This window comes from Gavia stellata, chromosome 7, assembly GCF_030936135.1.
Source record: "Gavia stellata isolate bGavSte3 chromosome 7, bGavSte3.hap2, whole genome shotgun sequence".
Lineage (NCBI taxonomy): Eukaryota > Metazoa > Chordata > Aves > Gaviiformes > Gaviidae > Gavia > Gavia stellata.
The window spans coordinates 41,102,286-41,246,464 of record NC_082600.1 but is presented as its reverse complement, the minus strand read 5'-3'; the positions used below and the strand labels follow the sequence as shown (position 1 = coordinate 41,246,464).

At 41.0% G+C, this 144,179-nt stretch overlaps 2 protein-coding genes across 6 annotated transcripts; one reads left to right on the top strand and one right to left on the bottom strand.

Annotated features, from left to right (window-relative positions):
• The first annotated feature begins 59,145 nt into the window (after positions 1-59,145).
• Positions 59,146-95,618, top strand: NUMB (NUMB endocytic adaptor protein). 5 transcript variants are annotated; one of them, XM_009815672.2, is made up of 10 exons: positions 59,146-59,285; positions 71,598-71,672; positions 76,989-77,021; positions 82,660-82,734; positions 84,604-84,744; positions 86,249-86,450; positions 88,654-88,956; positions 90,770-90,919; positions 91,778-91,921; positions 93,665-95,618. In XM_009815672.2, exons 1-10 carry the CDS (start codon positions 59,160-59,162, stop codon positions 94,372-94,374), a joined length of 1,959 nt encoding a protein of 652 aa, XP_009813974.2. In that variant the 5' UTR covers positions 59,146-59,159; the 3' UTR covers positions 94,375-95,618. The 5 variants fall into 5 exon arrangements, with proteins under 5 accessions (XP_009813974.2, XP_009813975.2, XP_009813976.2 ...); XM_009815673.2 differs by lacking the exon at positions 76,989-77,021; XM_009815674.2 differs by lacking the exon at positions 91,778-91,921.
• A 3,649-nt stretch (positions 95,619-99,267) lies between these two features.
• On the bottom strand, positions 99,268-126,110 carry PAPLN (papilin, proteoglycan like sulfated glycoprotein). The gene is made up of 26 exons (XM_059819754.1): positions 126,004-126,110; positions 124,581-124,641; positions 124,192-124,294; positions 123,149-123,279; positions 122,679-122,802; positions 121,823-121,903; positions 120,417-120,589; positions 119,750-119,873; positions 118,515-118,641; positions 117,739-117,804; positions 115,454-115,661; positions 113,511-113,687; positions 112,055-112,211; positions 111,350-111,436; positions 110,506-110,809; positions 110,258-110,375; positions 109,421-109,550; positions 107,527-108,178; positions 106,614-106,751; positions 105,630-105,754; positions 104,583-104,721; positions 103,009-103,146; positions 102,220-102,347; positions 101,532-101,640; positions 100,012-100,187; positions 99,268-99,443 (listed from the first exon to the last, which is right to left on the bottom strand). The coding sequence occupies exons 1-26, from the start codon at positions 126,108-126,110 to the stop codon at positions 99,268-99,270; spliced, it is 4,059 nt and encodes a 1,352-aa protein (XP_059675737.1).
• Positions 126,111-144,179: the final 18,069 nt, after the last annotated feature.

Genomic DNA, 144,179 nt, shown 5'->3' with positions numbered 1-144,179 from the left:
TCCAGTAGATTTATGTAACCTGCTCATTAATGGTTTATGAAATGATAAGGGAGCTTTTTGGGTTGATTTCTGCGTGCTGCTGTGATTTTCAAGGTGGTTGTCAATATTTCTTAATTCAGCTGTCTGGAGTAGGAGATGCTTGTAACTGTTAACAATGTCTGAATGTACCGTTTAAGGGGTTTTGTTTTGCCTAGTTGTTGTTTTGTATTTTTGATCTTCCTACCTCTCAGATGGGCTCCCAAATGAGGGGAGCGGGTAAAATGGAAGGCACAGTCATGCTGTTTGGCTACAATATTATTCTAGGTATGGTTTGTAGCAAAAAGTGTAAATATTTAAATGGATTTCTGACTCATCAGTTCTATTTGACTTATTGATCTACGGTTACTGCTAAAACGATCCTTTTGATTATGCAGAAGTTAATAGTTACCATAGAGAAACAGTATTGTTTTTCTGCTCATCAGCGTGTGTTTTCCATTTCTTCATCTCTTGGTAATTCTCTGTGGAAACGCTGTTTTTTTTTCCCTTAGCAAAAATCTGACAGAAGAAGTAAAAAAATAACGTGAGCAAAGTCCAGAAAAATTAGTTTAAGATGTGTTCATCTTTGCCTGTGATTCTTAAACTCTTTTGATAACCTGAGTTATCCTACAGTAAACTCTTTTTAATCTGTAATTGAATAAGGTGTTGGTTTTAAGCCTCAGTGAAAACTCTGATTTACAGAACCCTAAACATAAGACATCAAATACATTTTTTCATAAAGTATACATATGAAATGCAATTCAAATCAGCCATTTAAATCCTTATTAGCAGAAAATTGATTTTTCAGCCTGGGAATTACTTTCCTGCATTTATTACTTCTCTTAAATGTGTGGAAACTGAAGGTGCATGTAAACTAGACAGAGTAGACAAGTTTGTTTATCTTCTTACCCTAGCCTTGTGAAACCCTCTGATTTTGTTTTAGTAGCTGACAGCATTATGCATTTAGGAAGAAAAAAAACCCAACAAACCAACAAGCCATGCTGGGCTCTTAAAACTCACAGGACTTCCAAGTATTACATTTTGTAGTTTGATGTAGCTGCTTGGTGTCAGAATAATCTGCAAGTGCTTTTCTTTCCTACCATAATGAGCGTGGTGGGATAAAAACTTTCTGAACTGAGAGTGAAAATCCTTGCGAAAGTGCTTTCCTCCCCAGGAATAAGGGCTATCAGGAAAACATATTGTTGTAGAGTTTTTATCGCGTGTTCGTAAGAGCCTGTTACAGCACTGTACAGGATGCTTGAATTTCACCTATAGCTGTTTTCACTCCACTGGTAATATTGGTGGAGCTGCATAACATTGGAAAAAAAATTAAATTGCCCTAATGCTATAGAAAAATAAATCTTCTGCACTCTAGAAAAGATGTTTTACAGAATCTTTCATGTACAAGATTCTCATGGCAGCCTAAGCTGGTGTAGTTGCTGACTTTGGGGTCCTATCCTACCTATTCCACTCATCTGACACTCTGCTGACCTTGTTCTTTCTTTTTTTTTTTTTGGGGGGGGGGCAAAGGTCACTTGTATTCTTACTTATTTTGCCAGCTTATCAAGCAAGCTTGGTTTAAACTAATGCGAAGTCTTGCTTTTGGAGTTTATGTGGATCAGTGTACATATATTAAAATTATGGATGGCTTGTTCAGTCCAGGGATCTCTATTTTAATAAGTGACATTAGAAAAAGAAAAGCAATATGCTCTACAGAATACCAAGCGTAAACTTGGATCAAGTTAAGACTTAACACATCCTCTACAGTCATGTTGCTGCATTACCACCAGAGCAGTTTTGATTGCTCTGGCAGTGCTTTCGCCAAAACGAGCTATTTTTCTGCCAGTCCTTCTTTGCTGATCCAGCTGAAAACAGCAGTACAGAAAAATGTTGAGCTTCTGTTGGATCAACTGCCTCAACTGTCTGACTTCATGGCTATGCAAATGTTATTGCTCGCACAGGAGGAGGAGGAGGCTGTGACCACTCTTTTCTGAAGCAGCTCTGTTTTAGTTTTGCCTAAGCTTGTCAAGAAACTTGGCAGCTTGAACTGGGGCTGTGGTGGTACTGCCTCCTTCTTGACTGGGCATCTTCCTCTGCTGGCAAGGAAGCCTTTGTGGCTGTGAGTTAAGTAAAGTTGGGAGTTCATCAGGCTGGTAAAGAACTGCTTTTTTGCTTTGTTGGATTTTGGCTGGATCATGTTTCTGAACTGGCTGACCATCCAGGTCAGGGGATGGGAACGGGACTTCCCGTTGAAGTGAATGAGATAGGGGGTGGGAGATGTGACCATGTAGCCAGATGTAGCTCTGATTTAAATTTCCTTGAGCTTTTCTGGAAGTGTACCTTTCCATCAACATGACATGGGTTAACAAAGACTTATAGCAAACTGTTTTAAGCTGGCTTGGCTGATAAAACCTCAAATAAATTGGAGAGTGTTCTGCCGTTTTTCTCAGCTGACATGTTGATGTGGGTGGTAACAGCGACGAGTGGAGGATGAGGAGCTAGGGGTGGGTTAAGCACAGTAACCTCAGACTGACGCAGCTGTGTCTGGAAGAGGATTTGTTCTCTTCTTAATTGTGAGGTCCATCAAATACCCATTTTGAACTGATGTTCTTTATGGTGTATAGTTAAAGCAGATGTTGCATCAGAAAGAAGAAAACTTCCATAACAAGCAAGATCAGGAAGTCTGTTCCACTGTGCAGGAGGCAGTGGTTTGGTTTGTGGTTTTATTTTTTTTTTCTTTTAATTTTTATTGACCGAGACTAGCAAGCATTAATAGGCTGCTATCAGTGTAGAAGTATAAATGGCATCATGTCATGTGTAACTGCAGTTACACATTCATCCAGAATCCTTTTAAGTGTGTTGTAGGAGATACCTCTGTGAAAACCTGAATTGCTTTGTTCAGCATTTGTCCTTACGGAGTAATTCTTTGTAGAGTCCTGGTGTTCTGTAGTTATCAGATGTGATGGCTTAAAGATGTTTCTGGATGGTAATTTATATGTGTTCTGTTTCTGCAGAGTTGTGACTAAAAGTGTGTCAAGACAAATGATTTGTGTGTGAGAAATTGGCTGAAAGAGGAATATGGATGCCAAAATGTAAAGGTGCTCTTGAGGAAAATGTGAAGCTGTTCATTTCAGAGTTTGGGGGTGAGAAACAAGCTCTTGGCTTCTTTGAGTGCTGAATCTGTAGGATTTTTGAGATTTTGCTGGTGGGTTTTGATATTGAAGCCAGAACCAAAGTTATTAGCCTTCTAAGTGAAATACTGGTTTCAAATACGGTGTATTAAGACTTGGACCAAACTGTTTGGAATTTTTTCTGGTTACCTTTCCTTTTTTAGGAAACAACAATCTGGAACTCCCTGGTGAATTGGATTGTAAACGGTACTCTTCAATAAACTCTCTGGCTATACATAAAAATTAGTCAGAGCTGCTTTCTGTAGGTACGTACTTGGTCACTGGCCTGGGATTCTTCACAGGGCACAGATCTAGGAGCTACAAGTACTACTGAGGCTGCTAAGGAAAAACATATACTGGTGCACTTGGCCAGAACCACTCTTACTGTATGCTAACTGTTCTTAGTCTGGATGGGACCACTTTTATTCAGTTTATTTTTCTAGGGAAAAAAACACAAACCTCAAGGGTCTCACTTTCCTTCTACTTTTGATGTTGTTTAAACTTGATTAATGCAGTTCAAGCCTGTGTCGAGGCTCCACTCTCAGCAGTGAACTGATTTTAGACTGTTAAAGAAGATTGTTTTTGTAATCCACCAGGAGTAGAGATACCTTGGCTTTTCCAAGGCTCTGCAGTTTGCTGATGGGTGCCACTGAAGGTGTAACTGCCAAACTCTCCTAGTTACTCAGTTTGCCTTGCTAGTGAATGCTTAGTGGCTGTTAAATGCTTGGGTCTTCAGTTAGCCACTACCCTTGTGTGTTGACTTAAGATTTTGAGTGAGGATAGTCTGCTTTCAAAGGCATCAATTCATCAACTGCTGAAGTAAAAATCCTTGGAGACATGGGAATTTGTTCCCCCATACGGAGGAATGAAACAAATAGGAACTTGGTTCACGATTGATATAGGCTGGGTTAAACTTTTGTTTAGTAATTAATGGTAAAAGTGCTGGATTTGTATTTTTACTTTGTATGCACAGTATGAGGGAAAAGCAAGTATGTTCCTTTCTTCTTTACGTGTTTAAGAGTAATCTTCTAATTTTGTTCTTGGATTTTTTTTCCAGAACTCGGTAGCACTAAACCAGTTTACGTGAAGCAAATAGCCAAATACCATAGTCCCATGAAACTTAATTGCTGGCTTGGATTTTTGCTCTGATATTTGTTTCTTACTCAAAGTAATAACCTGAATTCTTTGGAGAATAATCAGTGGGTACTTTTTCCTCATAAAAAGACGGTTGATAGTAATTTGATTTGTACAGGTCTCTGTAACTGTAGGGCTACAGAGCCATACAGGTTTTGCTCTGGGGGTTGTGGCTAGCTCATGTCTCTGCAGTGGGATGGATTAATTTTGCAGCCTTTTCCCTTGCTTTACTAATATTTTTTAAAGCTGGCTATTTTATTATCAAAGTCAGCTTTAACATGATCTTTCTGCTGACTATTTTTCATTTACAAGAATGAGATGTGATGCTCTTTCCAGAAAGCCTGCAAGGCTTAATCTGGTCTAAAAAGCCCGAGAAAGAATTTGCCTGTCATTAAGGTGGTACAAGTCAAGGTTTAGTGCTTTGTGCTGGGCCGGGGTTCCTGTGCAGGTTCTTCCTTGTAGTCCCAATCAATGCAGAGTCTGTGTTTATGTTGAGTCATCGCCTTTCAGGTTGAAATGTGTATCACCTGTGTGTCAAATTCCCTAACCCAGCCTGAAAATATCATGTATGAGAATTAGAGTGTCTGGTTTAAGGTCTTACATAGACCAGGTTTTATAGGATTCAATGATTGTGATACCGGTTTTGCTTCTCATATTTTAGCAGATATTTACCACTATAGGGTCGTCTTGGGGTTTCTTCCCCTCCCCTCCCCCAGTGAATTATCAGGAGTCTAGGTAATAGAATTAATTGTGCACTCTCTCCTATTAACAGGCCTTGAACGTTATCAGAGGTTAATTTAATATTAAATGTTCAGTTTTGCTTGTGTCTGTAAATTATGGTATTTCTGCATAGGTTACGGTGTCTACGTGAAAAGCATCTCTTATGTAACGTTCTCTTTCTTTAACTGGATTTGCAGGGGGTGGCTTTGAAAGAGTCTCATGACATTTGTATATATATTATTTATTTACACATTAGGATTGCTTGCTCTTTTTTTAAATGACATGACTTTTTTTTCAGAAACAATTTGTTAGTTTAAAGTGCCTCTCAACTGTGCCATGCATGGATTTTCCTATGTAAAGAAAGTAGCCTGTGAAAAGCCACTCAGACTTTGAGCAATGAGGCAGCCCTGCGTATTTCTCTTAGCTTGGTAGCAGAAAGCCAGGCTCGTGCAAGGGAATGAAGGACTGCAATTCAATTGCCCTGTATCTTTTTGCCAGGATATTTACTGAAAGCTTCTATAAAATAGTTGTTTTTATAACAGCCTTTTCATAGTTGATTATATATTTTTTTAATCTAAGCTCTGTCTTGGATTTACTGTATGCAGCTGGCAAATAAAAGAGAGTCACTGAATGCTTTGTTGAACTCTCTGGGTGTGTTTTGGATAGGTGCATCATGCTAATATTAAATATGGATTGTTTATAATTTCATTTAAATGTCTGTAATAGTGTTATGTGACTTTTTTTTTTTTTCTTCAGGTTTTATTTTGTCTGGGCAAATTCTGACCTACTAGTTTAGATGGCCTAGAGATTCCTCCACCAGTCTGTAATGAATGGTATGGTAACTAAGTTAAGTAATTTCTGTGCTGCCCCGAGGAATAGCACAGTGGTACATCAAGATAATTTTTAGGTTTTCTCTTAGCCTTTTATCAACCTGCATACTTTGTGTCTTGGGTTTTCATAAGGAGTACTTAAAGTCTGCAAGCGTTATCCTCCAAGTAAGGTCACTGTTATTTTTTCCTCAATACGGCAATACAAATGTTTGTAATTGTTCAAAGGCATTAAAGGCAAGTTTGTAAGATTGACTTGGCGCAAACTTGAACAGCCAAAATATATAAATATTTCTTTGCTGTCTAGCAAGGTAGGGCATACCCCTTTAAAAAGGTGTGTGCATAGTACTATCTGAAAGTTTTCCTCATTCTTAAAAGTACAGAATTTGTGCATCAGAAATGGCCTTTATTGCTTAAATGCACAATCTTAGTTAGCTGTTGATACAGACATAATACGGTTTCATGTCCATTACCTCACATCTCAGACATGGTCCTGTACTTCCATTTTATTTTCAGTTGTAATCAGTTATTCTCTGTGTAGTTAACTCTTGCTTTGGACATCGTTTACTTTGCGTGCAAGAGTTTGTTCTCAAGGTCAAGTCATATCCACATAGTGTTTAGTATCTTGCCCATGAACGGATCAGGAACGTAACTAGGACTAGAAAAAGTCAACATGTTTTTTCTGTCTACAGTATTTGTTGATTTTAAGCTAAGGACCCAATTCTGCAAATCTAACAGAGTAAACAAAATTCATCGTTCAAGTGAAAAAAAAAAAAGTGTTATTCTTGTTTTGAAAATTCTAAGGATGATAAAGAAGTTCATCAAAATAATTATTTCTGAGGAAATCCAGGATGAAAATCTATCTTAGTCTGTCTTAATTTCCTTGTTCCTCAGTTTCCTGTCTTAATTTCTTAATAATGTGTTGCAGTGCTGTGCTGTGAATGAGTGTGGTCACTTGGTTGGAAAAAACCCCATTTTCCACAAAATGGCTTGCTTTCTCCTGTTGGATGTTGTCTCTTACCCACAGGAATTTGATTGATTGGATAGTTTATTACTCTCTTTCATCTCCTGCATTTCAGGGAAAAAAAAAAGGTCTTCAGAGGTAAGAACCTTTTTGGAAATGTGACGTCTCCTGGAATTGTCTGAGACGCTGGATCATGACTTATCTCTGATGATGGCTAAGATTCTTGCAGTTCTGAATTGCAGTTTAGCATCCCAGGACTGTTTGATTGTATATTCCTTTCTTGAATTGAATAAACAAGAAAACAAACCTGGAAAAAAGAAATCGTTTTTAAACAGGATCAGTTCCCTGTTTGCACTTCTGCAAGTGCTAGCACTGGAGCTTTGGGTGGGGGTGAAAGAGCAGAGGGGTTGTGCCGTTGCTAAAAGGAAGTGACACGGATCCAGTGCGTATGGTTAATGAAACTATGAGCTAGTACATTTTGGAACTGGTCCTGCCTGCCTCCCTCACCCTCAAAAGGTCCCACCTGAGGTCAAGATTATGCATTCAGGAGCTTTTTCCCGGGAGTTTCTTCTGGATGCGTAAGTGATCTCTGCATAGGAGAGAGGCCGCCAATAACGTGGCACAGGTAATGATTGGCCCGTGCCTCTTTAGTAGAAAGGCAACTGTAGCTCCAGTTATGTGAGCAGCCAACTGCTGATTGTCCTGCCATAGGATGTAGGTTTCAGAGGTGAGAACACATCTCAAATTCATCAGTGACGGTAGCTCTCCTGACTACTACCACATTGTCTTGCTGTCTGTTTCTAGTGGATGGCAAGATGTTATCTGAACCAACTGGATTCTGCTCATTGCCTTAGCTGTGGCTGCTCATATAGTGTATTGCAATCCAGTGGCCAAACTTAGTTCTGTTCCCTCGCATAATAGCCCTGGAAGTAGGGGTTTCTGCAAGTAAAGGCTGTGCAGCCCTCTAACCACAAGTAAGTAGTAGTAATTAAATGGATGTCTTACTTTTTACGGCATTAGATCAAATGGGAAATGGAACCAATTGGTGTGGGCAAAATGTAGGCAAATGCTACAATGGTTAATGAGGTGATTGTGAAGATACAGTTTATCTTGATAATGGTAATGTTACCTTAGGAAAAAAAAAAACGAGTCCCAAAATCTTCCTTCCTTCAGATTTTCTACAAAGAATGGAAAACTTCATTTCTTTTTTGGAGCTAGGCTATGGGGTTGGGGTTTTTGTTCCCTTTCACACATTGTCTCTGGCTCCAGTTACATCTAAAAATGTACAAACATGCTTACTCCAGTCTTCTTAATGTGGATTTTGCATAAATGATTGCTTATTGTTCAGTTCACTGCTTCAGTGTTTGGTCTAGGTAAATTCTGCATAAGCTTCCTTCCCGTTTTCAAAGACAGTCTTTCAACTTTCTAATGTGCATCTTTTTGTTGTGAGACATACCACATGTATAAAAACTGATTAGTTGCAACTATGTTTGCCTTTATCTTCATGAAATAGCTAATGATTTGTTGACTGATCTATTTGAGATGGCATTACATCCGGTCCAGTTCTACGCAGAGATACTAGATCAATCTACTGTGAATTGCTGTCCCAGTTTCTTCAGTGGAAAGGGACTGGCGCGTGCCAGTCTTGCATCGTATCACCCCCAAATCCTGAGGACTGTTGTTTTATGGTAGGTGTAAAATGGCTATAGCTGTAGCATTTTGAAATTCAGGTTAGAATTAATTCCATCTTCCAGGACTTGCTTTCGGATATACTTTGTGGCATTTGTGGATATCACCAGCAGTTCATGGCAGAAAATTGTGTAAAAACACTACACTTTCCTTGGTTTACCATGTGGTGCAGCGTTTATAAGACAGTATTTATAAGACATGTATGGCTGGCAGGGCTCTAAACAATACTGGCTTAAAACTGCAGGCCTAATTCTTGGGACGTTCTTGTTTCAGAAAATGGGGAATGATGCCAGTGCGAAATACACTGGGAATTGCTTCTCTCAACAGCTATTTACATGGAACTGTGAACAGCCCTTCCAGTCAGGACTTCATAGCTCTTAAGGTCTAAGCAAAGTAGTTTGTTGAATCCTGGTAATTCTTAGCTCTGGCTTCTTTTAGGCACATCAGAATGATTGAAGACAAATATTAGGCTAGGGGACTAGCAAGGATGGTCTTGGTTTTTTTTTTTTTTGGTTTATTTTTTTTTCTCAGAAGCACTACATTAGGTGTTTTAATCTTTTAAAAACAAAGCAATAGTAGTCACCGTGTCAGGTGTCATTAACGAGTACTTATTTAGCTTCAATAGGCTGTTAAAAAAAAAGACAAGACAAAAGTAATGTTCTCATAGTAATCCTGGTATGGAGTGTATGGACATCAATGTCATTTATGCTTAGGTGCTAAAGCAAGTCGCGTTACTGTATTAAATTAGATATTGCATAATTCTGTGTTTACTTTGGGGACTTGATTATCTGCTGTTTTAAGTTTGGAAATGGGTTACAGAAGTTCCTGGGTTTTAATGCTAATTCTTTCCCAATTTAGAAGTTGTTTTTATTTTCCTGAAGATAGGAATTCATGTCCCCATACCCCCCTCACAAGTCTTTAGTCCCAATAACATTTGTAAAGGACTTAACCAAGAGAACTGTCATTAATGCATGTTATATTCTTATGGTTATAATTTCCTAATGGAGTTGGGATCATTTAAGTTCAGATGCATGGAAAATGTGTGAGGTGGTTACTCTTTAGATTGTAACATATTTCATTCTCTCTGTCCTCTCCAGAGCAAAATCAGGGAAGTTCTTCACATCCATTTAAAGTTTTTATGACTTATCTTTCTGAGAATAGAAATACCACTTATGGTTTATCTGAAAGGCAATCAGAATAGTTTAATGTGCTTAAAATTCTCCATTATTTTGTAGTAAGTCTGTATCATTCTGTAGTGGTCTTTAAGCAGGTAGCAGAACATTTCTTTAACTGTGATTAATGGAACATCTGAATATCAGAAGTTCAGGTTAACAGGAACGGGGAGAGGCAGGACAGTAGCAGATTGTGTAATTCTGTGTTCAATCAGTGAAGTAAATCCAGTGTGTAGGACTCATTCAAAATAGAATTCTTGTGGTAGACAGAAAGTAAAGGACGTTGAAGAAAATTGCACATTCTTTGCTGATTTTTCAAACTAAAATGTTCCATGGCACAGGTTTGTTGAAGAGGAAGGTGGTTGTGGGTCCTCTTTTTTTGTTGTTGTTGTTGTCTTTTCTCTTGTTGTTTTCCTTAACCTTCTCCCATGGAAACTTCAAGGGGAAAGGTGCAGGTTCTTTTAGTGAAAGACAAACTTGTGAGATCTGGCTTAATTTTTGTTTTGTTCTACAGATCTATTTGCTAATAGGTTATTTGGGGTTAAATCCAGAAGACTTAAATATTGCAACATTAACCTTTAGGTTCTTGGCGCTAAAGGTTCTTGGCACGCCAGACTCAGGGTTGTGAGTCATGTTTTGGTTCTCCTTTGTGGTGCACAGTGGAAAGTTAGGAATGCGAGAATGTCATTGAAAAGAAAGGGTATTTACTGTTCAGCTAGCAAATAAAACACAGAGACGAGACCTGAGTCCTCTTACTTTCTAGGGTTAAGGTGCCACACTCTAAGCTGCAAGATGCTTATAACCCTTGGGATTTACAGTTGTAAGCCTCTTTTGAAGTTTAAAACATTTCTGTGGTTTATGGGTCATTCCTTCTAAAATATCACTGAAGGAGATGGTAGATGTGCCTCTAGACGGTGTTATGACAGTCAGAGAAACAGCCCAGGGCGTGAGGTGTAAGCTCAAAATATATTTCCCAAGCAAGTCCTGTTCACAAACAAGTATTTTTGATCCTGGCAATGACACCACTGAGGATGTCTAAGGGTGGTCCTGGATGTCTCATGTCTCATAACCTGGAAGAAGTGGTCTCATTGCCCATCGTGTGCTTCTGCTGCGTCTTTTGTGTTTGACTCCTTTGTAAACTGTAAACGTTCAATGAAGCCAGCAAAAAGTGAGTATTTTCTGCTGCTGTGATGAGCTGAATTGTCTCCGAGTGGTCTGGCAAATGCTAGTGTAAGGGAGAAGGGGAACTAGGGGGAGCAATGGGCAGTTGGACTGGTACAGCCACCTCCTGCAACCTGGTCTTAAATGTGAAGGGATCGTAGTTTACATCAGTTTAGGTTCTCCAGTGCAGGGAATAGAGAAGATCGTTTGCAGCTAGTTAAACCTAGCTTGGATTTCCGTGTGGAAGTGGCATGCTGATGACTTTTGAGAATGTAGGAGAGCAAAAAGATTGTTTGTGGGGGGAAAGTTGCACAAAATAGTAAACAAAAAGGGAGTTGCCCTTGAAAAAGTACAGTGTTTCAACTTTTTTATGAGGGGGAAGTGTTTTATGTCATCACTTTGAAGATGTTCCTCATTCTAAAAAATAGTAATAAAAGATGCACTGGATTAGAGAGGTGGGCCAAGGTTAAGCATGGCCTTCAAGTCCAGTTGCCAGGGCCCCCTTCTGAAGGAGGAGAGGATGGTGGAAGTTGTGGTGACTGACTTGGGGGCTGTGGGGTGCTTTCCCCGCCCCCCCCCTTTAGTGTATGGATGTAACACTCTTGCTTGGGGTGTGTGTGTGTTTGTTTTGAATGAGGGCTACTTGATCATAGGACATGTAGGTTGGTGTTAGGTGGGTAGTGGTGGGGAAATAGCAGCTTTGAGGAGATCTGTTGGGTGCCTGAGCTGTGTAGCCATGACTGGAGGGAACAAGTGGGGCTTGCATGGGAGCAGGTGCATTAGAGGACTTCACTTACGCAAAAGCTTGAGCAATGGCAAACTTTAGGCTGTGAGAGGAAGGAGGTTATTGCTTGTGGGTCCTTAATGTCTGTCTTCATCTTGCCCCATTGCTGACTGCCCTTCTCTCTGCCTGTCAGGGGAAGGAAGAGGAACCTCCTGTCTGCCTAGGAAACCTTATTTATTTCAGGAGCTGCCTCTTGTGATACAGAGAGCTCAGTGAGCATTGATTTTGAGACAGATGCTGTAATGGAAATAAGCATTTATATGTTAGTTTCTGAAATGTCTTCATTTAATCAGCTTTTGCTTTCAGAAAGGCTGCATCAAACATACCAGAATTTGTATTTCTCTGCTTGAAACCCTGAGGCACCAGCGAGTGCAGGTGCAGACACTTGCCCTAACTGTTCGGTACAGTCTGTAAAAGTCTGTATTTCACTTGTTAAAGATATGGAACCATCAATCCACTGTATCTAACCTGTTACAGGCTACAGCTGTGACACGGTCACTCTGTTACTGTGTTCTGTGTTACTGAAGCATCAAGTCAGTACCTTTTAATGTTAACTACCACTTACCTTTCTAGCAAAATGGTGTAGCAGTACCAGGTACCTACATCTGGATTGGTAATGTTGTAACTGATTATCAGGTTGCTAGTCTCCAAACAAGGTGTGCCAAAAGTACAGAATTTCTGGAAAAAAAAATACTGTTAACTTTAAACAGCCTGTGCAAGGGAACCTAAAGTATAGCTGAGCTCAATTAAATTTGAAAATTCATCACATGGACTAGTTATTAGTGAAGTAAACACCTTGTATTTATGGAAGAGCTAAAGAATTTTAGCCATGAAAGAAATGCTGTATGATTATAGACTCAGTAAAATTTATTTGGGTAGGAGGAAGTGTTTAATTTCAGGCTGCTCCAGCCAACTTTGCTGTAATACTCTGTGATGCTAAATGCCAAGTAATCACTATTTTTAAGAGTTATTTTGAAGTAAACTTGCATGTTACATATAACTTAAGAAACTGAATATTAAGTACACTTTGATCTGTTTTCCTGGTAAAGATGCCTGCTGTGTTTATTCAGCTATACCTTAGTACTTTATCCTTAACGTTTCTGTGGAACTTCCTGACTGTTAGTTTGCAGTCTCTTTCTCTTTAAAGAGTGATGACTGAGCATTGCTGTGTGCAAGTCTGACTTAAAATAGGCAGTAAACAGCAGAGTTTCAAATATGTGGTTTCCCAGTTTGTTTAGTTCTTTGATGAGAGCAGCTGATCTAGAAAAATCTTAACGGGATTATGTATGCTTTGATTTTCTTAAAAGGAGTCTGTTTTTTGCCCAAAACTTCCCAGCACAACTGTTGTAGGTTCAGTTTTATTGTGGATGTAGAACTGTGTGTGTCATTATAAAGTCCAGGTGCTTTTGCCATTTAAATGCTGTAATCTATTCCTACTCTTTGCTTTAAAAGCCTCTAAATTTGTTAGTATTGGTAATTCATTGATAGGATGTTATTTGGGCTTGAGTTCTTGTAGGAACGGTCAATTTTGAGAAATGAGAGTGTGTATTTTTCTCCCTACCCCCTTCATTCTGGTGTGTGACCAAATGGACAGCTTATTTACTCTGGGGCACTGGGATTTGGCTCTTTTTGCTGAATGGAGTTGCCAGGTCTCCTGTGTGTTAATGTTGTAAAGGTGATTCAATGAGCTGTATGTGTGTGTTGGGTAAATCTTATTTTTATGCCTAAAGTAATGAGGGGGTTATTCTTATGATGGTGTCTTCAAAAATGGGTGTTCTGGCGTTTCTAGAAAAGCTCTGCTAGTTGTTCTAGTAATTTCTAAATCTTTATGTATAAATAGGCATTCAGATTTTTAAAGTCAGAGGCTTTATCTATTCCAAGTGAAGGAGAATCAGATAACCAATCTCTGTTTTCCTGGAGACTAACATCAAAATTCTTTCTGAATCTGGCAAGCAACTCTTGCATTGTTTTGTGAAACTGACTTTTTTTTTTTTTTAAATTTCTTGATGCATTCATCTTTGTGAAATAACTTGTACATGCGCACAGGAGTTCTGTTGGTAGGTGTCAGAGTGGGCTGCCTCAAAGTGAAGTGTGAGACTTGTGCTTAGGCATGGAGATAGTCCTACAGATACACCTTAAGAAGATAGCTGCAGAGAAGTCTGAGCCTGGGGAAAACTGTAAATAATGGGTGCCTTTGAGCACTGTTTAATACAAAGAGGTGTTAGGGTAGTGAAAGCGATTGATAATCCAAGTTATTTGCTGACTTCCTCCCTCCTGAAATGATTACTTATGTAACTCATTTAATTTTCTTAAATTATAGTGAGAATTAATTCGGTGAGCTGCCTTCAGTCCAGCTAGGTTTATCCAACTTGTTTAATTCTGATAGCAGATATATTTCAAATTCTGACTTTGCAACTGTTCTGATGCTACTTCTCTCAGAAAAGCTCTTCACTATGAATGTGAACAGGTTCATTTCAAAGTGAAGAGTTTAATAGAAATTTAACTAGTAAAAAAGCTGAGAGTCTTCAAAGTGAGAATGCATATTAGCAGAAGCATTGTGTGAGGCTTTTGGAGAGCAGTTTTTGTTTGATTCTGAAATAATCTGGATGAAGTCCACCTTTTAAAAGTTTACATTGAAAGTTCTTTTCTCCTCTTCTACTCATTTCATAAAACTTGATCATGAATAAAATTAATTTTCTTCTTGTCAAACCCAGTTTTTCATTATTTTTCAAGTGGGAAAGCTTAAAACCTTAAAACTTTTAGAAGACTTGAAAGGGCAGATCTTATCCTGGAAAGGTCCATTTTCATACTGAGTAAACGAAACATTTCCTGCTTCTTTCTTAATGAGGAATGCCTGCTCAGAACAGGCAAAGCTTAAGAGGAGGCTTTTACCTGGATATGGTTTCCAGCCCTTGTCCCTTTGCATCAGCACCCTTCTTCTCAATCCCACAAGTTCTTTCAGGAGGACTTGCTGTCTGCCGCTGCTGTGGGTCAAAATCAGGTGCTGGTTTCAAAGCAATTGCTAACCTACAGGCTCTAGAGGCCTCTGACTAAATTGTGCAAGTGAAGAGCTTCCTGCAAAATAGTTGGAGGACTCGGTGCATGGTTGTTTTCCAGTGAAGTGATTTGTTTTATTAGCACAGAGATAATGGTGTCTGCACGAAAGAAGTACTAACAACATGAGCGGAGGAATGTGTTGCTTTAAAACTCTATTCAAGGTATGTTCTGCCTTGTGGCTCTTAGGTCCCACGCTAGGTTAACGTAAGCAATGATCCTGGAGTAAGCAGGTGTAAGACAAGCTTTCTCTTCCTCCCACGGTCTTATTTTAAGTTTGATCTTTTTTCATTTTCAGGGGTTAAAAAATACATTAGTTCCTGAAGACAAAAGGGTGTGTTCAAAAGACACTTCAAGGAGAAATAAAAAAAATACAAGAAATTAAGTAATTAGAGGTTGTAAGTACATAGTGAGGACTATCTATTTAAATAGAGGTGACTTGCAAAGCTTGTGTGTTTTTTTCTTTATGGATGCTGGAGCCACAAGGTCTACCATGATGCTTTTAAAATAATTTCTGGATACAGAAGTGAGGGAAGGATCTCACAGTTATGGTAAGTCACAAGTCTGTAACTTCATTTTGCAATTAGTTCAGTCATGCCAACTGAAGCTTTTCAGGCTCATAAATTTAGTAGTATTCATGATTAATCTAACAATTAAAATTTGTGTTAAAATACATAGACTTAAAGACCCAGAAATCCCCTGTGGTTGGCTTTGCTGAGAGTGAAGCAGACAACATGATTCTTAAATGCTGGGTAAACTGGAAAATAACGATGACTGAAAACGGGTAATGTTTTTCAACTAAGAGGACTTAAATTATGAAGCCTTGTCTGTAGGAATCCTTCCTCTAAAGGCAATTTCAACCTGATTGCTAAGAGAATCTTGGGTCAGTTGGTAGAACAGAGATGGAAAAATGGCCATTTCCAGTTTCTCTCCTGAGTCTCAACTCTACAGGGACTATGGCAGTGTTAACCACAAGTGCCAATTTACAATGCTCAAAAGGTATGTGGTAATTTTTTATTTCTGACTATAGGAGGCTGGATGCAAGCTGATACTCCCAGAAGAGAGTATTAGCAGCACTGAGAAAGAGTTAGCCTATTAACAACTGATAACGTCAACTTTTAGGAAAAGGGCTTGCTTTTTGGATGAGCAAGATGATTTTAGAGATCATTATTTGTCTTAATACTGCTACCAAAGAAAGATGAAGTCTCCATCTCTAGATAAGCTTCATATTGGTCTTCTGTACTATTCTTTGTACTGCTTTCAGTCACAAAATAGAACTTAAAATAAAAACAATAGCAATAGTAAAAAGAATGTATGTCTGGAAATTGGGTGATGTGCTGATACTGAAGCAGTTTGGTATTTGCTGTCCTTACATCTAGTACTGTTGGCAAAAGAAATTCTGCAAGAGATAAAATTATCAGTAGAATTTGAGTCTAAAACATGCAGACTTGCAGTGGAGGATCTCCTTGCTTTTGGAGTAACTGGTTGTGGAGGTAGATTGTTCTTCAGAGAAAGATAATCTGTAAAAGCTGAGACATACTTCACAGGTAAGGTGCAAAACTACTTGTATTTATTCATTATCTCTTCTGTGGTCCTCCTAAACTTGAAGGCAATTTAGGTGTCAAGAACAGAAAAGGCTGAATTTCTCACAGGTTTCCTTTGCTTTGTTAAGCTGGGCATTCTTGGAAGTGTGTGTTCAAATGAAGTAGGACTAAGATAAGGTCTAGTCATTGTTAATAACTCAAGAAAAAGTACCAAGTTCCAGTTACGTACAAGTGTTTGCATAAATCCATATTAAAGCAATCTTTTCTGCTTTTCTTCCTTAATTATCTTAACGAAGACAGACATCAGTTACTTTGAAACTCTCAGTATAATGGTTCAAGTCCTTCAAAGGTTTGCTCTAATAACTGGGGGAGAATGTTGCCAAAGTCCAAAAGAAATTGTGAAATGAAGTTTACAGTAATTGGTGTAATGTGTTTTAAATTTAGTCTGTGAAGTCTACCTAGTAGAAAAACTACTAGTATTAGGAAAAACTATTGGTGTTAGTACAGTCAGAAACTAGACAAGTGAAGACAGACTTAATTTAACATTTGATTCCCAATAGTTTATATAGGTCTACTGAAACAATTCCTAGGATTGGCAAAATTGCAGTTTACCTCTTCTCAACAGTTTGTGTTACAGTGCCTTAATTACAGTTAACCGTAAAGTTCCAAGTGGAACAGATTTTGTCAACACCAAAAAATTGTAAAAACCCAGATTTTTTTTTCTTTTATACCCTACCAGGGATGTTGTTGGTGCAGATGGAATAAAAGCCTGAACTTGCAGGTTGTAGGTTATCCTCCGTACTTTCTGAAAAGATCAACTATAGGTTGCTATTAGCTCAGTCCTAATATGTTGAGGTATTAGTGGCTGCCATACTTCGAAGCCTGCTGGTTCTATCAAAGATAGCCTGCTGTTAGCTTAGGGTCCAAATCCAGCCTTTAAGACTGATTTTTTTGTTTTGTTTCTGACTGTTTGTAATGCCTAAGTATAGTCAATAGTTGTGTTTTGGGATTTTTCTCTGGATTGCTGAGTAATAGATGCAAAGTCAACTCAGATCCTGCAAGGTTTATTGGCTAGTGTTTATTACTATGCACCCAAACCAGCAGTGTTGTCAGGTCCCAGCTGGACCAAGGAAGCAGTACAGCTGCTGCTCTCGAGCTCTATGCGGAATTACAATTTCCACCAACAGCTGGTTCTGTACTGAGCAGACCTCTGTGCTGCAGTACCGCTCTGGTCCCCTGTAGCTGCGGCACAGTGCTGGGTCTGTCTCAGAGATGCTGCCTTTTGTGGAGCTGCTCTGGCTGTGTCTTTTCACTGGGCTTCCCAATCTGCTTTTGCTGTTGCAGGAGTTAGGGGACGTGAGAGGGGCTGCTCAGAGGAGAGTCGTGCTGGGCCCCTGCTGGCTCTGCATTTCCCAGGGTGGTTCCAGTGGAGTCAGCATGGGGCTGGTGATGCACCTAGGCTGGCTCCCCCGAAAAAGATGGAGGTTGTGAGGTAAGGTAGCTCTGTAGCTCCTTGACTTTATGAGCAGTGGACCTGGGCTGACTCTATTTGGGTGGGTCCCAGGCTTTGTTGCAGGGGACAAGGTGTACACTGTAGTTCAGCCTGCCTTTATCCTAGATAATGAGAGTCTCTCTCTGTGTATTGATTCAGTCTGCAAACAGTGGGCAGTGCAAAAGTGGGTCCCAAGTTTAGAGTTGTCCTTTCTTAGATAATGCAGCTGCTGTTACTTTTTTCCTCTCTCTGGAGAAAAAAGAACCTCAAACTTTGCCTTGTGGTATCTCCTCTTCATCCTGATAGACAGAGTTTAAAAGGAGTAGTATTTCTTTAACAGCAGAGCATAGAGTTCATTCCCATAGCTCTGTAAAGCTTAGTGGTGTGGAATACGTATTTTAGCACATCTCCAATTAAATTGATCTGATCTGCTTCTAGTATACTCTGAGTAACTAAAACTCTCAAAAAAACCCCAAAACAACAGCAAAGACAAATGTTTAAACTTTTAGTGAAGTGTGTCTTAGTGCAGGGTTTGAGTCACAGGCAAAGTTTTGTTTAAATGAAAGTTTTGTGGTATCGGGAGTACTATTCTGTCAAAATTTTATGTAACTGACCCCCTCCCTTACAGTTTGTGATTCAGGTGAGGGTACAGGTATTGAGGTAGCTGCACGTTTGCCCTTTGCCTGCACCAAGCACGCCCCAAGTGTTGGCCTTTATGAAATTCCCTATCAAGATAATAAGGTACAGAGTTCCCTCTTTGGGTTAAGGACTCTGATACCCTATCGAGTACGTGGGCTTATCCAGGAGGTTCAAGTGTGTTTGGGCAGATGTCATTAATGAACTTGGCCAGTAGTTGTACTGAATTTTTTGTCTCAAGAGAAGAATGCTTCTTAAGAAGTGCTTAGAGAAAAGAAAAAAATCAGACAATGTGTGTTAGCTTATATAAAGGCTTACCACGCCGAATGGTGAGCTCATTCAGCCTAGTGGCGTTAGGGACTGGGCACCTGGTATCTCAGCTTGGGTATCCCCTTGCCCTCACTACCCCAGCAGTTCCTTTTTTTTGAGGGAGAAAGGTGGCAGCTTTAAAATGCAACCAGTCTCATCTCTGGCGTGTAGACATCCACTCCTGTCTCCACATTTAACTTCTCAGTGTTTAGATAAGGCTTATGTTGAGTGTCTGTTTTCCTCATTTTGTTTTCTTTCCTAGGGGCACCATTTTGAACTAAACCGATGTAGTCCAATTGCAGATCTTTTACTAGGTCAACCTATTTTGTGGTTAGAAAATACAGATGCAATACAGTTTCTTTTGGTGACTGTTTGTGGTAAAAGCTTACACAAAGTAGACCTAAAGCAGCAAAGCCATGTTCTGTTTGAACTATAGCTTATGCTGTACATCACACTCTCCATATTTTTTTTTTAAACTTCAAATGTTGGATTCTCCTCATATGCCTTGGCAAATTATTCCAGTGGCTAAAAGGCAGCTACAAATATTAGTCTAGTATCAAATGCCAACTACTTGATCTAGCAGGAAAAAAGCAAAAGATGAAAAGAAGTTTGAAGTCTTTGTCATTTAGATTATGATCTAGTTGTTGCTTAATTTTCTGTTATATATTTCAGAAGTCAATTAACCTGAGTATAAGAACTCAGTTTTCAAGTGTGTATGTGTGTGGGATGGGGACCTGATATTATAAAGCTTCTATTAAAATGTGGCCACCCAAACTGCAGACAATACTTCAGTGATAAATGCGAAGGAGATGTGGTGAGTGGACTGCTGATGGCGTTTCCCCAGTCTACAGGTTTGTCTGTGTCTTGCAGCAAGTATCCACCTAGCCCTCACTTTCTTATTGGCATAACTAGAATCCAAAATAGTCCCTATGATGGAAATTTAGTCTATATTGCTTTTATGTATACGTGATCTTTTGTTTGACTTGTCATAATCCATATTGAAATAAATTCAGTGCGAGAAGGAATCTGTCACCATAACTAGTCCTTTGTTGTTACCTCTGAATTTGTCAGTTTCTGATATTGGCAGATTTTACTGTTAAGCATTCTTCCCAAGCATATGTACAATACAAGCAGTATTAATCCTAATGCTAATCTCTGCTGGATACAAATAGAAACACCTTCTTTTCCTTTCCTTGGTGGGGTCCTATTTACCTGTTAATCCCATTAATTGATCGCAAAGGTAAACATTTAACCCACTTGAATGTAAGATTATGCAGCTAGATTTTATGGGGTTTATATGCCTTTATGTAACTCTGTGAAATTATGATAATAGAGGTTTGTGATTATTGTGATTCTTGTGACAGAAGCTTGGAGCTTATGAGAGAAAGTGAGATTGCACTTCATTCTTTATTTGTTAAATATTTGTGTTACGGAGGCCTGGTGACTTCTGAGTAGAGAGAAAAGAAAGACTTCATTACTGTATTACTATATGATCTGATTCATACTCACATTAGTAATGTAATAAACGATGCATTACAAATGAGCTTAGAAGCACTTCCTTTATTCGCTGAATAGCTAGTATGGCCATTGTAAGAGCTCCCAAGATGTGAAGCAAACCTTAGAACCTGTGGAGTGTTCCTTCTGAAAGTATTTTATTTTCTGAACATAATAGGACTTACAGTAGAAGAAGCAGGGTTTAAAATCAAGTATTTCTACAGTGTGGTTATGGCTGAATTGTGCAAGTCAAAACTTGTCTTTTCCTCTCTACCAGATGTGAACTGATTTATATGTACTCCAAATAGTGCATAGGATATGCTTCAAATTAGTCTATTTTAAGTTGTTTAGATGAACTTCTTTTAAAGTAGCTCCCAGGAAGATGGAGTTTAGTATTGCATTATGCTCATTTTTCCGAAGAAGTTGAAAAACCTATTGTAGTTAACTGCTTTTTTAGTGCAAAATGTTGTCCAAACTTTTGGAAATAAAGCCAGAAACAGCAAACCAGAGTCTTTAAAATAATACTTCATTCCATACATCTGAAGGCAGTTTATGAAAAATGTTGTTAGAAACCTCAGATGGCACCCTTCAATTTAAAGGAATAGTAAAATGAGTCATTCTAAAAAAAAAAAAAAAAAAAAAAAAAGGTCTATAGTAGTTTTTGTCCAGTAATAGGAAAAGGGATTGACTCTGGATATAAAATGCTGACCTTTATTGCATTTGCATTAGGCAGAATTATTAACATTGTACTGTAGAGGCTGTGGCACATTTTTGGCAAGCTGGTACATTCCTCCCTTTCTCTGTTGGTTCCTCCCACTCCAGAGCTTTTGTCTTTCTCCATCTGCTTTTTGAAGGGAGAAATGCTGTACGCGTAAAGACCTCTGAAACTGTAACTTGAGTTTGGATTTGACGTAAAGCTAAATTGTTACCATAAATTCAGACTACAGAAATACGCAAAATTAAAAAGCTCTGTTTTCTTATTTAAATGAAACCAAATATAGTTAAACTGTAGAATCGGGCAGTAGGAAATTAACCGCCCAGATTTTTTTAACTAATACTTGGCAGAGCTGAGAGACATCTACTGTGTAAGTTAATTGTGTGTGCTCCATGTGTGTTTGTGTATCATCTTTTCTCCATTGAGAGAAGGCTATTATGAAAGATGACAGTGAGTTAAATAAATATAAGAAAAACCCCAACACTTGTCATATCAACATAAGAACTGTTATGATAGTATGATGCAAACTACTATGCTGCATTTTTAGCAAATATTAACTTGGTCCATGGTTTTACTCAGAAATCTTGGTCTCTATTGGATGAGTTTGTGTGGAAGAACAGCAGAACCTGTGAGTTGTTTGTTAGTATGGTAAAGACTTAAATTTTCATCATCATACCTATTGGATGCCTAATGTAGCTGAAAATAGTTACGTGCCACGAGCTGATACTTTGGAGGATTCTTTTAAGGCTGTTGTGTGCACAACCCCGTTAGCAAGGTTCAAAGGTGGCTCCACGCACTGCACACACAGAAGATCTTTTATAACAGCCTTGGAATGTTACATGTGTGGTTGTTTCTAAAACAAACAGTAACTCTTCCCCTCTCCCTCTGTTTATATATAGACACAGGTGAATTAAAAAGCTTGATTCATCTTCAGGCTGCTTTTTGTTTATTTATTTATTTAAATTAAAAAAAGTCTGTAAAAAGTAAAGTTCTCCTTTAAATGAATATTAAAGTAGTTTAGGACTAATATTTAAGCAAGCAAGTGTTTTCATAAAGCTAGTAATATTTTGTTTTAAAGATGCTTCCCTATGGTGCTTAACATCTAAGGCTGAAGAATTATGTCCCTGAGAAATGGGTTTGGGGAAGTTGACCTTTCATAGCAAAGGATGGCTAAAAATGGGGCATAAATAGTAATTTTCCTTTTTATGTCTTCTTCAGATTTTATGCAATACTAACAACGGAAAGTAGGTCTAATCCTTGTTAGGAGAAAACTGAAAATGTTCTGTATGAAACATGGAGAGGTAGCTCGTTGTTTCCTGAATGTTACACTTTCTCAAGTTGTAGAATGTGCTGTGGTCTTAAGGGGGGATAGAAAAATGTTCTGTAACAATGTCCTGCAGGTCTTGGGTCTATGTGTACACAGTAGCATTGAATCTTAGAAACAGTTATTTTCAAACTGAGTAAACTAGGTGGTTGTGTTTTTAAAAAAATTTTTTTTTAAAATTATCTCTATTTCCATAGATTGTGCATATATCTCCTTGGCACAAGATTTTTGGCTGTCACTGTTCTTAGTCACTGGAAATTCTTGTCTATAATGCCTTTACAGTTATAACTATTATGCTGAGTTACAAAATTTCTGAAAAAGCAGAATAGCTAATAATTTGATAATGGAATACATCTGGATACTTCCAGACAAAGCTTTTCAAGTTATGGCAGATACTTAAAAAAATACCAAAAGATGGGCGTGGGGGGAGTATCTAAATATTTTCTCTAGGAGATTGTCATGAAAGTTCAGAGGTGCTTAAGAAGATGGGGTTCAGCTTTACTGGTGAAGTGTTGCATCTTGATGGCTCTTGTTCTCAAAATTGTTGGCGATGTCAAAGGTTTTCAAATATTCAGCTATCACACAAACCTTTCAGCTGTATTAAGTTCCAGTCCTTAGTGATAGGTTGGCATTACGGTTTTTCTATCTCATCTGTCGTCTTAGTCTATGCTGGCTAAGCACTGTTGCCATTTTCTGCCCTTCGCATATTCAGAAAGGGAATCTATAGACCACTTGAAATATTTAAATCTGTACAGTCATTGGGTTTTCCTCAAGAACAGATTAAACAACATGTTCATTTTAGGAAATTTGAGTTAGGGAAACACTGATTGGACGACTAATACTGTTCTTTTGTCCATGTGGGCAAACCAGTTTTTCTCGTTCAGTGATAACTAGCATAATATAAAATACGCGTATTTGGGTGGTAGTTTCTTCGTTTCATTTGTAATCTAGTATTTTGGGGGAATTGTTTTGAGTTTTTCTGTGCTGCTTATATCAATCTTGACATTTCAAACTGTAAAACTGTAATGAAACCAGCAATATGCTTTGGGAAACCTAGCAGAAAATTCCATTATTCAGCACCTGAAGACCTTTTATTTTGGTTTTTCCTCTTTATGAATGTCTACTGCTGGTTGTTTTCTCATCAGTGGTACACAGAAGTTATAGTACGCTTATGCACAATTTAATGCAGGCAGGTGACCTGGTGGGGACTTAAATTGTAGTATTTAGTAGCATTGTCCTGGTCATATCAATATTTCTGAAAACAGGATGTCCTTAAGCAAGTCCTTTGAGAAATGTGGCCTATCAGAGCTCACTATTGGTGCTCCCAGTTAGTGCTCAGGAAAGCTGTGATGAGCTTGTTGCTGGCTTTCATATTGAAGACTGACCTGTGATATTTCTAGCCCTGGAGAGAAATTCATGATTAAGGATATGTTTCCTCTCCTTATATGTAGTGAAATCTGTAAGATAGAATAAGAAACTATTGCTAGGGCCTTCAGCTATTGAGTTCACTTTGGGGCATACTGTAATTAAAAACAAGTAGCAGGAAAACCATTCCCCATACTAAAGGTACTTGGATTATGTCTTTTTCTTAATTTTTTTTTCTTTTCTTCCAGAGTTGTGTAGCATAAACAGATACATTGTACAACAAATTTTATGTTTTGGTTGATGACTGTTAGCAGTGACCATTAAATAGGTTGAGTTCTGGTAACAAACACAGAAATTTTCTTTGGGAAAGAGAAGTAATACTATGAAATGGTCTACAGCATAGAAATGATAATTTATACTAGTTAATCTAAGTTTCTCAGTTTTGTAAACTAGATTCCATTTCTTTAGAAGTCAAAGTAGTAAAAGACCAGGTAGAGTCACCTGATAAGCCATATCTGACCTGTGGTTCACCAGTAAGAGCTTTCTGCTTCACTGTGCTGATGCTTTTTCTGAATGCATGTTATGCTAAGAAACTAAATACCGCAACTCTACTAGAGCTGTATATCTGCTAATTACTGAATGCCACTAGTTTCTGGAGAAAAAATGGTTCTTTTAAAATTTTGTTAATGAAAGTGCTTCTTGTTAGTTGATCACACTTTTTCCTTGGATGTGTGCAGAAAGAACTTGGAGAGGTACAACGCAGTCTCTGCTTTCCGTGCTCAGATGCTACTTCAAATATAAGAAATGCTGAGTAGTGTGACCCATAGCAGTGTTTCAAGTCATGTTTTCAAATACTTGGTCAGAATTGTGTTGATGTGGACACAGGTTTGGGTGCGCTGGCCTTTAGGGAGGCTTGAGAGGTCATGGCTCTCATGTTAATACATGGATTTTCACTTTTGTATTGAGAAGTAATACAATTTTGCTTTTTGAACGCATGGAAGTTAACAGTAAACTAGTACATGAATACAGTTGAAATAAATGATACTGATTTTTTTAGAACTTTGTTGTTCTTCTTTACTCATTTGTTTCGGTACCTGTTCCATGGAGTTTTGAATCTGGTGGATTAAAAAATATTCTTTTGTGCAGATAAGATGCGTTTTTCACTAGTAAAATTACTTGCTCAAGCAGAACGTTGTGTTTACTACCACACTTAAACAGACATAACCTCACTAACATGTTTCTGAAGGTACCACTCCCAGCATTTCTTAATCTCTCATTCTACTTTGTTGATCTGGTTGTGGAAATTAGTAGAAGTAGATGAAACAGCTCCATGCTGGCTGTTTCAGTTTTAGTGTGGTTTGGGGTCAAACAAAAATAGCAGTACTTATGTTGGAAAGAGGGAGGACTGCACTGAACTGATTATACTTGTAAATGCACTGGAGTTTTACCTAGAGCACTGAGCCAAAATGGGTGCTTGTTCTGGAATAGACTTAATTAAAGTTTTGTTCAAAGGCTTTTTTGGTAAACCTGTTAAATCAGTTTTTGAGCCACTGATTTGTAGGGAACTGGTTAAGGATGTACTGTTGTTTTTATCTTTTTTTGTTGTTGTTGCTGTTTCTACAGTTGTTCAGACACCTTGTGCCTTTAACAGTTGCCTTATGTCTCACCGTGGCAGAGTGGCTAGGATGCTTCCAGCTGGAGAGGATTGTCTGAAAGAACAGCAACAGCTTGGCACGATGTATTATCTATGTACAGGGGGAAAAGGAGTGGTAGGAAAGGAACATTCAAGTTGTATTAATTAGTGAAAGCCATGTACACACTTGTGTGTAGGCTGATGACTTGTGAGCTTGAGGGAGGGAAGATGCTGGCTGGTGTAGAGTCCTATAGCTGCTTTTTGTTACCCTGAGGATTAGTTTTGGATACATAACACTTCTTATCAGCCTCTGTCAGAGGCTTTCTGAAAATCCAAATACGTTTTTCATCTTTAAACAACTCAGCTAAATGTAGTTGACAAGAATTCTGATAGACAGCTAAATTATTTCGGGATTTCTACAGAACTGGGTTTTGTTTGTCCCACTTATGAGGCTCGAAATAGTGTATTATATTGAGACAGGCTAAAGTTTGGGAATACATTGGGTTTTTTGTAAGTATAAGGATGATCTCATTTTCATCTGTCTTGACAGAAGTCAAGCTGTTAACATCAGCTATTCTGTGCTTTTCTGGAGCTTTCACTGCTGCTGTTTGTTTGGGACACTTTGTTTAAACCAGCTTATCACCCTAAAGTACAGTTTGTAACTAATTCTCAGAGCTGCTCCTAGCACCCTTTAAATGCGAGTGCAGTGTTTACTATCCTGTGGCATAAAAGCTGGCTTCAGTATGTGCATATTAGTAGCTCAGTTATTTGCTGTGTACAGTCAGAGCTCTTTAATGCATACCATCCAGACCTAGTGAGTTTTTTAAATTATTTGTTCTAACACTTCGCCTCTTGACATATGTATGACAGTGCCGTGCCCTAGAAATGCAAGGCAGGCTGTAAGGTATGGGTTGATATGTAAGATGAAAGAGCTGTATGTTCTAAAACACCACAATACATAACCACGGGGATGCATCATTTCAGTTTCCGAAAGGAACAATTCACTTTCATCACAGTTATAAACAGGGAAGTTGTGCTACTGTTGAGGAGACAGCTGTCTCGCTACCTAATCATGTTCATTCTAGTGCACATCACATCTGTCAATCAGGCTCTCTATTTTTGACTGCAGGAGCAAACTTAGCCATCATTAGCATGATACTTGTGTTGTAAGGTTAAGCTGGGTAGAGAGGCAATTTGGAGCTAATTCCAAGCAGTTGGTTAAGGTTTCCTTAATTTGTTTGTATTGTATTAAAATGGTTAAGTTATAATACGCCCAATAAGAAGTTTTTCAAGAAGTACCTTTTCCCTTATTTTGTACTTTTTTGAACCTGAACTTAACTGCACCTCCTGCTTGTGTGTGTGGGAGGAATCACAGTAATGGAATGTAGAAAAGATATGACTGGGAGTGGCTTTGGACCTCAGTTTTCAGGTAAGTGTTCAGGGACATGAAGGTCAACCAGAAGAGCTTCTGCAAGTGTATCAGCAGCCAAAGGAAGATTAGGGAAAACATGGAAAAAGCTGAGGTACGTGATGCCTTTTTTGCCTTGGTCTTTATTGGTAAGATTTGCCTTCTGGAGTCCTAGGCCTCAGAGACTAGAGGGAAAGTCTGGAGCAATGAAGACTTGGCGTCAGTAGAGAAGGACCAGGTAAGGGAAGATTTAAACAAATTTGCTGTAAGGAAGTCCATGGGACTTGACGGAATGCATCTATGAGTGTTGAGGGAGCTGATGTTGTAGCAAAGCCACTCTCAATTATTTTTGAAAGACGGTGACAATAGAAGATGATTTCTGAGGACTGGAAGAAAGCAAATGTCACTCTTGCCTCCAAGAAGCGCGAGAGGGTCTGGGGATTTCCAGACTGATCAGCCTCACCTTGATCCCTGGGAGGATGATGGAACAAATTCTCCTGTGAAGCTATTTCCAAACATATGAAGGACAAGAAGGTGATTAGCAATAGTTGTCATGGATTTACGAAGGGGGAAATCATGCTTGACCAACCTGTGAGCCTTCTGTGATGAAATGACTAGGTTTGTGGATGAGGGAAGAGCAGTTGATATTGTTTGAATTTAACAGTGCTTTTGACATTTTCTCCCTTAACACCCTCCTTGACAATCCAGCTGATGACATACAGGCTAAATAAGTAGGCAGTGAGGGTGCATTGCAAACTGTCTGAAATGCTGGGCTCAAAGGGTTGTGAGCGGTGGCACAAAGTCCAGCTGGAGGCCGACTACTAGTGGTGTACCCTATGGGTTGATAGTAGGGCCTGGGCTGTTTAACATCTTTATTAATGACCTGAATGATGGGACAGAGTGCACCCTCAGCAAGTTTGCAGATGATACAAAATTGGGAGGAGTGGATGACACAACAGACAGTCGTGCTGCCATTCAGAGGGACCTTGACAGGCTGAAGAAATGGCTGACAGGAATCTTACGTTTAAAAAGGTTCAACAAGCAAATCTGCTAGAAGGGTGTCTGCATTCCAGCACCATCATCCCCGTACTTCACTGTTTGTACCATTGCCGGCTGTTGGCAGACTGCTTGTACTCGGGCTTGGGCAGCATACTGCCATTTAAGCAGGGTGATTAGACTAAAAATATGCAAAACTGTTTGGAGAGAGCTATCAAAGGCCTAGTGAAGAATGTGATAACAAAACTAAAACGTTTATTTTAAGGGTACTTGAAGTGTCGAGGAGGCGATTTTCACAGCTCTGGACCATTATTTAAATGTTACTTGATGTCAGAGTTCAATGAAGCAAAGAATGTGAAGGTGGTTTTAATCACAGTTTATGTAATGATTTGCCCCTTGAAAACTTACAGGATCGCTGCTGTCTAGCCCTGTGTTGCTGAACCCACAGTCTGTTATGCTTGGTACAGTCAGCCCTGCTGCCACAAGTTACATGCAGTTTGTAAGTTATTTCTTCGTGAAAATGCAGCATCTTGTCCAGCTGTCTTTTAAGCCTTCAGAACTAGTATTGCCACTTTACGTTGTTGTTTGCTTAAGCACATCTTTTTCAAGATTTCAGATGTTCATACAGTCTTGGGTTGCGTTCTCGCCTTTAGAAGTGTTTTAGCTGGAGTTAATGGTTGCACAAGAAGCGGATTGTGAAGACAAAGCCTGTGAGTATGAAGGCTAAGAGGAGTGCTAGGAACAGACTCATTAAGTTGTCTGTGTTTATGGGTAACCGAAGTAGCTTTAATGGAACTATTGGGGTGTATGTTAGGTATCTTGTATGTAGCCATATAAAGCATTTGGTACAAGAAATTGGAGTCCAAAAGAAGGACTTGACGATGGTGACCTGGATTGATTGTCACGCCTAAACTTGCATAGTAAGTAGGTGTTGTGTGAACTCTGGAAGGTTTTCATAAACCTTATAAAGTAAAATTCTGATGTGACTACACTTGCTTGAAGGAGCAAAAAGCAACAGTTTTGTAGCATCAGTGCTGCATCCGATCTTAAAGCAGGTAATAGTTCATAAGCTTCATGAGAAAAACTTGGGATAGTTATGTGCTACAAATGATGCTCCTTTCTGCTAAAAAGCCCAATGTATCAATTTCTGTTATTTAGGGTTTTGTGCTGATCTGTTGTATTACATCTTTATCATGGCCTGAGACTATGACATCCTTCCATGGCTTTGTTCTTTCATGAATGGTGGTGTATGACTGAAAAAGCCGTCACAAGCTTCTAAATTTTACGTAGTGTCCGGAATGGAGATACTCATCAACGTAGTTAAGCAAAAAAAGAAAAAAAAGCTTGATTAATGTGATAATGCAAAGAAAAATTTTAACTGGTACCACTAATACTTGAAGATATTTATCTATACACACAACATCTTCATGGGCTTCTGTGGTTATGTTTTCACTTATGTTGGCTCAGCAGATACGGCACAGCTAAGAGTGGATTATTAGTGCATCAGTGATAGATGTCCACGTGTATTCATTTAGGTAATGAAGTTGCACAAGTATCACGAGTTTGAATGAGAAGGCAGAAGGCAGGCTGGTTGACTGGAGGTTTAACAAAAAAAAAAAATCTCTCCTATTGTACTGAATCTGGAAATATTGTTCCATATGCTCTATGGATTCCGAGGTACTGTTTTATAACCACTTTTAAAGGGGCATTCTCAAGCTTATTTATAGATCAAACTTCTGAAGACTTAAATTTGCTGCAGCATTTTCTGTTGACAAACACACTTAAGTGCCTATGCATCATCATACTGCAATCAATAGAAATCAGTTTGGCAATTGCTTAGATAATCCTTGTTGGAAGGAATATGTCAATGGGAAGAGGTTCCTGTTTTAATCCTCGTAATGCAAGCTGGAATGTGTGTCTGCTGAATTGTTATTTGAAGTGGATGCCAGAAATTCTTATGATAAAATCAGTGATAATCATTATGCCAATTTAAGAAGACACCAGCTCCGCCCCAGAAGTTCATAGGAAACAAAAGTCTGGAAAACCTGATCCAACGTAAGACTGTGTGTTGGCCCTGGAATACCTCTCACTTACCCCAAATGTGGGTACCCAAATTCTAGAAGCCTGTCTGCCTGTGTGACCTTAGTTTTATTTCTTGTCTATGAAACTGATCTTAGAATTTTGAGATGCTCTTGGCAGGGAATTGATAAGAAAAATATTTACACAGTTGCAGCTGTATGGTTCTTCCTCATGTATATACTTGAGTCCAGAAGTCTAGATCCAAGCAGGAATTAAATGGGGTTGATTTTCTTTTTAATGGGATGGTAGTCAGTCATCTCCCTGGTATGTACAGTAGAGTGACTGCTATGTAGTTTGCTGAAGATTGTGAAGTGGCAATACAGTTAAGTGTTCTAACAGAGGTGGTTTCTCATTTAAAACAGGGGCAATTATGGCACAGTGTAATGTGTGAGCCATAGCATTACAAGCAGGTGAGCAGTCCAGGAGGTTATAAAAATTCAGCCAAGTGTTTTTGATAAACTTTGCTCAGTCTGAAATTGGACCTCAAGGACTAACTTTCGCACTTAAATCTTGCTCAGTGCAATATAAGCTGAACCCTAAAAATACAGTGAAAGCAAAAGTTTTGTAACAACTCTTTAAAGAAGTGAATTTTTTTTTTGCTGCAAGTTTGTACAAAGCCCAGGTAGCAGCTCATAATACAGCTGCGCTTTCTAAAAATTTATGTTTATGAATCTTTTCCATCTACTAACATATTTTATCGCTATTTAAAATAGCAGTTGTGAATTTAGCAATACTTTCAGTTCCTGAAAAATACAGATCTCAATCTTGCTTTGCTTTATAGGAAAGGTTTTTTATAAATTATAAGGAATGTAACTGGAATCTGTGAATCTTGACATCTGGTTTATTCAGTGTGGATTATGTGATTTGCTTTGTCATTGTGTAAAAAGTACAGTATGTAAGTGGGCTTCACTGTTTGAACTAGGATTTAATATACGCAAGCTCAAATTTTGACTCTGTGACTTGGCTCTGTGTTTGCTGTGTGTCACTTGCGCAATTCTCTTTGCTATTGATGAAATGACATTCTGTCCCTCAAAAATTCTTAGCTGTTATTTTAATCTGATGTTAAAAACTGAGGTAATGCATTTTATCTAGTGTATTAAGAGCTTGAACTGGAAAAAAATATTAACTGTTTGAGATCTTATCTGCCAGGTTTTTTTCTTCCCCATCTCATTTTCAAATGCAAATATCTAGAAATGCAAACTGATTGCTGACACTTGGTAATTGAACTAAATATGAGAGCAAGCTCATCGAACTGTCTCACTCCAGTAAACATTTTTAAGGGTTTATAGCATTAAACCAAATCTCACTGAATGCAACTTTTATGTAGTTTTCAGTAGATGTTTTACTAAAAAAAGATTGAAATGCTGTTGTGTATTTGCTCAATGCTCTCCATTTGCATAAACTTCAAGAAAAATGCAGAGATCAGTGCTCCATCTTGGGGAGAAATGATGACTAAATATAAAGTTCTAACAATAAAAACACAGTAAAACCACGTTTGAAGTAGTCATTCAAGTACTCTGGGCCAATCTTTTTGTTAATTGTGTACTTGAGAAGATAAGATGTTTTGACCAGTAATTTTACTTAGGAGGGAAATTGGTAAAATATTACCAGTTCATTTAGGAGCCCTGCAGTTTATTATTGACCTAAACAGCTTGTTCTATAAGGACTTGGTACCAGTCCTAAGAAACAGGGAAAATGAGCCTGATCAATATACTTGTTGACCTTGTTCCGTATGTCGTGGGCATCTCCTCGCAGGTTTGGGGATGTAGTCCTAAAAAAAATGAAACACAGAAAAAGCCACACAAGCAGAAAACATCCCATCTTTCCTAAACAGATGAATACAGTTTCCTTTGTGAACAGACCTGGACTATATTCTGATAAATTCCAAATCTCTATTGGAAGAAATAGCAAATAAATATTTTGTTCTGCTAAACCAATTTCAGGAAACATGTAACTTCAAAACAGAATGGATTTAACAAATGAAGCTTTTGCACGAGAACACCACATACAGAGCTTAACAAATAAATTGTTCCTAGTTCCCTGCAGCTGCAGAAGTGGACGTGTTCACCAGGATTTCTGAAGTGGACAAGACTTGGTTAGAAAAGCCTCAATGTTCTTGGACAACAATTTTTTTGGAAGCTGAAATAAGTAACTAGCAAAACTGTATTTATTATCCTAATCTCCAAATTTGTATGCTTGTTACTGCTTTCCTGACAGGATGTTTTGGAGGACAGTGTGTCTCTTGCTTGAGGTCAAGGCAGGACAGGGAATAGATCTTCATCCTTAAGAACTGGAGCCATTTTAAACAATGATGCACCTTTGATATGTGATTGTCTGCAGAGAAGAGGGGTATCAGCTACAACACTTCCTCATATTGTTGTGTACTCAGAAACACGTCACTACAAAGTCTCAAATCTTTACAAAGTCCATGTTGTAAACTGGAGTGTGTGCAAAGCTGTAGTTTATGAAAGCTCAATTTCTTGAAGACCTTTGTACTAATCAGTTTAAAACTCAACCCTTGCTTTGTAGATATAGTTTAGCAGGTTGTTCTAGTCCATGTGACACAGCTGTTTTAAATGTAGCAAGATAAATGTTGAGGAGGATTTTTTTGGTGTTTTTTTCTGTTTGTTTGGTGTCTTCCCCCCCCCCCCCCCCCCCCCCTTTACATTCTTCACATCTATATAGACTGACTAGTGAACAACTTTATAGTAGAATTAGGGGGCTGGGTTGGTGGGGATTTTTTTTTTAATATTTTTTTTTAAAGCTGTACTTTCTGCTGTAAGTCTCCTTATGAACTTTCTTCTGTGGATCACCTCTCTTCTGGCCTTACGGGGCTGTGAGTTGGTGTTAGGTGAGCACTGCTTCTGGATTATTTGGATTACTGCTGCTCATTATGTAGGTTTCCCAATTTGAAGGAGTGTCACTAGTTTAATTTCAGTGGCATGGATGTAACATTTCATGAACTACTTGACACAAGGAATGCAGGAGGTATCATGCCAGCTAATGAAGATCAGGCTTATTTGCTCACTGGCACTCTGCTTATGGGGGTGCTGGTCTAGAAGATCTGTCCTGAAAGTGTTCTTGAAAAAAGTGGAATCCCATTTTACTGATTGCATATAACATGCTTTGAGATGAGTGCAAAGAAGCTGTCTTTGTAAATTAAAATGAAATTATGAAGAGGGGTGTGTGTGTTGTGCTGTGGTGTTGTTTTTTTCCCCAAGATCTGAATGGGAGTCTGATCTCTGATTTCAACTAAAAGAGCTGCCAGAAGATCTAATGCAGTGGTTTGATAAGTGTTTAGCTCTTGGGAGGAGGGTTGAGAATGAATATAAATTTTCATAAGAGGTTTGAGTTTTGCATGGTTTTTTTTAAAAAAAGCTGCTTTTATTCAGGCAGTAGACTCTACTGACCAGAATGTCCATTGAAAGAACATCATTGTTGATGCAAAGCTGTAGACTTGCTTCAAGGTAGAAGTTTTAAGTACTGATACTTGCTAGGAATTTAGGATTTAAATAAGAAGTGTCTGACTTGCAGAAATCCACCTGCCAACTTAAGCTAAATATGTAGAATTCTAATAGAAAAATAATACAGTAATTAATAGCACCTAGAAATTTCATCAGGGATTATAATTATTTTGTAATTCTAAGTAAACTAGACGAAATTTTGGTGCACTTGTGACAGCTGTAAAGCAAATCTTTTTCCTTTAAAGGGAAAAAAAAGATGGGCAAAGGAGAGGACAGGAAACCATGGGAGGCATGGTAGGTAGGCTTTTTAGGTTAGATTTCATATTCACAACATAGTGGTGTGTTGGCCACTGTGATGAAAACTTTCTATTAGTACCTTCAGGGAGTTGGGGAAAAGGAGATTATAGCTGTTACTTTCCTACTGAGAGTCTTTAATTTTGGTTTGTACAGAAATGAAGAGAACAATTGTCCACTCCCGAGCCTTCCTGAATGTAAATGTGATGTTGCCTTTCACTTACCGGATTGATACCATGGTGGTGGTTTTTTGGTAGGTTTTTTTGGTGGTTTTTTTCCTTTTTTTTTTTCTTTTTTTTTTTTTAGTTGAGAAGTGCTTTCTTTCCTCTGCTGTTTTTAATGAAATGGAAAATGTAGATGAAAAGGCATGAATTCTCCTTGAGGCCAGAGCTTGCAGAGAGGCGCTTTCGTCTGTCTCTCTTCTTTGTGTGGGTTGCGGAGGATTGATACTGGTTGGTGCAACAGGGCAGTCCACCTGGGAAGCTGTGACGGAAGGGCATAGCGGAGCGAGGCTGGGCTCTCTGAAGACCTTTGTCCTCACTGTGCAAAGTACATACAGTACTAGTCCGAGCTCTTCTTTAATCCATAATCCCAAGCCTACTGGTGATTTGGGTTGATTTAATTCAGGAAGCATTTTTGTGTGTGGATGAAGGGAGTGAGATAAGACTGTGTAGGAGCCCAGCATTATTCTTTAGCAAATCTTTACAAGTTAAGCAATCTGGAAGTCTGGCCCTAACCTACTTTTTTGCTATTAATATTAGGACTTGATTTTGTACTTCGGTTACCTCAAGTCTGGTGGAAAGTTGTTCCCCCCAATTTGCCTATAGGATATTTTGCTATGAGTAAATGTGTTCAAAACATAACACTTTGGTATATGTTTAAATAGTAGTTGATGTTGGAGGTGGGTATTTCCTGATACTTAATGATGGTTTAGAGGAGTTAGTCATCATTGGCCAGGAAATACCAACTCCTGATTAGATCGAGTTCGGTTATCTAAAAGATATTTCAGTGTCCATCTTAATGTGGTATGTTGTCGGAGACATTGTGTTCATAATAGCATCTTGTTTTGGTGTTTAATTATAGAATAAGTAGTGCTGTGTGGGTTCTGTGTGCTATAAATATGTCATCTTGGAGTCACTGCCTCTGCTGCCCCAGCTTTTGGGAACGGGTTGGATGGTGTTGCCTACAACTCAACTTAAATTCTGTAACTGTAAGAATTGCTTTTGGAATGCCAAATTAAACAATACTTGCTACTTCCCACCCCCACCTCGGCAACCACAATTGCAGTCTATGTAAATTTTACAGTATACTTTGGTTTGGGATTAAAACTGCATCTTTTCACATTGATCAGGTTCCTTTCTGCTTTCCAAATGGGAGTGATGATTTTGTGAATCCTCAGGAAGCGTTTTTCCTCAAGAGTCTTACAAATTCTTTTATTCCCTAATGATACTTACATCAACCTATGTTCTTCCATTTACAGATTGACTTGGTGCACATGTGTACTTTTTCCATGCAATTAACAGAGTTAAAGCATCAGTATCAGAGAAAAGCGGGTGTCTTACTCTTTCCCCTTCCCCTGCTTCATAACCTTTACACAAATTGAAGGAGGGGCTTGTTTTGCTTATTATACTCTTTCCTACCGTAGCAAAAAGCATTTTATACTTCTGTTGGATTTTCACAGTAGCTCATCAAAGTTTTTCAAGGTGAATTACCAGTCTTTTGATAGGGTTAAGCAGATGCCATGATAAACTTTAGAGCACTACTTAAGAGATATTGACAGATAAAATACCAGCAAGGCTGAGTAATGTTTCCCTTTAATCCCATTCATCCTGTTTAGCTTGGTTTAGATAAAGATGTGCATCCTCCTTGCAGGAAAGGGTGCAGATGTGGTAAAGCCTTTTGTATCAGCCAGTAAACTGAACTGGTCAAATAAACTAGATGTGGAGTATGCAGTAGATGGCTCATGATGATCTTAATAGCTTTGAATATGTAAAACCAAAACAACCCCCAAATTGCTGATGGGCTCCTACATAAGAAATGGTATCTTGTTGCTGTATAACTTGTGCATTTTTTTCTGTGCTGTTTTTTCAATATTGAGAACTCTCTCAAGGTCCTGAAATTCCAGATGTAATTTATCACCTCATGTAAGGCTATTTGAAAGCACTTGCCCAGTTTTTTGTGTGTGGATATAAATTCATGATGATGTTCCTCTTCTGTGGTTAGACAGTCAGAATTTGGAACCTGTAAAATTCTTTTCCTAGTTTAAAAAAAAAAAAGCATATGTTGGCAAAAATTCATTGTTCAATGTTAAGATTGGACTCTGAATCTTTATTTTAAAATAAGATTGAGGTATTGAATTTAAAGCTGCTTACAAAAGATTAGATTTGATACAGTTACAAGGCAAAAATCACTTCTCCAGTTATAGCTATACTGTTCTGCTGATTTGGGGCTGCTTAATGCCTTAATGTGAGAAGTAGTAATCCAGAGAAGTGCTCTTACCAAGTAATTGCATGTGCAGTTGAAAAGGGATGGGATATTTTACAGAAAATATCTAGAAAAAGAAGTATGTATATTATAGTGAACTTTTTTGTCATGCAACAGCATGTTTCAGTAAGGGTGGTGCATCTTAGTGGATGACAGCAGTATGTTCCTTCCTACAGTAACAGAGCTGCTGTCTAGGAATCCTCACTCTTCTGCTGTCTTTGGTGAAGCAGGCTCTTTGCAGCTGGGTGCTCTCTAATTTTTAGATGAATAATTAGTCCCTACTCTTACTAGGACATGTGCATCTTATTACTTGATCTCTCTAAACCCAGTAACAGCTCGTACAGGGTTCATACAGTCATACAGGGTTCTACTCCTATGCTTTTAATCCAGTGTACAAGCCTTAGCTTGTACCTGGCATGATGGAATAAGTAAGTTTATTTAAGAAAACTGGACAAAAATGTAAGGGCTGGCATATAACAATATCAAATAACCCTGTTATTACACTGAAAAATTGGTTTTTGTTTTCTGACATTAAAAAAAAAAAAAGGTATTTGTAAGTATTTGCATACCACTTTTCCAGAGATACTTAGTCCAGATATTTGCTCCAGTCTTTACTGTCTGGGTAAATCATGTTGACTGAATATTTTGAGGGGGTTGAGGGGGCACAAAAACCACCAGTGACTGTTGTAATTCAAGGCTGATGTGAGAAATTCTGAGACTGTTTTAATGAGTATCTCAATACCTCTCCTGCCTTTTGGCTTCTTTACTTCTCAGGACAGGTGAATTTTTCCAGCTGTAATCTTGTAAAAACATATATTGGGACTTAACTGTGTAATTGTAGGCCTCCATGCTTCCATTAAGTATTAGGCTCCTTTGAAATAGGCTGAAACTTCCTGCTGTCTTGGCTTGTAACTGTCTTATTAGTACACCTAGAGATCCTTTCTTCTGCACAGTTATTTTTATAGGTGCGTGCTGAAGGGTAGCTCTATTGGTCATATGACAAGCTTGGACACCACAGGTGAAAGCAGGATTCACAAATAACACTTGATTCAATTTATAGAACTAAATATGCCATGCAGTTTACATACATGAGAGCCGACTTAAAATGTTTCGCTCTGGATGTTACCCTGCTCCTTGCCAGCTGTTTTTGCAAGTTTTCTTAGGTTATCAGTGAGCACAGCTGGAGCAGGCTAAGCCTTGCATATGCCTTGAAGATGCAGAGGGAAATGAGGCATCTCTTGTAGAGAGCAAGGAACCTCCTGTGGTGGCCTGTCCCAGTGATGCAATTGCTCAGGCTTTGCAGAAAAGCTATGGTGTCATTGAAGGTCTTGCTTGTGTTGTAGTATCCAAGAACAGGACTGTTACTGCCTGCTAAAAACCACTGGTTTCCATTCTCTTTCACTGAAGGATGGAGTTTATGAGCACACTAACTGCAGAACAAAAAAAAGGCATTCAGTAGACTTTTATTTTTAACTTTATGTAGACAGTGTCAGTGCTGCTTCTGATGGAATGTAGTAAATGGCAGTTAACGGTAAGCTGCACTAGTTTCTATAGCAGGATATAGCTCCTGCTTCTAATAGAGATGTCCTGATGTATTATGATTGTAGTAGTCTCTTACAAAATGTTTGCTTGGGAGTCAGGTGTCTCAGAACTGATGCAGGTGCTACCAAAACCTGTGCACAATGAGACAGCTAAAGATGGCTTCGGTTTGTGTGCACCGCAATATCGTACAGATTGGAGTTAGGTACCTCAGATGTAGCCTTTATTTTGATTCAAAGCCAGGTCCCGTTTATTCAGTTTTCCCAGAAGCGTTTCAGTATACCTGACCCAGAACGTAGGCTGTCCATGCCCTTCCTGTTGCGTGTCACGTCTGTATACCTAATGCGAGGGGATGTGGGCGGTGAAGAGAATTTGCAGGGAGTGTCTCAGGGTAGTCTGTCCAACGAAGCCTGTGTCACAACCGCATTCTCGCTTCACACTCTCTCTTGCAGAGCTTTACCTTTTCATGCTCTGAATTTTGGAGAATTATATCATCTGGATTTATTTGTGTGTAGTGTAACTGGCCAAGTCTGTGTGGGTTGTAATTGGTGGACTTCTTAAAACAACAGACACTTTTTTCAAATGGTAAGTTAAGTACTATGGAAACCAACAACTTAATTCTATAGGTAAAAGTGGGTGTTTCATAGGAGGCTTTTCTTTTCAAATCCTGGATGGATGGGATTCAAATTATTAAAGAAGGTATTTGTTAGCACTTCTGATTGAATTAGGTACAACAATGTACCCTCAGTTAGTTCTGCTTTCTTTGACTGGTTGAGTAATGTATTTATTCCTGAACTAAGCTTGTGAACTTCCCCTTCATTTCGTAAAAATTGAATACCACATCTTTTTACCTTAAGATTTTGCAAGTTTTAAAAAGATTGTAAATGAATTGCGAGGCATCCTCAGGAAGTTTATTCCTTTTTTAAACGTGCATCCTAATGTAGCTGAGAACGTTGTGTAGACGTGCTTTTCAAGTTCTCTGAACTCGTCTCTATGAAAACCTTTAAATTTAGTGATATCTTTAAATAATATTTATAATTGTACTCATAGTGGGAATCTTGAACCACTTATAATAAATTCAGAAATTAGTTACTAGTTGCTGATATGTTGAAACAGTTTGAACCTTAAATAAACACTGGGGGGTTTTACACTGAATTTAGTAGATGAATTTGTATGTTTCTCTAGTTAGACAACTTGAGCCTTACTTGGATTTGCTTTTAAACATGTTACTCAAGCTGATCCATAATGCTATTAATACTCAGATTTCTACTGAAAATCTGTTTCTTCTGTGATGCCTGTCAATACTTAGCCACCTTAAAAGCTAGGTAAGGTGCTGCTTAGCCATAGCTGTGCTAACGATGAAGTAATTTCTTTTTACTCATGTTTTAGTCCTTACTTCCTTAATTTGTCCCTCCTCAGACCTAGGACATGATGCATACTCAGTAATACTGACACACATTGCCTGCACCCATAATCTGTGGGTAACTGTATCTTCAAAAAGCACATTGTGTCTTTTCCTCCCCATTCCCAAAATAACTGTATGAAGGAGAATTAGAGCCAGAGGACTCGGTTCTGATTTTGCACTGGGATGAACATGGATTAACTTTACACAATGTGTATCAAGCTGGGATACTTAGGTTTTACAGCGGTGTTCAGTCATGTCTCTTGCTGGTGTATTGCAATCCCCTTAGTCCCTTCTGGAGTCTCCCTTCAGAGAGAAGGGAGCTCCGCTGAGAGCTTCGCATGTTGTAGCTATTTTAATTTTACCAACATAACTGTTTTTATGTGTAACGTAATATTATTATCCAGCAGGAAATATAGCCTCCTACTGTGAACCTCAAGACTATCCAATATTTTAGGAATGCTTTCTAACCTTCCTTCCAGCATCAGGGAAATAAGTATGTCAAATACCTGTCCTGCACAATCCCCACTGCTCTAACCCCTTTAGGAAAAAAAATTTACAAGCTTGCTTTAGAGGTTCTGACTCTTCTGAAATGTAAGGTGGTGGTTTTTTTTTTTTTTTTAAATCTATTCAGATTTTAATTGTTTCCTAAGTCCAGGATGGCTTCCAGAAGAAGGCCTTAACAGTAACAAAATTTACAAAAATCCTTCTCAGTAGAAAAGTCACTTAACTACAGAGAATATTTTGAAAAGTAAAAATATTCTTAGTAGAACAAAAATATTCTTAGTAGAACAACACCCACCCACCCCCAAACAATTAAATAACAACAAAAAAAAAAGTGGAGTAAAAATAGTCAAACTGGAGCAGATCGTATGTATGTTCATCTATGAATATGATCTTAAGCATGGGCAGATTTTAGGTACATTCTGTGAAGTTAATTTACCTGGTCATTCAAATCTTTCTGGGTGTTTTGCCTTATAAGATAATAAGGAAGGATGGAATTGGCTTATCTGCTTAGCACTGGTATCCCAGTTTTAACTTGTGCCATTTGAAATATGGAAACTTTTAAAGATTAATCTCAATTATTCCAGAAATTACCACTGGATCAGGAATTAGAGCAGTTAATTTTAATAAAACATGTATTCATTCTGACTGCATTGTCAAGTTAGTAAGCTATATTACAATTTTTTACTGCAGAAGCAGGATAGGAATGAGGCGGAGCAACTCAAGTCTTACAGCCCCTCTCTGAGACAGAAAACATGAAAGTGTCTCTTGCTGCAGTGTTGGATTTACAGTACAAAAGGCAGACCTCCAGGGAGGCTGCTGATGCTCCTTAGCCTAGCCTAGTAGTATGTCAAACACACTTTTGTTTTGTCTTCGTCCTTGTGTTACAGGGCAGTCTGCTACCAGTTAATGTATTTTTTTCACACAAATTTTACTTGTTTTTATCTAGAAAAGATAAATTCAGTAACAGGATTGTATGCATCGGTATGTAACATGTAGGGGAATTTGTCTGTAGTCCAAACCCCTGATTTCTTCCACAGCTTTATCTCTCGGTTGCTCTGTTTTCATGAGAGTTCAGAGCGCGCAGGCTGTATGCCTTAAAGTAGGGCGCTTCCTGAATCTCCTCTTCTTCCTTAATTTTATATTGCTGAAACTTTACTCAGTGTGTAATTAGTGTTTGGGTCTCCTACATATGGCTCCAATCTCCTCCTATATCTACAGAACTAGGTATTTATAGCTAACCCGCCTAAATGTATTATTCCAGTGGTGAGGAACTGATTCAGTGCGCATTGTGATTCCTCCTGCGCCTACGTCAGTGAGCAACTGTTGAATTTTGGCATGTGTTGCATTCCTGGGTGTGGTTGTAGGACAATCCAAGATAGCCTCGGTTGGCTTTGTTATAGCAGCCCATCACAGTTTAGAGGTTCACGTTAGAGGCTATGAAAAGCATTTCATTCCAGTCTGTTTAAGTTATTTTGTCACCTTCATCTTTAGTTATTTTTTTGTAATATTTGAGGGAGAGAGATGTTACATGACTAAGAAGAAAGGCCTGGTGTAGTTCATAAACTCAATACATTATTTTTAAAATATTGGGAGTCATGGGAATAAAAATTTCCATAGTTGTGGTTGGTTTTCAGCTTTGGGTTTTAGAATCCTGGGTACGCTGAATTTCATCCTATTCTTTTTGCTATAGATTCAGGGTTAAGGACATTTCGTCTTGTAACGCTAGTAAGTCTACTTCCAGCCAGCATGACTGTAATGTTTAATCTTGAGAAGCTTCTAAAATGCAAGTTGACTGACCAAGACATGACTCAGCTGTGACTTAAGGTTGAACACAGAAGAACTAAGTATGGGAAAGAAAATGAGGACTGAGCATGGAAAAAGAAAACCCACAGTAGCTGTCAGACATGATGCATGGACTGCAGTCCCTTCTTGTGACAAGGAACTCCCACAGGCAACGTGAATATGAGTGTACTCAAAACTGTTGTCACTTAATAGTGTTGGCATTGCTCAAACTCAAGACTTGGAAAGGCTAAGAAAGCTCTGTTGATTTGTGTAGTCAGACACTGTGTACTTCATAGAAATGTTTCTATATAATCCTTGTATAAACAGTGCTGGAGGTCAGCTTCCAGTGGTTGTATTTCACAATAGAGAGAGGTGGAAAAGGAGAACCTGATTTTTGCAAATGTGGCCTCTTTATATTTTCTCATAGACAGTGAGGACATGATAAAAGTATAAAACTCATTAAGAACTCTGAACTTGTTCAAATACTTCAGCTCTCCTTAACAGGAAAGATGGAGTGACTAAACTAGGCTGCCCTTGCAAATTCTTATGTCACTACTTTTGCAGCTTGATAAATTTCATTGAAGAAGCCTTATTTATGTAGAATATTGAGTAAATAACTGAAGACATGTTATTGCATAGATGAATTGATCTTTTTAGGTGGTAATTGTGAGTTTATCAACTTTGCCTAACCACTGGAAAAAATCAATTTGGCATAACTCTTGAATATGCTTGGTGTGAAACTTGAGGAGAGGTAGTTTGTGGCTTCCAACGGTACATTTTGAGGCATGTAATTCAAACGCCCATAGACACTTGCATAATTTTACTGTCATGAGACTAAATTGGCTGTTACATATGTTTATAGGTAATAGCTACTTGGCTTTTTCTCCTAATTTATACGAGTTCTGTGATGCTGCTCTTTCTGAGTATGAATCCAGCTTCTCAAGTTTCGATGCTGGGAAAACTATGTCTTTAGAAGGGGAGGCTTCATATAAATGCTTTCAGCACCTCTATCTACAGTGGTAAGCTAGGCTGCCACAAATGTATCTTATACATCATCTTATAGAGAGATGAGGAGTTCTGTAGTTCTTGTCTGAGAACCCTTTCCTTTTCCAGAAAATACTACTACTGGAGGAGACCACTGCCTTTAATAGTGGTAGCTGTTTGTTTGGTGCGATGTGTGTGTTTCCAGAGAGCTGCAGGTAAGATGCTGCTGTGTAGATGATCTCAGGAGGTGAAATTTGAGCTGGGAAGATACTGAACAAACCATAAGCAGAGTAGAAGGATGGCACTGTAATACAGGTAAGTGGCACCTGATAGACAATCAGCCTTTGAAATGAAATCTGTCCTTTAAGAAATAATGTGAGGTATTTGCACCCAGCAAGTGCTAGAAAATGCACATAGGGAGATGCTACTCATTCTGATGTAGACAATGTTTGGTTTGTTAGTGTTTTGTTGATGTATGTTTGCAAGACACTGGTTGCCATCAGTTAACCGGGGTGAAGATTGCTAAAGCTGCTGGAACAGTGGTGCAGTTGGAGTGGGCTTTCTAAGTTCTGCCATGTGCACTAATGTTTTCGGGCCAAGTGAAACATGTGGCTTTGGTAACCTGAAATGGACATAAGATGATGCTTGGTCCCCTAGGGGTTGTGGTAGAGATCCACTCTTGTGGAATTTGCCAGCAAGAATGGATTATGCCAGCTTCTTAGGAGATCTGATTTTCTTCGGGTGGAATAAGCTGGCTTTCTATCTCAATTCAGTACCTATGTCACTGACTTGCTATTTGCATCCCCTGCTTATAAGTTCCCTTCCTGTGAATGTAGTAAATAAGGTGATGTTTAATGTACATAGAGGAATTGTAGGATAATTGAAAAACATATAATTGATTCCCTGTGAAGGAAGGTGGTGTTGTCTCCTTCATAATTTTAATGACATTCTAAATGGTGGTATCTGTATTATCAATGTCCTATACGCTGCCTATTGTATAAAGGACAACTGCACATTCTGTAAGGAACAGACTATTTTTTTTAAATTGTTTCTGGACTTAGAAAGGGAAGGCAGAAGAATGGTGATCTGTGAATGGAGTAGTTACGCTACAATCACGCACCAGAATAATTGAGTTTATTCAAGGTGCTTCTCGAATCAGTGGAGCCTGTGACTGGTCACTGGTGAAGATAACACAGTTGTGACTTCTATGGTTGTGTGAATCTGGCAGCACAATATTCAGTATCCTTTGCACTGAGTCCCTATCATGCCTGCCCTGCTGCTAGGTGCCAGCTGTTACATTGCAAGCATTTTTAGACTGCTTTCCTCTTCATCCTGTGTTCTGCTTCCAAGCTCAGTTGCCACCCCAGGAAGCAGCTGTCTTTTGTGGCAGTAAGGTGATGTGTTGCTGTCTTGGTATGGAGAACAAGGCGCATCGTTTCATCTACCAGCCTGAGCAGCAGCAGCATGATTTCCTACTTGCCTAGGCTGTAGAGCTCATACTGCTTCTATGTCAAACTCATTCGTACCAGGAGTGAAATTTATTGTTTGCCACTGCAGTCATCCATTGGCTGGCAATGCACGATATGGCCGTGGTAGAATCTGAATACGTTATTCAGAGGAAACTCCTGCGAGTGATGACTTGGTTATTTTGATCTGCTGCTTGCTCTGTGCTGTGTCTGATTTTGAGGAGTGACTGGTAGCAGTGTCCTGTGCTGCAGACATGGAAAGGCTGCTGGTGGGTGCAGGATTTCAGGGTCGTTCGGTGATATTTCTGTCTGTGCTGAGCTTGAAGCTTCATTGATTGCTCTGAACATGAGGCCCAGTGAGAATGAAGACAATTTTCCTGGTTGTTTCCTGTTTCACTTTTCTTGTTCCTTTGCCAAGCAGTTTAGAGTTAGGAAGATGACAGCTAGTGTACGACTCAAGAGGCTATGGCAGCCACATGGTTTTGCAGGATGTGTTGCTTCTGGGCAACGCACTTTTTGGCACTCTTTTGGCCACCAAACTCTGTGTGTTGCAGTAGATCATTGTAGCTGCTTTACTGTAGTGAACAACAGCTGATTTAGAAAGGTGAGAGATGTCTGTGAATTTCAGAGTTCCAGACTGGCCGAGGTCATTCAGTAAGACTGGTGTGCCTGTGAGGACTGCTGACATCAGTGGAGCTGCTGAATTGCCACTGTTCTTGGCAGCCCTGCCTGTACTTTGGTACTGACTCGTGGGCAGCCTGATCTCCCTCTGGCAGAACATGACCTGCTATATGACTGTGGGATACATTTAACCATCTGAAAGAGGTGGAAGCGTGATCCCATGTATGATAAACGGGACCCTATTTTGCTTAATATCATGGCAGGTACCAGTAACGTAACTAATGTGAGGACAACTTTAGGGATCTGTATTCTCTGTACTTACCTCTGTAGTTCAGCATGATGTTAATATTGGACTTTCTTCCTGTATTTGAACAACAGTAACAAGAAAGCCAAGAGCTCAATTTGTTTGAATAATGAACATTTGTCTTTTTGTCCACGTCTCAGCTGGCAGCTTATTTTAAATAAAGTTAATAGGTGCTCAACTGCAATACAATATGCAATATTTCTGTAGCTCTTACCTGGCTCTAGCTGACAAAATCTGCTTTACTGATGGCTTGAGATATTTCTGACTTAATTCAGCAGATACTGCTTGTAATTATCCTTTCATTTGAAGCTTTTGCTGAAATAGAAGGCACTTTTTCATGCTCTTCTGCTGTTTTTCTTAAATTGACCACTTATTTGCAGATCAGTGCTAAAATAAATGCAGTAGTTCAGAATCAGTGGGAGAGCTATTTATGAGTAATGGTGAAACAGGAGTTTTGTGAATGTGAATATTTATGGGATTTTGGTATTTGTGGAAGAAGGTGATAGTCTTAGCTCCTTGTATAGATAACCTGGGACCCTGAAAGGCAGCACTAGCATTTTGAGATGCATATCTGAACTTTGTCTGTTGAATGTAGGATTGAAAAACTGTTAAATTGCTGTTCGTTAAACTTCGTCTCTCTAATAGGTGTTCTGTGTCTTGCTGGATTAAGAGTATGGGAACACTTCTGATGTTAATTTCTGGATTCTACAAACAATTTCAGTGGAGGTTGTTTATTATCATGTGAAGGTTATTTTAAACTGTTGGTATTAGGATGCATGTTGTGGCTTTTTCTTAAAATCCATTTTGAGTTGTGAGTACAACCTGTAAGGAAAACATACATGCAAAGGCTTGTTCTGGCTTTTAATGCATGTTTGTTTGTAGTACTTGTCTGTATTGTAGCAGAAAGCCCATGCTGATCTTGAAAGAGATAATAAAACCTGTATGCTAGCAGTTGGAATTAATATGGGGAAGAGAAAGCTAACAGAAAAAAGTTGAATTAAGATCCCAATATTTTATGACCAGGAAGGTGGTACAGTAAGGCTGAATCCATTATATTCTAAGCCTGAAGACTTGGCTTGTGTGAAAAATTACCATAGATTTAATTTTGACTAGAAGCTGAAATGCTGATGTGAGTGCTTGCAATGCAGTGAGTAGGTAAAGCAGTTTTACTAGTTTGGAACAATCTGTCTTAAGTAATGAAATGAGATATCCCCCCCCCCCCCCCCCCCCCCCCCCCCGCCCCCCCCATGCTGAGGATGTTGTATTGGACTAACTGGTTTAAATGTTATCTACGGGCTGGAATTAAGATCTCATTGTGGTGCTGGAAAGACCAAGTATTTTGACTAGATTGTTAGAGAATTGAACATATTGCTTTCATTTCTTGATACTTGTTTTCTTTAAAAAGATCTTTGTTATCATGGAGGAATTTTGTAATTATTAATTTGCTATTAGGCAAAAAGGATGGAAACCATTTGTTTGGATGTCTACTGAGTTACTTATGTAGAGAAATGTATTTTCATTGTTAGGTATGCTTAAAGTAGGTTTGTATAACTGAACTGTTCTTTCTCTGAGAAAGAACTCCCACTGAGTCTAAAGGAAGTACAAATAACCAGTTTGGGTGTGGATCCCTGGATTTATAGACATATCAAGCTGCATGTGATAATTCTCACTGAGCATGTGATTGTGGATTCATAGTCTATTATTGCTGATCAGCAATAACGTGTTACTAATTTTAGTGATCACAGTGAAACCTGGTAACTTCTGTGAAAGGAAATGTCTGAGAGATTACTATCCGTATTTCAAAAAATAGCGCCTGTGAGATTTGGTAGCAATAGCAGTTAAATTCCTATTTACTGCCTCCATAAAGACAAACATTACTATCCTTATAAGCAAAAGGCTTTAAATGCCAAGTGATAGGAAGAGGGAGTAGGGAGGGAACTACGTATCTGTTTATAAGAGCTGATCTGAAAAACTTGACTTAGAGTACTTCCAAAAATCCCCAAACCTTAAATTCAGTCTGATTGATTTGTCTTTTTATCCCTTAATTTTTTGGACCAAAAAAATCCCCCACCCAAAATCCTCCCCGGTTCCGCTGAGATCCCTTCCCCAGCCCCGTTACTCCCAACTGATAATATGCAAACACTGAAATTCGTAAGATAAGAGGTTTTGGCATAGGTCTGAGAAGCTTCAGGTCTGTTGCCATGAACAAAGGAAAATCCAGCCTTGACTGGAGTTGTGGCAAGTTGGTATAATGGTGTAACAATTTCAGGTTGTGGGGTTGTTCTTTAAAAGAAGCACTTGAAATAATCTAAAAATCCATTGGCTTTTGAGGTACAGGGAGGAAAGGACAAGTTCTCAGATGAAACGTTTTTTAGCCCATGTTGGACTTGACTTTATAATCTCTCTGGTTTTTTTCAGCCTATAGGTTCATATTTTTTTGTATATCCATAGAGTCATGGTTACAGCTTCAAGAGAGAGGGTCTTTGAGAGAGGGATTTTTAAGACAAGTACTGTTGCAGAACCTCAAGGAAAAAAAGCAAGTCAGTCATCAAGTCAACATATTCTTGCTAATGTCATAAGAATGCTATGTTCTGGTAACTGATTCTATGACATTTAGAGGTGTGGAATTTTTTTGCCACAAATTACATAGATCAGGATTTTATTAAGTTAAATACTTTTCAAAGATATCATCTCTTTAGTTATGTTGCTATATCTGATTTTCCAAATCACTGAGTAAGCGTGCCACTGAAGTTGTGCTTGTATCTTCTTAAGGCTTCGCAGTAAGCAGACATGGGAAATGTTAGGCACAAAATGAGGTTTTATGTGCTGCGTAATCATAAGGAATACTAGTTATGCATATACAAAATTGTACCAAAAAGCTGGAATTGTGTTAGAATACCCTGTTTAGACAGCTCTCATAGGCACTATGGTGACAGATTCCATAAAGTTCTTGTGAGTTCTACTGTGAGTGATGAAACATGTGGCTTGTATTAGACTCTAGAGAGGATGCAGAATATTTTTAAAGGTATTTAACTAGTGGGGGAATTCAGAAAACATTGCATCCTCTGTACTTAAAAGAATTTATAGTTTGTATGTGACTTTGTTAAGCTAGCTTCTGATTTGATTACATTTATGTAAAGCAAACAGATTTGGGAAATAATCCTGTTAGTTGCCGGTAATGTTTTGCAAAGAGCTATTATGAGAAAAGAGTTATGGAACAACTCAAAACTTGCACTGGACGGGTGTACAAATGTTAACATTAATTCCTAATATAATAAATAAGAATGTTTATGTGAAGAAAAATTTATATTCTTACTTATCAAAACCTGCCATTTTCACACAAGCTTGATGCAAAGCCTTCACAATTTCACTTTGTGAGTTATAAATTAATATTAAAAATGCCTTTTGTGACACTCACCCTCCTCTTTGCATTGGCTGCAGTCAGAAGTGTGGCAGATTTAGCATGAACAAGCTGAAGAAAATGCGCAGATAAAAGGACCTTAATTGTATTTATCTAACTGTTGGAGGACAGGAGCGAGTGAAGTGTCTTGAACTGCCACATGACAGCTGCCAAGCAGGGATTGACTGAAGTGTTTGGGCTGACTGCAGTAATGGTATAACAAGGAGTCATCTGTCATCTTGTGAATGTAAGAGCTAATCTTTCCTCACATGTATTTCATGGCAGTTCAAGCTCATTTTCATTTTCTAATTGAGATTGACTAGTGCACACATGGCTCGTTGTCACAGTAATTAAAATTTTGTGAGCTATCCGGAATATACAAATTAATGTGCTGGTTTTCATTTAAATGTCTTGAGTTACAGAAACTTCTGCTTCTGTGGGCTTGGGAAAGGGAGATCCTTACCACGTGGAGGTATTCAAGGAGCGTGTGGACGTGGCATTGTGGGACGTGGCTTAATAGGCATGGTGGTGTGTGGTGTGGGTGGTTTTTTGTGTGTGTGTCTTTTTTGGTTTTTTGGGGTTTTTTTTTTGTAATGGTTGGACTTGATGATCTTACAGGTCTTTTCCAACCTTAGTGATTCTGTGATTCTGTGTAGTGAGCCAGCTCTTGCTGCTCCAGCTGGGTGTTAACAACTCTGCCGTGACTGCTGTAGCACGGGGGTTTGGCCAGCTGACTTGGTGCTGAAGGGAGACCAGCTTGTGAGTTGTGCTGGTTCGCAACAAGGGCTCCGTAGCACAGTAATTCTCTCTGATACAGTCAGTGTTGGCTCCCGGGGAAGAATGTAAGGTTAAGGCAGACATGAAATAGGCCTTCCCAGCTGGTGAGATTGGACTGAGTGAGTTCCTGAACGGGAGGCTGCACCTCCACTGTAGTTTCTAATACCCTTTGGAAATTTTGATCACATAATTAAACTTTTTTTTAATCCTTTTATACTTTTGGTTTGCAAAATATTCTGGGGCAAGGAATTGTGCAAGTTGATTGCATATCATATGAGAAATACTCTTTTATTTTGAAACCTGGACTGCTAGAGAATTCCATTGTTTCTCCCCAATTTCTACAGTGTAAGAATTGGAAAATCATAATTTCCTGTTTGTTTTCTGACACTTACGATACTATAATTTTTGTAGCTCTCCCCACCAGCAAATTGGTTTTCTGAGGTAAAGACCTTTGATGTATCTAATCTGTCCTTGAACAGAAGCTATCCTTGAACAGAAGCTGAACAGAAGTCCTAATTATCCTTGTTACCCTTCTGCAGCTTTTCGTTTAATTTCAGAAAGGGTATGTTAACTACAAGAACTATGTGGTATTGAAGCTGAGTGCAGTCTGGTCTTACACTGCGGCATCTTACGGGTTTTGCTCTGCTGTTTTCATAATAATTCTTAATACTGTTTGCTTATTTGACAGTTACATTTTTAGAGGACTAAACATCTGACTTAGATCTTTCCTAAACAATAATAATAGCTGAATTCATATTCATCATTATTTATAGTTAGGGTCATTCTCTTACCCTTCTTCCATGTCCTTTTCTCTGCTGTTTTTTATCACAGAATCATGTCTTCTTGTGAGATCCTCTTCTGTCTCTAAAATTAGTTTAATTTAATCTACTCCAGAACATTTTGCATCAGCTGTGAACAGTCACTTATATATGCTCTCAAAAGCAAATAGTTGAATAAAATAAAAATCACTGTTTCCAGCGGAGAACCCTGTGTAACTCCGCATTCTGCATTGAGTATGCTATTATTCTTGTGGACTTACCTACTGTGATTTACCTAGTTTCTCTATACCTCAATCCTACGTGCTGACAGACTTGGCAGCTCTAGTATCCATTCCCACTGAAGACTTCTCATAACGCTGATACAGATTTATAGTTTGTTGTTCCAAATGCTTCCAGAACATGGGCCATGCGGATGGGTGGACTGGACTTTCAAGGCTGCTGTGTGCTGGTGCAGAGCACTGTTACTGCATCAGTTGTCCAAAATGCTGTGGCTTTCACTTTTGTGTTGAGCATGACCATTGCATATGAAACACTGCGTAAAGCTTCAGTACGAGTACATTTTTTTAAATCTTGGTGAAATGGATCCTCCAAGTAATCTGGTTTAGAGTGCATGTTGGTTCCTGAAATACGTGCTCTGGATCCATAGCTTGTTTGTCTGCTGTTCCTGCTCTCACTTAAGACCTGGAACCAAAAATAGTGTGTGTTCATATGTTTCTGAACTCACAGTAAGTAGGTAATGATCAGGTCAGTAGCACAAAGGTATGATTGATTGATTTATATTCAACCTTTTCTACTTCTAAACAGCAGATGTTTGCTGTACTGGATACAATTCCTTGTCTATTGAAACACTGATTATTTGGTTATAAAACACTCGCAGATCCTACTGAAGTAACTCCAGTGTAAAAATCTGAGATTTGTGACTGATTTACTAAGTAAAATAAGCACATTTTACTTGTAAAAATTATTATTATTTTTTAATTTTGAAAAGGCATTAATTTTTGTGAGATTTGACATATTCAACTTCAAGCTTTGGTTCTTGGATTTGGGTGATTAAAGGAAATCTTTTCCCACTGTTTCAGCCCTTTTTGTACTTTCTTTAATACCTAATTTCTTTCCTAAATTCAACATGTATTTGTAAAGACACCTTTTAAACTCAAGATGTTCATGTTTGAAAACTGTTTAGTCATCTGAGATCTAGCTGCCCTAAATGTAAATGATTCACTTGGAAATGGAGTGACTTGGTTAGTTAAAATTCTTCGCATGTGTGCAGATGCGCTGCAAAGCAGAATTGCTTGAACTGCTTTCCACAAGGCACAGCTAGTGTTTCTTTAGAAAACTTTTGCTTATTTTCAGTTATTATAGGTAATATAATTCAGCTGGCTTTGTATCACACAGTGTTTAGGAGACCTGCTTTTCACTAGCGGCTGACAGTCACTCCAGGGTATTTTTAGAGTGAGCCTATAAAACAAGGGAATTACTGCCTTATATCTCTGCACTTAAACATTTTAGCATATTGTATAGGACTGTAGTCAGAGTTTGCAGTTGCTGTGGAGTCTGAATTGGGACATTTGTTTTAGAATAGTTACTGATGGAGAAAACGAGGCTTTCTTTCTCTTATTTGCAGAACTTCACAGATTTGGGAGAGGCAAGTGATTTCTCTTATGACTGCTAGAAAGAGCATTGCAGATCTTTAGGAATAACTTCTGCCTTGCAATGATCAAACTTGCATTTCTCTGACAGTTTAAGAGTCTGAGTGTGGTTGCTGTGCTGGTACTTCTGTTACATACCGTTGTGGAATACTGAATACTGTATTTAATTGCTGCAGTCTGGGGATATTTATGTTTGAAGAGTCTGGGGTATTTTACAAAATTCTGAGCTTTAGGACAGGGCTTCTGGTAGCTGAATGTTTTAGCCACACAATTGTTAATGGTGTGTTGGAGGTACAGTGATTTCATTTCCTGATATTTCATAAGCTATCTGCAATTTTTGTTTAACTCTCGTTTTTGCCAGTAAGATGTTACTGTCGAAACATTTTTTCCCCCCCTTCTTCCACCCTCATTTGATGCAAATAGAATTATTAAGTGCTGTGGAAACAGCTGTGGAGTGTTCACATGATCAGCTACCTTAGCTCAAGTATGAGATAGCAAGCGATCTGATGGATTTGAGAGTACCTCACAACTTATGATGACAGTGCATGACAATTTCTAAGAATGCTGTCAGAGAAATTTATATTATTGTTACAGCTGTGACCTCTTTGGTCTTGTACAAAGAGTTAAGGTTGCCATTTCTGCTGTATTTTCAAAGTATGATCTAAATATTACTTTCACTGCTGGAAGGTGAGTTTTGTACAGCTGATATGCTTGTTTCAGTAGGCTTTTTATTACATATCCAACACTATTTTTCTGCAACAAGGAAAATCCCCTTAATTTGAACTCATAATAATAACAACAACAACAAAATGTATTTACTGGCTCAAAAATGAACTCATGCTTCACCTTTATGTGTATTTTGATGTCTTAGAATGCTTACTTGTAGTATTATTAGATCTTAATTGGGTAATGAAAGGGTAAATGGGTGGGAGAGCCATGTGGTGAATAATGTGTTCAGTCATACCGTATTGCGTAAGCAGGACTGTTAACGTTTTAGTGAGAATGCTCATATGGTTACATGCCTTCATTTGCTTCAGTGTGACAGTGCTGGATTTAATTAGATTTTATGGGATCTAAACTTACAAAAAGGCTCAAAGTTCTGTGTTCAAAATCTGACACATGGGGTGACCTTTTCTTCCTTAGAAGATAAGGGTACTCTCTGTTCTTGTGCTGGTGAATAATTGCAGAGAAGCTGTTGCAGGGCAATTGCAGCAAGTTTTGGCTAACCTTTACAGTAGGCTTGGAGAGACAGGGCATTACATGTTTTTGTACTGTGTAAGTGGGAGAGGAGGGGAGATCGTTTGTTTAGCAGCAATGCTTAATAAGGATTTTTCAGAGAAGTAGAACTCCTTTCTGGCAGCTTCGTAATAGACAGGGACAGACTATTTACCTTGGCGACAATCAGCTTGCTTTCCTAGCTTGCCTCTTTCTTATAAATGAAACGTTCTTACCTTGTCACCTTAAATCTAGAGATTCAAACTGTGCATTAGAAAGCAAAATAGATGTAAATGTTTTGAACCACTTCTTTATATTTGTGCTTGTACTGCAGGTAAGCTTGCCAAAACCAAATCCCGTCCCAAGAAAATGGCTTGAAACAAGCATATTTCCTCGCTGATGACCTGGTGTCCCGGTTATAGCCAAGTTTTACAATAATGTTTAAGTGTCAGCAGTGAACTGAGTTTTATAGGAAAAAGCCATGTGGAATACTCTTCTGAAATACGGAAGTACGGGCTGTTTGCATTTCCTGGTACAGACCCTTGTAGATTTCCTAACAAAATTCAAGTTTTGATAACGCTAAAAAGATAGCTGTTAGACATGAGTCTTTGGACAGGTGTGACCAGGTTGTACTTGCACAAGAACTAAGAGCCATGAAGTTTTCTAAGGATACAGATCTTCATGTTTTGTGAGGATACAGATCTTCACAGCCATGCTGAGGAGTGTTTCTGGAGTGTTTTTTTCTAGTAAGTAGGTTAGGCAAACACTTTTTTTTCAGTGAGATTAAGATAATTTGCATGTCCTCTTAGGTCTGAAGTATCAGGTGACTTTGACAGGAAAAACACATCCTTATTCAGCAAGCTTTGATGTCAAGAAATGCCTGGTATTTCTTAAGCAAAAAACATACTCAAGATGGATGAACTTGTTGCTCTGGGTTTGGGGCTGTGTTTGGCTTGGTCCTTTTTTTATTAGCAGTATTAGGTGCATTTCACTGGGAAAGAGCACGTAGGAGCTGATAGTTGTGCAGCTGCTCCTACCGCACCTGTGTGTGGCCGGCAGGCAATAGAGGTATGAATGAGTCTTCTTCTTAAATTACTTAGTCTGATTGTAACATTTTAATTGAATTAGTTTTATGTGGAGGCTTGCAAATTTTAGAATGATCCCTATAACACATTGTTCTTAAACCTAGGCTTCCCTGCTATTTGAAATGCATACTTCTAGGAATTTTATTGATGTGTCAATTTGGTCTACTCCTGATGGTTCACGCTTGCCGGAGTTCTTGTGCTGCAAAGCAGGAGGATGGCACTGGGTGGGATGGGTGAGTGTGTGTGTGTGTGTGTGTGCCCTCCCATGCCCTGGCTGCTCTATTTGTTGCAGGCTGCAGAGAGTACTTTGCCCTTATTTGACCCATGACTTTCTTTTTTCTAAATTGGTAAAGTAAATAGGAAACAGTATTCAATTCTGAGAGAAAACAGAAAGTAATCCCAAACCCTCTGAATGGTTTTAAAAAACTGGCTGAACTGGAGACTTAAAATCAGTTTTTATCCTTTTCCATTGCAAACAAAAAAGATACCACATAATTGAATGCAGATTAAATAACCTTTGCAAAGGCTAGAGTTCAGAAGAAAGATAAAGATGGGTGTTTGCTGTTTTTTTGTCCTCAGTGTTGAAACTGTGAGTGGTTGCTTAGAAGTGTGAAATTTTTAGTGCCTGTAGCCTAAAATCTAACCACTTAAATTTGTGAATGCAATTCAGGTACCAATACTGTCCTTCTGCCCTGCAGATTCTGTAGTTTGGATCACCTTGTAGCAGCAACTGCTATGCGAGAAACAATTATGCAAAATGTAAAAGAACTGCATATCTGAAGGTATGGGTACATGTGTAAACTCCTACAAGGCAAGCTGAGCCCCAAATTTGCGTCATCATCAGCTCCCACCTGATCTAAGTTCAGTTAATGTGAAAGCTTACCCGTCTCTCACTGAAGGATGAATTGCTGGCTCGTGCTCACTGAAGGGTAAAAGTGAACACATTCTTACAGCAGAGCAGCTAACAAGACATGAATTAACATGATAGTTTATCTTGCAGTAATTTGTTCTGCAGCCATAACCTGATGATGCACAAGGCAATGAAGGCAAGAGTGCTTTAACACGCACTTTCCTCCGTGACAACATTTCTGTCTCTGCTGCCCCGCAGTTGTCAGTGAACTGGTGTGGGTTAAAATGATACCTTTTCAGGTGGTCAGAAGAATAATGGTGCCAAAGCTCTCCTTAAATTGGCTTTGGAGCTGTGTTTTCAAAATATCTAAAATATATCAATTTGCATAAAAAATAAATGGCAACTTAAATTTATAAACTCACTATGTGAATAACTTTTGTCATTCCATGCCTTTTGTAGATGCTTGTTTGGTGGTTTGGGAACTGGTCTAACGTTTAGTCTAATGTTGTAATCTCTTGGATTGCAAAAGTGGGGGAGGTTTTCTTGTTTGTTTGTTTGTTTTTTCCCCAATGGGCATGACGATTCAGATGTCTGCAGTTAGCCTTCTGATAGAGGTAACCTTGAAATGTAACAGAACGCAAAGTGGCTCTGTTTCCTCTTTTCTCCAGAAGACCTTGGTGCTTTCAGCCTTTGTTACCAGTTTGTCTCTGATGTAACGCCATGTTTTGCAATTTAATTAGATTTTGAATTTCCCATCTTTGCTTTTCACCAGGTTTATCTTCAAATACTGTTTCTTTGTTGTCCCCTCTCGGAGCCCAAGCTAGATTTGGGGTTGTAAAAGGGAAAAGGAAATAGTGTCTTTAGTGGTCTGATTTGTTTCTTCTTGGGGCTTTTAAAATACTTTTAATTATGGGACAAAAATCAGTTGCTAAATATAGAAAAATCGGGGACAGATAACTTTCAGCCTACATAATCCCAGGACAGAGTATAAAACTTCTTACAGTATCAGTGATGCTGTTGGTTTTGTAGAAAATACCCTGTTAGCTTGTTGCAGCCTAGGTTGTTGTCTCTTGTCGTGTTGGCAGGTATGCTATGCTTGTATGGAAACGTGAAGCACACTGCAAAGATTTCAGGTAGAAAACACTCACTCATTTTTCTCTAGAGCTCCTGCGTAGGGATTTTGAGCTCCAGACAAAATTAGTAGAAATTTCAGCGCTTAATTGCAGCAATTCATGTGCTTCTCTCCTGACTCCTCAAATATGCAGCCTGTGTGAATTGTTTTACTTAACACTTTCCCATCAGATGGCAGTTCTAGTTATATTGGGCTGACATGCATGTTACCAGCAAATTAGGTGTTTATAGGGCAAACTATTGAGCAACCTGCTCAAAACAGTCTGACATCTCAGAAAATCCGAGTGTGGCAGTTGGAGAAAGCTCTCTGGTTGCCTGACCAGAAATTAATCTTGCTATTTGTCAGCATTTCTATTAAATAGAATAAGCTATTTTTAAAACCGCTTGTTGCCAGTGTGACTTCAAAATTAGAACATGTAGGAAAAATGGGTTTGGCTTTCAGTGAAAAGGAAATACTTTTGGGCAAAATGCCACTTCAGCTTCTCATAGGAAGTGTAGTTGAGGAACTCTTATTCTTATCCTCCCCTGTGGATTGAGATTCCTGGTTGGAATAAATCTCCGATAAGGTAGCAGTCTCATGGGCGACAGTAATGCTTCTTGGGAGAAGTCCAAGGAAATGCTCACATAAGCAAATGTTATGATAAGGCAGTTAGACTGTGATTTCGCAAGTGGTACAGTGGCTGTGTGCGGTTTTCAGTTCTTGTTTTGTTACTTACTGAAGCTTTGGAGATTTAAAGTTACCTGGAAAGGTTTTCAACAGGTTATTTTTACATGTTTGTAGGTTTGAAATTTCTACAAAGCGATTTTTAATCTGTCATACTCAGAATACTGGCAGCTGAGCCTTACTGCATCTATCTGTATCTGTTTAAGAATCTGTTGCCCTTTTTGGCAGAAGGGAGAATCTATGCCCGTTTCTCAGTGACCTGAGTGCAAGGTCGGGCAGCTGGGCATTACGCTATGTGCTGGCCAGACTCCTGAGCTTTGCTCTGAAAAGCTGGAGCAGTAGTTTTGCTCATCGTGCTGTGGCACTGCTAGTCTTCATTCAGCAGGGACAAGAGTTGGGTGTCTGTCCTTGTGAGCTGAGGTGCTGTGTGTTGATTTGCTGCAGTACGTGTCACCTGCCCAAGGTGATTGAATGACCCCCCTTGAAACTGTGGTTCCTTTAGACTCAGTGATGCATAGACTCCTCTGTCTGCAGTTTGTAAACCAAAATATGTAACTAATACTGCTCTAATGCATCTCTAAGCCTCAGTAGAGATCAGAAGCCTTGCACCTCCTCTTCCAGATTGCCTTTGCACATTCAAAGATTTTAAATGGCTTTTAGCTTGTGAAATAAAGAAATGGTGTTTGTAGAGGAGCTGCTTCAGCTTGTTTAGTGGTAAGAAACGTGCATGTGTTTTATTTTGCACGCATGTTCTAATCTCTAAAGCACACCAAGTCAATTCAAGAAAATATGTTACTAGTTTTGTCAGGCATTTTGCAGCTATGAAGGAATGAAGCTAACGCTGCTTTGTAACTAGATAATTGTGATTCAGAATCCCCAAGCAACTTCTTATCCCTGCTCTTACACTGTTTGTTAGAGCTCATGGCTATTCTAGGTACATGCTCCCTTCCAGGGACAGTCATCTAGCCTTTGCCATACATCTCAACCCTTCACTTAATTTGCAAGAGAGGTTTGTATTGCTTGGAGTGCCACACCTTATTGCTTTCAAATGCTCATCAAGCAGCTTTGAGTGCAGACGTTTGCTGCAAAAGTGGGAGTTTGGTCTGGTTGTTTGCTAATGTAGAAATACTTCAGGAATTATCTCTTATGCTGAAAGAATGCCCTGCAATGCTACAAGACCAGGCAGTATTGCATTCGTCACTGAACTCATGAGTAGCATGTGAGTAGCATGTTTATTTGCACTTCAACAAGTATTGACATCGCACTTAAATTTCCCAGTTCTAGTGATATAGTGGTGTTTTCTTTATCCATGGGTATATCTTTAAATTATTACTTATTTTAAAATATTGTTTTTAATATAATATGTAAACATGGAAGATTCTAGATAAATGAGCCAATGCCATACCCATAAGGTACGGTGGGAACTGACTTGCCTAATGACTTACGGCTTGAGGAGGAAAGTAACAGTTGCTGAAGGAGGGTTTGGGGAGTCAGTGACAAAACTCACACCTTTTTGTTACTTGGAACGGCTAAAGTGTGTCATGAGATATAAAGCAATTTAATATTTTCAATTTGGCTGATCAGAATTAGTAGTGGTGGGCAGTGATTTTCTGTAATGCTTTTAATTTCTGATTTTTGTTCAGCTTTGAAATTGTTACATTCTGAATTTAAGCTTCTTAAATGTCAGCTACCACAAACATGAATGGGTTGATTTTTCTCACCTATGTCAGATAGTTTTAACTGGAAAACACTAGTTCTTTTCAGCATTTAAAATAGTGTTCAAACGGCTTTTAAAGTTGCTTTCATTCAAAGGCTGTGTATTGACACCCATAAACAGTGGTGAGACACTGGAATAAGCTGCCCAGGGAAGTGGTGGAGTCACCATCCCTGGAGGTGTTCAAGGAGCGGGTGGACGAGGCACTGTGGGACATGGTTTAGTGGGCATGGTGGTGTTTGGTTGATGTTGGACTTGATGATCTTATAGATCTTTTCCAACCTTAACGATTCTGTGAGTCTGTGATCTATATTCTGTATCTTAGCTAATCTAACAGGAAATAAGCATATATAGTCCAGTTAGATTTTGTTGCCTTGCATTCTGCAGCATCTTTTTTCTATGAAAATGGGACGCCATGGTTGCAAGAAGGCTTCTTTTTCAGGGAAGAAGAGCAATACCTCAGGAAGCCTTTCAGCATGTTTTCTATATTCCCCATGTTGTATCCCATATGATTTTTCTTCTGTAGCAGAATATAGAGTATTTTTATTAGTAGTACTTTCTCTGATATCTTCTTGGCTAATTGCAGTTTGAATCTAGTAAAGGTGAGCATGTCTAAAGTATAGATTGGCTTGTATATAGAAACTGATACATAAGAGAATACTGTATAAAAAGCATCTAATTCTAGGCTTTGGAAGTGTAATTACAGAACTATCTTCCCCCTTTGAAGAGGTAAGACTATGTAATTGTTTAGAGATCTACCCAGGGCATGGAAGTCAATTCAGTGCATTTCTCATTTAAACATAAGAACTTTTACTAGTAGACTAAGCAAGGGCTGGACTGTTCCCCTCAGTAAAAGCATGAACCTATCACTTGTGCTTAAAGAACGGCACAAGCACCTAATTCTAGGAGCAGTCTTAGGGCTATGAATCCTTGCTTGCATGGGTGCCTTGGAAGCTCATGCTACTGGTCTCCTGCTTGGTTCCTCTAGGTAGGTGTTTAAATTCAGGGAGCAGGATTTCGTGCGCATCACTCTTCAGAGCTTCTCTTTCAGCTACTTTAGGTAACCTTATGCTCAGAGTAGTACTTATTCCTGGGTCTAATGCTTCAGTTGCTGTGAAAAGATATTAAACAAGTAATGTGGATTTGTGTTTTCCACTTTGAAATGAATATCTATCTTTCTCTGAATCTATGCCCAAAATTATTTTCCTTTCATAGGTACCTCCATTCATATTTGCAGAAGCTCAGATTTTTCACAGGGACATTTGGCATGACAAATTGGTTGACCCAAAGTGGCTAAATGTGTGTTTTGGTGCCTATTGGCAGTATTCTTTTTTTCTTCTTCTAGGACGTGAGAATCTGAGAAATGAACAAATTACGGCAAAGCTTTAGAAGAAAGAAAGATGTCTATGTCCCAGAGGCCAGTAGGCCTCATCAGTGGCAGACTGATGAAGAAGGCGTTCGTACTGGCAAGTGTAGCTTTCCTGTTAAGGTAAGAGTTTCTGCTTTTCTTTTGGATATCCATGAGGTACTCTTGCCATGAATTATTATTTGGGGTTTTTTGGCAAGCATAAGCCAGCGGCATGCTTCATTACACACTGACCTATTTTACAGTCAGCTCTCATTGCAAAGGATGTGGCTTTTTTTTAAAGCCAGATGACTCATGTAACAAATGCCTTGGAAAATCAGTCTGGGATATCCAACATTATTATCTAGTTGAAATAAATCATGTAGCTAGGCAGAGGAGTAATATAAGATTTGTCTTCATTTTTCTGGAAGAGCAGAAATGATAGACCTCTTGGATTGCATGGAAAGGTACTTGGTTCTCTCTGTTAAAAGTGGTGTTACGGTTACAGTTTGACTTGTAAGGTAAGTGGTGGGTTGTGCTTGGAAAGGAATCCTTCATCCCTTTTGATAATTGAAAACATTGCAAAGTAACACCTGGGTTTCCTTCCAGTGCTTGAGGTTATAAGCACTTGCTAATTTCTGAGAGTGTCTTCTGTGCTATGATTTTGTGTGTGTGTTTTACAGACTATTAATGCATGTGAAACTATAATTACCTTTTTGAATTCTGAGAACTCATTCCAGATTACTGGAATATTATAAATACGTATTTTCTTTTGTGTCACAATATCTCCTTCCCCTTTATTGAAGCAACAATATTATTTTAATATTCTAGAATAATTTTTACTATTAATACTTAAGAAATATAATAAAAATAAATATGAAATTTAAGATGTCTTGTTGCATATGCTCCCTTGTAATCAAAAGTTTTCTTCCTCAAAGCACACTAGTACTAACTCTACAATAGATTGTAAGCAGATGACACTTATGGAAAGCTAATGGATTAAATATCTATGCACAAGGAAAACAGTCTATGGTTCTGACACCTAAGGACCTTTTATTAGTTTTTTTCTGTATTATACTTAAAGTAATTCTGTCTGATAGCTAAACAGGTCATGTTGCTAGGTGGAACTCTTGAAACTGTCTGTTACATATTTTTGTAAAGCTGTGGGTATGTGCAGATACAGAATCAATTTGAGATAACTTTCACACTAGCTTCATGCCCTGCTTTACCCTACTGTAGTTGCTTATGTGTGCTTTTACATATACTCAAGTGTATATAACGTTTCTAGTTTGTTATGGTTGCTTGTTTATTTGTCTTTGGTTTTGTGTTAGTTTTCTGCTAGAAGGAAGGAACTGTAATCCAGTACTAAACAGAGATGGTGTTTTGCCAGAGCTTTGAAAGTGAGTAACTGCTTTGTGGAAGCTCAAACTTAGATTAAGGTTTAACACTGCCTAGGAGAGAACAGAGCTGTTAGCTTGAACTGTTATTATTTAATAATTTAGCCGTTACACAGGTTGAAAAGCAAAATGCTGAATTTCTACACATATAGTTTCACTCAAACTTTTTTAGTCCTTTACTGAATACAAAGGTTGTGAACCACTTCTTGCTGTTTAAAGGCTGATTTTTTTTTTTTTTTTTTTTTTTAACCCTGTCAGGACTTGCACTTACAATGACAAATGCTTCCTGTATTTAAATGAAGCATTCATCTATTCTGGGCACACGTACCCAAAGTCAAAAAAGGTTTTGGGCTATTCTGTGCTGAAGAGGCATAGAAATGGATGAATCTTTGCATCCTGTCATCATAATGGGACTTACTTACCCTTATTTACCCACTTTATATTGGAATTCACTGAATTAATTTAATTTCTTCTTTGGAAAAAATACTCTGAAGTAAACGCATCTTTACATACGTTTCTTGATTTGGTCAGAATGGTAGACTGTTAATATTGAAAGAATTTGCAATTAGATGAAAACTTAAAATCAGAAAAATTAGACATTAAGAGACGTTTTAGCTTATTCGATTAGAATTTATCTTCCAAAATACTGTGCCTTGAGATGGGCAGTAGTGGAAATTTTTATTAGGCTTGGGATGCAAAGTGGGTGTTAACTGGTGTTTAATAGATATAGCCAGGAAGTATGCCATTGTGAGTGAATGAGATAAACTAGACGTAGAGTCATCGGTTTAATGGGTGGTACTATATTTTGCTCACAAAAAGAATAGAACTTTGTGCTATTGAAGGAGAGTATCCTGTCTCGCCATTCTTGGGCATTATTCGGAAATTCATACATTCCAGGAAAAGTATGCTGTCTCCTATGTCCTTAAATATCTGATGGGGTGATTCTTCTTCCTGATGCTCCTCAGTGGAGCAGAATAAACTGAGATATTCTGAAACATGGTGAAAATATCTTCATTTTCTTAAAGTTCCTAAATGGGAATTCCAGAGTGGTGCATTGCCTGTAGTATAGCTGGGGGGGTTAGTCTGTCCTTATTCTTTATGGTCTGCCTTGCCCACTCTCTAAAAATCATCAGCTGTAGTTCTTCGGAGCTCAAAGCATAGCTGAGTGGCGAGGCTGGAGTCTGGCTTTTGCAGGGATGATGAAGGTTTTACCTGTATAGCTGCTGAAGACCTGAGAATTGTTAACAAATGTCTCTACAGCTGTCTTTAAGTTTTCTGTATGAAAGTAAAATACAGGAAACTAATGTAGTATCAGCAATGTTGAGGGCTTTGTTTCTTCTAATGCTTGCTATTTTATTTAGGTAAGACTCTATCATTCTTTTTTTGGAGGGAGGAGACTAGTGCAAATGCAGAGTAGGGGGATACTTGCTCTCGGTTTCTCTTGTAAAAGAGAAAGCTTATGAAAGTTTGATAGGTGAAAGATATGTCACTTTCTTAAAGTGATGTTAAGTTGGTTTGTTTTTTAACTTCTTGCCTTTGAACATTTATATTTTGCCCAGAGTTGGGGCGTTTGTAGAGTGCTAGCACAGATTTATCCTTTTTTAGATACTACAGAACATGCGGAAGCACTTTGAAAGTCATGTTGCAAATAGGATTTCATCCTGCCTCCAGGCTTTATTCTGTTCATGTTGGACAGGGACTCCAGTAGCTGCTCATTCATTGTGCTTTGAGGATGCTGTACTGCAAACAGATTTAATGGGATTGAAAGGTTTTCCATGTTGGCATGGTTCTTGAAGCTCTTCCTGTGCTACATCCACAGCTGATCATTATTGTTAATTGAAGTCTGTAAGTGTGCTGTTGGATTTTGAGCAAATCTAATGCATCTATGGGTTGTCTTCATTTCAGTAGAGAAGATGTTCTGTGGAAAGTATTGGCAAAATTCCTATGATATTGTTGCTTTAAAATTCAGGGAAGTGGATCTGATGCATAGTTGGTTCTCTCCAGTGCTGTGCTCAAATTTGGAGGTGGTGGTAATCCTGGGTGCATACTGTTACTTTTAGGCAATAACCCTTTTTTGTTTGTTTCTTTAACAGTCAGTGTTTTTCCACTAGTTGGAATGGCGGTGTTGTATGTAACCAGCTACTGATCATATTTTCTTGGTAATCTTAGTGTGTGTAGGATGTATTTACAGAGAGGATGTAGGATGTATTTACACTGTGTTGGAAATCTAACCATGCTTGAGGTGGTAATCTGACACGTTCAAAATAGGGCCTTGGAATGGCTATTGACTTCCCTGCAGTGCTCTTCTGTGTAAACTGCTTTGAATCCGCTAAAGTTGCATTGAAAGAAGAGCCAGGATGCTGGAGCGTACAACTGAATGGTTTTTTTGCACTCTACTGCATCAGCAGAGAGACAGGTGCCTGTCTGTCAGCAAAGGTATGAAAAGGATGTTAAACTTGTGTTTAGACAAGTGTGACTTGCAGACTTTTGCTATTCCATTGGGAACATAATGGTATTGCTCTCCTAACTTTTGTGGTGTGAAGGCATGATACATTGCAGCTTTTATAGATGTAGTCAGAGTTGCCCTGTTGTTAAATGTGGTACTGTTACAGCTGCTGGAAAATCTGTGCAGAAGTATATTTTCAGTGGCAAATTCTCTTCCACTGTCCTAACAAACTAAAAAGTAACTTACCGTGTTTCAGTAGTGAATCCTTCCTCTGAGAGAAAAATTGTGCCAGATATATGTAATGTATAAGGGACTTAAAAGGAGACATTGTATTTAAAAATATTCAGAAGCAGATTATTCTAACAGACATTACAGCTATGCTTATCAGTGCTATAACTTATTTTTACACAATCTTTATAAATCATAATAGCAAAAAATGAAGTTCATTGACATACACATTTTCAAACTTGCTTTCTTGCTCCAGACGCTATCTCACTGAGAAGATGCAGCTGTTCTATGTTTTAATGACTAAAATATTTGACACTAGGGCTTCTTTTGTCTGAAATGCCTTTTCAAATGTCCCTCTGGGTAAGTAGTTTTTATTCATACAAATGCACTTTAGAGTAACTGGCCTGTGAAATTTGTATCAGAAAAATTAGGTCATTTCCTTCTACTTAACAGAACTAAACAAACCAAACAGTTGCAAGTTCTTGGTGGTTCTAACCAGCTGGACATGTTAAACAGAATATTAACAGCTGATTCCTACCTGTGATTCTAGAAGATGCAACAGTCACATATATCTTGGATTAATTTAATTAGTTTTATTCTGTCACTTTCATGTTTTTGGTGGTCAGTCTTTTTTGACCTTAATACATCTGAGGCTACCGGTGTCTGTAGCCTGCAAGTTTACTTGCATATTTTATTCCATTTATTCCAACTGGAAGACTAAAGATATCAGTGAAAAAAATCCATGTGGAAGAGTAACAAACCACATTTGTATTTTTGAATTTGAAGTCCAGGATTTGCTGCTGAGTGCCTGGTATCATGTGAATTAGCCTTTCCACTGAACCTTGATTTCTGTGTTAGTGTTGACAAAAATTGTATGGAATATAGTTGTACATTGACACATGAAAGAATTGACTTTTCAGAGTAAATACTCTTCAAGTGTTTCCTATCTAGCCCTTGCTTTGGTGGGAGATGTTTGGAGGACACCATATTGCTCTGTATTCAAGCAGAGACAGAAGAAAAGGAACAACTTGGCGCTGAGTCCTGTAGAGTATTCTCACTGGGACCTGTGAGTGTCAGTTCTCATCCTGTGACCCTGTGACGTGGCAGCATGTTATGTCATTAGGCCATATGTGGCCCTGCTGAAACTGCCACCAGTAGGAAATAGGCCATTTCTGTCACTTTGCTCTTGCATCACTAGTATCTGCCTGGTTGTCCTCTCTAGTTTTGGAATTTACATATTGAACTTTATTTCTTAATGTCTAATTTCTAAATCTCATATTAAAAATAACTTCTTATTTTTAATCAATTTATAAATACAGCTTGCATGCCATTCTGTTCCTCCAGATCAGAAAGACTGGTACTCAGCACAGGTAACTGTGGTTTTTATTTTATGTCTTAAATGCACTTCCAGTTTGAAATAATAGTAGCTGTGAAAGAGTTTACTAGCATGTTGATGCTGAAGTGCCTTTAAGTTAGGCATGTGATATTTTTGCCTGTGAAAGCTTGAGGTGCTTGAACAGTCTTTGGAAACTATGTTAAGTATTTTTAAGAAGTTAATGTGACAAATCTGCTGATTTCTGAAATGTTGCACAGCCTTACACATTAAACATCACAAATCCCTACCTCTTAAGGCATGAATTGAAGTTAGCATGAACAATAACCATTCCTATTGAATACTAACCCAGCAGCAAGAAAAGGTACATTTTTAAAATCCTGCAGCATTTAAGATCACAGGAAAAAAGCTTGAAGACAGCTTATTATAAAAGAATGGTAATTATAACAGAAGGTGTGAGACTTGCCTCAAATATATTCCTATGCATTTTTGTCACAATTAAAAGGAATGTAATGCAATCCCTAATCTTTAAACTTTTCACACTTGTGTCCAAACCTTAGTTTTGTTTGAATAGTCTTGCAACTAAGAAGTTTTAAATGAAGCTTCTTACTCAGTTTCAAAACCCTCCTGTCTTTGTCCAAGGTCAAATTCTTAAATTGCTTAGTGAAATTCAAATTGTTTTAAAAATATGACTGTTAATGTTTAGAGCCATAAAAATGGTTTGGATGTCCTTGCAGAAATATTTCTTTTAAATGTATTTTAGGTGTTGGAAATCAAAAAGTTTTCATTGTGTTATACTTTTTAATTCTGTGTGTTTTGTTTTTTAAAATTAAGAGATTTCCAGTGTCATAAATGAAAGTGGAATTTTTTGCAGGACTTGAAGAAAAGATACAATATGCACCTGTGCAGTGTGTTTATAAAACTTTGTGCTATCAACACTTGATTTTCTTTTATTTTCTTTTTTTAAAAAGAAAACTTTAATTTATTTACTAATGCTGAATTCCTGGAAAAGTACGAATTGCACATCAAAGCGAACAATCGAAAACTGAGGTCTAACAGTACATACATGAAGCTGTAAAGGTGCTAGGAGAAATAACGGTTTTAAGCCTCATCAAGGGAAATTTACGATAGGCATTAACAACAACTCCTCAGTAAAACAACGTCCCTTTCTAACAGTGAGGCATGTAAGCTATAGAGTAGAAGGTCTACCCTATTGATCTCCAGTTACAGAAATGTCATAATACTTCAAGGCTGACTTCTCTGATGTAGATGTGGAAGTAGATCGTGCCTTGAGGCAAGTGCTGTCCTACATAACCTCCTGAGTTCCTTCTCTGCCTCATTCTAGGGATTTGTGAGAATATGAAGAGTACAGCATGTGTATCCTCTATTGAGCTTTGCTACTTCATCTTCAAAAGTCCTAATGGGAAATGTTTGTTACTGCCTCACAGTGTTGTTTCTGTTCACACTGGTAAATATGATATGAGAACCAGTAAGTGAAATGCACAGGGTGGCTCTTAGGTGGGTGTGATGTGAAGAGACACGAACTACTGGTATAGATACTGCTTTGTTTTTAGAGTTAGATTCTTTTCACCCATGCTATTCAGAAACATTTAACAGTCTAGGCTGTTACGCCTCCTGTTTTGGGGGGTTTAACAGGTTGATGAGACATTTTCATTTCTGGTGACTTATAGAAGTGGAAGAAGGAAGAAGTGGAAGTGGACCCTAAGGACATGTGTAGCATTGTAACTAACCTGTAGCTTTGACTAAGCAGAATTAAGCTTAGTTTTTTTGTTGATGCTTAATCATGGAGTTTCTGTTGTCTGTGCTTCTACAGCTCTGTCTAAGCAAACATCTGTTTCAAACTGATAAATTAAAAAAGCAGGAGCATTGGTGTGAGAGAGGAGAGAAATAAAGTATTGAACATTGGGATGTAAATCTTACAGAAGTCAGTGGAAGAGTAGCTCAGCTTTAAGACGTATCCAGGCTTTCTGGATTTAAGCTTATGTCTAGTTGCAAGACAACATTTCACTGTGAAACTGTAGAGCTCAGGCTTTAATTCTTGAATAATACCAATTACAGAAGCATATTGACACGTGCAGATGACAAGTAGTCAGTCTTACTGTTTCGAATAATGCCCCAGTTGTAAAGAGAATAGTACATACAGAGAGGAAGAAAGGGGAATGTTGCTGCCTCTAGGAAGAACACCAAGGAAATGGTGGTGTGCTTTTCTCTATGGCATCTAGTTTCCTAGCACGGGACGCTTTGGCCAAGGCTTACAGTAAGCTCATTTCCTGCATCCGTCTAGTTTCCAATGTAATCTGAAGAACTTAACCTGTTTTTGCAAATAAAATAGTGTATGTGAACATCTGCTGATACAGATGGAACTTCAGTGATTTGTGTAGCTGCGTCTGTTTGGAAGAGAGTCTGTAATAGCATATTACCAGGCTTGAACAAACAAAACTGGCTCGAGTGAGTTGTCCAGGTGGAAGGAGTTCTGGTGAAGGATCTTTCTTTTTGCCAGCTATTATTGTTGAACTTTGAAATTTTGAAAACTGAGTCAGCCAAGTACTTGTGAAAGAAATGAAAACAAAGAAGATCAGGGCAGTATTTCTTGTACTAGGACACAGATGGTAGATCTGTTTTGTTTCTGACCTGATACATCAGCCCTTGATATTTTCTTAGGAGCAATTTCAATAGCATATATTTGGGGGAAGGCAGCAGTAGGACAGCTTCACCAAAAATACTTGATAGGGTAACTTACGTTGATCATTTTTAGATGAAGTTGGAAAAAGTTTAAAATGTTGAAAAAGTTTCTCAAGCACTTTTCAAGTTGTAAGGGCGTTTTGCTATGTGCCAGTTTAACTTGTTCTGTGTTGATTGCTTTCTGTTTGACTTGAGATTGATACTGAACACCATCATCTGTGAAAGAGAACATAAAGCCCAGAGGTGAAGAGGGAGAGGTTTTTTTATTACTTGCTGTACCATCATCTCATCTTTTTTTTCTGAAAATGTTAACATAAGCAATACTTCTATTTAAAAATGTTTGTGTTAAGGGGTTCTCCAACAGCCCCTGAAAGTATTTTATTTGGATTAGAGCTTTTATTTTATGTTACTTTGTATGTGGACTCTGCCCACAAGGATTTTAGCTTTCTGTAAAAGCATTGGTGGTTAATTTCTGGTATAACGATTAAATCTCTTACAGAACATCTTATGGCTGAGAATTGCTGATGTCATGACTGTCATTCATTGGTTGCTATGGAAATTAAGTAGGAATGCATTCAATATTAATACTGCATTCCTACTGTGGGTGCTTTCATGATGGAAAAGTACTCGCTTTCTCCAGGAATACTAACTGCAGTGATCCTTGTGACAAGGAGTGCTCTTTGTAAATATGTCCGGGGTACCCCCTTCCTTACGCATCTGCAAAGTCATCAGCCACCATGGTATGGCTTATGCAGTTCACGTTGATTTTGTGCACCCAGTAATTATGTGTCCCAGTCCTTGAGTGTGTTTGTGGTAATGTGCCATGATGGATTTGCATGAGATTTTACTTATATAGGAGAAATTGCTGCTCAGGCACTTCACAATATGTTTCTTCTCCTTTAGTTTGAAAGGGAAGTTCCTTTCAGAGTTCCTGAAAGGCTGTGTATAGAAGTGTGGGATTTGTGTATCTGCTTTTTAAAGTGGTTCCCATGCAATCTCTTCCTTGTGATGGGACAACAGAGTCTGGTGATGGTTTATTTTTCTTAAGTCCTGAATTCTGATGTTTAACTTCCATTTCAGGCTGTAAGGAGCAGATCATGTCTTAATCTAACTAGCAGCTGTATTTTCTTTCTCTATTAAATTTTGAAATGTCATTCATAAAATGCTGCTGCACTAATAAGCTGAGCTAATATTTCAAATTTAAGGTTAGGTAGTGATATAATTACAATTTAACACTTCTGATTAAAATGTAAGGGTACTAGAAAAGGTCTCAGTCTGTAGCAGAGCTGTTTGCCAAGTTACTTGAAGAAATATTTACGACTTTGATTTCTACCTATTAAAAGTCGTATAACTGTTGTAGCACTGGTTAAATATAGGAGCCATGTATATCTACTCTCAGCCTGGTGGGGGGGGAAATGTTTTTAGAAATAAGCCTGAAGACTTGGAAGGTTGGAAGGGGACCTGCTGCTTAAGGGAGACTTGGCTAAAAAAAGAAGAGGACCACAGCATACTAATTATACAGTTGAAAGTTATTTTTACAAGAAAGAAACTTAAAAATATATTGGTACCTATAAGGAATTAACACACCACCACCCCACCCCAGGAAAAAAAACACAGGAAGAATTTTGAAACTGCCTGTAAGATGTACAAGGCCACTGATACTGATAGCAAAGAGCTTCTGGTTTCTGCAAAAATGGTGCAATGGGAAGAACAAGTTTTATTTGATGAAGGGCTTAAAGTGTAAAGTGTAAGTGCAAACAAAGCACCTTTTGTCCTCTATATCATAGAGAAGTATTGTGTGGCAGTGTAATTTCTTTTATAATTCAGAATTGATTGATGCTCAGTGAGGTCTGTGGATTGTACCCTTTTGGTGTGGGTAGATGCACTTGATATGTGCAATAATGTCCCCATTCACTGGAGTGGAAGCAGTATTGAAAACTGCAGCTAAACTTGCTGTCTGTAGCAGCAGTGGCATGACTGATTGCTGAAAGTTGGAGCATGGGACTTGAATAGAGGTTTGGCAACACAGGGGAAAATGGTTGTCTGTTTTGGAGTGTGACATGAGGCAATATTTACCCTGCTCTGTTTCTCCCTTTTCCAAGCAAAAGGCAGGTTGCCAAGTACAGGGACTGAATGGATTGGAACTTCAGTTGGAAACATTTTGCCTACACTGGGGTAAATGAGATGTGCAGATAGCTCAGGAAATCCAAAAGTTGTTCTCTATTTGTATGATACCTTTACTTAATGGTCATGCAAACTAGGTAGCTCATTCCATGCATATATCTTTTTTTGTCCTCTATAAACCTCAGCTTTGTTCCTGTCTATATCCCTCCCTTCTTAAAGAGAGGTTGACAAACTTTAAGTTACTAAACCCAAAACCTTCCCCTGACAATTATGCACAACCACAGAACTTCTGCATCTCTGGAACTTCCAGAGGAGTCATGGCAGAACTGAAGATCCATCTACAATAGCTGTTGGTATAAATATATACTTCCAGACACATAGTAAATGCATCTTTAATTGTTACTATTTGTGTATTTTTAGGATTAAAATTTTCTAGTTAGTGTGTGTTCTGGAGAAATGAAGATCTTGAGCAAGTGTTCAGAAGGCTCAGCTGAGGGAGTACAGTTGCTGTTTTGGCAGCTCCAGCATTCAATTATAGGGCTTCAGCCTCACAGAGCTCGTTTTGAAAAAGCTCTAAGTGTCAGATCTCTTATTTACCTTAAAGTTTCTACGCAATTTATTTTTCAAGCTGTTCTCCAGCTGTGAGGGCTGGTTTAAATGAAGTTCTTGCAGAATTGTTCCATCCAGATTTACTCTGGTTTAAAAATGCCATGTAGTGACATTTAATGTTAAAGCCCTCTGTCACTTACGATCTTTTACATCTTTCAGCAGTTTAATGATATGTAGGGTGATACGTAGTCTCCCCTCTTTTGGAGCATCTTGCCTTGCATGAAAAAACTCTCAACTTTAAAATTTCTCTTAAACCTTTAAAACAGTCCGAGTTTGCCCATTTAGTTGAATCTATTACGTTATTCTGATAGAGTGCTTCAATATGGTGCTGAAGAGTGAAATCTTTTTTTGTCCATTTAGTTAAGTATGGTACCCTAATTAATGAAAGAATAACTGGGGGATTTCAGATAACTCATGACAGAATATTCTGTGATGGAGTGGGACTTCTCAATAGATTATTAAACCTAGGTTTACCACTGCATTAAGTATCACAAGTATTGATTCTGCTATTTTAAAACCATTTCTTCACTCTCTAGCTAGTCTAGACTATATATGTTGAATTGCGTAAAATTCTTACAACGTCACATAAATTGGTTTCAGTTTCTTTTGACCTATACCTCTTATTATAAAACTTCAGAAAGCTTTTATTTAATAGTTTCTATGGTTTTCTTCAAGAGTTAAGTACTTTGAATAAGGTTATGAATGTTTCTGAGAGAATGTTTCCTTCCCCTATCAAAAAGAACTATGATTAGAAAAGGTAGGGAGCAACTGGAAAACTTAGAGCTTTTTTTTTTTTCTTCTACCGGAATGTAAAATGAAACCATCCACAATACCCCGAGCACTACACTCTGATGTATTTCTCGAAATTGTTTTCTCTATAGGTTAATATTATTCTGGGTTATTAATTTAAAGCTTTGAAACTTCCAGTTTTCTCTTCACTGTTGTTTTGTTGGTTTGTTTAAGTAGTGCTTGATAAGATGAATATACAGAAAACTGATTTTTTTTTTAAAACTTTTTGTGAGAATGATGAATGTTTCAGTGTCCACATAAGAGCCTGGTGTTTTAATGAAAATAAGCAATTTTGGTTTACAATTTAAAAAAAAGAAGGGGAAAAAGGGAGGATGTTTTCTGTTTGCAACATTGAAATTTCTTGTAATTGGACATGAACATTCAAATATATTTGGTTATCTTAGTATGTAGTATAATTCAGGTTTTGATACTAAATATATTTATCATTATTCAAAAATAGTTATTCAGAGTCATCTCTATATTAACTTCAGGTTTTCATGCTGTGCTAGTAAAAAAAAGTGACTAAAGCTCATGCTGAATAAGCAGGAAAATACAGTTCTACTCTTCAATTTCATTTTCTTCCACTGGTAAGGAAAGTCTGTCTTTCCCTCAGAATTTCTAGATGTATTATGCTTTTCTACTGATGCTGGTGCCTCATATAAATACAAAGTCAAACCTCCAAATACAGGTCTCAAAAGGCGGCTAGCAAAGTGCTGTTAATGTCTATCATCTCAGCTGTACTGAGATGAATTCAGAGATTGGATTTTTAAACTCAGGGAGTTTAAGGAGCTACTATTAAGCTTTTCTCCCTCTACTCTTTCCTGCAGTACTTGGGACATGTCGAAGTAGATGAATCCAGAGGAATGCATATCTGTGAAGATGCTGTGAAGAGACTGAAATCTGTATGTATATTTGTTTCATGAAAAAGTTGGCTTTGGGGCTGTGAGCATTACTGGAAAAGGTCCATTCGGCAGCAGTGCCCCAGCTAAAGACTGAACTTTTGACCCATGTTAGGAGAACAGTTGGCCGGTTTGAGAGCACTGCTGCGGTTAGGGGGAAGTGCTAATCTGATGATGAGAGGGAGAGAGTTACAACTGTTCTTTCTACTTGCAGAAACTATGTGCAAAACAAATGTGTAAAAATCCTCCATAACCTTTCAGACTAAGTTGGTACCCATATGGGACTTCAACCATTGTTTTTTAACAGTTCTTTCTCCATCTCTCTTTTCTTCTCCCTCTCTCTCTCCCTCTGTTGCCTGCCACTTTAATAGTGACTTAATTCACTGTTGTTATACAAAATATTACTTGATTTAGGCTGCTTTTTTCTAATGCACTGCAACATCGTAGTCATGCATGAAATAATCTGGCTTGCATCTGCTCAAAGTGGCCTGAAGGCTGCCTAATTCTGATATGTCATGAAGTGGGCTGCTCTTAGTTTGGCTTCTGTGAACGTTTGCTCCTGTAAATGGCACTCGTTCAAAGCTCTTTGTATTTCTGTGGCTCATTTGAAGAGGTCTTGTCATCTCTTTCCTGCAGTAGTAACATTGCAAAACCCTGCGGAAATAGTAAACTCCAGAAAGGCAGTGATCAGTCTACCAAGGAACTGAGGCTAAAACAGGATTGGAAAGAACAGAAGGAGAAAGAACATTAAAATTTGAAGTTTGAATGAAGATAGAGAACTGCAATCTTTTTCATCACTTCTCTTATGTGTTTTAGCTATGTAAATTCTTCAGTGATGCCTTTAGTGGAAAAAATTCTTGTATCCTTGCAAACAATTACTGAAAGTACATCAAACACTTCCCCTGCACCTTTGCTAACTTAAGATATCTGCTACTGGACATCACTTTTTTTTTCCTCACCAAATGTGAGAGCTCAAATGGCTTCCAGCTAAACCTGTTCTTCCCTCTTCCTAGCACACAACAGAGGATTATAAGCTATCTTTTCTGCCTTCTGTTGTGCTGTAAAGTTTCTGAATTGGTTTAGTGCTCTGATTAAAATCAAGTCTTTTCATTCTTTTCTCTCTCAACTAATGTATAGCAACCTGTTAAAGCCGCATCCCATCTGTTCCCATTCAGTCCAACAGTGATTGGTGATTGATTTTTATTAAAAAGGGCCACACAAAATATAAATGAGTTTCTTTATTCTATGGATTTAGTTTACATAGCTAAAAGTGCAAGTACTGACCACATAATGAATTGCATCCATTTTTGTCCCATTCTGTTTTTTGTTCTATGAGAATACTTTCCATTAGCACACCAAATAACACTGCAGTATCTACTTTATGCAACTTCTTTCATTCTCTTCCTTGGGGAGCTATGCTGTGAAGTAGTTGTCCTCTAGGTTTTTTTTAAAAACTTTAGGCCCACAAGTCAGTTCAGTGTAGCTAAGCTTACAAATAATGAGACACAGTAAAAGCATAGCGCCCAGTTTCTTCTGGAATCTGGATAATTCCAGGATTGTGATTCTTGATCACCTGAATTATTGATTCAAATGTCAGGCTTAGATATCCAACTTTTACAGTGCATTCTCTGGAAGTAAATAATTTCATTTCCCTATCCTGTGCTATGTCATTATTCCAAATTGTGGATGGCATCAATTTTCTCATTCTCATAAATTCAACATTTTTCTTCAGATAATTTTGATTTCTTTTGCTGTTTGGAGTTTTTCATGTCTATGTATAAATTGGACACAAGTGCATGTCTCTTAAAATTGCTCTTTGCATTGTCTCCTTTGTCAGTGGTGGAAGTTGAGAAGCAGAGGTGAAATTCTCATTGGGCCCCAAGAGGAAGATTCAGATTACTGAAACTACTTTGTGCGCTTTAGTTGCTAGACTCCATCAGATCCAAGGTTCATTTGGAGGTGCTCACTGCAATTCAACCCCTGCTCCCCACCCCCAGCATGTAGGTTTTAAACTGGGGGCTTTTCTTTAGGACTCTAATATTACTGAAAGCTCTTTTCTGTACAATATGCTCTCTTAATTAGCAAAAGCCAAACCACTGGATGATGTTTCATCATGCAAGGAATGTGATAAGAAAACAGTTTGTTCTTTTGGTAGTCTCTTGCTTTCACAGTACTTGGTTATTCTGATGGTCTTTCTCTTGCTCTTGAAAGAATTACAAGTTTGGGTTGTAGTGCTCAAACCGAAAGACTAGCTTAAGGGAAATTGGACTTCACTTTTCATATGGTTAAACTACATCAAAATGTATGCGGCCTATTTTAATCTTTATTGTTTTCTCTGCAGGTAATGTGTAGGTTTTATAAATCCAGACAATAAAAATTAGGCAGAACTGTTGAAATACTTGTAGCTTCTAAAAATTAAGTTCTCTCTCTCTTTACTTATTTTAATAGATTTCTTTTTTTTTTCTCTTAATTCTTGTTCTCCAACAGCTGGCAATTCATTTGGGGAACTAAAGTCTGTTCTTTTTTAGGGTTGACTAATGGATTTTAAAACATTTTATGGGATTTGTCAAGAAGAATATAGAACAGGGTTAATCTTCGTTTTAGGAATAGCTTAATTTCTGCTTTGCTTTTTGAAAGAAAAGATGCAAACAAATCTCTCTGTCTATTGTGGGAAATAACCTTTCAAGGTTTTTTTATTACCCGCTCGCTTAATGCGGCGCAATTGTTTTTGAGCATTGCATCTTGCAGAACTTGAAGCCAGATGATGGTGAACATTTTATTCAGGCATTGTTCAATTGACAACTGAGGAAAAGAAGCCACTTTAGCTAGAGAATCCCTCATCCATACTCCAATGTATACTCATCCATATACATTGTTACAGTTTTATAGCTCTGAAATTGCACACCAACAATACTATAATGTGCAGTTTATAATATTGTTTAGAGTGAATGAAGACAAACTTGAGTTATGTCCCTATCTTCTGTCTGATGAAATGGCACTGCAGTCTCATTAATAGACCAGAAACCCATGTATTCAGCTATCAGTATATTATTAACATGGGTTTCTATTACCAATGTAGCTTACATTTTTCCCTTAGTAGGGATATATTACTAACTGTGTATGCATTTCATATCTGGTAGGATCCTTGTATTTAGACACTAAGCTCTAAATGGTTTCTTCAGAACCATTTCACTGAGTTTAAAATATTTCGTGCAAACTGGAAAATAACTTTGTAAGGGCCCTGTAAGTATATTTTACTCAGGTACGGGAACATCATATAAACACAAAAGTATACTCTCCATGTCATGTTTTGATTTTAAATCAGCTTTAGCGTGTAGTATTGGTTTCTAACTTGCCACTTTTGTTTTAAATGATGCATTTGTTTTAATATATGTTCTTGTTTTAGCAGGTAAAGAGACATAATTTAATATTTTAAAACATTCATTAGTTATCTCTAAACTACATTAACTTAGTGTTGTTTAAAACCCATTTTGCATGATGCCTTCTCCATTAACCTTGTCTAGTTTATTAAAAAAAAATAATCTTGTTTAACAAGCATTTTGCTGAGAGCGAAATTAACCATCACCTAAAAATGAGGTAGCTTCTGGTGAATCGCTTTAGCTTTTGCTATCTTTAAAACGCTGTTATTTAGTGTAATGCAATAGTCATTGCTCAACTTGGCAGCAGCATCCAACCCCTTCTCATTATGTACGCAACACTGTGATTAATCCATTAGTTCCCCTCCTAGTGTTCAGCATATCCTGTCCAAATACATAGCCATTCCTGCCTCTAAAAATTGTTAAGCTTTTCAGCTGACTGAACTTAAAGATGTTCTTTATACAGTGTCCGAGTTGACATAAGTATGTTACAGATACTTGGTAAAAAGCTCTGTGGAGGGACATCGGGCAGAGAGGCACACAGCAACACAAGTCAGGAAATGCAAAGTCAAGATTGACACTCCCTTCTTAACTTTGTGTTTCCTGGCTTTTGTTGGCTTGCGTCAGAAGCATAGCTTTGTTTTAAATATAACCTTGTTTATCAATCAATTCTCGAGACACTGCCTCAGGATATTTGTAATATTATTTTGAATATAGTATTGTTATCAGCAATCAACAGGTTGGAATTGCATGGTGTTAATTTGGGGCCAGGGGCTGTCACAAAGATGCTCTCTGTCTCATCTGCAATTCTCCACCTCCTCCCTGTTACTACTATACCATAGCTTTCTTACAAGTGAAACAATTTGGAAAGATGGCAGGAACAGTGATACGCTTCAAGCCAGCTTCCCTCAAACGCAGAACAGCGTGTGGCTGTGCTCGCAGAGCACCAGGCCTGCTGAAGTGTTCTCTCAGGAGATTCGTTCAGATCTTGCAGTTTTCTTTTCACAGTCTGGTAACAAAATAAAGCCAGTAAACTAAACTGCACGCAAATATGCGTAAAATTGTGTGCTGCCTTTTTCTAAATGTGAATTGGGCAATCAGTATAATCGCTTCCAGGCTGAAGAAATTTAGGAAGTTGTAGTTCAGCTCTTGGTATCTTTGTGCTTGCCTAACTGTCTGTCCGTGTCTGAGCTGACTTTAAAGGGGTCTTGTTCAGCCTATCGATTCAGAGTTGTAAAGTGAATGTCTAGTATTTGTATAAATATTGTATAAAGCCCTGGAAGGCTTTAGAGAGCGTGAAAGAGGAAGGGATCTCTCGTTTGTGTTTTAGTTATAACACAAGGTAAAATGAAATTCCTCACTCTTCAGAGAAGAGTGCTTAAGATGTGAAGTGTAAGAGTAGCATGTAAACCAAAGAAATGAATAAACGGAATAAAATGAAGCAGTGTTTAATCCTGCTTTATACCAGCCGTACATGCTTCTCCAGCTTACAAAGCATTTGCTTTGGGAAAGAGTGATCAATACAGAGCAAACTTTACTGTAATTCTGGAGTTAGAACTTTGCATTTCACAAGAGCCCATACAGTATTTTAATTGTTTAACCACCATGTCTGCTGCCAAGTTTGGTTTATAACCTGACTAAAAGGGACTAAACAAGGGAGAGTGAAAATAAAGTAACCACTTTGCATGAAATTGGGGCTGAGGTTCTCTTCTTTCCACCAATTTCAGGGCAGTAGTTTATTAGAATTGTGTGCGTGCCCTTTGATCTGCATTTTCATGGGATTATTTTCACATTTGCCTGTCGCACCTTCTCATGGATAACTCTAAAAACCCCTTCCTTTCCCTCCAAACCCTATTCTTGTGTGTGCTTGTTGGTTTGAAACCCTGGGACATTTTAGCTACCTACAGTAATAGCGCTCGACTTGTCCCCCCTGTTCCTCCAGGAAAGGAAGTTCTTCAAAGGCTTCTTTGGAAAAGTAAGTTTAATGCCTCATTTGTGCTTGCACTATAAGGAGTTACATCCCTGGTATAGCACTGCCATAAAATCAGGGGTTTGAGAGTCCCCTAATCCATTTCAGAATATTTGTTTCTAAAACAGACTTGGAAATATGTTGATCGAACAAAGAATATGGTTAAAAAAGCAACCTGAAACAGAAACTTAAATCCGTATGGACTGCATCGGAAATCCAGTGTTCTGAAGTGATTTGGTCTTCCTGGAAAAAAAAGTGAATTTTCCTTTTAAACCCTTAAACTTGTGCCAGCCTACATCACCTGGGCAAGTATCTACAGAGCAGTTGGGATTTGTGCCTTTTAAGTGCTTCATGATCAGCTGCCTGGCACCAGGAGTTGACCCCCAAATGTTAGCGTTGGGAGAAAGCAACGTGCCTACACAGGCCATCTCTTAAACCTTTCTTTTTTGAGCACAGTCCTAATTCAAAGGTATATTAAGATGAGACCAGGCATTTACCTACTGTGTTTTTCTAATTGCAACTCAGCTGTATAATTGAAAAAATTTACTGTTTCTATCGTTGCTCTTGTTTTCATGAGGACAGTGTCTTAGATGCAAAGGGAAGCAACTCTGTCCTTATTAAGAATGTGCTGTACTGATGGCTGGGTGGTTTTATTTCTGCTGTCTGCATCTCTGCAAGGCAGTGCGTATAGACCTCTGAAAGAGCTCTCTGTCTTTTACCTCTCATCTGTTCCCTACCTCTGCATTTAAAATTCCTGTTAAACATTTTAATTTAGTTTTCATGTGGAGTTGATCTAAAATATGACTTCTGAAGTATCTTGTTACAAAATGTATCTTGGCCTAAATAGAAACTAACAGGTTTGTAACATCGATACATATGAAAGTCTTTTGGAGTAGATTATTCTCTGCTCACGAATTTGTTTTGGCTTTGCTTGGGGAGTAAATAAGGTTTTTTCAGCTGCTCCTTTTTCACCTTTCACTCAGGTAGTGATGCATGTTACACAGGGACAGCTGTTTCCCCAATTCAGGTTTCTTCCTATGATCTGGGAAAGCAGACTTCTAAAGCATAGTGATGGTGAAGTAAGAGGCTCTTTTTTTTTTTTCTTTTTTTTTCTGGCGGGGGGACATGCCAAAATACCATAGGTGGGAGATCTGTCGGATTGATCAGATCATTCCTGTGTGCAAATGGAATTTAAAAGCTGGAATCTACAAAGACAAACAGAAAAACCCTCACCTCAACCTGATCAGATACGTTAGTTTTCTTTCTGCTTGTTGGTATTAACTTATGTTAGGGTACATAAGAAAGCAAAGATGTAAAAGGACAGATAATTGCATTGCACTTAATGAAAAAAGTCAAAGGCAGATTTTTATCTATTAAATATGCCAGCTTCCCCATTATATCTTAGTTGCTTTTTTATGAAGTCCAGTACTTTACCACAGCCTTGTAGATTTGCTTTGTCTTTGATTATAATATTTTGCTAAAGAGGGACCGACTTCTATTTCAGCCTGTAAAGTTTCATTAATTAGCACTGAAACCACTTAAATCCATAGTGTTTAGATATCCCCACACTATCAGTATGGCAGTGCCTCTATTACAGCTTTGGCCTACAATGGTAGCCCAAATCTAAGGGAAAACTGCAAAAAAAGGGACAGCTGTTCTCTTATTAATAATTGAGAAATACTAATAACTCTATATCTTTTGGCTGTCTCATCTATAATTTCTCTGCAGATGCCTTGCTTTGGGATTAATATAATATTCCAAACTGCAGAGCTGCTTAAAACATGCTAGCAGCTTTCAAAAAGTCAGTCTAGAGAGATTTGCTGCTTTCCCTGTCCATATTTTTCTCCCCCTAAAAAGTAAATATGACGGATTTGTGTCTGGAAGTGTTCAAGTGTTTAGTATTGAAATTACTTTCTTTTCAACTTTAAATAAAAATGAGATGTCTGTTGATAGCTCCAGGTTAGGCTTCTGCAGTTTTATTTTGCGTAGTGTATGCAATGTAACCAAATCAACTGCCATTTTAGGCAGCTCTTCATATTTTAAAACTAAAGCTTTTCTATTGTAATGCATAGTAATACAGATTTGGTGATCTTTCTCATGATTTGCTTCCACTGAGTGCGTGGGTTTCTTACCACGCAATGTTTTATACAGAGTCTGACATGAAAAATTTTCTTTATGTATACCTCAGACTCCAGATACATCATACAGCTGTTTGTAAGTCCCAGGTCAGAATACAATAGGCAGAAAGACTAGAAAAAATTTAGAATTATTTAAAAAAAATGCATTATTGGGCAACTGTAATTCTGCTCTGGCATCCTTAAAACTTTATTTTCCACCTTACAATATAGCTGCTACTTATCTCCACCTTCCTATCACTTCTAACAGTTAAATTGTCATGACCTGCACTGTTGATTAGGAAATGCGCATTTTGGATTTAGTACTTTTCATTTTCTGTTTTGGTGGGGTTTGGGTTTTTTTGGTTGCTTGGTTGGTTTTGGTGGATGCCCATCTCTAGGACATTGCCAGCTTGTCAGAGAGGTTTCGTTATGCCCAACCCATAGTGGTCCTGCTTTGTCTTCAGGCCTCGTTGTCTGTTAGGACAGGTGCCTCACCTGCCCTCCTGGAGACCTTTGAGGACTCTGAAATTAGTCCAGATAACGAATCTTGTATTGGAGCAGATGACTGACCTCCTAGGAAGTGCTGAGCAGCGAGGTTTCTATGAGGACTGACTCAGCACTGACAAATCAGGCTCCTGGGAGTCAGTGCCACACATGGCTCTCCTCCAGCAGTGCTGTCATCCAAAAGGTCTTGAATATGAAGGCACTTTACTGATACAGATGTCTAGATGAGTCCCTTGGTAGCAACATTTAAGACCACACTGTTCCAGTGGATATTGGCCATTTGCTTTAAATACTTTTGCTTGGAATCACCTATACCTTTCAGTGTTTATTACAGAAGCTGCGATCCTGCATTGGAGTTCGCTTCCCATGCAGTATCTTGCATCTGGTCTGAACTTTGTCCAGTGTGTGCCAGGAGTGCAAATGCTCGTATCTACTTTGTAATCACGATATACTTGGCAATATCCCACCCATAATGGAGTAGTACTTTGATTTGTATATCCAATATAAACTGATTTGGAGAAGTATGTTCCTTTATACGTCACTTGTAGGCACAGATAAGCTGAGGATTCAATAGATGGGAAAATCACACATTGCCCAACAGTAGTAGCTGTGGGTTTGGGATAGAGACTGTAAAGACTTACCCCTTCAAAGCGCTGCATCCACCATAAATCTAGAAGAAGGCATTGGCAGATAAGTGTGTTTTGTTTTTCTCTTAGTGTAGCAAACACGTTTGGTTATCTTGTGTGAGGAACCTTATGTTTCCAGTGGGAGAGGAGGACTTAGACAGCCCTTTAGCCTCTTCATTTTATTCTGAGAAACATGAAGTTCCATGTCTTAGCTATTTCTAAATCCTCATTTGGTAAAATAGCAGGTGAGGAGTGGCTCTGCTGAAGATCAGTACTGCTTTATGAAGTACCCAGCTCAGTTAAACTTGACTTTAATACAAACTTCAGGAACTGTTCACTATTTCTGCAGAAACAAGGTTTTTATTGTTTGCTGGGGAAAGACATGTATCTCTGTTTCTAATGATAGTAATCTAAACCAAACAGTCACCTGCAGGCATTGTTTTCTCTTAATCGTTTGTATTTGCTTGAAATAAAGATTTTAAGACTATTGACAGCTTAGAAGAAACTGGTACTGCTTTTTAAAACTGTTCAAGGAGCCAGACCTTTACAAATCATTTGGTTTGGGGATTAATAGGGACTTCTAGGCTATGGAAGCTAGCTGAGCATTGAAAACATAGACTGTATTTTGTGGGTATCAGTATTTACTGCCTTTTAAGACAAAAAAAAAAAGAAGTGACTTTTAAATGCTGCAATATTTTTTTAACACATGTGATGATAAATTTAAGTACACCTTCCTTTGTGAACTATACTCTTTCCATTAGGCATTCCGGAATCTGACAGTTTTACTTTAAACCTTCTCTGGGGTATCCAGCGGGCTGGATGGACATTTAGAAACTTGCTTCTGCAAGCACTTCTCTGTAGCTTGCTTTCATGCTGTGCTTATTTTCCCTCTTTTCTTTTTTAATCACTCTTCTGTCCAAGTCAGGGCCATTCTCTTTCTCACCAAGCTTTTTGAAAATGCTCGGGGTGTCATTGCTGCTTCCGAAATTGGGACAGATAGTTCCTCCCCAAAAACAAACAGAAGTTCTGCCAGGCCTGATTTTTTCACACTTGCTGCTTTCTCTGAGAATGAAACCAATGTGATATAACAGGAGACTTTTCACTCCAAGATATTTCATCCTTACAGTGTTAAAATTAGTGTTGCAGAATTGGAACATGTGGTAGCTTATGCCAGAATGTGTCCTTGCTCCATTACTTGCTGTATGAATATAAATTACATACATCTGCAATGAACTATTAAAAAAAAAAAAAAAATTGCAATTCTTGCCTGAAGCCACTAGCTGATACCCCCGTATCTTTTGTTGTTGTTGCTCTCTTCACTCCCTGCAGTGGTCTGTGATGGGTGCCATTAGCAGTCACAAACTATGTAAACCCAGTGCTTCAAAAAACATTATGGGGAGAATATTTTATTAACTGGCTTTAATTCACAAGCCCCATACTTCAAGTAACACATTAAAAAAAAAAAGATTATTTTTCTAGTAGTAGTTCTCTGTAACAACCAGTAAAAGTATGTTGACATCTTGTACCTATTTTCTGTTCAATGAATTAGTTTCAGAAGAAAGTTGTGTCAAGTGTTTATACTGTTTTCTGTAACTTTCCCTTAAAAAGTAAACAGTCTAAAAAGAATCTGTAGTTTAAATGGTTCCTGAAGCCTTCCTGTGTTTCCCACTTTTACTAACCCTCAGCTTGCGGCAGCTGAAAGTTCCCACAGTCAGATCTTGGATAAAAGCCAGAGTGCTCCTCCGCTGCGTCAGCCTGCCACACACCATTGCTTTTTCAAGATACACACCAAGTGGTTAAGAAATCGTATTTTTCTACCTCTCTTCCAACATGTGACATTTAGCTCTTAATATATTAGTGAAGCATGTTTGGATGATTGATCTTAGCATTAAGCTCATAACACAGTAACCAATGGTTTTTGGGTGCTTTTAACATTGGTTTAAGGTGATGCCATGATTCTGCCATGCGACTATTGGGGTAGAGGGTAGGGCTGGTGGAAATAGCAGGTAAGAATTTTCCTATGTTTAAACTTGTGCTAAAGAAGCTACCTGTGGTGTAACTCCTTATGAATTAGTGTCTTCTGACTCTTTAGTGGAATTCTTCACCCACTTGGTCAGTCTTGAATTCTTTGCTGTCAGTGGATGTACACCTTATTTTTGCCTCCACCTGTCCTGTGCCCTCTCCCTATCCCCACGATGTGCTGTTTCTGAAATACTGGCTTTGGCTTGGTTTTCTGAGTGTTTTGCAACTTGGATTGAGTATCTGGCTTTGGGCACCCTACTGACCGTGGACTTCATCTACACTTAATGTTATGGTTCTTGGAAAGGGGAAGCAGGTGGCAGTCTGATGCTGTTGGCATAAAACTGTTTTTTTTCTTTTTTTCCTTTTTTTTGAAAGTCTGGGAAGAAGGCCGTTAAAGCAGTCCTGTGGGTTTCGGCGGATGGACTCAGAGTTGTAGATGAGAAAACAAAGGTTAGATTTCCCTGGACAAAAGTTTTAAATCTCTCTATAATAACATATGTGCTATAACTTTAAATGGACACCAATCTTTATGTTAATGCAAATGTTGGTATTTGAAAGGAAGACTGAAGTGTATAATTAGTTTAATTATTTCTTGCTTTGTAAACATATGTATGCCTGCTAATTTTTTTTCGCAGTTAATTCCACTCTACTCTCAAGACACATTTTGTAAAATGTGGTAGATAGCACAAGCTTGGAATATTTTTTGTTGCATTTACTGAAGAACTGTTTTTTTCCTTATAAGTTCTGTTGACATTGAACTTGGAGAGTCCCTTGACTTTGTTCTGCACCATTGCAGAAGGCTGCAATAGTAATACATTGAGCAAACTCATATTAATCAATATGATTTTCAGTGCATCCAAATCCTAGAATGGATCTTAATGAACAAGAGCTAGCTTCCAAAAATTAAACAGGGGGTTGTGCCTTCAGACTCAAGCTAAATAGTAAGTGAGTATCAAATTCAGTAATTTCTAATTCTAATATCTAAGCTATTGGTCTGAAGTGGAAGACTAATGTATTTGTGGCATCCCTTTAGATAATTTTACAATTTTTATTATTGCGAAATAGCACAGTATGTACCACCAAGGCACCTGTGCAAACGATTCTTGGTTTTATCTAAATGTAGGCAATTAGAAATAAGAGCTTTAGGCTTGCCTCTACAAGCGTACTAGTATTTTAAAAGATGGTATGGCTATTGGAACAATTTTTACTCTCATTAGTCTGAAATGAGTTTGTTTTATATTCTTGTAATTTAACCCTTACTTTGTCAACCTAAAAGATGATTTCTGCAAGCCAGCACTGAGAAGCAGGTAGAGATAATTCGTATCCCCCTGCAGTACGACTGCGTGTCGCATACCTGCTCTGTGGCTAGACTTCTCCAGGGCTGCTGTTATGGTATGGTTCATCAGCACTAAAGCTACTGTCTCTTAAGAATTCAGTTTCTAATACAAACATACTGATGTAGGTGAATTCAGTCTGCTGATTGCTTCATTTTAAAAATAATAGTATGTGTATTATTTTTAGAAATGTTACTGCGTATATCTAATCTTTTAAAATTGAATTTTAATAAGTTGTGCAGGAGGTAATTAAAAGTATAGGACTTAAAAAGAGAATATACTGTTGCCTCCTGGTGGTTGAATACATTAGCACAGGTGCCAAGTACTAACCACCAACTAAAGGAGACAATTTTGAAAAAAATACTGAAAAAACAATTTTTAATAAAGATGGCTTAGTTCTTAAATTGTACTATCTCCTTTTTAGAAACACTTCTCCCATCAATCTGTGGGAACAAATGAGGGGTGTTTGATATTGTCAGCGCTGCTGGTGGTTTTCCATTGCATCCCTCCTTAGCTAATTGGGAGATCAGCTTTTCCTTTTTGTGTAGCAGCTGCTAGACCTTTTCACACTTGCAGACCTCTCCCGTAAGTTTCAGCGTTATGTTTTAACCACAGTAAAGATTTTTTGATTGCAAGACTACCAGAGCTGCTGTAAAAATAAAATAAAACAAAAATGTGAGCTCCATAGTCTAGAGGAGAGATCTTAGGAATTGTTTGGATCCCTAAATTCTTAAGTGTTGCCTTGGCACACTTCTACCAAAGGTGGCTGGTGGAAAATGTCATGTGTCCTTTTTGTTTCATACTGGGAATAGATTCTGAATGGCAAATTAATTGACAGATAATTATAACCACATCAGGTTATCCTCTTTTTAGTATAACTTGTCTTCTTGCAGTTAACACTGAAAATTGCTTGTTCAAGTGTTTCTCCATATTTCCTCACATTTCTTTTATTTGGGGGGGGGGGGTGGATTTTTTTGCCCTCTAGGATCTTATAGTTGATCAGACAATAGAGAAGGTTTCTTTCTGCGCACCAGACAGGAACTTTGACCGGGCATTCTCATACATCTGTCGAGATGGCACAACGAGACGCTGGATATGCCACTGCTTTATGGCTGTAAAGGACACGGTAAGTTTAGTACGGTGTATGTCCAACTCTTCCAGCTTCTAGCTGGAAGTCATGCTTGGAATAATTAACTACCTAGAATATTGCAATAGGTTTTGACTTCAGCTAAAATATTACTTAGTCCTTGAAAATTATTTTAGTTCTAATTCTTTATATGTGAATTATTTGCCGTCCCTTTGTGGTGGTGTCTTGTGGAGAGAAATGGTGCTCAGCATGTGTATAAAAGGAATGCAGTCAGCCTCAGATATCTCTAGCAGAAGGGAACTACTCTTCTAAAAATAGACAGAAGATATTCTCATCTGAAAATGTATACAGCCAAAAACTGAAACAGCAATGACAGTTTTTCCAGGATAAAATCATAGTGAGTAAATATAGACTGGTTATGAATGCAGCCTTTTGTATGCGAATGTTATCTTGAATGGAAAGTCATCTGAATGTTAAGGGATGGAGCTAAACTGAATTAAATTAGTACCCTGTTTGCTTCTAAGTGATAGAGATTTTTCTAGTAGAAGGTTTGAAAGTAAGTTACCTCTATCAATCAGTCTCTTGCTGTGTAGATTTAAGTAAGGTATTTGAGACCCTGACCTGGCCTTTTTCCTCTTTCTGCTTTTGTTGAATCCTGCCTATATTACACAGAGCGCATGAAACCTCATGCAAATTCATTGCGTGAACTCCACATAGCTGCATGAGGAATTGTACTTGACAATTTATCATTTTTCTTTAAAGAGAAACAATGAAGTTAGAAATTCCCAGTTAAACTTATGTTAGAGCTGGAGCATTTCTATTTTCCTCTGTGAATAACAGGTCAATTCACTTACTGATTATAATAGATGAGTTGAGCTACTGGTAGTAATAGTGCCTCTGGCTCAACGGTAGCCACTGTATCAGCTGGATTGCTGGACTTCCTTTGACTTGAATTTCCTTTCCTTATTGCAGTTATTGGATAGCGGATACTTTTGACCTCACTGGTTAATAATGGAAGTGCTTTTCAGAAGGCATTCTTAATACTAGCTTGTGCATTTGGTCAGGGCCATTAAGAGGTGTAAGTAGTCACCATTGTACTTTTAATTTTCACGCTTGCACACAACAGTAGTGTCTCCCTGAGCCCCCTGTAAACTTTCTCCATCTGAGAATAGCACTTCTCTGTCCTTCAGGACTTACATGTGCTTAAGATGGCTTCACAAGAGTTTCTTTGTGCACAAATGCATCCAGAGGCAAGGGATCAGCGCAGGCACGTTATCGCACTGGCATCTTAGTAGCAGTTGAACTAAACAGATTATCCGACAATCTCTTTCATTTCTGGGTGGCCTTCTTGAACACTGCTTATGCATTAGTAGCTGGGAGTCTTTATACACCAGGTTTAATTTTAGAGCCCTACAAAAGGTGGCCAATTACAGTATGTCTTAATTAGATTCCGCTTGTAAAGGCAGGTTATCACTTTGCAATGCTTGAAGCACATGTATGTTTCTGTTCCAGTTACTGTATGATGCAATGTTGTCTTGTACAGGGGGAAAGGTTGAGTCATGCCGTGGGCTGTGCATTTGCAGCATGCCTAGAGCGAAAGCAGAAGCGAGAGAAGGAGTGTGGAGTGACTGCCACCTTTGATGCCAGCAGAACCACATTCACTAGAGAGGGGTCATTCAGGGTCACTACAGCTACTGAACAAGCAGAGAGAGAGGAAATTATGAGACAGATGCCGGATGCTAAAGGTACGGGGTGCCACTTAAACAATCATTCATCGCGAGCAAAACCAGCACTCAGATGAACTGGAGCCTGTGCAAGGATTGAGGCTTAGCGTTCTTGCAGCATTCCCTCTCTTGAACCTTATTATGTACAAATCTTATTCCCAGATGCTTGTCACATCACAAGATGAAAAATGCTCCCAGATTCACTCGTAGTGCTTTTTCCCACATCTTCCCTAGAAAAAGTACAAGTGGCTTCATACGTGAAAGCTGCTCCTGCTTCATTTTGTCAGCTTGCTTTATGGCAGAGAACACCATAGGTACCATACTAAAAGGCCTTATTAGAAAAATGTTATAAAAATATAACAAGTTTGCCAGACATGAAGCAATCCTTTTTGTAGTCTAAAGCTTATGGTAAATGAACAGAAAATTATATACATTTTTCTTGGAAAATAATATATTTTTATTTTTAAGACAGGTTACAAAGCGTATGTATAGAGTTATATTGCATGAGGGAAGAACAGATCAATCACAGTGTGCTTTCTAAAAAAACCAAAACAACCACTCCCTCCCCATAAAACACATAACTGTTGCACTGTTAATTACATTCAAAACTAGTAACTAACTGATTTGACAGGAGATAGTTTTTACTTCTCAGCCATTTAAAGTGTTCTGAAGTGAAAGTAGAACTTCTTAAGTTTTATTACAAGTAGTGGAGTTCTACAGCTAACAAAAATCAGGTATTATAAATATTGTTCATAGCCCTCTTTACAGTGGAGTTGAACTTTTGTTTCAGAGGGTTCCGCAGCAAGTTTTATGCTGCCACTCGATTGCAAAACTTTAATCTTCATGTTCATCATCCATCTGTTTGTTCCCATACATGAGTTTTAGAATGTGCTAAATGAAGCTTAAACACAAGGCCTAAACACAAGGGCTTTGTTACTTGAGGGCATGAGTCAAAGTCTTGACTCAATGAAGGTGTGTGAAATCCTTTCCAAGAAAGACTGATTAGAAAAGTTTCACTTGAACAAGCAGCCGCAAATCATGGGTACTGAAGCTTGCAAGGCAACATAATTAGTTCCTCCTACCATTACAGCTCCTCAGAAATCTCTAGTGTGACTCCTCTCTTTACCAGACTTCTAGTTATTCTGTTGATGTGTCAACAAAAAAAGTCATTGTTTTTCCTAAAACTTTTGGAAAGCAATATAGGTAAAATAAGAGTTCACACCAGGACAATGAGATTTCCCCTTCTCCTGCTGTGTTTATTGCCCCCAAAGTCAATTCACTTACGACATGAGTGAGAGAGAGTTTCCCTAGAGATAGAAAAATCCCCATTGCTCCTGTAATCATAAGAGTCATGATTTAAACTAGGCTTAATCCTACATTTCTACCATTGGGCCTGGTTGACAGAAGCATTGCAGTGCTACGCAAAACCGTGCAGAATGAAGCAGCTGACTTTAAGTTGGAGGAGCTTCCAGTGCAACTAACTAGTGATTGGGTGGTAACATTACAGCTAAATTCCGTTAAAGAAGTGACACAGGAACTCCCTGTAAGTGTGCCTGGTGTTAGCAAGGCCTGTCAGCTCACAGGCTGGGCCTACCTTGCAGCACACTTCCATCTATCTGTAATGTCTTTCCTGGAGAGGGTGGGGAGCTGCAGCCTGAGCACTGAATGCAGCCTAACCTGTCAAGTGCTGCTGCTACCTTTGGCCTGCTGAAGCCTGTGCAGTGCGTTGGGCTACTGCTGCTGATTCTGCAGGGCTAGGAGGGTGGCTTTTAAAAGAAGGTCCTAGAGGTGGGTTCTGTTCCCTGCTGCTGCTGAGCTATGCCACCCTAAGTCACTTAATACACTTTGTAGTAATGTTTTGGCCATAGTTCTGTGTGAGGCAAAGTAAAGGTCTGAAACATGCAATACAATTTTTAGTCTTAATCATAAATGAATTGCAAGTATTTCTAGAGCTGGGGTCTTGGGAATAGAATACATATATAAGACCATAATTTCTATGAAGTGGCTAGCCTTAGTAAGCTTTGCTTTGCAGACGGGATGTATGTAAAGTGATGTGGAGAAGACAATGAAGGTGTACAGAAATTATTTTTCTGCTGTGGTATTAGAAGCTTGTTTGAAAGAGTACTAGTTATGCAAGTTCTCATCTTCAAAACAAGTGGGAGTAGGGGCAGGCAGTTGAACACTACTTTGCTTTACTCTTCTAACCTCACCCTATTTCCTCCAGCAGTTGAAACAGAAGTGAAAACAGTAGCACCAGGTGCTGCACCAAACAATACTGCCCCCTCTTCAGGCTCACCAACCTCTCCTACTGCTGAAGTTGCTGCCTCTCTGGATAAAGAAATGAGCAATCCCCATGCCATTCCACGGAGGCATGCCCCTATAGAACAGCTTGCCAGGCAAGGGTCTTTCAGGGGCTTCCCTGCCCTTAGCCAAAAGATGTCTCCTTTTAAACGCCAGTTGTCTTTGCGAATCAATGAGCTGCCTTCAACAGTGCAAAGGAAGACCGATTTCCCCATGAAAAACTCAGGTAAAACCAAATTATTCCAGTGAACCATTACCTTAAACTGTCTCTTCCTCCTTTCCTTCTCTGTGGCTTCAAATAACTCCTTATTTTCTAGTAAATCCTTCTTCCTGCCTCATGTGGATCATTTCTCATGAAAAACATCACCATGTCAGAAAAATTCCTTTGGGAATAGGCAAGAATTTCAAATGCAGTATTGACATGCATAAGACAAACAGTTCTAATCACTATCTGAAATATTGGAGCACAGCTTGAAGTGCTCTAGGAATGGGTGTCAGTGAATTAGTAGGTGCTGGCTCTTCCCTCTGACTCACTGAACCAGTTCCTCCACTTAACGCCAGGGCATCTTGAGAGACAAATCGCTTCAAGGCCTTAACCACTTGTCATGGGATCATGTGATGGTTTTCTGCAGTTTGTCCTTCTGCCTGTCTGAATTCTTCTTTTTGAGAGCAATGAAATGGTTTTTCACCTTGCATTAGAAGAAACTTTACTGTTTAGGTGGTACAGCTGGCTGTATCAGTAATGCATGGTACAATTTTCACATGATGGTAGTGGGGTTTTCTAGAGTCATCCCAACATAAACACCTGGGGTGCTCAGGTCCTTGCATAATGTCCTAGAATCCCCTTAGCCAGGTTATCCTGCAGGCCAGCTGTACTCTCACTTGGCAGCAGCGCTGGTTTTAGGGTTCTAAGCTTTAAAGTAAAAATTCCTGTTGCAAAGGCAAAACCGACAAAAAATACCTATTTGACTTCTCTTGTAATCCTTATTTGATGGCCTGTGCTTTAAGACCAGCACCGAGTTTATCAGTTTTACGGTAATAGTGCACTGCTAACTAGTGATACTGAACACAATACAATCTGAGTTTTTCATGATTTAGAAAATTTCTGATGCATGTTCCCACATACTCCACTGCCAGTGCTGCTTACTGTCACACCACGTGTGCTGTATCGGAATATCCCTCAAAGAATCAGTTTTTGGGCATGCTTCCCCCTGACTTTTAGATATGGTGCATGTTGTGTCCAGACATCTTTCTTACTTTTTTTATACTATTTGTGCTTAATTACGCCTGCTTATGTCAGTTCTGTGCAATGAAGGACTGATGATCAGTACTTCTGAAAAGCAGTGCAATTAGTAATAATGAGAACATCTGGTAAGTCAGCAGTTTTACTCCAGATGTTACTTTATCCACATTATGCTGATACTTGGTTTAAAACCAAGTGTCCATTTTATTCGAGCATTCAGCTTCTGCTTTTCATAATTCTACCACAGGAGCTAGGGATTTCAGCTACCGCAGAACTGGAGCGATCAACATTCTAACTCTAGACTTAACTTGCCACTGTGGATTGCTGTCAGTATGTTTAAACTTCATCTAGTTACTGTGGAAGTATGTTGTTGGAACACTTAAATCTATCATAAATATTTTCATTTCACAGAGTGCTAAATCTTAGTGCCAAATCCTTGATATGTTTAGCACTTTAATACTGAAAGATTTAGATCTCTACTAAAGCTATAGAAAACCCTTTTATTTTCTGAAATGAACATCCTCTTGCATTAACACAGAGAAGCAGTAATAACTGACTTTAAATCTGGAACACTGATCTCCTTACCCTCTTGACTTAGTCACAAAATACACTAATGTGGTGTTCTATTTCAGGTCAGGTCTTCAACACTAATTTTAAAAAAAGTTGTCATTCAAATCAGTAGCAGGAACATCTAGGACATAAGGGAACTAATTATATTTCAATTTCACATTGGAATTTGTAAATTGTTTATGTATCCTTTAAACTTGCAATTTAATGAATTTTGTTTACATTTTAGTCCCTGAGGTAGAAGGGGAAACGGACAGCATTAGTGCCCTGTGCTCTCAGATCACCAGTGCTTTCAGCACACCATCAGAAGATCCTTTCTCTTCAGCCCCCATGACAAAACCAGTGACAGTAGTCGCACCACAATCTCCTGCCTTTCAAGGTTTGTGCTTTCTTTTCGTGCCGTGGTCTTGCTGGATGAGGCTTGAATGTACATAATGTTGCTTTCCAGTAACACGGTCTTAATTTCTTCTGCAAGTCCTGTTATCAGTATTTTGGGGGAATGGATCCTGCTCTATTCATCTTGTCTGTTTAGTTTTTCTGTGTTTTTGTTTTTAACAAAAAGTTCATGCACCTACCACACGATAGTTACCTGTAAAAGGGACTGGCTTTGAGATAATGGCTATTTTAACATTTTGCCTGCTGAACTGCAAAAACCTTACCAACTGCGTGTCACAGGAACCAAATCCCACAAGGGAAGAGATTTTTTGCCACCACATGATTACTGTTTTTCACACAAACTCTTAGATAAGTTGTGGAGAGATGCCAACTATAGAACTCATAGCAGCCTCTAATCTTCATTTCACTGATATGCTTTCATACAAGTTGTGTGAAAAAAGAACGTCTCCTTGTTAAATGTAGTTATTGTTACTTAGCATCTAAAATCTGTCCTTCTTTTGAATCTAAAATTAATCATACAGTAACTTCTGGTGAGCCATATCTCTTCCCTATAAAACCAACAAATTTAACGTCAGTTGGTCATCAGAACTCAAGGTCTTATCAAATACATAAAAATCCCCCATCTCACAATTCCGTTAACAAGTGTTGGCTTGGTGAAATGGAATTTACTAGCTTTAGCGACTGTCAGTCCAATTTGGCTAATTTACACAAACTGCTGTCATGTGGAAGTGTCTAAAAAAATTGTTGTATGTTGATAGGTATGACATGGCCCACTAATATTCTAGTCACGTGCATGCCTTGCATGAATTAATTGCACTGATGTTGTCTGCTCCCATTTTAGTTAATGGCACTGCCTCTGCCTTCTGTGTGCTTGCTGCTAAACCATCCCAAGCTGCTGTAGTGTCCACAGCTATGCCAGTTCGTGAAACCAATCCTTGGGCTCATGCTCCTGCTGCTAATACTGGAGCTGCAGCCATGGTCGCTGGTAAGATTGGAAGTAGATCCGGTGCATTGCTATGAAAACTTGGATCAAAAGCATAATTGAGCCCTTGAGACGATTGTCAATGCCACTTAATGGCAAGTGGAAGGAACACTAACAAAAGCTGGAAGTAGTAGCCTTTTGCACAAGTGGATGGAGGGAAGCGATGAACTCACTGGTTCTGGGTCTATAAGCTAGACCGATTCTTATTTTGGCAGCATTTTAGAAAATCCAGTGCTTAAAAAGGAAGTCATGAAATAGTGCATGTTTGGGGATGAAGGGGAAAGAATCTGTATGTGTACCCAAAATGATTTTTTGGCGTTCTTTCCACTAATATACATAAGGAGAGATAAAGTTGGTTGCTTAAAGGCTTTAGAGGTTCATTTCTTCTGTGTAATAAGTTTAGTCTGTCCGTCCAGTTCTTGTCTATAGTTATATACAATGTAAGGTGGTACTTTAAATGGCTGTCAGCCATGTGGACATCTATGCTAGAAGGCTACAATCAAACTAACATCATTTCCTGGTATAAGCTCAACTTGAAAAGAGAAACTTTGCTAGTGAAATAGTAAGTTCAACTTGACCTTGTAAGAGTACCAGACCCGTTTTCAGTAAGTCTTCCCCCATAAGAGAGAGTCCCTCAGCTCTGCCTCCAACAGTTACCACTGTAAAAACAACAGTAAACTGATCTTTAGATGGCGTTTAACTAGACCAGGCTGAATGAAGACTACTGAGCAGTAATGGTTTTCCACTTCTCCGAAACACCAAATAACATGTGCATTGCGGAGTTACCTCTAGCATTCCTGGTTGTTTTTCTCATCACATTGGAAAGCTGGCACGTCCCTATACGAGGGAAAGAGAATTTGAAACTGTGGGGAGAAGGAAAACTGGAATTCAGCTGGTGGGAGATCATTTCGAAACTGTGGGAGGAATGGAAATGATGGTGTGGTTGGGTTTTTTCGTTTTTTTTAAATCATTGAAGAGAAATGAGTTAATATCAGAGCTGGTTTTATAGAAGAAAAGTCTAAAATGCTAAGTGCTGAACATTGCAAAAGAGTTTGAGAAGTTAACAGCCTGAGTTATATATGAAAAGGGTAAGGGAAGAGTGTGTGGAGATGGAGGAAGAATATAAAGGAGTCATAGTAAGTACAGTTTACATATCATATAGTAACTTGATTAGATGTATTGCCTTAAAAGTTCATGTATATCATAGTGAGTACTCACACTTCACTGTGTATGGGACAGAAAAATGAATGTTGCCTTGAACTCCCAGTACCATTACATTACTGTCCTGTAGAAGGTGAAGCCTTAATTTAGGAAACAGAGCAAAGGAGTCTAAAAAAGTTTCTTACAGCTTTGTGTTCTAACATTCCACCAGTCCTGAGCTGTACATTCAGAAACTGATACTCCCCAGTTAGAGGAATCAGTGGTTATGGACTAGATCATTGCCGCTAAGTTATGAATGCAGGCAGCAGCTCTCCTGCATGCCCTAAAATCTCACATGTCTGCTATGAAGAAAAAAAAAAAAAAAAAAAATTTGCATTTTAGTGAAGAAACTCTTCTTGACCAGTATCTTCCTATAACAGAACAGTACCATGGATGCATAAAGATGCTTCCAGTGTTGGTAGCAGTCTTTCAGCCATGTAGGGAGGAGGCCTGTCTGCTCTTGTGTACATCCTCCAGCCTTTCTAACAAACAGATAAAAGGGTGAGGAGTGGAAAATTAATGATTCCCCCATGCTTTCCTTCCCAGGCACTGAATGGAGCAGCACCTCCTCAGGTGCGGCCTCACCAAGTATCTTCCAAGGAAATCACAGACGTACTCCTTCAGAGGCAGACCGCTGGTTGGAAGAGGTCTCAAAGACTGTCAGAGCCCAACAGCAGCCAACCCCAGCCCCAGCCCCCCAGCCACTACTACAGCCTCCTCCGGCAGCTTCCCAGTCAGCACAAGCCTTCCCAGTCACCACCTTCATTGCGCCTCAGCCTGTGCCGGTGGGTGTGGTACCGCCCATGCAGCCAGCATTTATTCCAGCTCAGCCCTATGCTGTAGCAAATGGGATGACCTATGCAGCCCCAAGCGTACCTGTGGTTGGAATCACACCTTCCCAGATGGTAGCCAACGTCTTTGGCACTGCAAGCCACACTCCAGCAGCCCATCCGCATCAGTCACCCAGTCTTGTCAAACAGCAGACGTGCCCTCAGTATGAAAGCAACAGTGCTACGACCAGTCCTTTCTTCAATCCACCCGCGCAGCACAACGGCTCTGCAGCTTTCAACGGAGTTGATGGTGGCAAATGGGCTGCAGAGGACAAGCATTCGCAGCCTCCCGCAGCTGCTCCGCAGGTAGACCCATTTGAAGCACAGTGGGCAGCACTAGAGAGCAAGGCAAAGCAGCGCACTAATCCCTCTCCAACTAACCCCTTCTCAAGTGATTTACAGAAGACATTTGAGATTGAACTTTAAGCAGTCCTGTGGAGGGTAGATATATTGTACATTAGAATAGAGGGATAAAGGGAGCAGAGGGGACTGTTTCTGATCAGTTTGCTTTGATAATCCCAAAGGTCCCTTCAAACTAAAATGAGTTAGAAAGAGGGAGCAATCATGGGGAGGATATAAACATACAGAGAATTTAATGTGCAGTTCTTAAAAAGAATCCTGGAGCCACCCCAGCCTGCCTTCCCTCCTCACGTGGAAAGCTGGAAGTCAACCAGAGCGAAGGAAGGCACCCAGTCCAGAAGCCTGTTCTGCAGAAACATCAATCGTCTCACAGAAAGGAAGGCAGATTTTTGTGCTTGTGTCCTTCTGATGCCCTGCGAGTCCTGGACGTTCCCCCTCAGGGAAGAAGTCGGGTGGGGTGGGGGGTGGATATGGGTGGGAGATTGTCACCTGCTTAGCAAAAGCTAGGTCTGTGGAAAAAGTTGAGCTTCCATTTTGAGTAACAAAGTGAATATTATATGTAAAGAATAAAGTAAAGCCAAAATTTTATTTTTATGCATTTAGAATATTTTAAATAGTTGGATATTAAAAGCTGTATGAGTTGTAAGTAATCTTGCCAAAGGTTAAAAAAAAGGGGGTTGGATGTAAGAAATTGTACATAAGATTGATTTATCTCTGATTCTTATTGTAAGTAATATTGGGGGGTGGAAAAAAGGGGCTCTAGCTTGTTCTTGTATCTGTTCATTGTAAGTAGCATATTGCAACAACAATCACAACCAATAAGTCATTATATTGTAGTTTTAAAAAATAAAGAAAATTAAAGAACGAACAGTATTGTCATGGTTGGAAAACCTTGGGGAAAATTTACTCTTTTTTTATCGGAATCAAGCTACATATTATGTATAGTTTGGGTTTTTTCCTTTCATGTATTGCTGCAGTTTCTTTGTCTTAATCTATTGGTTCTAACACTACTGTGACAACTTACTGTAATCATATCTACAGCCTGGGGCTACCTGGGAAACCATTTTATGTTTGTCTGTCAATAGATCTTAGAGGTTTTTAACTTTGGTTTTATTTTTTCCCACTGATTTGTGAAACCTTGTGGTTAAGGCTGCAGCTGGTCCAGGTTCTGGTGACTTGTGAAAACCATCTCATTTTAACTTTAACTTTACTTTTAAACTTTGGCCTTACAAGCAAATGTAAGTTATATATATTTGTACTGATGATTTATAATCTGCTTTAACAGAAATAAATGTTGGTGGTAGAACCACTGTCTGTGAAAGCTTTATTTTCCTCCCCATTCAGTTTTCAGGATTTGCCCTTCTGGGTATCTTCTGTGTTATTAGGTTAATGTAGAATAGCCCTGCTTGCCCACCTAGAAGCTTAGTAATGGTATTTTAACACCTCTCATCTTGTATACTGTGTGAGGTTACCTTGAACTTTAAGACTGAACTTGCAAACATCTTTGTAACCCGTAACTATTTAAAGCTCTGAAATAGAGGGCTTTACTGAAAACATCAGATTCTGGGTTTGCATCACTGTATCTTTCTAACATTGAATATTTACATACAGACAAATATGAAGACGCTAACATTCAGAAAGGAAAGCTCACTTTCATTTTCTATCCACTACTACTAAAAGGAAGGAGGATCCTATGAGCCACATGAGAAGACAGTGTATTTTCACTCCTTTTCTGTTCTCCCAGTAAGTTGATACCTACCCTGTTAGTATGACTGTTTCTTACTGCATTCTTATGTGCACCACATAGCTTTAGACATAAGGAAGAGTTAGACTTTGTAACCTGAAGGGGAAGAAATGCTCCCTTTGGCCCTAGTTTCCAGCAGTTTCCGTTTCCAAGGAAGTACAGTGAGTCTCACAGTGATATGGTCTAGTAAACTGGGGCTTTTGTTTACAGATCCTTACCTGTTTTCAGCATATGAATAGTAATGATGTCCAACATTCCCTATGGTATTTGAGTTGGTACCAATCCTTTTCTCAGCTTTCAAAAAGTAAGCAAACATTTGTAGACATTTATCATGGAATAAGCTATACATGTTTTCTGTCCTATTAGTTCCATTTTCACAGCAGTGCCCAAAGATCAGCTGAAAATAGCCCAGTATAGCTACACCTTTCCCCTGCCCTGGAGATAACAGTAAAGGAGATGATAGATACAACCTTCCTACAATCCATTGTTTAGGGAAGAAAATGAACATTTGATTCTCAAATCAAAAAAGTAAACACTTACTTAGGCAGTGAAGTGGCATTGTATAGAGGGGAAAGCTCAACTTGCCAATTAGAAGCAATGTAAAAAGACCCTTTAGTTAACTATTGCAGCGATGACACATATTTAAAGCAGTGACCTGCATGCCTTCAAATACCATCCTTACTACCATGGTTACGCAGCTGAAAGGAGGTCAGAATAAACACTCACTGAACAGAAGCACCTTCAATGTTCAAGTCCTGCCCATCGAAATACAGGTGGCTGTTACAGCCCTCAGGAGTCTTGAGAAAGCGCTCCCTGGCCACATCTTGCATAATCATACAGCTTAAATGAAGGCTGGCTACACAGAATATTTAAATAGTCTAAAAATAGAGCTTCTGACATAGAAAGGGCTATTATAGAACTGACTGCTTATTCTGGGACAAAAGGGTCTGATACAACCACAATCAACTTCTAACTCTACTCCTGGGCAGGTCCACAAATCTTGACTGATCTCCATGCATGCCACATGTGAGCTGAGAGAGCTTCACCAAGACTGGAGTTTACAGCTTGTGATTAGTCCCTGGTCTCCAAAGGCAAAATCATACTATATACTAAAATACATCCTATACACACACACAAAAAAGGTGCTGGTCTGAGATGTTAAATGCAAAATTGTGTACAAACACAATTAAAAGGGCTCAGGACCACGTCATTGTTCTTAAATACACTGTAACGCTTACCATGAATTACAGCAGAGGAAGTTTCCCCTAATCAAATTAAAGCATCTTCACTGCAAAATAAGTATTTTTGCCTTTTTTAGCAAGCAGAATCTACCAGACCACAGAAAGACCCACCCCTAAATAGCTGGTAACTGTCACCTCTCGCTCCTTTACTGGATTGCTTCTAGACTTTTCAGTTTGTTCACATCCTAAAGCAGTGTGTCCAATCTTGAAGCCATACCTGTGCTGAAGAGAGTGCAATCATTAGGTTAGTAATTCTTATTTTTAGGTGCAGCTGAACTGACTTATGGATTTACAATCCAAACCAGCTTCAGGCTGTTGAGGCTGGGGATTTACACCTATGTATTACTGCTGCCCTGAGTACTGAGTCTGGACTGAAGGAGAAGAGAGTGGTATAAGCACAGTCCTGAATTAGTTGCCTTCCTTGGAAGCCTTAAATTAAATTAACAGAAGTAGGAGGAAAAAAAAAAAAAGCCAATCCTCCATCCCCGCCACCAAAACATCACCATCAACACTACACACCAGTCTACTAGGTTATAGCTACATCTATGCAAATAATAAATGGGTGATGGTGCTAATTAATATGATTAATTCATCCAAGTCTCAGCAGGGAGTTTGGAATGAGGAAGAGGGGGACTATTAGGGCTGATGCTACGGTACAACAATACTGTGGAGGCTGTAAAAAATGCTTTTCCTCAGAAGTTTTAATTCCATTTTGAGATGCTGAAGACACCCAAGGGCCTTTCCTGGTTTAACAAATCATTGTATAATCTTACCTCCCCACACACACCCCTTAATGCCTGAAAATTTCTCTTTCAGAGCCTCATACGCATGCTCGCTGCCACTCAGTGTTAGTCTTGAACTGAAGGACGCTTTTCACCTATAGCTGCTCTGCATCTGGAAGTCCTCTCTTGTTAGCCCATAGCAGCAGGGATCAGCCCAGGCCACATGCAGAGCCAGGCTTTCCTGCAGTTATCTGAGACTAGAGCGGATCACTGGGATGTTTATTCTGGCAAGTCAGATGCCCCTACATGTGTTTCTATGTGTGTATGATTCGCCTCCCCAAGCTGAAACCCAGCACAACGCTACCACTGAGCCCAGCTTTGCAATAAATTCAACAGCACGGTTCTGGCTCAGGAAAAGAAAAATTATCTGCTGAGCCTTCCTAGAGCGAGTGATATTTAAACTGCAGCATCTCAGAACAGACAACAGTATTGGTATATTAATCTAAATTACCCCTAACATTCATTCTATTTTGTTTTAAGCTTTCTGGGAAGCATTGCTTCTGCATTTCACTCCAAAGCTGATTACAGTCAACTAGAAACCAAACTGACCCAGCTAGAAATTTGTCTAAGGTCTACTGGAATAAACCAGCTACAGTAACATGACATTACAGCTACATTCCTAGAGCTAGTAATATCATAGGACCTGAACGCTAATTTTATATGCATCAAGCTGTTTCTCATGGCCAGAGTCCTTTGCGCTTAGATGGAGAGTGCTCCCCAGGATTACAAATGTTCATCGCTCATTAGTGCTTTTGTTAAGGCAGTTCAGGCCCATCTTCAAACACTTCAGAGATCATTTTTTTAAGAGCACTTCAATCTCATGCTTGCATGAAGAATTGGTCTCTCCCTCTTTCATGCTGGTTATCTGCCTGCTCTAAAGTCACAGCATCCTTACGCTCCCAGTGTCATCTTGTTCTGTGAATAACAGCAACTACCCTTAAGTGAAGAGATGGATCAGCTGCAGCAAGGCACACGTGGCAGGGAGGGAGTAAAGAAGTTTGCAACAGACTTGAGGGTGGTGGGTCTCCCACCTCTGAACAGTTACACCCACTACACTTTGTTCAGTTCACCCTCTTGAGCTTTCCAGCAGGGCAGAGCTCGCAAAACAGTTTCATGCAGTAAAAGGACAGAGTTCAGACTTCCAGTCTTGTAACTGGTCACCTGTACTTTCACGTGGCCGTGGAGGTGTCTGTCACCCGCGGTGACGAGGAGGGCTGGCCTGCGGTTGGTAGCGAGAGCAGCTAGCGCAGCAGAAGCTGGAGTAGTATTCGTTACCGCAGAGCTGGGCCTGCAGGATCAGGTCACAGTTGGCGAGGTGTGGCTGGTCCACGCACTCTCTGCTCGGGTCCCCGACGTGATTCACAGTAGCTGCAGTCAAGCAAAAGGTGAAGCAGCTGTAAATACACCGCCAGGGCTCATCCTCAGGTTTTGTTTCCCTCCCCAAAAGACACAGCACATTCCTGCTTTCTCCACCCTGCCAGTTCTAAGGGGATTGTATTACATTTAGTCCAACATGAAGGATGAGAGAGAAACTGACACCTCTGGTGAGACGCAGGAGGAGAATGCAGTTTCTGGGGCTGATCTCCTGAGGAGAGACCACTCTACACCCTTTGTAAAGCCAACTGGATGGTGTCCAGAGTCCAAATACAAATCTTGCAGCCAACTATTTCGTCAACCAACTATGGCATTTTGGGCTCAGGAAGTTCACTAGGCTCCCAGCACCTGGGGAGGGTATGGGCGGTGGTGTGTGTTTCCACCGCCCTGCTTTTCTGCCCAGGGAAAGCAGGGCTCCTCAGGGAGCACAACCCAGGGGCTCCTGCTGCTCCCCAAAGCCAGAGGTCGGCAGCGGATGGGCACACACAACGGACAGACTTACAACAACAGTCAAGAGGCAGGCACTGTGCCGGGAGAAGCGGGGAGGACGGGTTGTACTCACTGCTCGGCCTGCTCCTCAGCACTTTCACCTCCGTGCTGGCACTGACAGAGTTGCTGCTGCTGTAGGCGCTGCACGTGTAGGATCCCTCATCAGCCTCTTGAACGTTGCTTATGATCAGGCTTCCATCCGGGGACAGGTGGATGTGGTGGCCATCTGCCCGCATAGGGACTCCGTTCCTGTGGTGAAAAACATTTTGTGCCACTATTCCCACCCGTGAGGGCTAAAGGAGCTCTCTGTGCTCTTTGGGAACTGATGCTCTGTGAAAAGGGTGAATTTTTACAAATTCAGCAGGAAGGAAGAAGAAATCTTCTTTTGCCACAACCTGGCTCTACAATCGGGTAGTAACACCAGCCTGAGGGAGTCTGCATCCATCAGCCCACCATCTGCATGGGAGGGAGCTAGCTGTGTGCTTTGTATAAAGACATTACCCTTTCCACTATTACACATTTTTGAGGTTTGGAGAACTACGAGAAAATCCAGGGTGCCTTTCCCTCTCTCCAGGTTGTGGTCTGGCAGTGCTTGTTTGGCTGGCATTGATAACAGTGCATATTGCTTGAGGAACATATGGGGTAGTGAGCAATGTGCCCTCTTTCCTCTCCCTTAAAAGATGGTTTAAAAAAACGTTTAAAATACCAGCAAGATTGTGTCTGTTCTGTTCCTCCTGGAATACTCTGTGCCCAGCAGGAAAACTGCCTGAATTATGAACTCCCAGTTACCAAGGAAATGAAATTTGTTTCACTGAAAAGGGTTTCATTCAGACTCTGAAACTTGCATCATTTTGTTAACTCAAATACCAAACTTACGTATGGAAGAAAAGCTCTCTTTGTGAGATGGCCCGCTTTAGTCCTACCCCTTGGAGTAGAGGGATTTCAACAATTACCAATCCGTCCCTCTGGATCCTTTACAAGAAGACTCCAAAACAGAACTGATTATTTTCAAATAGGGAAAAAAACCAACCCCACCAAACAGTTGCACAGATTCAGAGTTTCACTGTAAACCATCAAGAGAAGAGGACACAGCTTTTCCTTTACTAGAACACTTTAAATTCTCCTTTGCTGCCACTTGACAGTAGAGGGAGAGGACTATCACAGCAGGAAGCTGGGAGAAGAGCTTCTGTTATCGTAGGGGCTAAAACATTTGCTAGGGTTAGGCAGAGAGCGCTTTATAAAGACCAACTAAAGGTCTTCCCCTGGCTACTCATTTTAGTTTTTGCTATTGTAACGTCACTAGCTTTCCAGCATGGAGCCCCTCTGAACTCCATGAAATCTTAGCTTAAAGTCTGCTTTCCTCCTCATTTGGCTGGAATATGAACTTGGTGACCCCTAACACCCCACAGAGATCTTGCCCAGGATTTTTAGGGGAACAGGCAAGTTGATTAGGAAAGGGTAGGTGTGCTAGCAGGGGGGCTGAGAGCTGTGGGTGTCTCTCCTACCTGGCAGGCATCCAGCATTATTATTTGGAGGGTAAGCGATGAGGTTCAGGAAGACAGGAAAGGGAAGTTTTGTCTCATTTTTGCTCACCTTGACCACCTTATATTCACATTGTTGCCAGTCACTGTACAATGAAGCTGAGCAGTCCCTCCCTCAGGTACCGTGATGCTTGGCAGAAGACCAGTGATCCTCAGCTCTCCTAGACCAGAAGGGAAATCATCGCTAGCAGGAAGACAATGCCATGCTGCCGCTGGTAGTAGGAGTGTTCCGTCATGGGAAAAAGTCCAACGTACGCTATGATGAGCTACAAGACCCTAGGCCTCGAAACAGCATGATTGGAGCTATGACGCTGTTGCTATGGGGAATGTGGATTTCCTAAGGGCTTTGGCCCAAGCAAGGGCAAGTAGCAGAGGCTTCAAAGAGCTTTTTTCCTCCAGCTGGACACCAGCTGGACACAAGCACATCACATGCACAGAAAAATCATCTTCTTAGTTCCTCTTGCTCCTATAGCCATTCCACACCAGTGTCCCAGAAAGTCACTCTTACTGTGCTATTAGTCCCTCTTCCCAGCTGCCTGGAGCACCACCATCTACTAGACCACGGGGTAAAACGACTCACTCTTCCCTTGCCTTCAAGCTGCCTGTTAAACATCAGGTGTGAAGCCAAGAGGCATGGCCAGACAAGAAACCCACGCCGCCCAGCCCTCCCTGTTTCCCGCTTGTGTGTCCACGTGTGTGTGTGTGCAGACATGCCATGCATGCCTCCACCCATCCAGTACCTAGAGGTCGGAACAGGACCTGGCGCCGGTCCTGGTCACGTCCATTCGAGGCAGTGCAGGTAAAGAAGCCGATGTCTTCAGAGCTGACCCGGCTGATCACCAGGGCCCCGTCTGACTGCTGCCTGTGTCTGGGGAACAAAACCAGAAAGCCCCTCAGCCTGTGCTGGGGTCGGGATGGGATTCCAGCCACCGGAGCTGAAGCTCAGCCTCGTGCACAACTTTGTAGTAACACTGAGCAGAGGTTTAGCAGCAGCTCAGTTCACCCTCTAATACAACCCCTGGTCCTCAAATCCCAGCACTAGTGCTGTAGACTCTGGAGAAGCTCGCCGCTAGAGCAGGCTTCTGGGAGCAGAGGGTGAGGGGAGCTGCAGGAGAGCAGCACCAGTAGCTGTGGAAGTTCACTGCAGGCACCCTGATCTCTCTCTTTGCTGTGAACCTCTGGCCTGGCTCACAGACCAGCTGGTTTTTGGCAAACTTGCTTGCTGTGTGTTCTCTTTCTGCTAATCTTGTACATGAACAAATTGCAGCTGTGGCTCACCTGTGGACCCTGTATCACAGCTGTTCTCTCGAGGGTTCACTGTTCAGACTGACCTGAGTGAGGCTAGGGCACTCAGGCAGTACGGTCTGGCCCTGACGGAGGAAGCTGGCCAGCACAAAGCAGGACGGGCCCCAGCTGCACGGCCAGCAGCTCCATCCTCTGAGGGTGGAGACAGGGAAGGCAGGACAAGGAGGCGGCTCTCCTCCACATGAACCTGGCTGTGGGTATGCTGGAGCCGCCTGGGAGCTCACCTGGGAGAGGAGAGGGGCTGCCCGTCTTTCTGCCACTCAATGGTGAGAGCCGGCGATGCTTCCACTGTGCAGGGCAGTCTGACTCTCTCCCCGATGTTGGCCTCCACTACTGAGGGCTCGCTCTTATCCATTCGCAATCTGCAAAGTCCACAAGCTCAGCAAAAGATGCATAAACTTCCTTGTTCAGCATTTGACCTTCAGCACAAGGCTTTTTTAATCACAAGCCTTATTTTTTGCTTCCAACGGGAAAGGGCGATCTCTGCCCTCCTGGCAGAGCTCTGATACTTGCCATTACCAACATTCACTCACAACATTCAGAAAAGAGCAACCTCCATTAAATCCTGCTCCAGTTCCGCACAGCTTGGTGCCGCACTCCTGCCAGCCAGCTTAACCTTTTAAAGACAGCAACCCTGTTTCTTATAGCATCCCTCTGGATAACAGCCTAGGAAGTGTTAACAATATGAGCACGTGGCAAATGGTACGAAGTCCTGAACAGAGCGCCAAGCGAGTTTCCCCTGAGGTGCTTGCCTGGCACACAAAAACGAGCAGGTATTTTTTGGGGTGTGAAGAGCCCATAGCAATCACCTGACTGCACGCAAGACCAAGGAGCTGGCCATCCACTTCATGTAGCAGAAAGGTTGAGGTCAGGCTCTCATACCACTCATCTTCTCATGCTCTTTGCTGTCTTATAACTACAACTGCACACCATTTTAGAAGGGAACTAAACCATGATGTTCCCAGAGTCAAATAAAACATCATCTCCCCCACCCCCATTCTCTGACCTGAATTCTTGATCTCAAAAAACAAAAACGAAGAGCCTTAATTCAATGCTCTTCATTCAATGAATCACTTCTTTCTGCTTTTAGGCAGAAGCAGCTAAGGAGGTTGCTGGGGAGTTCAGCAAATTGGTTGGGTTTTAGGCTGTTAACTCAAAAGAAGGGAAGGGTCAGATCATGATCCCATTTAATCTGGAGCCCCAACATGCTGCATTTAAGGCAAAAATAATTTGTACCCTTTTATTTCTGTGGGGCCTAGAAGCACCAAGGAAACATGCAAGAAGCTACAAAATATGCCATCCAGTACGTGAGAAGATAGTTTTGAGTAAAACTGGTTTGTTCACAAAATATTTAAAATAAATGGGTGGGGGCTAAAGTAACTGGAGTTTTTTTTTAATATACGTAGGTCTATTTCATGCTAGTTAAGCAGCTCCTATTTGCTTTGCTTTTTTCCAGAACAGGTTTCTCTTTCTGCCTACACTAACTTGAACAGCCAAGGATGCTGCCCCTGATATTTCTACTTTCACTTGAACCCAGCTCCTTTGCTGTCAGCCTCCCTGCGTATCTTTGCTCAGAATATGCTTCTTTCAAGAGACCCTTGGGGAGGACAGAAGACAGTTTGCGACTGGGATCTTCGCCCATTCCTGTGGTCAGCAGTTCAGTGCTGCTTGCTTCCCAACCATGCCCCAGAACAGCTGACCCAGGACCTTTCCAATCTTCAGCTTTTCTACACGAAGAGATGCCATATGGTTCATCAGTTGGACATGGTGGACAAACTGTTGCTGTATGTGAACTTACCCGTATGTGAATTGCTGATGCACAGAGGAACCGGCTGCCTGTACAACCTTCCTGCCTCCAGATAGCTCTCGATGCTGCTGATTTTCCTTGTGAAGGACCCGACCTCTCTCACCCTCTGCCAGAACAGTGCTCTGGTACTCTATTCAAAATAAAATGCCATATGTGAATAAAAGCACCCTTCTTACTGTGACCTCTTGCGTAGAGTTTCTATGAGCTTGGGAGAGCTTGCTGAACTGGAGCCAAAGAGCCCTTCAGCCATCTGTTTTCTGGCTGACTAGTGCAGTAAGCCCGCACTGTCTACTAATAAGAGTCACAGACCTGCAGGCAAGCAATTTTAGACTCCTTTCTCTCCTCTGTCAGTGAACATGTTGCAGTATCCCCTAGGCCACAATGCCTTCTGCCCCATGTGCCATTGCTGTGACAAAGTACACTTCAGAGATCGAAGGCTACACAGTGCCTTGCTGGCCCATCTTTTGAGACTAGTCTTTCATATTTTTTTGGGTTTGTTTCTTAACTAAGGCACATTTTTCAGAACAGGGAATCTGTTACCCAGCAGGACCTGTTTGGGCAAAACACAAAACATAAATGCACCAGCACAGACAGCTGTGGCAGGCTGGTCCTATTATATAGTGTGAGATGGAGGACCTAAGAAACTGCAGCAAACCCCTCTTCTGGAGCCTCCTTTCTGGGATCAGGAGGCAGCCAATGGCTCTCAGGGAGAAAGACATGCTTGCTCTGCTGGAAATGGGGCAGGTTACAGACAAGCCACAACTCTGGTTATGGGGTGGCACTGCAGGGAAGGAAGTGCTTTAGGGCTAAGGCTTTATCATGAGGCAACACCAGAAGAAGCCCTGCTGCCCCCACACTCCCTCTCGGCACCCCTGCAGCGGAGGAGACCGACTGCTTTGGCTAGTTCTTGGGACACCACTGCCATGGAGTGAAGGCAATGCTGCTAGCACAGCATGGCAGCATGGGAAGTTTGCTCCTGTTGTCAATAACCGTTAACGAGGAGCCCTGGTCTTTGGTCTTAAGTGGAAGATAAGTCACCTATGATCTGTAACTGAATCTGTCGGCTCTCTGTCCTCCCGTCAGAAATGAGGCACGTGTAAGTCCCGGCGTCCTCCGGCTTGACGTGGCTGATCACTAAGGAGCTGTCGGACTGGTAGGTGTGCCTGCAACAGGAGCAAGAATTAACTGCCCCTGCCTGGCCATGGACAGCAACTGGCCAAGGCAGAGCAGCCCTTCGTGCTGATGTTACATAAACCACCACCATGCAGTGCCCTCCCCGGCTTTAGAAAAAAACAAAACCCGGTTGACCACAGAGGGGTCACAGGCAGGGGAAATAACTGCGGCAGAAAGGAGGTCAGGAATAGAGAGGAAACTGAGATGGGAAAACAGGGAACTGCTTTCAGCAACACTCTCCCAGGAGGAGGCAAACTGCCCTTCTAGGCAGGAGCTTGAGCCCCAGCAGTCATCTGCAAACAGAAAAGCAGAACTGGGCTTTTCTTAACTGTGATTTTCATAACACAAAGTGACTGTCTGGCTCCAAACTGTTGCTGGAAACAGACTTCCCAGGAAGAACAGGCTTTAAAAGTAGTTTAAAAAAAAATTATATCTTAGATGGGAGTGCCAGAAACTTCCAGCCAGAGGAACTGTGATTTACTTGGCTACAAGCTTCACCCTGGACTACTGACTTAGTGCTGCCTCAAGATGAATCCAACAGAGACAACATTTTTCGGTATCACTACCCACATGTCAGCTTCCATCAGTGCCTTCTTATGGGACAGCACCTGTTCTGCCCCATAACACTAGCCAACACCTCAATACTACTGCAAACTGTATCTGTTTCTGCTGTGCGCAGACCAGGTGGACAGTTCATGCTCTTAGGTCAATACATGGGCTTGTTTATTTATTCATCCTTTTTTTTATTTTTTTTTTTAAGAATGTTAGCAGTAAGATTACAAAGAAAATGGGCATGCTGGGCAAAGTGCCGAATATGCAAGGAGCCCATCTGCTCTGAGCTGAGCTCACCTGTCAGAGGAGACCGGTTGGCCATCCTTCATCCACTCCACTCTGGAGAAGGGGGACGTGCCTGTCTTGCAGACTAGCTGGATGTTTTGTCCCATGATTGCTGTCACAAGAGAGGGTTTGGCTTCCTCCAGGATGGGTCTGAAAGAGAAAGCGATTCCACTGGCACCTCTGCTGCCCTCCTCTCCTCTGGGTCCTCTAATGTGACTCTGGATGAGTCACAACCACAGGGCAAAACAGGACCTGCTGCCCATTCACCTCTGAGCAGATGCACCAGGCAACATGTGGGGAGCCATCTCCTACATGGCAAAGGTTGCTCTGGACAGACTGAATGCTACAATATCTCCAGGAAGAGAGAAAGTCCTACAACCCCCTCTCTTCTGAAGGAACCAAGTTCAGCGCAGCAGACAGACACAACAGATCCAGTGCAGATACATTTAGATCTAGCTGTATGCACTCCTGATTTTCAGGGTGACGCTGTCTGGATGCTGACTCAAACTCTGCATCTTAAAAATCTTCCCTAGAACAACCCACTGCTGCTCCATGTGGTGCTGAGATAAATGTTCTGAAGTCAGAGAGTCAGCTAAATTTGTTACTCAGAACAAGAAAAAAACCCCTATGGATTCTCATTTACAGTGTAAATGCCTCCCAAAGACCCCAGGATCCTGCAGTCTTTTCACACACCATACTTCCAGTGCTGTCAGAGAGCAGGGAGAGTGCAAGGAAAGACAGCAGATATCTCCAGGGCCTGAATAACTTGTTTTACCACAGGGCCACATGTATAGCCAATCCATTGCATGATATTCCCAATTAGCTGGTCCCGGCTGGGGCAACACTTTCACTCCAGAGGAAGCTGCACTGATGCTTCACAACTAGCTGGCAGAACAGGGGAAAAAAAAAAAATGAAAATCATCACCTGTGCAGAGCCCGCACTGGGAACGCGTCTGCGGACACCTGGTGCCCAAATCCCTCTGTGATGGAAACATCTGCTCCGAAAGCCTTATGCCACTGCTTGCCTTCATGGGGCAGCACCTGCTGGGCACTGCCACTCTGCCTCTCTGCGGGCCCCGGCACTGCTGCTTCCCGCAAGTGCAGCTGGCTCAGGCTGTCCAGTCTGCTTTGCTGGGTGCCCCAGCGCTGGCTCTCCAGCACACTAGTCCTTGGCAGAGATTCTGGCAGCACCTCGCTTTTCCAGCTGCCCTGTCTGTGGCTGTCTTGCGGGGGGTGTGAAGCCCCATAGGCTCTTCCTTCTTGGCTGTGACTTGCAGACTCTCTCGGGGGTGGCTGCTGCTGACCCCGAGCATCCCCTGTACGAGCGCGGGAGCCAGTGTGCTGCCGTTGCAGGGCTCCTGTGCCAGAGGAGGGATGGTGCTCCAGAGGACTGAGCCCCGCAGAGTTGTGGCATGCTCTCATGCACTCCTCCTCTGAGGCAAAGCTGTTTTTATTGCCGTGACAGCCGCCGTACCAAAACCGGTTGCACTTGCCAACGACAGTCACAAAGTACCAGCGAGTGGTCCAGTTTGTGCAGGGGCCGTGGGCGCTGGGCAGCAGGCACATGACAGGATATGCTATGAAAAAGAGCAGAACAGAGGGAGCTGTGAGGGTCATGAAGCACAAAGTCCCAGGTGCTTCAAGGCACCTACCTAGATGATCTGATGGGCCTTGTGGGCAGAGGGCAGGTGGGAAAGTAGGACACCTGAGTTTTGCACCCAGCTCTGCTTTGAAATTGGGCAGCTGCTCACATGTTTCCTTCTGCCCCAGTTTTGCCTCTGGTGGAAAGAGAACCAACCTCAGAGACACTTCTGAATCGAGATACTAGACGGATGCTTTACAGCCTTTCTTGGGGAATTGTGCAGCTGCAAGGTGGGCTCTGGGGCTTCCTCTCCTGCAAGGGGCACATGGCTGCTGTTTGCACATTGCCAGCCCACAAAGCAAGTGGATTAGACCCAGTTGTGAAGCCTCATGCATTACAGAATATCCCTTCTCACATTGATACAAAGAGGAGCACAGCCCAATGTGTCTACAAACCAAGCCCTGTGCTCTGAGTCACAGGTATCACAGCCACATGCTGACAAACACTGGATGCAGGGCTCCAACTGAGAGGTCCTTTGCCAAGCTGTGGTTGAGCTCCAGAGAGCTTTCCCTTTCCCCAAGGCAGCCCCACAGGGCTGGCCACCAAGCAATCTCTCTGCTGCGGCAAAAGGGCGAGGCAATGCAGCAGCAACGTGCCTGCAGAGGATACAGCTGGGAACTAAAGGAGCAGAGATGCTTTTGCCCAGCAGCTCTAGTGCCCTCGTAGTACAGCAGGCACTGTATTGAACTCTGCTGGCTGAAAGCATCCGTGCAGCCCTGAGCAACACCTCCATCCTTTGCTGTAGCTCTCATTCCACCCCTGTCCATGGGCTGTCTGAAGGCCGAACACGGCCCTGATTCCCCAGAGAGGTCCTACTTCTGCTAAACCCAGGTAACTGATTTGGAGCACTCCAGGCTGCACCAGGGTGTCTTCTCAAGTGCAAACAGCTCCCCAGAAGTCCTACAGACTGACAGAGATTGGACAAACACACTTCTGTCCAACTACCAGCAGAGGACAAGAATTTCCGCCGTAGCTGACAGAACTGAACTATCTGTCTGCTTTTCAACACTCCTCCAAGCTTCCCCTGCCCCAGCCACCAGGCAGAATCTCTTTTCAAAGAGATAATTCACTACATTTTACGGAGAGCAGAGCCTCTACACAGGAAGCTTCCATATGCTACTGGATTCTGCAGGACTATTCCTACATTTCTAAACCAAGAAGCCAAAGCATCACTTACGGTAGTTGGGCCTATTGAGACATCCTTCCCCTTGAGGACCTGAAGCTGAAGCGACATTGTCAAAACAGCAGCCGTACACGGAACTGCGGCACTCACCCGAGGCGTGCTGCTGGGACAAGGCTTGGCTTGCCTTAGAGACAGGAATTGAAAGCCAAAAGTTATCATGCATACATGAGGACAGTAGCACATGCAAGGCACCGTGTCCGAGCTGTCGGCTGCAGAAGGCCAGCTGTTAGAGGAACCACTATTTGTCTGTTCGCCTCCTAGAGGCTTTCATGCTGGGAAGGGGTGGGAAACTTGGCTGTCAGCCATGGAGCCAGGGCTGCACTTCTCTGCAACACAGACCTAACCAGCCCAGCAGCAGGCCAGTTTTTTCAGCTGGCCCCACCAAGCACCCTAAGCTAAGCTACGAGAGGAATTAACTCCCTGACTATTTCGTCTTCAATTAATCTGCAGACTTGACAAACAAAGGCAACGAATAGTGGCCATGTTTTTCCCTTTTTTTTTCTCCTAGAAATTGGATGGCAAGTTTCTGACCGACAGAAATTTGATTAATTAGGATTATTCAATCAGTTCTACACAGGATGGTCTTCTAACTTCTCAGACATCTCCCAACCACCCACTCTGTCACCTGCTTACAGAGGATCACAGGTGGATGGTCCAGACTGAACAGGAGCGAAGTGGACCAAAGCGCTTGATGCCATGCATGGAGTATTGGTCTCCAGCATTACTGGCAGAGATGAAGCACAACAGAAACCCACAATCTGAGCCACCGGTGTCAAATCTGAATCCTCGTATCCGATGGATGGCTAAAATGCACAGGGTTTTTGTACTTACTGTTGGAGCAGCTGCTGTGGACTGACTTCTGCTTACTTGAACATCACGGTAATATTGTGGGCATCCCATGTTGTTTGGACCCTGGGCAGCCGTTACTCCATCAGGACAGCATCCATACCTACAGGCAGAAGGCAGAAGGGCTGCAACAATACCTGACCTGCCTGGCTCAACAGGCGCAGGCTGTAAATTTCACTAAGCCCCCAGGAGAGGCAATGCCTCCCTGCTCAGGCCTGTCTACTTCCAGCTACCTGTTTCGGTGACAAGTGCTGAAGCGGCAGCCTCTCCCCAAAGGGCCTGAAGCTGGAGTGTGCCCATCTGGACAGCAGCCGTGCGGGCTCCGCTGACAGTCCTGAGAGCCCGTCCCTGCAGTGGGGTCCTGAGAGAAGCTGAGCTGATGGGAACCCGATACGTGTGACTGGGATTCCCAGCGAACAGGCAACAAGTTGATGCCACGGTCCTTGGTGGATGGGATGTGGTGATTCCCAGAGGTACTATGGATCATGGAGCTCCCAGGGAGCATCCTTTCATCACCAGAATCTGGGGAGAGAACTCCTTAAAGCATGCAGGTGAGCATCAAAATCTGGTCAGTTTTCCTCATCTCTGCTGTCCTTCACCTGTCCAAGGTTACAGGGCAGGCTTTTCTGTATCAGAGTTTCACCTGAATATGTGTCTTCTGGCCTACTTTTCTGCGTTTGGTTGTCCTGAGGTTGTTTCGCTCACTGCCCTGACCATTATTCCTGTTGTCCCATGAGAAACCACCTGCCACATTACTGTGGTCCCCTCACATGATCCTTTCTTCTTCCTATGATCCGCTTTGGGCAGTATTTCTCTCAGCCAGCACTTAAGTCATGCTGACAGAGCCTGGGATCTATACACTGTACAGATACTTCCCAGTATCATTTCTGCATGGACAGATTCAGACACTGCTCACTATCGTGTAGAAGAATCTACACTTCGTCCCTGGCTCCACAGATTTCTAGAAGCCCATGAAATGAACAAGAGAAATGAAGAAAAGGAGGAACCTTTCCCTTACCACACCCTTTTTCAAATCCACCATCACCAAAAACCCAGACTAACAAAATTCTTCCAAACCTGTGGCAGGGCTATTTGGGTTGTAACGTGTCAGCAAGGACTGGCGAGCCACATCATATCCCATAGTGTCCTGCATACTGGGGACCTCTGCAAAGAGAGACATACACAAACTAAGTGCAGTTAGTCCAGCCCTATGTTCTAATAATTGAAAATGCTTCCAGGAGCCAACAGGAGACTAAAGTTGATGAAAATGTTTCTCTTCTCCTGGAACAGCTGCTAAGCAGCAATTGGATTTGACTGGATTGTCAGGACAGCGACCCGCGATGGGCAGACAGACAAAAGTCAGCATTTCAGCTCTGGCACGAAGACTAGACACAGACAGCAAGCAAAACCTTCTGAGCAGTTGTGCCTCCTTTATAGCTGGTCCACAGAGGGATGAGAGCTGGCTACAGTTTTTAGCTGCTGAGCCTGCCCATGCTGACATCCTTCTTGACTGGGAGTCCTGGGGTCAGTCTGCAGCACACACTGGGACAGAGCCATCACAGAATACTGAATTCTAAATGGACACACACCCATGTTGTTCCCAAGCCTGTAACAGCACAGGTACTGGGACTCTGAAGATGCCATGGTTATGTGCACAAAACAACCATATGATGGAGACAGGCAGGCAAGAAGCTGAGAACATAAGCTGGTGCAGAGCTGGGAATTTCTACTCCTAAACAAAAGCGTCTTAGGAAAAGCTAGGTGTGCAGCAATACCACTCACGCTGTGGCAGGTAGCAGGGCTGCCTGTTGCAGCTACCCAGGGTGGCTGGTTTCTGTGGCTGGATGGCTTTGCATGTCTCAGGACTGTAGAGTTTGGAGTCGCCGTCAGCGCAGATGACTTGGCGTGTCCGGATGCCTGAATTGCAGCTCTTCGAACACTTGGGCACAGAGACAAGGCAAGTGAGCGGCAGCAGAGGCCGAATGCAGAAACCCCACAGAGCAGAAGTGTGGAACAGCTGCATGATTAGCTGCAGGCTGAGCAGAGCTTTCTCCACCAAGACAAAGCAAACAATACTTCAGCTGGATTCATCTGAATAATTAGAAAACCATACTTTAAATCATTTTACCAAATGTTGCACCCAGCCCTGAAGCATTAGGCTCTGAGCCATGCTCAGCCTGTAACACCCAGATGAGCTGCTGTTACCCACAGTGGTGTGGCAGGGAGCTGGAGTGAATTGTTTCAGCCAGGCCTGAAGGCATCTCAATACCATGGAGATCCACTGGCTGTGAGCGGGTCAGTTTTGAACTACGCATTCAAGAACAGTTTACAACGGGAAAGCAAACTGGTGGCTTTCTTGTAAGCAGCTAACTGGAGTTCCTCGCACTGGAAGCTGTGGATGAAGAGGGAGCAATGAGAGGCAGCTCAGGGGAGGGGAGAAGATGAGGTATTTGTGTAACCCACCTGCTCGTGGCAAGCTCTACAAACATTGGGAGAGTATGTCTCTCTCATTCAGATGCAGGTAGGAGCCCTTCTGATATAGGAAAGCCAGGGGCCAGGAAAGATCAGATTAAAGTATGCAACTTCTTTAGCTGTTATTAAAACTTGGCCCACATCTCAGAACCAGATGTAACACGTTTTAACTCAGAACAAGCTGGTCTGGCTAGCACAGAAGGGAAAAAGTGTGTTTGGAAGTCACCTGATGCATTGGATCTACTCCTATCTCCTCCCCCAGGCACTTTTCCCAGGTTGAACACAGTCTGGCTCCCTCCACAAAGACAAGACTAATCCAGCTGAAGCACAGTTTATCTGAACAATTACAAAAATGTACTTTAAACCATATCACCAAATGCAATGACCAGTCCTGAAGGCTGGAGCTCTAAGCCATACTCAGCCCGAGGGCTGTTCTGCTATTCACACTGATGGAGCGAAGAATTGGGAATGAACAGCAAGAGTGGATTGTTTCAGCTTATTGGCTGCATTTTGCCACTGTCACTGAAACTATAATCCCCCCCTCAGAAGGATTTATTTTTGTAGCAGCTGCATACAAAGCAGGCAGCAGATTAACTGGAGCATTACTAGTGCCAGTTACAACGCAACTGTGAGCCAAGGGACTGGTAATGAAGCAGAGCATGCTCCCAGCCCCAGCCAATGTGCAGACTGCATGGATCAAAGCTTGTTTGCGAGAAGCACAGCAATATAATCAGTTATTTCTGAACCATGAAAGTGCGGTGCTCACCAGGCCCCAGTCTCCAACGTGCCAGCCAATTTCCTGGATGCAGTTCTCCTTAAGGCAGGGCTGGGTGGCCGATGGCTTTGGCTCCATTAGGCAAGCGAAGTCCTGAGCCTGAGAGCCCTGCTGCGTTCTGCAGGTGACTGTGCGGGTCTGGACCCCTTCCCCACAGCTGGCTGAGCACTGCAGAAAGGGGCGCAACAATTACAAGGAAGCATCTGGTTTTCACTTGCATTTCCAGGCTGTGCTGCCTAACGTTAGGGCAGAGCACCACTTTGAGATTGCCTGAAACAACCATCATCAAAATCATCTCGGATGAGAGTTAGCAGAGTAGTTGTTTATGCTGTAGAAGAGACAATAAGGCATGGTGGATAAGGTCTGGGAGATCTGGAGCTCACTGGATGATTTTGGTCTAGTCATAATTTCTCTTGATCTCTACCAAAGACAACACGGAGAATGACTTTGGAAAAACATCAATATTGCAGAATAGATTGAGAACAATAAATGCCAGGAAATACCTGGAACCTCGTGTTATTTACTCCTGATTAAAATCAGCTCAAGGTAAAGAATTCAAGGGAAGATAAAAAGATTAGGTTCTTGTACTGCTCATGTCTTCTGCCTGAAGACCTTGTGCTCCATTTTTATGGTGCGGAGGTGTGACACCACTTCTATACTAGTAACATGTGACATTTTCAATGTCCTCTTAAATTCACAGTGATGTTTCCTGGAATCAGCCTACTGAATTACCTATGAATTACCAAGGTCTCTTACAGACAGCATTAACTTGGGGACAGTCTGAATTACTTTAGATTAGCTTTCCAGATGAGTTTCAGCCAGTCATTTACTATAGTGACCTTTTACCTCTGAGAGTACAAGAAACAGTCACTTTTGAGAACCCCAAATGAACCACTTAGGAATCAGCCTGCAAGAACACGACACTTGGTACCTTCCCCAAACAGTGCTCTTGCCCCACAACCGTGAAGTCATCTCAGTATTCACACCTCACGTCTCACAAGAGGGGGAAGGGGAAAAAAAAAAAACACAACACAAAAACTTTACAGTCTAGGTTATCATGCCTCAAAGCTGGATTTTATGCTGCTATACCACTCAAAGTACCACCACAAGATCATAAGTCAAATGTTGCAAGCACACATGTACTTCTTTTACAAGCGGAAAATTCACTTGTGCTTTAGGGACTGAGTAGAGACTGCTTCTACTTTCTAAACACTTGGAACGTAAGATGCCTTCTAAATGCCTGGCTGGCAGCACTGAGCACATACAGTCTGAACCGTTTCCTCTCCTGGAGATATAAAAGCACACAGGCATCAGAAATGCATCACGCAGCTGTGTTCGGAGGAGCTCTGTGCTGACACCCAGCAAACAGCAGGTCACCAGTGTTTCAAGAGTATCTTGCTTGCTGAGTGTTGTGATTTTAGTATGGCTGTCCAGGGCTAGTAAAGCTGAGGCAGCAATATGCATGGAAATAAACAGTGCAGGCAGGAGCCATGAGCTCCTGTTTTAGAGAGGAGGGAGTGTTACTGCACATCATCAGCTGATGGACAGCAGCTCTCATGCCCGCGCTCTGCCTTCACCGGGCCTGACTCGGAAACTCAGCCAGTGCCAGGTCTGGTGGATCTGATAAAAATACAGGAGTGGGGAAAGGACTGGGAGACCAGAGAAGAGAGAACATGCAATGAGAGGAGCAGGGGTGCAGGGGCACGCTGTTTTGAGGAAGAGGAATGTGTTTATAGGAGGGCATAGCTGCTACCTAGCTGGAGAACTTGTTTGGAGGACTGCAGGGACAAGTCCTATACCTCTGCACACCACCTATGCAGGGACACACACCTTTTACAGTCCCAGAAAAGGAGCCTGACTCTTTATTGCCAAGCTTTGGCAGATCCTCCTTCAATATGTGCCAGGAGGCAGTTGCCTCCCACACTAGAACTCACCTCTGACCAGGGCCCTGTGCTCCAGCTCGCACACTGTCTCATGTTGCAAGGCTGACTGCTGCGAGGCTGCTGTGCGAAGGCCATGCACTCAGCGTTATCCACCACCCCTTGGGAGCTCTGACCGTCGAATGCCACACAGTAAACGGAGCGAGTCTGGGTGCCCTCACCACAGGTAGCTGAGCAGGAGCCCCACTCCCCTGTTTTCCACCTGCAAGTCACAAAACCAAGCAAACAAATGTCAGAGGCACAGGGGAGGTCAGTGCCGTGTCACTGTTGTAATCAGACAGGGAAAATGTCCCTTTGCAGAACAGAGTCAGAGGCAAGTTCCCATTTGACCAAGAGCTGCCCAGCTTAATTGGCAGTGCAGAGCATGAGTCCCACTCCAGAGACAAATCCCCAGCTACAAAACACTTGTTTCTCTGGAATTGCAGAGCTCTCCCAGAGGGGGAAGATTTCTCTCCATGGCTTTTGGTCTCCTGATGTTTGCAAAAGTGTCATGCCCAGAATGGAACACCAAAGAAGAAAAAAAAAAAAAAAAAAAGAAGAAGAAGAAGAAAACAATCCAGGTCAGCTAAAAGAAAAGCAACCCAAGCAGCCCAATGAATGACCCATTACACTCCAGCCATTATCAGACACAGTAAAATCAAGCCAAGACCTCACTCTGCCTGCAAACCATGCCAGACACTCTCAGAAGTGCTTGTGAACTTTCCACTGATGGCCAGTAGAAATCTGGTTTCTTCCTCCCATGGGCCAAATTCTCTAACAGCAGCACACACAAAAAAAGCCCCCAAAACTTTTAAATAGATTTTGTCCCGTGTTTGGTTGCTGAAGCTGTCACAGAAATGATACACCCTTGCTAACAGAAGGGGGAATGTCCACAAAACAATCTGACTTTTTGGATGGTAAAACCCCTGCCCTTGTCCATTCCTGTGTCTCAGAGATGCCCAGGTAGCCGGGAGCACAGCTTACATAGCCTGGCTTCAGGGACAACATGATGTTTCATTCCCGACCCCAGGGTGCTGCACAGCCTAAATGCACTGGTGGTGCAGGGGGAGTGTCATGGTGATCTGCTTGTCAGCTGCTACCTCCCCTTCCAGTCAGGTAAGCCCCAGCCAGGGCATGAGGGCAGTTCTTGTTTTCTCCCTTAGCCTTCCAGCTGCTTCCCTGGTGTGCCCTCACCACCCCTGAGTTTCAGCCAGCCAATTCACATTCACATCCTACCAGAAACTCCACAGCAGACTCAGCCAAGAGAAGACATCTTCACCTCCTTAAAATACCCTTCTTTACTGTTAAAGGGGCAAATATCAGCCCAAAACTGAATGGCCTTTGCTATAAAATAAGATGTTCCCTTTGGAAAGGGAACAACTACAGCAAGTAGAAGCCACTTAGAGCGGTGTGGTTGCAGGGCTCAAAACAAATTCATTGATCAAGATCTTTCAGAAGCTCTAGTGGGGATAAAAAAACTTCTGTATTCTGCCTACTGTAAAGCAAATGTACAGTTTTAGAAAGGCTCTTTCAACTGGATGGGCTCACCTACAGCTTCCTTCAATTGTGAGTCAAGACATCTTGTCTGACACTTGTTTCATTTCCTTTGTAAGACAAGGTCAACCATAAGGCTGGGACCCTCCATCAGAGGGCAAAGCATTGCAAGTCCTAAGCTATTAGCAGTTTGCTGAAGGACAACTGTTCCGGTTTTGATCTTTTTTACTTCTCATGCCTCAGTGTACATTGCAAGTATTTTATCTGTCACATCCTTGTACTCATCACAGTACATAGGCACTTTTCTACCTGCAGTAGGGCCCATGCCAAAGAAAGAAGAGCTTTTGAGGAACTCTGAGGCTTTTGCTATGGCACTCTGGGATGCTGGCCAATGTTTCAATCTCCCAATACATCATGCTCTCTTTTCCTTTCTGTTCTTTTATTTATCTTGATAAACCAAACAAAAATCTTCTAGAACATCCCTTCACCTCTTTACCCTGATTCCAGAGAAAAAACACTTATCAGGATAAGCAGCCAAAAGCTATGAAAAAACCCGTCCCCTTCTCAGTCCCATAAGAGCCAAGTTACCAGGAGCACGCACAACCACTTAAGCAAAGCTGACAGCCAGCACCCTCCACCATAATCTTCACTGGCAAGAATCAAAAAGCAAAGCACCACCCACTGCTACCACCAGTGCCAAAGAGGAAAGCCCCCACATCCCCACAGACTTCAGTGGGCAACTAGGTGGAGAGCAGAAGAGAGCAGCTGCCTTCCTGTGCTTTCTGTAACCTCCTCCTCCTTGTTACCTCTTCATCTGAGAGCTCCGTGCTCCACTGTGACTCCAGGCTTGCGGCAGATAGACGTAAGAAGTCCTTTATATACAGAACAAAGGATTTAAAGAACTTAAAGCAAGTAGCTATAGGCTACCATGTATTCAGAAATGCTCCCAGGTTTCCAAGTGCCCTCTCGCCCACAACAGCACCCTCCCAGGCCTCCACTGCACCCACCAGATAGACAGTGAGATACACAGTTAAGGCTCTGGTTATAGCTCTGGATGCCTGCGTAAGGGCCAAGTGAAGCCAACTGCAAGGCTATATCAGCAAGGGACAGGGTGCAAATGGCTGGGTAAAGGGGTTTGAAAATGATGGAGAACAAAAAGATTCCAGGATTCAGCCCTTTCTAAGAGCAAGGACACTGGGAATGCAGAAGTGACATAAAATGACACCAGCTCTGACCCACTCCTCTGTTTTTGCCAGCTCCAGTTGAAGAGAACAAAAGCTAAAGAATCTGTTTCCTATCTCCTACATGGGCTAAAAGGCCATCTTCCACAATCACATGCTGTAAAGCAAATTTAATTGATCTATAAAATTAACATAGAACATATCGAGCCTTGTGCACACAGAAATGCTCATCACAGTGTTATCATCACCATCCTTTGTCTTGGGCTTTCTCTAAGAAGTGAAACATTTCCTTGGAGGGCACCATGCTGGTGGGAAGGAGTAGAGAGTCAGTCATTCTTTTTCCTGGCTCCAAAGGCACCCAAGGAAGAAGTCAGAGTCCAGAAGAGGAAAGGAAATCTTACCGTTTCGTCTGGGGACAAGACTGATGGCCACATGTCCGGTTATTGTCTGGTTGTGGTTTATTCCTGCACATATAGTCCGGATAAATCTCATTGTCTATGGTACAAAACACCAAGCGGGACTGGAAACCTGAAGGAGAAGCAAGACAGTATTTCGGTCAATGCAAGCCACCCAGGACTAGGTCTGAAATGCACTGGTGTTGGCAAGACAAGTTTCTAAAGTGATGCAGAATCCACACCTGCCCCAGCCAAGCTGGAAAAGTCAGGTGCAGTTCTTGGTCTGTCACTATACATACAAATGATGCCTCTCCACAGAATGAGTACACTGGAAGGGCAAGAGAGACAGAATAGTTCTGTGTAGCTGAAGGGCATTTTCCTATTGAGTGGACTGTGATACACAAGGCAAGCGCCATATCCATATACTGCTCATCAAGGAACCCTGCATGGTGTTGCAGTATACAGCAGCAGAGCTGGGGGCCTCCTGTTAGACCCAGAAGGTCAGTCTTGTGAAAACTGGACACTGGAGAAAAAACTTGCAACTCTTCATGCTTCCTACAGGATAAGAGTGCTCAGCAAAGAATATCAGCTCCTACAACCAGAATATGGCAAAACCTGTTGAAATGGCCATCAGCACAGAAGACCAGAAGAGGCTGGTAGAAACTCTACATACCTTCAGCTGGAAGGGTTTTTTAGTTTGATAGGGGTTTTTTGTTTGGTTGTTTGGTTTGGGTTTTTTAGCTTAAAAACTGTAACTTTGCTCGTGGAAGAATTTGTAAACTGAACATGACATGAGACCCCAGGAGATCTGACAGCCCCCCTGCAGAGAGGGAATCTTTCAGGCTAAGGTAGAGGGGAACAATGTGGTTCAGTTATGTAGGCCAGGTCAGCTTGGAGAGGACCTCTCAAGTGGTTGAAAAGGCCTAAAAAGGACATAAAGAACTGAAGCAGAACAAAATAAAACAAAGGCTACTTATGAAGACCCTTAACAGATCCTAGTAACAAGTCTGAGGACTAGGACATGGAAAATAAGACAGGACAAGGCATGGGACACAGTCCTGTTGTGACTCCATGTGTGACCCTCCCTTGACAAAACCTTAGCTGCCCTCTGCAGATACCTGTGCGGTCTTCCAGCAGGAGACTGCTGGGAAGCAGCTGCAGAGGGCAGCACACAGTCACACTGCCTTCAGGTATGGATATAAACCCTACGCCAGCCCAGAGACCAGGTCCTGTCCCCTTACCTCCTCCACACTCCGAGCTGCACTCACTCCAGGAACCGTAGCTCCAGCTGTAACCTGAGGCCTGTCCTTGCGCGGGCAGGTAGTACTCATACTGTACCCCTGGGTTTGGCTCCTGGCTGATGAGCTGTGAAAGCATGGGATTAAAGTCAGGGAAATAACAACAGCAGCACTTTTCCCCTTTGCAGCATTTTCCCACCATGTCTGAGCGTTCAAGCTGACCTGCTTTCCTCCTGTTCAAGGAGCACTTATTCTCTATGCCGCATTTCTCCTCACCTTCTATGCTACTCTAGAGAGCATTATTTTTCAGAGAAGATTCAGCCCTCTCAGAGACAGAAGATCCAGCTACTCCTGTAACAGTAAGTACCCTTGCCTGGCCGGCAGCACTCTATAACAAGGAGTGCCCTAGAGCCCGTCCTTGCCCCAACCCCATTTGGTGCTGACTCTCCACTCCCTTAAAGTCAGAGCCCAAGGGAATAGGCAGGAAGCCAACATCAAGCCTTGCCCTGCTCCTTTCTGGGCAACAGAACCAGAGCTCCCTGGGGGCCCCATCACTTCTCCAGTCTTCCCCATGTGGTCCCCACCAATGCACTCCCACTGCACAAAGCGAGGGCTGCTACACAAAGCGAGAGAGCAAGAGCATCAGCGGGGGGCAGGCACAGCCGCTTACCTCAATGATGAGGGGTTCTGTGGTGGGACCCCGGGCATGGAGGAGCTCTGGGGCCAGATCACCCTCCGAGCCACGGTCGTAGTGCATAACCGTGCTAGCTACGTGCAGTGCCCGGCTGAAGTCAATTGTCCAATGCCCGTTCAGATAGTACTCCCCTCGCACGTTCTTGACAGCTGGACAAATGCACACGCCAGAGAAGAAAAGGCAGTAAATTAACACACCTATAACCTGGCACCTGGCTCCAGACACCACAAGACAGGGCCTGCTCTAGACTTGCAGGGTATTGGCAATCCACAGAGCTCTCAGTTCCGCCATTTGAACCCCAGCTCCTTTACATCAGTGTTGAAACCCTTTAAGTATGGCAACAATCTGATATGGCAGCATCTACCAACACAGCATACATTCACACATCAAAAGAGGACCATAAGAACTCGACAGGGATGTTCCTGTTTCCGATCAACACTGTGTTGCAGGTGTGGCAAAAAAATGAGACCATCATCCTCCAACAGTGCTGTTCCCCCTGTAATGCTCTCTTGCCAGAAGCTGCTCCACATTCGGACAATGGTTCTTGCCAGCTTTGCTGCAGACCAAGCACTTTTTTGCTGCACAACCAAATGCCTCTAGCATACTCCAGCCCTGTCTCTGGATTCTGCACTGTTAGTCACTGCGGCACAGCCTATGGCAGCCTATGTTCTGCTTGCCATTAAGATGTGGGATTTGCACCCCACTGCCTCTACACCACTATCCTCTTCATCAGACGTTCTATTCAGAAGACAACGACTTTTGTGTTGCATCCTCTTTTCTACAAAGGAAAACCACCAGACTGATTTGTCCAAAGCACTGGGCAATGGAAGAGTCAGAAAGCATAAGAGTATTTGCTTTCGCCACTGGAATTTCCTCAGCCCTGCCCAGAAAATTAGGTAAGGACATTTCCCCCTCCTTTTTGCCCTCTGCAGCATGACCAGAGTTTAAGGTTATACAGACAAATACCCAAAAGATATCTATGCGGAAAAGAAGCCCATCCCAAACTTTTGGTGACAGGAGGAGTTAGAGTTTACATCCACCAAGTAAACAGCAGAACTCATAGCCAAATTTTGCTGTATCAGCTAGACTCCATGAAAGTTCCAGGCAGGAAGTCTGAACATGATTCGGGTCTTTTTATTGCCCACCCAACAGCAAGATCACCACAGGAGAGAACATGAGGTAAACCTGAAGGCCAGAGTTGAGCATCACTAACACTTCAAGGATACTCAATATTCAGATCCTGATTTTCAGAGATTTTTTCCCTCTGCCATATCAGGCCCTCAAGGTAAACATCCCAAAGCCCAGTTTACCTGAAAACCAAATTTTAACGCAATGGCTAGAATCCAAATGGACTGAAACACAGGTTCCGACATCAGTCTTACCCAGAAAGTTCCTGCTGGGCATAACCTCCTTAATTTGGATGCTTGTGGCTCCTACAGGGATGATGAAGATTTGATTGTACCCTGAAAAAAAAGGAAGGGGATTATTCAGTATCTGTCTGTGGATGCCACACAGTCACTCTTCTGTGCCAAAGGTGCTCCTCGTTTTATTGGTGCCTGAACAACTGGAGGAGCTTTTTGACGGTGGCTTGAAGCATTTCAGCCGTCACCTTACCTGCATTCTGAATAGCTTCACCCAAAACCATCCACAGGTTAGTCCATGTGTAAAAAGTTCCAACTACACCTCAAAAAAGTAAGCACGGGGGTCAGTGCAATGTCCATTTTTTAGATTTTAAAATCTTTGGAATTTCAGCAAGTGTCATATTGGAGCTCAACACAGAGAGATTTGACCACAAGTGCAGTTGTTATCTTAAAATGACTCAAAATTGGCCAAACGCAGAAGATGCAGTCCCATTTCTAGCCTTGCACCAATCCTGGTGGGGCTGTCAAGACACTGGACAGGGAGGCAGTCTTATGAAAGAAGTATATAACTATATTAATATGGTACATTTACAGCACCTGCTGGAGACTGAGCAGGGAAAGACACCAGCTGCATGACAACTACGTCCGTCTGTACTGAGACTAAGGAAGTGATTCTCAGGATAAGGCCATCAGTACAATACATTTTCTGATGCTAAAGCAGCTGAAGAGCCACATGCCATACAGACATTTCAAGTGAACATCCAAGCCTGCCTACAACAATCATGTGAGCAGGTGTCTCCACCAGCCCTTGCACAAGCTCGAGCTTAGGTTTAACTCTCCCCTTCCCACCTGCCCAAACTACCTTGATCATTGTTACCTTTGGGGAGGCTGGGCACATCAAAAGTGCCCTTCACACCATAGCAGGTGCTGCCATCTCCTCCACACTGCAGGCACTTGTCCTCCTTCTTGGCAGATTCCAGCATGTTATCACAGCCAACAGCCTGTCAGAGCACAGGAGCATTGATATGAATAAACTGTAATGACGTAGGAAAGAAAGAAAAAAATGGCCAAATGCTGGACTGATCTAATGAGAAAGCCTGATTCTAGGAAGTCTGGGAAGTCAGCATAGGGCAGGAAAGGAGTTGTCAGAGAAAGGACAGAGTTGGCATCTTCTGTCTCATATTCAGAGGCAGATAGATAAATGCTGTCCACATGCTCCTCAGCACCTTGGAAACTGAATGATTCTCCTTTTCTGGTATTATTATGAAAGGCCAAGTAGAACAAAGGGAAGCAACAGAAAGACTGACAGTCACAATGGTAAATGAAGGAAGCCACGAGATGACTAACCTGACAAGCTCCCTCTACACAGATGTCCCGCTTGCCAGGTTCACAGGTAGTCCCATCTACCACTGCTTCCTTGTGCCTGTAGTAGAAGTTTTCTCCCTTGGGAATACAGTTTAACTCACACTTATTAGGCGCTGGTAGGAAAGAAAAAAACATTATATAGTATGGCCAAAAGTTTGATAATGCATCAGGAACCTAGTTTTAGACCACAGGAGCAGAAACAGAAGGGTGGACTAATATTAAGTAGCAGATATTGAAGAAATTTCTGGGTCACAAACTGCTGGGGGCTGGAAAAATACCCTGGTAAAGCCTCACTGTATGCAACCATTTCCTTGGGCACCTTTGGCTGGCCAGTGGTGGAGGGGGGATGTTGGGCCAGGTGGATATTTGGTTATTCCTTAGTAGGACTGTTCCCTTGGAGTACAAGGCTTTCTGGAATGAGAACAAGTGCTGGTACAGAACACAAGGGAGCTGTTATCTTAACAGCCAACAAACAAAACTTTAAATCCATCTTGAAATCTCTCATAATTTGTTAAACTGCTGTGAATGATAACATATCAAAGCTCAGAGCAAGGACCTCTGGGTTCCTACACCTGCCTTCTGAGCTGGTTCCTCAAGAAAGCACAGGCCAATTGAAAGAGATGTCGTATTTTCTGAAGCACTCATTAATTATACACATTTGTTTCTCCTGTGCCCTGCTAATATTCTTTTGCCAATATTGAAAAATACAGCAAATACTCTAATACTTTAGGACCTACCTGCAACCAGTTCCAGCTTTCTTGAGCAATGTTTCTGAAAGAACAGCTGTTACAAGAGACATTACATATCGCTGCAATGGGAGCTGTCTCTTGGCCCATTCATCCACTGTCTTTGTGAGAGCAATGCTTTGCTGCTGGCAAAAAGATTTTTTCTATGTCACCCCCTGCCCCACCACTCCAGCTAAGGAAGTATCCTACGAGAATGCTACAGTCAAAAATATTACAGTCACTTCAAAACATACTGTTGATAGTTAGGGATGAAGTGTAACCCTACATGTTTATCATTACCTCCATAATACGGAAGCCACTTGTATTTCTTTCCTTGGAATTCTGTCCCGTCGAACTCTGCACATTGCTCTGCCCGGAAATCCCGGGAGCCTTCCGGGCAGCTCTGTTTGGAGGAGAAAATGTTTGTATTGGGCCATTATAAAAAGGAGGAAAATTAAGTGTACAACAAAAAATTGTTTTTTATTTGTTATTGCTCCCATATAAAATCAGCATCATAAATTCAAAATGCTTTTGAAGGGGTACTGTTGATGAACCGCATTCACCAGTGATGCCACAGAAGGAGAAACTAATAATGACATACTACTTCTGAACAAGAATAATATTTGTCTGGGGAAAAGGAGCAAAAGGGAAGCAAAACCAAAAAACAGAACACAAGCAGAGCACTGTACCTGAACGTTGCATGACCGATAGCTTCGAGTTGGTCCAACACAACTGGAAGGACCTTCTGTCCTGAAAGACAGAAAACCAAAATGAAGCTCTCTGAAGAATACACATGCAAAAAAATCATCTCATGGCAGACATTGCAAATCACCTTCACATCGAGCATATCACCCTCACATAGTTTTCTGAAACAGCAGAATAACTAAAATGCACTTCTTTTCCACTAAAGCAAGCTGGCATCTTCTAGCGCCATTTTCTGCTATGGTTTGCGTTCTGGCATGAATGAGACACACACCATGAAGGATTGCAGTAAAGCTCTTCAGGGTCATGTTTCAACTAAATAACGGAAGCAGAGCTTTTAGTCCTTTGTCCACCAGCAAACAGTCGAGGTGTCCATACCAGAACCAGAAACATGTTATAAGCAGCAGGAGGGTAATGCCCAATTCAGAATAGGTGTGCACATCATCTGTCATGCTGTTTGTGTGCACACTAGGCCCATTAGGAGGAAGAGCTAAACATGCCTATGGAAAGTGTGTACCACCCTCATTCCAGTCAAATGATGCCAGCTGAGAATTATGGAGAGTAACAGTTAAGGAGGAAATTGATCTGAAAAGCCACCCTATGTCTAATATCTCAGCATTCCTAAGATGGAGAGACAGGCCGCCAGGGATTCTGGCAGGTGTCTACCGTAACACACAGGTGTATACCATAACGGGCAGCCTTCAAAAGAGACCTTTCTTTATTCTGGGTGGGAAGAAGCAGTGCTCCATAACTCTGGATTCTTCTATTAAAAAAAACCCCTCTCATTTCTCTAAACATGAAGAGGCTGTTTTTTTCAGGATGTTATTGAGAGTCTGGCTTTTTTTTCCTTTTCATTGTTTTTATCCACAACAGGATCTCTTAGGTCCATCATTCCCAACAGGTGCAGTCCCAGTCATCATCCTCACTGCCTCTAACCCAGCTGCAAATGAGATGGCACAGCGTTACTGCTGCTTGAGCCAACTCCACTCTTCCATTTCTTCTGGGGCAATTTACCTTCCTGGGAATCATAAGCCTGAGAAAATCTTGGCACATTCCCCAGCTCTCGGGAGAGAAACCTACTGCTCCAGACTGTTCTCCCTCTCCCCCAGGCCTGCCACTCTAGGCTTGATTGAGCAGCTGCTGCCATACCAATCACCTGATTGCACAGCCGCAGATCTCACAGAGAAACCACTGGCAGAGGAGCCAAGCAAGGATGTGTTGAAGAGTGCTATTCAAACCAGCAGTGAGGAAACGGAAGCTGAGGATCATCTCAAAGTGGACTCAGGTGACTTATTCCCCTGGAATCAAACACTAGGTCTTTTTTGTTCTGGATGTATATTGGAACATAAGTGCAGGAGCTCAAGAACAGAAAAACACATTTAAAGAAAGAAAAAGGAGGTTAGCCCTCACCTTTGGGAATAGCAGCGCCGTTGCCGAAAGCTGACTCCACCGCCACAGCTCCGACTGCACTTGCCCCATTCACCCCAGCTCCCCCAGACATCAATCTGCCGTTTCATCCGGTGGCCCTGCAAATAAAAACCCCCACAGACATAGCAAATGGACATGGCAACACAGGAAAAAACAGTGAAAATGAAGCAGAGCTCCTATGCATTCTCTTGCAAAAGAGACTGTCTTGCTGGGCTGTGTTCCTAGTATGTAAAGTGGCAGGGAATAATACATCAGAAATGTCAAGCCTCTGATATCTTGGAGTATTAGCTTCCTGAAGCCATATAGCACATCCAGCTTTATAATCTCCCTTAAACTGTCACTGTTTGTCTATTCACAGAATCTCAGCACTTTTTAATAACCATCTGAAAGAGGATAACATCTCCCTCTCAGCAAGGCAGCAAAGGCAAATCATTACTTCAGGGACTATGAGCACTGTCACTCCACACCAGATCGATAGTGCCACTTAATCCCAAATCCTAGGCTCCAAGCCAGATACTTAAGAGAAATAAAGGAAGCAGTAAGGAAACCCCTGGAACACACTTTTTACTGCAACAAAATTCCATACATGGACCTTTTTTCCACCCTACCCAACTGTGTCCAATGATGATGTCAAGGTCTGGGCCATCATTAGCTACAGTCTTAATTAATTTTGTGGTTAGAAAGTCTGAATGGATACTGACATTAAGAGAATAAGCATGATAATATAGACAAGAAGTTACAAGTGGAATGGAACCAAACAAAATACATTGTCTTAGAAGCAAACGAAATAACATATTTTCAGGAAAAAAGGCCTACTGCAGCTGATGGGATCCACATACAGCAGAACATGGGGGTTTAGCGGGAAGAATAGCAATATCCTAAGAAAAAATAATAATTGCAAGGTGCAACAGGATTAATTCTGCTTGGGAAAAGAGTGTAAATGCAGGGTTACACAGGGAGTGACGCTGTAAAAACAGGGTTTTCTATGCAGCTGCACCTGTAAGGCAGTTTATGTATATATTATACAACTGAGAAGGTAATGCATACCATTTGGGCACTTAGACATTTGGGGTAGTGAAGAGTGGGCAGGCAGAGAAACAAAAAGTAAAAAATTATTGAGATGTAGTCTACTCGCCTTCCACACACAGAGTATCCCACCAAATCTACATAATCCCTGGGTCTGGGTCCCAGTCCATCCTCTAGTTTCACACAGCCCCTTTTGACTTGAACACAGCACCCCACGTTCCTATTCTCGTTTCCCTGCTTGTGCTCTGTTTCCATTCCTTCCTGTTGTCCCTCCTGCACCCTCATGTAAGCTACTCCCTGATGACCACCCAGCTAGTAAGTGCCATTGTAAGGGTTTTCTGCTGGAGTGCAGGAACATCCGAGAAATGGAGAATTTAACCGTAGCAGGGATACTAACCGTACTCAGCAAGCACTTTCCACCCACCCAGGTCACTTTCCAAGGCCTACAGAGAAAGCACAGCTCCTCACTTTAAGAGAATAATTTTTACTTCAGTTAACTGATAACTGCTTTTACATATGACATCCAGGTCTCTGCTAGAAATAGGAGCTAGCCTAATAAATTATCCAGTGAATCCAACTCAGGCAAGATGCATGGGTTAATCCTCCCTCGTCATTTAAACAGTTTTTGTGATTTTCTACACATACTCCCTGCCTGACCCTATGTCCCTGAGTCTTGCTTCTCTCTTTCACCCTCTTTTAAGGAGTAATTCCCTGCTGCTGGCAGAGCAACAGTCAGATCATATTTATGCACTTACTGCCAAATTACCCACAACTATCTAGCTGCAGAGTCACCCCAAATTCTTCCTGTCTATTACCTATATTGCTCTAGTGTGAAACACTTTCTTCCTAGCCTATGCTATTTGATTGACTTCACACAAGTTTTGTGTAATTCTAATACCTCTGCAAGCAAAATCCTTCAGGACAAGTTTTCTGGTTTAGACTAACTCTGTTTGCCTTCACCCTGCTCACTCAATGGCACTACCCAGGTTACAGCCACTTCTACATACCTTCTCTCTGCCAAGTCAACATCTCCCTGACCCCCTGCCAAACCCTTCTCCCATTCCAGATAGTGAGCTCAGTGTTTGTCTTCTGCATTCTCATTTGCCTTTCTGGGAGTAATCCCATCAATACAGTTTTAGCTTTCAGCAAGGCATCTTATTTTCCCAAGTTTTTCTTTCAGACACCTAATTTCTCCCCTGTAATCCCTCTTCCCTTACTCTCAAAAGAATGAAACATGCTACCACTCTGTTTCTTTGCAGTCTTATTCCTCTATATCAACTAACTGATCAAGGAGCAGTATTAGCTCACCCTGGAAACAAGGGACCTTTCAGTCAGTGTAAGGGAGAAAACATGTAGATAAAAATCCAAAAGAAGAACATTTGGAAGTCAGATTACTGGAGGGCAATTAGGATAGAAAGCCCTTCCCTGACACACACACCCCAATCCGAGAAATATTCCAATAACCCTCCTACAGAAGTAGCATTCTTTATTCCTTCTATAGAGAGCAAAATCTGCAGGGACTCGTTGTTGTAAGGTTTATACATCCACAGAGTGGAGGAACAATCATTTCTCAGTATCACTCCATTTATGTATACCCCAAAAGGAGCATCAGCCAGAAGAATCCTCCCAAAGCTGTACAACGTTAGAGAAACATTTTAACAGGGGCCAAACTCAAACGTTCAGAAATCTGTGCACAGTCCTCATCACTTCAGTAACTGCATGCATGTGCGTGCAAGCAACTATAAAGCTGCATATTTATTGCAAATAAGAAATGTATTATTACATAATCTGATAACAACATGTTTTTTGATGCTATCAGCTAGCTTGTGTTCCAAAAGCGTCTTTCTGCTCTCTTCAGACTCTGGACTGCTTTTATCTGTCATCAGCCAGGACGATTAAATCCCAGTCCCTCCTGGACCCCAGAACTAAAAAATCTACAAAATTCATCGCTGTTACTAATTCCCTCGGCTCCATTCCCCCCTCGCTTCAGCCTGGCACGCATACAAGAACGCACTTCCTTTATCTGCAAAAGGTATATATTTTAATGTTTCAGGAAAAGCCAGAGACAGCATACAACCATCTTCTAAAAACTCCAGAATGGACAGTCAGTTAATGCTCAACTGCTCTATCTAGTTTTATTGCCTGTTAAGACAACAGAAATGTGTACCTTCTGGGGATATTGATGATACACGTGACCCCAGCACCACATGCTCTCAGTGTTCATTGGTAAACAGGCAGCTGTGGTATAAAAGTTTAGGAGGCCAGTGATTTCATTTTTATGAACACTGCATTGCTTTCATCAATTCCTAGACAGACGCATTGCTGATGCAGTTGCAGCATCTGCTGTTATCAGGCCAACTGTATCTGATATAACCGGCAAGTAAGAGAGTTATGCCTCTGAGCCACAAGAGCTCCAGACTTTGCCTTTAAAGACAACTCCAGTATGCGTCAGACACAAACAAAAGAGTTCTGGAAAAGGGCCTTAGATAGACTAATATATACCATATAATATTTATTTTTATATGTGACACATGCACTGGAAGAGGAGTTTTGAATGGGACTTGACTCAGAAAGACAGAAAATGTTGGCAGTATGCAGGAACACTTTAAAAAGGGTCCTTTGAAGACTTCTCAGTCAGTCTGATGAGATGGATAGGAAACTATGCATGGGAAGAGGACTGTGCTTCCCAGACAGATGCACTGCAGGCCTGCAGTGACCCACCAAGTTCATATAACCAAATATGGACTAGCAATTCAGCATGAATAACTTCCTAGTGCCTTGCTGCAACTCAAATGCAACTCAAATACTAGTGAGCTATTAAAGCAAACATCAATTTACTATACAGTCCAAAGTGAGCAGTGAAGGTCTGCAGTCACAGGTCCAAACAACCTAAATCCCAGCCAAGTTCTTACCCCTAGTGTTTCCCTTACTCCTTGGGCACCTTTGAGGGTCTAGAGATAGTCAACCTGAATTATTCTGTGATTCTCTGTGCTGCCCTTCCAGACTGACAAGCAGCAACAAAACATCATGTTACACCACTCCAACAGTCACTGCTTGAAGCACACGGTTACTGATATCCACACTATGCCTGAAAGGTTTTGGACAATGCTAGTGCTTGCTTTTAGCTCAGCAGGTGACATAGCTTTGGTCCATTGAGCTGCAATTGAAGCATCTTTTTGGACACTGAAAAGTTTTTACTGTGATTGGAGCTGCATCACATAGTTACTAGACTCAGAATCACAGAATCACTAAGGTTAGAAAAGATCTGTAAGCTCATCAAGTCCAACCATCAACTAACACCACCATGCCCATTAAACCATGTCCCACAGTGCCTCGTCCACCCGTTCCTTGAACACCTCCACTGAGGGTGACCCCACCACCTCCCTGGGCAGCCTGTTCCAGTGTTTCACCACTCTCTCAGTAAAGAAATTTTTCCTAATATCCAGCCTGAACCTCCCCTGGCAACTTGAGGCCATTTCCTCTTGTCTTGTCACTTGGGAGAAGAGACCAACACCCACCTCTCTACCACCCCCTTTCAGGTAATTGTAGAGAGCAATGAGGTCTCCCCTCAGCCTCCTCTTCTCCAGACTGAACAACCCCAGTTCCCTCAGCCGCTCCTCATCAGACTTGTGCTCCAGACCCCTCACCAGCTTCGTCGCCCTTCTCTGGACACGCTCCAGCACCTCAATGGCCTTCTTGTAGTGAGGGGCCCAAAACTGAACACAGTATTTGAGGTGTGGCCTCACCAGCACCGAGTACAGGGGCACGATCACCTCCCTGCTCCTGCTGGCCACACCATTTCTGATACAGGCCAGGATGCCATTGGCCTTCTTGGCCACCTGGGCACACTGCTGGCTCATATTCAGCCGGCTGTCTATCAACTCCCCCAGGTCCTTTTCCGCCAGGCAGCTTTCCAGCCACTCATCCCCAAGCCTGTAGCATTGCATGGGGTTGTTGTGACCCAAGCGCAGGACCCGGCACTTGGCCTTGTTGAACCTCATACAGCTGGCCTCAGCCCATCGATCCAGCCTGTCCAGATCCCTCTGCAGAGCCTTCCAACCCTCGAGCAGATCAACACTCCCGCTCAACTTGGTGTCATCTGAGGGTGCACTCAATCCCCTCATCCAGATCATCGATAAATATATTAAACAAGACCTGCCCCAGTACTGAGCCCTGGGGGACTCCGCTTGTGACCGGACGCCAACTGGATTTCACTCCATTCACCAGGACTCTCCATTCAGTGCCCACACTGAGGACGTGGTGGGAAATCCTTGACATCTGAAGTTGACTACAAAGCCCTGTACAATTGTTACCCACTGAAAATAGATATTACTGTCTATGATGAGTAATGTGAGGTTGATGCCCCAGGCGTCACTTATTTTATGCAGCATTTCCGTGGCTTAAAACTATAGTAAAAATCAGACTCTCTCTTTAACCTTTCTTAGTATTTCTCAAATAACACTACATCCTTTTATTTGATAAATATCTGCTTTCTGGGGTTTACAGTTTCTGACGTAAGGTTAATGTTTATTTTGATACACTCCTGAACTGTAGCCCCATTGGTGAAGCATGTATGAAAGGAGGGTGAAAACCAAACACTTTACAAAAGAAAGTGATCACAACAGTCATTTATTCTGTAATGGTTTCATTGCCAAAGTCTTGGCAAGTAAGAAGTCTCCAGTGAAAAATGCAGCTTTGCTAAGTTTGAATTATAATTGCTTACAGAAAAGCTAATTATTTAGAGAAAAGTTAATAAGGGAGGGGGAAAAAAAAAGAAAACTGTCAAGGTGCCCTGAGGGCTGGCTGCTCCCTGTGGGCTGGGGGCCAGCAGCACCAAGCTCTCCCAGGGCAGCAGGGCAGGCCAAGGAGCAGGGTAGGCTGGGGGACAGCCCCAGCCTCGGGAACTGGGCACCTCCGGCCGAAGCCAGGCCAGGACGTGGGACCGCAGGTGGGCCTGGCTCATCAGGGCCCATGGCTGGGCAGGGCAGGGCTGTGGGGAGCTGGAAACCAGCCCTGCTGCAGCATTGCTGGGGCAGGGGCTGACAGCCCCAGGGCGGCTGCAACGGGGTCCTGGGCTGTGGGCAGGGTGGGGTGAGGCCAGTCAGGGCCAGTAAAGCCTAGTAGTGCCGTCAGAGCCCTGACAAAAACAACCCAGGTGGAGTGTATTCTTAGACCATGTGCTTTTCAGGACATGAATTATTTCCTTCTCCTTTCTATATCTAGAAGATCTACCCAGTACTTCAACGATGATCACCTATAATGTTTCCATATAGCTAAGCCCTGCAAGACATGAGGCATTCACCACTCACACTTAATTGAAAGGGAGCTGAAAACATTCAGGGTATCTCACACATCTATAATGTAGATAGATTCCAATAGGTGCATTTTCAAGCTAAACCCATCTGCAACCGGCTATGCTATTAGCTGAAAATGCAACACAAAATAAGCGAATGAATCAGACCCACATCAGCAAAGCATTTTTTATAATTCTGTCTTAACCATTGATCTTGGCTCAGACACAGCAGGCTTGCAAAGAGCTTTGAAGGCGGAGAATGCCAAGTACCATTTTTATGAATAATGAATAAGCAATCAAAGAATTGCATTTGAGCAAAACTAGAAAAACAAGAATGAAAGTGAACAAGATGGTGACAGCAGGAAGCAAAATACAAAATGGTACAGAAGAAGAGAGTATCTTATTAAGAGAAACTGCTTCACAAAGAGGAGAAAAAACCCCAAGGCTTCATTAGTTTTAATGGCTTGTGGTTTCTACACTCACTGTGTATATCTCCTTTCATTCCCCTCTACCACCCGAGCCATGGCTTGTTAGCATATCCCCTCTAACAAATCCACTAAAACCCATCATTTCCCTTACATCTTCAGGTCCCTAAAACACTTCAGGTTCTCCCTACATCACTTAACCCACTCCCTCATTGTTCCCAACTCTTTTCCATGTTCCCTGTGCTCACTTCCCCCAGCACTCCTCACTCTTCTACCTCTTTACGGGCTGTCCCACCATACAGCTGGCTCCTTCCACATCCTCTGCTTCCCTGTCAGCTGGGCAGGATGCGGTGCGTGCCTCACCTACTGCAGAACCAGGTCGTGCTGCCCCATGGGACTGTGCTGGCTTGCTGGCTAGTGGGCAGAGCAGTTAAGCTACTTTTCAGAACTGGAAAGGCTTCCAGAAACACTGGGTGGCCTGGAGCTGACTAGGGTATAAAAAGAGCTCTCTAAAAAGACACAGCTATTGCAGAGAGGTCAAATTAGTTCTTGGAATCCTTGTGGAAGAAACTGGGGACATTCAGAAAACTCCACAAAGAGGGGGATTGTGAGAAAACTTGATGGAAAAGTGGACAAAACACACAGTATGAAGTCACCAGAAGTTGTTTATCCAAGGGACCTAACAGGAACTCAAGGCTGAAATGGATAAACTGTTACATACTAGCAGACAACCCTCTCAGCTAAAACCACTTTGGCATCTGATTATTGGAAAGTGGAAAATCTGACAGCAGTTTACAAAAGGATCCCAGGGGAACCCAAGGAACAGTTCACCCACATAGTGTAAAAACTGACGTCTACTGATAAATTAATAGAAATGACAACAAAGAACAGAATTAGCAGGCACCTGCATAAATACAGTACATTTGGGAAAAAGTCAACAAGGCTTTTTTAAAGGCAAATCCTTCTAAAACTATGGCAGTTCTTTGAGAGATTCACAAACATGCCAACAAGGGTAGCCTGTCAGATAATCTCAGATTTCCAAAGAGCTTTCAACAAAATCCTTCACCTAAAGCTCTGAAAGAAGTTAAGCAGCCAGAAGGAAAGTCCTTGCATGGATGACGAGCAGGTGGCCCAAAGACAAAAACAAAGGTAGGAGTGAAATCTCCATCCGCTGCAAGAACTGACATTAGCAGCAGAATTCCGTGAGGAACCTGAACTGCTCAAAACACTCATAAGTTACACCAAAACCACAGAAGTAATGAAGACAGCTGATAAGGGTAATTCAGGGTAATAAAGGACAACAGAGAACCAGAGACAGACTGCAAAAAACTATGGAAGGATATTATATTATAAGTGACTTGTCACTAAAATGACAAGTTGAGATTTCATGTAGGTAACTTAAGTGATGCACACGAGAAAACACAAATCCTATCCTAACAAATAAAATTATTACATATGAGCTGAGCTTTACCACTCAAGAGCAGGATCTTGGTGTTATGATCGAAATGCTGTGATGCTAGAAGTCTACATGGCTTCAAGGAGACGCTGACCAAATTCAGGGAAGAGAAATAGAGACGTCTTCAGCTCAAAGGCATAAACTACATCGTAAACTACAAACGACTGGAGACTGGAAGTGTATTGGGGGAAACTGTACTTACTTACCAATCTTTTTATAGTTTTTTCTAGACGTTTGTTACATAGCTCTAGATAGGATATAGGGCAAAATGAACTGGTCCTACCTAGTATGATTATTCTTGTGCACTTTTTCTACCTTTCCCTCAGCAGGAACATTAATAAAATCTCCTTCTCTTTCTCCCTCTTCACAGTAATTTTCACTATTTCTGTATGACCTTAACTTTGAGGTCCTTCTGCACCTTCTGCCCTGTCAGATCTGGTTAAGGGATTTAGAAGTTTAGTCAATAGATTAACAGTGTTTAAACAATAACAATGTTCATTTCTTTAGTGGAAATTAAAAACAGCATTTTAACCTAGAAATGCAGACCCATAGAAAGCAATACTGTCCAGATGAAACGTATTTGAATAAGATTTTCAGCCAAGCCTCAGACCAGCCTTCACTTTAAGCACACCTGCAGTACAATCTAGGAGCAAATATAAGTATTGGACACGATCTAACTATCAGCTAATGCCTCCAGATCATAAAAGATTAAATAAAACTCTTCCCCAATGAGCAGCTTTTCCTTGAAATAGTCCCATGGTATGGGCAGATAAAACATTTCCAATCTGGAAAGAAGGAACTTCAGCTGCAAAAATTTGCCAACATGAAAACACACTTGTAAAAAATGAAATTGAGACAGAGAGAAGTCTGAGCAAATGTCATATTTACTAAACGTAAAGCAACCCCAAAGCATTCAATACACACACAGAGTCATGCCAAGTACATGCTCGCAACAATAATAGAAGAGTTATTCACATAGAAAACCTTCAGACTTTATTTTCTCTAAATCACCAGAAGCACCGTTCTATCAGCTGTAGCACTACTGGACCGGGCTCAGGCAGTTTTACTTTTACATCATTTCATCCTTCTCTGAAAACACAGGAGGAATCATGGCAAAAACACTTGAAACTGGCATTTTCCATTACTGCCACTGTTCCAAGCTTCCTAGAAGCAATGACAGGATGGTCTGAAATTGCACTAGACTCTTCTGTCTCAGTTCTGCATTAACAGCTAGGATATAAGATGCAGAGACATCCATATATAAGATGGAGAGACATCTTTGTTTTCTGTCTGTATAGTCCCTAAACACAGCTCCTCCTGACCATCCAGCTGTAATTTCTAGTACTACCACAGTGCAAACAATTAAAGAGCTACAAGTAACAGGTGACCTCCTTTTCCAGATCCTTCACAGCCGGGTGAAAAGGGACAGACACCACAGGTGCTATATGGTAAGACTCTCTCCATATTCTAGCAGTAAAGAAGGGAAGAGTCCAGTGGGTCCCACCAAGGATGGTGCACTGGGCAGGAAATTCTCAGCAGCCAGTGGCTTTGACAAGCAGGAGTCCCTCTCTTGCTCCTTAATGCTGCCTGCCATGTCTGGCAGGTAAACCAGACGCACTCAGACTGTGAGCAGAGAGATGTAGGCAATCGCCTCAGCTGCTCTTGAAGTCTCAGCCCTGCCCACATTTCTGCCCTTATTCTGCTTGCTGCTTTCCCTAGCCTAACAATCAAAGTAAAAACAAGTTCAGCTACTCCACTCCAAAAGTGTGAGAAGAGATGAAAAACAGCACGCATCAATCTACACCCTTTAATCACAAGCAGACATGAATCCCTATAGACCCATCTCCATCCTTGTGTAAGCCTGCAGTTCACACGTTTATAGCTGTACTCCCATTAACCCTACCAGTCTGTGCGTTTGCAAGTTCAATCTTTCCTGCTTCTGGGACAAAAGGTGTCCAACCATTGTCTGCACCAGTGGACAGGATGGATCTAAGAGGTAAGCAATTCATTCTGGAATAAAACCTGCACATGCTAGTCTGTGCCTTTTCTGATATTTTCAGTTCTCCCACCACCACCCTCCTCTTCCTGGGGTGTACACTATTCACTGTATAGCTAGAGATGATCCACCTTTCTACCCACGTGCTGCTATACTGGCAGTTCATTTGATAGCAAAATTGAAACAATGCTGCTGTCTCAGCTGCAAGGCTGCTCTGGATCTAATATTTAGCACAGTTAAAGTGACAGAGCCTCAATTTCTTAGCGATATGCTACTGTACATTAAAGGAAGTGTTTCTCCTTCAGTGTGGGGAAATGCACCATGCCACCTGACAATCTCTTATACCTCTGCCACTGGGAATTACAAAAGAACAGCACAGGGAAGGGACCTTTTCAGTGCTATGTGACATGGATTAAAGTTATTTTTCAGTAAGCCGGCCATCTCAGGTGAAGCCCTAAAGGAGTGGAGAATGGTATAGAACAGCAAGCAGTTCCCCAACGTATTTTCCCACCATGCAGTATTCCCTGCCTCAGTTTTCAGTCTCACCTTCTCCTTCCCTTCTTTTCTCTACATATGTACAAAATTTGCATTTATAGCAGCAGGGCTACCACTCCTCTTCTGCAGCAGTGAAACAGAGACATGCAGGCACTGCTTTTCCAGAGCTGTCCCACCTGGGGGAGTTCAGGCAGCTCCACTACTCTTTCGGTACATAGCCTGATCTAGCACAGACTTGAGTTGCCATCACTACAATCAGTCCTGCCAGTTCTAGCTCTCACAAGCTGACCATCTCTTGCTATGGTTCAGCCTACTTGCATTAGCATCTGGTAAGGAATGGCTCATATGAAACCAACACCATTTGTCTCTTCCCTCCCTGAAAAAAAAAATGGAGAATTACCAAAGCAGAGTGCCACAGTGCTGCTGGATCTTCCTGCTTCCTCATGGCTTGGACAGATCCAGCATGTCAGGGAAACTGAAATTAAGTGGTGGCCAAGCAAAACCTTCTCCCTTCATTGAGCATGCCTTCAAGAGGAGCTACTGATTGCATGCAGGGGACAGAGTCTAACGCCACAGAGAAATGTCAGCCTTCACTGTTGCAGGGTGTTTCAGTCATTTCCCTTCCAAAAAATCACTGGGTTGGAGGTAGGCAGGTGAACACATGAACTGAATATAGTATATTCCGTTTCTGGTTCTTTTAACATAGAGCACCATCTTCTATTAGATGTGAGATAGCAAGACCTCATTTAAGCGTCTTTCCATCTGTAAGATAGCAAATCTATGATGACTAACAAATTGTGCTTGATTTCTGGCCTCTCAGCCCTGATCTTCAAAGAAGGCCTGGAAAGCATTTGCAAATACTGAATCTGGGAACAGAAATTCATAAAAATACTAGAGATTAAAAGTTATGGACTCATTAATTTTAACGGCATATTTATAATTCCTCACTACTCCCACAAAACACTTAACTCCAGGTGATAATTACCTCTTTTTTCCCCCCACTCTCTGTTCCTTCACACCTAACAAACATACCATGTCTTCCTTTGCTAACACTTCCACTCTACTCAGCCGGTCACCTTTTACCTCAGATGTCCAACTCATTGATATAATTGAAGTTAAACTCAGAGAAACTGTTCTCAAACTGCATTTAGTTCAGAAAGATCCTACTTCTCTCTCAGAAAGGAAGAGGAATCCCAGTTTCTAATAGCTGTGCTCTTTTTCTGACAATATCAGATTGGCTTAACATAGAGATTACCTCCCCCAGTAAAGCTAAACCATACGGCTTAGACCACGAAGACCAAAGAAAAGAGAAAAAGCAGCTAACCAAAGATTCGTTCTTTTTACTTCAAGTGACAACTCTTTGTAGCTTTGAAGCAGGAGACAGCAATTACTGCTTTGCAGATAACACCCCTAGAGCCAAAAGCACTACCAGAATTTTTTTATTTAATTGCCATGTTAGACTTTTCATAACGTGTATCACAGTAGGCCTGATGACTTGAACCCATTAGCTCTTTCAGGAATACTTTCTACAAAATACTTGAGTTACAGATGTTGGCAGTCCTTAATAGAAGTATCTTTCATTTCTCGTAACAGTGTTCAGAAGAGCTTTTACTTACTGAAAATGCAGGAGGTGGCATCATTGCTAGCATGAGTAGAAGGAACAAGTTCTTCATCTCTGCCTGTGGGAACAGAAAGATTATTGATTGGAATGGCTTGCTTCTTTGCTGCTTGTATGGCGGAAAAGCTAACATACTATACAGTAAAAATGGAGGGGGAACTAAAATCAAGGTGAGAGAAGAAAAACAGTTTTACTACTACACTCCCTGGATAGATAGGGCAACTGCAAAGACTCAAATTACCCTGCACAGAAAGCTAGAATGTAATTACTAAGTGCAAATATTTCCCTGAACTTTCCTCTGGTATTATGAGATCACCATCCCCGGGCACAGTGAAAGATGCATGCTGTTGCATGTCTGCCTTCCCACCCTTTTACATATACACATGATAAAATACTTGAAGATTGCAATGACTTCAACAAACCCAAGGTAAAAAATTCCACAGTTAACATTTCTGTACCCTATATTCATCCCATGTGGCTTGGTGAAACTTCATGTCTGCCTTTGTGTGACCTTGCTTGTTTAAAAGCCTACAGTTCATCATGGACAGCTATAGCTACATTCAACCATCAGTAGTTATATCCCTTCTGCAGAGCTAGAAAGGACATCAGGCCACACAGATTGGTGTGGCAGCATACAACAGAATACAACAGTTCCTAAAAATTGGGGCATTATGCACATTTGGAACCACAATACTTCATTGGTGCATTGCCTCTTGCTACTTTATCCTTCTTTTGAGTTGCAGCACCCAAGTCCACAACAGTCACCACTCACCAACGCTTACAGCTGTGACCATGGACACTTCAGCCACCAGACACTGCCTGCTTCTCATGAACATTTTCTTGTGACCTCATGACCAGTTGATTGAGTCCAGAAAGAAGAGATGGACTAGATATTCCTAGCATAGTTTTATCTAGTCTAAGCTTCTTTCTAACTTGGGAAAGGAAAGATGGAAAAAATCTTCCTTTCACAGGGCATAAAAGCATCAAGGAAGAAATAGTAATCTCATCAGTCATTGTAACAACATCTGGTTTAATATTAAAACTTCATATCTAGCTCCTTTAGCCTGGCCTATTAAGGCCAGATAAAATTTAGAATGTGTATCACCATTAACAATTATAATATCGATATAAAATCAATGTTGTATGAGAATATAGAATCAGAAACGAAATAGACCCAAAATGAAACCTGCTTGATGTAGCAGTTGCATACTTCAGGTTACTTTACGATGGGCAACCATTTTTCTCGTAGTGCTAGACCTCACTGAATCACAGCTCATTACAACTCTGTAAGTCCATATATACCACGGATTTTGACATTCCCACTCCCAGTGCTGGGGATAAAAAGTTTGTTCTTTAACTTGTTTTTCCTTTTGGATGCAAAAACTACTGAAGTGCTGAAAATCCAGTTGCACCAAATTCTGTGTGCAAAATAAAACACAAAACATTAATTGGGAAAACAAGCACTGATAAGCTTCTCTCTGTATATACTGAGTGCCAATCATACGATTCATAAGAAAATGAAGCTATAGGAGCTTTTTATATGAATAAACTGTCATTAATTTTGGATTAGTCCTTCTTAAGAAACTGAGGGAAGACTATGTACCCTTTATCACCCACACATGCTAGTACTTCTCTTTCCATTCAAGCCAAGGAAGAAACAACCTGGAGATGCCCTCCACAAGAGGTCAGGTATGCTCTCTATGCTGTAGAGGCCAACAGCCAAAACATAGGCTAGATCTGTGTCACAACCCTATCCAACTGCCAAATCTTTTCAGAGCGGAAGGACAACCAGGAGAGATCCTTTTGCTACAAGTTCCATGCACAGAAACGGCAAAGCTTTCCTGAAGCAGCTTATAATGTCCTCACACCATTAGCAAAGGGCACTGCGAGAACAGCATCTTCCTTGAATAGTGTTGGTGTCAGAGGTAAATCTTTGAGATTGATCAGCTCCTCTTCCTACTGCACAGAGAAAAATAGTATCTCTTCCCCAGCATTCCTCTCTCATCTCCCATTCCAGGCACCTTTCAGATTCACAGACATGGCTGTGGAAATGACATCCCTTCCTCCAGCAGCCTTGCTCTGCTGCTAATGCACTGCCTGCTCAGCTCCTTCTGGCCTCTGGGCCAAGAGGCAGATGGGGAGCTGGGCCCAAACCATGTGAGGCTCCTGGAGAAGAGGCTAGAGCAGCAGCTCACCAGGGCTAGCAGTGCTCCCACTCTCCAAGTAGTTGGTATCTTGGAGGTTTTTAGCCAGATAGGTTAAAAAGATTCTATGAGGAGCCGACTAGAGACAGCACCCAATGTTTGGGACAATCCCCTGCATCAAAGCAGCAAGAGGTTACAGCTCTAGTGCTTGTTTGTATTTTTGTGCCATTGCACTTGCATGGGAATTGCTGTCATATGTCCCAAATTTAGCATTAAAAAGTTTACACTATCCAGCCCTATTAAACTAGTCAACAGATTCCAGGAAGGAGAGTCAGAAGAGCCTTCTGTATCCTATTAAATCCCCCACTGCAAAACAAATCTTGTGTCTGATTCTCTGAGCTTCGACAAACTTGTTATTTTAAAAGCTTCATCAGATGTAGTATTCAGCATTGAATACTTGCTTTACTTTCAACCAGAAACAACACAGATGGGACTGGGGAATCTGTCTGAAACCTTGGAAAAAAAGGTCAAGTTCTGTTTCCAGATTTAGTGGCTCTTTCACTTCTTGTAGGACCTGGGATACAGCAGCATATGTTTATTCTGCTTGTTTGCCATTCTCCTCACCGAAGGCTGGGTATGTGGGGGAAGGAATGAAAAGGACAGTGTTTTGCAGTGCTTTCACTTGTAACAACAGCAGCTGCTGCTCCCTCCTGCCCTTCTTCAATTCTCTTCAACCCTCCCCTGCTCCCTTTTCCCACTGTGTGCTAGAACAGCATCTCCACCTCCCTCCACCCCAAAACAGCAGTAGGGCCTGAGGGGAAATGGTGACTTTATGCTCAAGATATGGAACAGCTGCTGGAAAGCTCCCATGGAAGAATTCCTGCCATAGTGCTAAAATATGAAGTTATCTCAGTGAGAGCGATTATGAGAATCAGTTCCCAGTAAGCAAGGAACAACCAGAATCTTCAACCAGAACCAGAGGTGTGCCCAGCTGAAACCTCCGTTCCATACACCAGAAGAGATTCAAATTGTCTAGCCAACACATCTGGCATTAACTGCTCAGGTTAGATGAATAAAACGTTTGAAATGGTGACTGGTTTCAGCCATCTGTAAGCTTGGTCAAAAAGAGTCAGTCCAGACCTGAACTATGAAACTGTTTTCTCTAAAAGACACTAACCCAAGCTCCTCTGAACACTGGAGAAGTTCAAACTCGAATCTGACTTTTAGCGGCTCGGGACCCTTACTTCTGTTCTAGAACAGTATGGATCAAATCATATTTTGTGGGCATTTCAGAAACTTCTGAAAAGGATGTTCTGGTGCCCTTTCTGAACTGCCTCCACAGCACCTACTTCTCCCTGGCACTGTGGACAGGAGGGTCAGAGGGCCACAAAGGAGATGGCTGGAATTTCATAACTCTGGACAGAACACCAGTACAACTGGAAAGTGGGATAAGCACCATTATTTCAGGGCTTAACACTGAACCCACTCAGGAAAGAAGTTTTGGCCTTAAAAAATAGAAGTTCTAGAAAAGACAGATAGGCAGTCTTGGAGATTTCTCTGAAGTGGAGCCAGCAGTGAACTGCTATAAAAACATCTTATTTAGATACAAACTCTTATCCAGGGTCAGGCAGGCTTAGCAAGATCCATCAAATCTTCATTAAGTGCAGGAGTATGTTTCAGAATCAAGGATAGTTTTAATGACTCCTATATTTACTTTATGTGTGCAAATCCTGCCTTCCAATGTACAAACAAGGTTCAAGATTGCTTACTTAAACTTGGCCTTTTTTCCAAATAACCTCTCAAAATCCATGTTCCTAAGGAAACAAGACCTACATTGCCTGTATATATATATGTAAAACTAACTTTGAATCAGCTGGGTAACTTCAGGGTTTCAAAAGCATAAAGTTAACTTTTGTTTGAGGGAAAAGATACTGGACCAGGATGAAGAGATGTATCGGACTTTTAACCCATTTAGATGATGACTTTTTCCTTTTCAACAGGAGGAAATCCAAACTTGAAAGAGATGTTACGAATAACTGAGCCTTGCTTAAACAAGAGCTTAAGCTGTTTAGACACTACAGAATCAGAACACAAAGTCAGAATAAAACATGTTTCACAAGTTCCATTGCTCACAGATTTATCGGTCTGAGTTTTTCCTCTATTCTTTTTGAAAATAATCGGACAGCCAGTGCTACATGGTTCTTCTCTGTTTAGCACATAAGACAGACCCGTCTTCTTTTGCCTGTGAACCACATTTCTAAATCATCCTTTGGCCAAAGACACATACCATATATGTGGGTCAGGGACTGTTCTGGGAGTGGTTCATAGACAGAATATACTATTTCTATTTATTCTATTCTATTCTTTTTTTATTGCCAGACAAGATTTAGCTGGGCATGCAGGTAAGTGGCAAAGCCACCCAGCAATAGTAGCTTCAGCAAGTCCTTACAGCTCATTTTGTCTCCCAGCTAGGGATTTGAATTACCCAGTGTGGATCTATTATTCCCATCTAAGGTAGTCCTGACACAGAAGCTGCCTTTGCATGGCTGGTGAGCCACAGGTTGGCCACCCCTGCAATAAGTATTTGCCTGTTGCAATATAGATAGAAATTGTTTACTGTAAAGTTTAGCACATCCAGCACTAAAGCAGAAGTTGCCACTGTGATCCCACTACTCACACCTTTTCAGAATTTCCTTCCCTTTCCTCCACTCCCAACTCCACCCCCGCCTTTAACACATCATATCTCACTCAGTTGTATTTTTGGAAGTTTGGTTGAAGGAGGTGGGAAGTCAGGAAGGATGATATGTTGCTCAATTATCCACTGGCATAAATTTTTTTTTTGACTCAGAGCAAAGTCTTTTAGCTTGTAGACTCATTACATTTTCTAAAGACATTATGATTTTTGCTTTGCTCTCAAAACAGCCAGCATACCTTCGTTCCAGCTTGCTTTTGTTTGCCTTGTCTAGCACCTTTTAAGTCTTTGGTGGAAGAGTTAAAAAGGGAAAATATACACATACAGCAAAAAGATGAGATGAAGGCTGGGAGAGGAAGAGGCTCCATGGAGCAGGGATCAAGGGTAGGAAAACATCTCCTTTTACGTAGTCTGGGAGCAGAGTTGGGAGAGCATGACCACCACATCACACAGCCCAGAGGAACCAAGAAACCAATCACCCCTTTAGGCAGAGGATATTGTATTCAAGATACTTCTTAATATGCATGTTTTCTTCCCTGACTATAGTAAACTATCTTTTGCTCAACATTTTTCCAAAGAAAATCCTGGGCCTGATGTCCTTTGGGCTAGGGCAGATAAGCCAATTAATGTGCATGTGCCTGTTAAAGCGGGAGGAGGCTGAATTTCCTTTGCCTTGACCACATGATGAGCCACATTCATAGAGTTGTTTATATACAAAGCAACAGATAAGTGTTTGTAAACATGTGTTTAAATACAAGACTGGTTGAAAGAGCTTAGTGGGAAAGGAGAAAGGATAAAGAAAAACAAGACACAAGTTGTCCAAGTAAAAGTTTTACGGAGCTATCTTTACCATAGGTATCCAGATTTATTAATTCACTCTAAATACATGCCAGGAGTTGAAGAATCCTCTCATAAGGAAGTAATCCTGCTGAGATACACTTTCAGACATATTATGCGTATTATGAAAGATAAACTTTCAGCTAGAATAACTTTAAAATTCACCTCGTTAAATG

Coding starts and splice junctions, on each gene's coding strand:
- NUMB (XM_009815672.2), top strand. CDS start 59,160: ATGAACAAATTACGGCAAAGCTTTAGAAGAAAGAAAGATGTCTATGTC. Junction 71,673..76,988: donor CTGTGAAGAGACTGAAATCT/GTATGTATATTT, acceptor CTGTTCCTCCAG/GAAAGGAAGTTCTTCAAAGG. Junction 86,451..88,653: donor ACAGATGCCGGATGCTAAAG/GTACGGGGTGCC, acceptor TATTTCCTCCAG/CAGTTGAAACAGAAGTGAAA.
- PAPLN (XM_059819754.1), bottom strand. CDS start 126,110: ATGAAACGGCAGATTGATGTCTGGGGGAGCTGGGGTGAATGGGGCAAG. Junction 123,280..124,191: donor GTGGCTTCCGTATTATGGAG/GTAATGATAAAC, acceptor CTTTCCTACCAG/CGCCTAATAAGTGTGAGTTA. Junction 111,437..112,054: donor GCCCTGCTACCTGCCACAGC/GTGAGTGGTATT, acceptor CTCTCTTTGCAG/AGGTCCCCAGTATGCAGGAC.